This window comes from Ranitomeya variabilis, chromosome 3 (assembly GCF_051348905.1).
Source record: "Ranitomeya variabilis isolate aRanVar5 chromosome 3, aRanVar5.hap1, whole genome shotgun sequence".
Classification (NCBI taxonomy): domain Eukaryota; kingdom Metazoa; phylum Chordata; class Amphibia; order Anura; family Dendrobatidae; genus Ranitomeya; species Ranitomeya variabilis.
The window spans coordinates 641,001,610-641,145,788 of NC_135234.1; the positions used below are offsets into that span (position 1 = coordinate 641,001,610).

At 44.8% G+C, this 144,179-nt stretch overlaps 1 protein-coding gene across 2 annotated transcripts; it reads right to left on the minus strand.

Annotated features, from left to right (window-relative positions):
* Positions 1 to 31,362: 31,362 nt before the first annotated feature.
* Positions 31,363 to 117,932, minus strand: LOC143818451 (retinol dehydrogenase 7-like). 2 transcript variants are annotated; one of them, XM_077299747.1, is made up of 5 exons: positions 117,872 to 117,932; positions 41,282 to 41,615; positions 37,601 to 37,859; positions 36,712 to 36,875; positions 31,363 to 32,153 (listed from the first exon to the last, which is right to left on the minus strand). In XM_077299747.1, the coding sequence occupies exons 2-5, from the start codon at positions 41,592 to 41,594 to the stop codon at positions 31,936 to 31,938; spliced, it is 954 nt and encodes a 317-aa protein (XP_077155862.1). In that variant the 5' UTR covers positions 41,595 to 41,615; positions 117,872 to 117,932; the 3' UTR covers positions 31,363 to 31,935. The 2 variants fall into 2 exon arrangements, with proteins under 2 accessions (XP_077155862.1, XP_077155861.1); XM_077299746.1 differs by lacking the exon at positions 117,872 to 117,932 and adding an exon at positions 48,436 to 48,460 and having other exon boundaries at positions 41,282 to 41,620.
* Between the last annotated feature and the right edge of the window lie 26,247 nt (positions 117,933 to 144,179).

A 144,179-nucleotide genomic window follows, 5' to 3' on the forward strand; every position in this document is an offset into this window, starting at 1 on the left:
TTTCCAATTTTTCCTTTTTTTTTTTTTTTTTTTTTTTTTTATATACTTTCAGAGACTCTTTCTCCTGCCCTAGCAGTAGACAACAATCCATTATCTTCTAGGATACCTTTTCTTTTATCTCAAGACAAGCTTCCAGTCCAGGGGCTGCAACCTTCCCCCTTCTGGCATTCCACACAATTTCCACTAATGTGCATGAGTCTAACTTGCCATCTGAATTTGGCTTAGTGCCTATACGGCAGAACTGCATTAATTTCTCCATCTTTCTATAGATATATATCTATCTATCAAGATAACAAACACCAAACAAACAACAAGACGGGGGAGATGACTCAAACCTGAGATTCTAAAGGGAACTGAGTCTGCAGTACCCAGTTCCTATTGCTTCTTGTCACGTGGTCCCTGTCTGACTTCCGTGCTCCGTACTTTACAAACCAATTATTCCCTACTTTGTCAAATTGCTCCCTAACTTACCGGTCCCCGTGCAGAGTCAATTACTCGATGTCACGGGGCAAAAAAAAAAAAAAACTATAAATTTAATTGGCCCAAACTGAGCCAATTGCTCCAAGTTTCAATGAGCCGCTACACAATTTCTTATGCCCGAACTGAGCCAATTGCTCCAAGATTTACCGGGTCCCCCTAGGCCGAGTCAATTACTCCAGGTCCTAGTCCTCATGTACAGAACTGAAAATCTTATCACAGGCGACAACCGTATACCACAGACAAAAATTATTTTTCTACACTTGCTTGCTTTCCTTCTCTATAAAAAAACCTGCTTTTCTCGTCCTACCACATGCTTTTCTTTCTGTAAACAAACCTGTTTATTCTTTCCTAGTAACCTGCTTTGTTCCAAACACAATGACTACCAGTCATACCCCTCTGTAAAAACCAGTTTTTCTTGTTTTATCACTTGCCTCTAGCCCTCTGTAAACACTAACCTGCTTTGACTGTCCTTACACAATATTTCTCTTCTTTACTACCAATCATCTCCCCTCTTCACAACATGTAACAGGCAGTAGGCAACTAAAACGTGACGGTTCTTGCAATTAAATGACCAGCAGCGGAGATACCCTTTCTGCCGTCTTACAGATACCAAGAAAACCGGACACGGTCAGGCAATCTGCACAGGATACCCCGAAAGACACAGGTAAAGACTACAGATTATAAAAATCAGCAGACTTACCGTGTTCTGTTAAGGAGTTGATCAGTCTCCAGATTCGGGGTACTCAGTGCATCCAGCCGTTCCAGTCGCCGGTTTCCAGGGTTCAGGGCTCTTCCTCTGCTGGCCCCCCGTTGGGCGGCCAAATATTAGGGTTGAACAATTAATATAAATGTTCAATTCTCTAGTTGCCTACTCCTGGCCTAATGTATATATTGATCATGTGCACTAAAGAAATACACCAGACACAGTCAGCTGTAACTCTCCTTGATCAATGTATGGCTCAGCTCCAAGAAGGGCAGTTTATTAGTCAAACACAATGTTATATATCTCCTGTAAGGGGGCTCGGTTAGCTCTAAAATGGGAGTGATCGGATGTATTCCATTGGTTAGTGGGTTGGGCATGAGCAAGTCCATGGGCGGATCCATGAGGTCATCAAGGTGGGTTGGTCCGTGAGGTCATCAGAGTGGGCGTCGCTGTGGGTGGATCCATGAGGTCATCAGAGTGGGCGTCATCTTGGATACCAGACCGCATGGTCTGCTGAGACAGGAAATGGCAGCCATCTTCAGTGTCTTCATTGTTCATATACCAGAGCACACGGCTCTGGTAGAGGAGATGGCAGCCATCTTAAGTGTCTTACTTTGTCTGAGGAAAACTTATGTAAGGTTAAACAATACATGTTATGGGTTATTTCTCTCAATTACCTTATGTGTTGAGGTTAATTAAGTATTTGATCTTATGGCTCTCCTCAACAGTATAGGTAACACACTGACTCACCAGTGACATCTCTAGGTGAAGTCCTTCATCTTTCATCCCGCACAGACCGCCATCACTTCATCCAGCCAGGACTCGTCTCTGCAGGAAATAACACAGTTATCTCGAGTTCCACTTGCAGAACACATTACTTAATTTTCCCAACTTCTACATTACACCACATGAAGAAGGCGACATAGTGTCACTCTACACAGTAATAGGACCGCCCCTCCATTTAAAACAGTATACTCAAAAAATAAAATAAATACATCACTGCAGTAATAATATCCCTTAATTAGCCCCTATGGTAATAATATTCGCCATCCTGGCCCCCGTGTGTCTCATTCCTGGCGTCAGCCATATATTCTCCCATCCTGCCCTAATGAGTATCTATCCTGCCCCATATGATCTTCCCATCCTGCCCCATCTGTCTCCATCGTATCCATCCTGCCCCATCTGCCTCCAATCCTGCCTCCAGTGTCTCCAGTCATGACGCCATGTCTGTCATCCTGCCCCGTGTCTCCATTCTGCCCCTGTGTCAAGCATTCTGCCCGTGTCCAGCATTCTGCACCAGTGTCCAGCATTCTGCACCAGTGTCCAGCATTCTGCACCAGTGTCCAGCTTTCTGCCCCTGTGTCCAGCTTTCTGCCCCCTGTGTCCAGCTTTCTGCCCCAGTGTCCAGCTTTCTGCCCCAGTGTCCAGCTTTCTGCCCCAGTGTCCAGCGTTCTGCCCCAGTGTCCAGCTTTCTGCCCCAGTGTCCAGCGTTCTGCATCAGTGTCCAGCGTTCTGCCCCAATGTCCAGCGTTCTGCCCCTGTGTCCAGCGTTCTGCCCCAGTGTCCAGCTTTCTGCTCCAGTGTCCAGCTTTCTGCCCCAGTGTCCAGCGTTCTGCCCCAGTGTCCAGCTTTCTGCCCCAGTGTCCAGCGTTCTGCATCAGTGTCCAGCGTTCTGCCCCAATGTCCAGCGTTCTGCCCCTGTGTCCAGCGTTCTGCCCCTGTGTCCAGCTTTCTGCCCCAGTGTCCAGCTTTCTGCCCCAGTGTCCAGCTTTCTGCCCCAGTGTCCAGCTTTCTGCCCCCGTGTCCAGCTTTCTGCCCCAGTGTCCAGCTTTCTGCCCCCGTGTCCAGCGTTCTGCCCCCGTGTCCAGCTTTCTGCCCCCGTGTCCAGCTTTCTGCCCCAGTGTCCAGCGTTCTGCATCAGTGTCCAGCGTTCTGCCCCAATGTCCAGCGTTCTGCCCCCGTGTCCAGCTTTCTGCCCCAGTGTCCAGCGTTCTGCCCCCGTGTCCAGCTTTCTGCCCCAGTGTCCAGCGTTCTGCCCCAGTGTCCAGCGTTCTGCCCCAGTGTCCAGCTTTCTGCCCCGTCTCCAGCTTTCTGCCCCAGTGTCCAGCTTTCTGCCCCAGTGTCCAGCTTTCTGCCCCAGTGTCCAGCTTTCTGCCCCAGTGTCCAGCGTTCTGCCTCCCTGTGTCCAGCTTTCTGCCCTGCCCCCCCCTCCCGATCGCCGCTCTCAATAATAATTAAAAAAAAAAAACAAGTTCTTCTTACCTGACCGCGATCCTGCTCTATCTGCTTATCGGTGGGGGCGGCCATCTTCCTGAGGCCGCGCGTGCGCAGGTGGAGTGCTCTGCTGCCCAGGGCTTCAGGAAAATGGCCGCGGGATGCCGCACATGCGCAGATGGAGATCGCGGCGGCCATTTTTCTGAAGCCGAGAAGCGAACAGCCAGGTAAATTCTGCGCCGCCGGCGACCCGCCCCCCCGCATTGTGCCGCCCCCCGCATTGTGCCGCCCCCTTCCTACGCCACTGCCAGGGAGGGCCCGATGACCGGGGGCGTGGTAACCGGAACGCTGGCAGATGGAAATTTTAGAAAACGGCTGCCCCGTACCGGGTCGTACCGGCTGAATCCCACCCCTGATTGTGATGTAATGTGACATTAATCTGCTGAGCTCAATAAATGCGCCCCTTGTATGCTAACGAGCCTTGGCGCCCTGTGCGGCCGCACAGGTCGCACAGGGCAAAGGCCGGCCCTGGCAGCAACCACCTAACACTCGGACTGAATAATCGGACCATTCGGAGCCTGCTATTATCTACGCAGAGTCGACACTAGGATATCATAGCGATCCCCTTACCATTGAATCATGTCTCAAGGACAAGCATCCACTGTCAAGATGAGATCACGAGTTGGTTCCTCCAAGACATCATTATACACAGGAGCTCTGCATATAGTGTCAGTGTACAGGTAATACAGTGATCACCAGTGACTTTATACACAGGAGCTCTGTATATAGTGTCAGTGTACAAGTAATACAGTGATCACCAGTGACATTATACACAGGAGCTCTGTATATAGTGTATAGTGTACAGGTAATAGTGATCACCAGTGACATTATACAATTATACACAGGAGCTTTGTATAAAGTGTACAGGTAATACAGTGATCACCGGTGACATTACACACAGGAGCTTTGTATATAGTGTACATGTAATTCAGTGTTCACCAGTGACATTATACACAGGAGCTCTGTACACAATATATAGTGTATAGTGTATAGTGTACGTGTACATGTAATACACTGACTCACCCGTGACGTATGTAGTTGAAGTCTTTCATCTTCGCTTTTCTTCAACCAGCACAGACTGCCATCACTTCTCCAGCCAGGACTCATCTCTGCAAAAAATAACACAGTCATTAATAGCTGATCGCTTCCAGAGCACATTCCCCACTTTTTTCCTGACTGCTACACTACATCAGATGAAGAAAAAAATTGACGTAGTGCTGCCCTGCACAGTAACAGGACCCCCATTTTCTCCCTCCATGGAAAACAGATTTCTAAAAAGTAAATTATATTACAGTAGTAATAATGTCCCTAATTGGACGCTAAAGAAATTATGTTCCCCACTTGTCACCATAAACTAATATAGCATGTTTCTCATTCTGGCCCTCAAGCAGTAATTAAGTCTCTCATCCTGGCCCCCTTTATATAATAATCTCGCCCAGTGTGCCCCCCTTTATTTTATAATATGATCCAGCCTGGTCCCCTATGTCCCTTGTCCAGCCTGGCCTCCATATATCCATCCTGCCCCCCCCCAGCTATACATACTGGCCCTCATATGTCCCTTTTCCTGCTCCCCATATATCTTTCCTGGACCCCCATATATCTTTCATGGTCCCTTGTCCTGGCTGGCTTGCCCATATATGCAACCTGCCCCCATATATCCATCCTGGCCCCTCCCCATATATATCTATCCTGGCCCCTCCCCATATAAAACCATCCTGCCCCCCCCATATAATCATCCTGGCTCCCCATATTTCCATCCTGGCCCCCATATATATACTAACACAAGTGGACTTACTAAACTAGTAGTCGACAGAAGTTGTTATTGGAAATCATAAAATATACACGACAAAAAATAAAGAAACAGGAATGTCCAATGGGGGGAGCTCTAAAACGGCATCAAAGACTATACATATCCAAGATAGTAGTAATATCTTATATAACAATAACACATGTTATAGCTGTTTACCCTAAACAATTATTATGGGGACCATGTGTAAAGATATTTGGACTATTATGACCTATCATCATATATCATATAAGCATACAAAACAGAACAGATGATTCTGAGGTCCATATTATTAGAAAAATTCAAAGCTTTATTATTAAAATACAATGGACTCGGGTTATGGGGGAACAAAAGTATACAGAATTTGTCACACACAATATAATGCAGAAAATAGGCCGCGCAAGAAACTGGACATGTGATAATGGGATATTATATTATAAACCCTAGCTTGAGCACCCCAAGCTTCAAAGTGTATAAGCCATATCACATAGGGTACATTTCATCGTATCTCTCCTCCACTATGCCCACAAGAGATGCCAGATCACGTTGTATAGTCATTTAAATCTCCCATAGTACAAATTACAATTATTATAAAGCAGCAGTCATTACCAGCAATCTGGGGCACAGACCAGAAACCAGTAAGTGTGCATCCGCCCCGACGCGCGTTTCAGACCTTCCTTCTTCAGGGGGCCTGCAAACCTCTAGGGTGCATCCTATTTATATCATTACTGCCATCCTTGCAATTAGAGAAGCAGCACCACGTGGCCGGAAGCGATGCGTGTGTCTCCATGTCAACCGCGATGTCAGCCGGCGTCTGTGTCATGTGATGGCAGGTCCTGGTTGGACACCACCTAACACGGAAAGACACCGAGAGCCACCAGGCGCAGCAGAGACAGGGTAGTTGCAATGATACACCATAGCTTATACATATCACCAAATGTCCAAACAGATGAGCGATACATTCAAACATAGATGTCGCGTAGCCAAAAGGGGCGGACGCGCACAGCACAGCATGGGGTTCTCAGACTAGGGTTTATAATATAATATCCCATTGCCACATGTCCAGTTTCTTGCGCGGCCTATTTTCTTAATTATATTGTGTGTGACAATTTCTGTATACTTTTGTCCCCATAACCCGAGTCCATTGTATTTTAGTAGTAAAGTTTTGTATTTTTCTAATAATATGGACCTCAGTATCATCTGTTCTGTTTGGTATGCTTATATCCAAGATAGTAAATATACAGCTCCAATGTATCCGATAAATAATTCCCAATTTCCAGTGGATGTTAATACATTATAAGACAGGCAGTATACTGAAAAATATATACCAAATAACCTCTGCAAAATAACCTGGAACTGATAAAACACTAGTACCGACCGCTGTACACAAATGTAATATACTCCCAGTATATACAAGTTTACCTTGTGCATATATATTATGAGGGATGCAAAAAATAGCATTATATATATAATAATAATAATAATAATAATTTTATTTATATAGCTCCAACATATTCCGCAGCGCTTTACAAATTATAGAGGGGACTTGTACAGACAATAGACATTACAGCATAACAAAAATCACAGTTCAAAATAGATACCAGGAGGAATGAGGGCCCTGCTCGCAAGCTTACAAACTATGAGGAAAAGGGGAGACACGAGAGGTGGATGGTAACAATTGCTTTAGTTATTTGGACCAGCCATAGTGTAAGGCTCGGGTGTTCACGTAAAGCTGCATGAACCAGTTCACTGCCTAAGTATGTAGCAGTACCTATCCTGGTCCCCCCTCCTCATGTGTCTCCATCCTGGCCCCTTGGAGACAGAGAGAAATAGAGAACAAGAAAAAAAAGATTCCTCTTACCTTCCTGCGCACCCAGGGCCATACAACATCCTCATCCTCCTCCTCTGCAGGTCCAGTGTGCATATAGAAAAATGGCCACCGACATAGCAGAGGCCGGCAGTGAACGTGTGCGCACGTCGCATGCGGCGCATGACACTGACGTCATACGCCAGTGACGACAGATGCACACTGTTCAGTATTTATCGGGTTCAGGGAATGAACGCTGCGTGTGCGTGCCCCTGCAATACTCTGCTTGTGCTTTTAAAGGGCCCACGCCCCTAAAACCGCAGACACTTTTTTTTCTTTCCTTCTTCTTCTCCTCCTCTCCTGCCCCAGAGTCTATTGGTGACTTGTATTATTTAAGATGATTGTACTTGTTTTTATTATGTATACCCATTTTCACATGTAAAGCGTCATGGACTAAATGGCACTGTAACAATAAATAATAATAATAATATTATCGAACCTTGTGAGACTGATCTTAGTAAGTTCACAGAGAACCATGTAGTTACAAAATCACACATGTCAGTTTTCTCAGATTTTAGAAATAACCTTGCTGGTTGAGTAGTGCTGTTCATATGGTTGGTAGCATCCTGACTCAGGGCTGCCACTAGAAATTTCGGGGCCCCATACTGGCAAATTTTTCGGGGCCCCCTTGAGACTCCACCCAGGCTCCACCCCAGCCCCGCCTCCACGCTCCACCCCTCGAACTGTCCACAGTCCCACTGCTCTCTCTTGGAAAAACTCCACCTCTCACCTATCACACATTAACAGTTCCCATCACCAGATCACACATATAGCCGGCAGCTTTTGTTTTGGCCAAAAGATTTTTAAAGCTGCCACCATAACACAGTAGACACTTTTGGCCGGGCCCTACTCTGCTGTAACCTATTAAATATTTGCTAAAATATGCAATACAATTTAGGTATATTTTTATTTATTTTTCAATTTTTAAAATGACCAATAATATCACATACAAGGAAAAAATACCGCTACACCATGTCAAGACCACATATTACTGCCACAGTGATCGAATAACATCACATACAAGGATCAAATACCACAACACCATGACCAGAGACCATATTATTACCACATAGTGACCAAATAGCACATACAAGGGAAAAATACCACCGCACCATGTCCATATCACATATTACCACCAGTGACTGAATAATATCACATACAAGGAACAAATACCACCGCACCATGACCAGACCACATATTACCACCACAAAGTGACCGAGTACTACAATACTGATCAGTAATAAAAAAACACAATACCATCACCATAAGTGCCATTATACACAGGAGATCTGTACTTAGCATAAAGTGTCTGTGTACAGGTAATACAGTGATCACTGGTGATATTATACACAGGAGCTCTGTATATAATGTATAGGTAATACAGTGATCACTGGTGACATTATACACAGGAGCTCTGTATATAGTATACAATGTATAGTGTCAGTGTATAGGTAACACACTGACTCACCAGTGAGGTCTCTAGGTGAAGTCCTTCATCTTTCAACTTTTATCCAGCACAGACTGCCATCACTTCTTCCAGCCAGGACTTGTCTCTGCAGGAAATAACACAGTTATCTTGAGCTCCGCTTGCAGAACACATTACTTAATTTTTCCCAACTTCTACATTACACCTCATGAAGAAAAAAAAGCGACATAGTATCACTCTACACAGTAACAGGACTGCCCCCCCCATTTAAAACAGTGTACTCAAAAAATAAAATAAATATGTCACTGCAGTAATAATATCCCTTAATTAGCCCCTATGGTAATAATATCCCCCATCCTGGCCCCGTCTGTCTCATTCCTGGCTTCAGCCATGTGTTCTCGCATCCTGCTCTCATGAGTATCCATTCTGCCCCATATGATCTCCCCATCCAGACCCATATGATCTCCCCATCCTGCCCCATCTGTCTCCATCAAATCCATCCTGCACCATGATCCTGCACGATCTGTCTCCAATCCTGCCCCCAGTGTCTCCAATCCTGCCCCCATGTCTTTCATTCTGCCCCGTGTCTCCAATCATGCCCGTATCTCCATTCTGCCCCCAGTGTCTCCAGCATTTCTTCCCCCAGTGTCTCCAGCATTTCTACCCCAGTGTGTCCAGCATCTTTGTCCCAGTGTGTCCAGATTCTCTGCCCAAATGTCCAGCATCTCTGCCCCAGTGTGTCCAGCATCTCTGCCCCAGTGTGTCCAGCATCTCTACCCCAGTGTGTCCAGGCAGCATTTCTGCCCCCCGTGTGCCCAGCATCTCTGCTGTTATGACCCCAGTGGACAGGGTCTCAGAGGAACGTGTAAGTCTGCGAGATTCAAAAATCCAGCTCATAGGGCTGTGGTAACTGGGTTGACCAAATAGCTACTCCTAACGCCAACACTAGAAGTAGCCGGGGATCATGCCTACGGTGATCGCTAGATGACTCGCGCCAGCCGGAGAATCTAACTACCCCTAGGAGAAGAAAACAAAGACCTCTCTTGCCTCCAGAGAAAGGGACCCCAAAGCAAGATACAAGCCCCCCACAAATAATAACGGTGAGGTAAGAGGAAATGACAAACACAGAAATGAACCAGGTTCAGCAAAGAGAGGCCAGCTTACTAATAGCAGAATATAGCAAGATAACTTATCTGGTCAACAAAAACCCTATAAAAATCCACGCTGGAGATTCAAGAACCCCCGAACCGTCTAACGGTCCGGGGGGAGAACACCAGCCCCCTAGAGCTTCCAGCAAAGGTCAGGATACAGATTGGAACAAGCTGGACAAAAATACCAAACAAAACAAAAGCAAAAAGCAAGGAAGCGGACTTAGCTTGAAATACAGGAACCAGGATCATAGGACAAGAGCACAACAGATTAGCTCTGATTTCAACGATGCCAGGCATTGAACTGAAGGTCCAGGGAGCTTATATAGCAACGCCCCTGAACTAACGGCCCAGGTGAGGATATAGGAAAAGACAGAAGCTCCAGAGTCAAATCACTAATGACCACTAGAGGGAGCAAAAAGCAAAATCACAACAGTACCCCCCCCTTAGTGAGGGGTCACCGAACCCTCACCACGACCACCAGGGCGATCAGGACGAGCGGCGTGAAAGGCACAAACTAAATCGGCCGCATGAACATCAGAGGCGACCACCCAGGAATTATCTTCCTGACCATAGCCCTTCCACTTGACCAGGTACTGAAGCCTCCGCCTGGAGAGACGAGAATCCAAGATCTTCTCCACCACGTACTCCAACTCGCCCTCAACCAACACCGGAGCAGGAGGCTCAGCAGAAGGAACCACAGGCACAACGTACCGCCGCAACAAGGACCTATGAAACACGTTGTGGATAGCAAACGACACAGGAAGATCCAGGCGAAAGGATACAGGATTAAGGATTTCCAATATCTTGTAAGGACCAATAAAACGAGGTTTAAATTTGGGAGAGGAAACCTTCATAGGAACAAAGCGGGAAGAAAGCCACACCAAATCCCCAACACGTAGTCGGGGACCCACACCGCGGCGGCGGTTGGCAAAGCGCTGAGCCCTCTCCTGTGACAACTTCAAGTTGTCCACCACAAGATTCCAGATCCGCTGCAACCTATCCACCACAGAATCCACCCCAGGGCAGTCAGAAGGTTCCACATGACCCGAAGAAAAACGAGGGTGGAAACCAGAGTTGCAGAAAAACGGCGAAACCAAGGTGGCGGAACTAGCCCGATTATTAAGGGCAAACTCAGCCAACGGCAAGAAGGTCACCCAATCGTCCTGATCAGCAGAGACAAAACACCTCAAATAAGCCTCCAAAGTCTGATTAGTTCGCTCCGTCTGTCCATTAGTCTGAGGATGGAAAGCAGACGAAAATGACAAGTCAATGCCCATCCTACTACAAAAGGATCGCCAGAATCTGGAAATGAACTGGGATCCTCTGTCTGACACAATATTCTCAGGGATGCCGTGCAAACGAACCACGTTCTGGAAAAACACAGGAACCAGATCGGAAGAGGAAGGCAGCTTAGGCAAAGGAACCAAATGGACCATCTTGGAGAAGCGATAAAACGACGGTAGAAGTTAGCGAAACCCAAGAACTTCTGAAGACTCTTAACTGACGAGGGCTGAGTCCAATCAAGAATAGCTCGGACCTTGACTGGGTCCATCTCCACAGCAGAAGGGGAAAAAATGAACCCCAAAAAGGGAACCTTCTGTACACCAAAAAGACACTTTGAGCCCTTGACAAACAAAGAATTTTCACGCAAAATTTTAAAGACCATCCTGACCTGCTCCACATGCGAGTCCCAATTATCAGAAAAAACCAGAATATCATCCAGATAAACGATCAAAAATTTATCCAGATAGTTCCGGAAAATGTCATGCATAAAGGACTGAAAAACTGAAGGGGCATTAGAGAGCCCAAAAGGCATCACCAAGTACTCAAAATGACCTTCGGGCGTATTGAATGCCGTTTTCCATTCATCCCCTTGCTTAATGCGCACAAGGTTGTACGCACCACGAAGGTCTATCTTGGTAAACCACTTGGCACCTTTAATCCGGGCAAACAAGTCAGACAACAGCGGCAAAGGATACTGAAATTTGACAGTGATCTTATTTAAAAGCCGATAGTCAATACAAGGCCTCAAAGATCCGTCCTTTTTAGCCACAAAAAAGAATCCCGCACCAAGAGGGGAAGAAGACGGACGGATGTGTCCTTTCTCCAGAGACTCCTTGATATATGAACGCATAGCGGTATGTTCAGGTATCGACAGATTAAACAGTCTTCCCTTAGGAAATTTACTGCCTGGAATCAAATCTATTGCACAGTCACATTTCCTATGAGGAGGCAATGCACTGGACCTGGACTCGCTAAAGACATCCTGATAATCAGACAAATACTCCGGAACTTCCGAAGGCGTAGAAGAAGCAATAGACACAGGCAGGGAATCCTCATGAATACCACGACAGCCCCAACTAGACACTGACATAGCCTTCCAGTCAAGGACTGGATTATGGGTCTGTAACCATGGCAGGCCCAAAACAACCAAATCATGCATTTTATGTAGAACGAGAAAACGTATCACCTCGCGGTGTTCAGGAGTCATGCACATGGTAACCTGTGTCCAATACTGCGGTTTATTTTCTGCTAATGGCGTAGCATCAATACCCCTAAGAGGGATAGGATTTTCTAATGGTTCAAGAATAAAACCACAGCGCTTAGCAAATGAGAGATCCATAAGACTCAGGGCAGCACCTGAATCTACAAACGCCATGACAGGATAAGATGACAGTGAGCAAATCAAAGTTACAGACAGAATGAACTTAGGATGCAAATTACCAACGGTGACAGGACTAACAACCTTAGATATACGTTTAGAGCATGCTGAGATAACATGTGTAGAATCACCACAGTAGTAGCACAAGCCATTCCGGCGTCTATGAATTTTCCTCTCATTTCTAGTCAGGATTCTATCACATTGCATCAAATCAGGTGTCCGTTCAGACAACACCATGAGGGAATTTGCGGTTTTTCTATCACATTGCATCACATCAGGTGTCTGTTCAGACAACAACATGAGGGAATTTGCGGTTTTGCGCTCCCGCAACCGCCGGTCAATTTGAATAGCCAGGGACATGGTATCATTCAGACCTGTGGGAATGGGAAAACCCACCATAACATTCTTAATGGCCTCAGAAAGGCCATTTCTAAAATTAGCGGCCAGTGCACACTCGTTCCAATGTGTCAGCACGGACCATTTCCGAAATTTTTGGCAATACACCTCAGCCTCGTCCTGGCCCTGAGACATAGCCAGCAAGGCTTTCTCTGCCTGAATCTCAAGATTGGGTTCCTCATAAAGTAAACCGAGCGCCAGAAAAAACGCATCAATATCAGCCAATGCCGGATCTCCTGGCGCCAACGAAAAAGCCCAATCTTGAGGGTCACCCCGTAAGAATGAAATAACAATTTTTACTTGTTGAGCAGAGTCTCCAGACGAACAAGGTTTCAGGGACAAAAACAATTTACAATTATTCCTGAAATTCCTAAACTTAAATCGGTCTCCTGAAAACAGTTCAGGAATCGGAATTTTGGGTTCAGACCTAGGATTTCTGGTAACATAATCTTGTATACCCTGCACACGAGCGGCAAGCTGGTCCACACTTGTAATCAAGGTCTGGACATTCATGTCTGCAGCAAGCTTAAGCCACTCTGAGGTAAAGGGGAAAAGAAAAAAAAAAAAAAAAAAAATGAGAGAGGGAAAAAAAAACCTCAAAATTTTCTTTCTTATAATCCCACTTCTGCAATGCATTAAACATTTAATACTGGCCTGGCATACTGTTATGACCCCAGTGGACAGGGTCTCAGAGGAACGTGTAAGTCTGCGAGATTCAAAAATCCAGCTCATAGGGCTGTGGTAACTGGGTTGACCAAATAGCTACTCCTAACGCCAACACTAGAAGTAGCCGGGGATCATGCCTACGGTGATCGCTAGATGACTCGCGCCAGCCGGAGAATCTAACTACCCCTAGGAGAAGAAAACAAAGACCTCTCTTGCCTCCAGAGAAAGGGACCCCAAAGCAAGATACAAGCCCCCCACAAATAATAACGGTGAGGTAAGAGGAAATGACAAACACAGAAATGAACCAGGTTCAGCAAAGAGAGGCCAGCTTACTAATAGCAGAATATAGCAAGATAACTTATCTGGTCAACAAAAACCCTATAAAAATCCACGCTGGAGATTCAAGAACCCCCGAACCGTCTAACGGTCCGGGGGGAGAACACCAGCCCCCTAGAGCTTCCAGCAAAGGTCAGGATACAGATTGGAACAAGCTGGACAAAAATACCAAACAAAACAAAAGCAAAAAGCAAGGAAGCGGACTTAGCTTGAAATACAGGAACCAGGATCATAGGACAAGAGCACAACAGATTAGCTCTGATTTCAACGATGCCAGGCATTGAACTGAAGGTCCAGGGAGCTTATATAGCAACGCCCCTGAACTAACGGCCCAGGTGAGGATATAGGAAAAGACAGAAGCTCCAGAGTCAAATCACTAATGACCACTAGAGGGAGCAAAAAGCAAAATCACAACACTCTGCCCCAACATGTCCAGCATCTCTGCCCCCAGCATGTCCATCATTTCTGCCCCCAGCGTGTCCAGCTTTCTGCCCCCAGCGTGTCCAGCATTTCTGCCCCAGCGTGTCCAGCATTTCTGTCCCAGCATGTCATGAATCTCTGCCCCAGCGTGTCCAGCATCTCTGCCCCAGCATGTCCAGCATTTCTGCCCCTGCGTGTCCAGCATTTCTGCCCCAGCGTGTCCAGCATCTCTGCCCCAGCATGTCCAGCATCTCTGCCCCTGCGTGTCCAGCATCTCTGCCCCAGAGTGTCCAGCATTTCTGCCCCAGTGTGTCCAGCATCTCTGCCCCAGCGTGTCCAGCATCTTTGCACCAGCGTGTCCAGCATCTCTGCCCTAGTGTGTCCAGCATCCCTGCCCCAGCGTGTCCAGCATCTCTGCCTCAGCGTGTCCAGCATTTCTGCCCCCAGCATGTCCAGCATTTCTGTCCCAGCGTGTCCAGCATTTCTGCCCCAGAGTGTCCAGCATTTTGCCCCTGGGCCCCCTGGATCACCGCTCTAAAAAAACCTTACCTGTCCAGATTCTCTGCCCCAATGTCCAGCATCTCTGCCCCAGTGTGTCCAGCATCTCTGCCCCAGTGTCCAGCATCTCTGCCCCAGTGTCCAGCATCTCTGCCCCCAATGTCCAGCATCTCTGCCCCCAATGTCCAGCATTTCTGCCCCAGTGTGTCCAGCATTTCTGCCCCAGTGTGTCCAGCATTTCTGCTCCAGTGTGTCCAGCATTTCTGTCCCCGTGTGTCCAGCATCTCTGCCCCAGCGTGTCCAGCATTTCTGCTCCCAGCGAGTCCAGCATTTCTGCCCCAGCGTGTCCAGCATTCTGCCCCCAGTGTGTCCAGCATTTCTGCCCCCAGCGTGTCCAGCTTTCTGCCCCCAGTGTGTCCAGCATATATGCCCCAGTGTGTCCAGCATCTCTGCTCCAGTGTGTCCAGCATCTCTGCCCTAGCGTGTCCAGAATCTCTGCCCCCAGCATGTCCATCATTTCTGCCCCCAGCGCATCCAGCTTTCTGCCCCCAGCATGTCCAGCATTTCTGCCCCAGCGTGTCCAGAATTTCTGTCCCAGCATGTCATGCATCTCTGCCCCAGCGTGTCCAGTATCTCTGCCCCAGCGTGTCCAGCATTTCTGCCCCCGCGTGTCCAGCATCTCTGCCCCAGCGTGTCCAGCATCTCTGCCCCAGCGTGTCCAGCATCTCTGCCCCTGCGTGTCCAGCATCTCTGCCCCAGAGTGTCTAGCATTTCTGCCCCAGTGTGTCCAGCATCTCTGCCCCAGCATGTCCAGCATCTTTGCCCCAGCGTGTCCAGCATCTCTGCCCCAGTGTGTCCAGCATCTCTGCCCCAGTGTGTCCAGCATCTCTGCCTCAGCGTGTCCAGCATTTCTGCCCCCAGCGTGTCCAGCATTTCTGCCCCAGCGTGTCCAGCATTTCTGCCCCAGTGTGTCCAGCATCTCTGCCCAAGCGTTTCCAGCATCTCTGCCCCAGCGTGTCCAGCATTTCTGCCCCAGCGTGTCCAGTATTCTGCCCTGGGGCCCCCTGGATCATCGCTCTAAAAAAAAACCTTACCTGGCCGCGCTCCTGCAGCGGGCGAAGCTCACTCCCTCTACGCAGGTGAAGTGCGCACTCGCCGGCGGCTGACAATGACGTCAGACGCCAGTGAAGTGCGCAATGCGGCTCAAGTCAGCTGCCAGCCTCCGATTGGCTGGCGGCTGTTAACTATTGATGTGCGGGCGCGGGCCTGCATGTCAATAGCGTGCCATAGCGCCTGTAGGGGTGGGGCGGTGAGCAGATGAGACGGGGCCTGAAGCAGGCCCCCTCTGCCCGCCGGGCCCCATACGCCAGTCAGGGCAGTAATGCCCTGATGGTGGCCCTGTCCTGACATAGAGATGCAAGAAAGTATGGAGCAGCATAGGCATTTCGTCCAGTGACTGGCTTGATGTGCATAGTTTCTGCCACATGTGGATCTGAAACTATGTGTTTGTCAGGAGTATTATGACTTGCTCACATATTGGCTTGCATATGGGCATTTGTGCATGTAGTTTGCTGAGGTTCAAGGTCCTTGTATGTTCTAATGCAGAGGTCCCCAACCTTTTTTGCACCAGGGACCGGCTTTAAGCAAGACCAGTTTTCCATGGCCCGTTGGGGGTGGGGCAGGGGCGGGGCTTTGGTCATATGGGGGTGGGGTTATGGAGGGATGGAGCTTAGTGCATACTTATCATAGTGTAGTGGGCCCCTAACACAGAAAGATGGCTACTGCTACTGGAGATGGGCACTGATGAGGATGACACACAGCGACGTGTCACTTGTCCCAATAATGACGGCCTGGCTTCTTCTGAAGTGACTTTTCCAGCCTGCTGTGCACTGTGCCCACTGCTCCAGTGATAGAGGAGGCCACAATGGTCCAGTCCACACACACAGCACAGATGTGGCCCCCGCTCAGGCCACTGTGGGAGAGTCCAGCATCCTATGCTCCCCGCCTGCTGTGTACCCCAGCTCCCCACACATGGACCCTGCACAGCCGCCGGTAATACCGGTCCCGGCTGCCTGCCTGTCAGCAGCAGGCCGTCCCTGTCCTCCCCTCTTCCTGGCTGCGGGGCCTCTTCCCTTCATTCAGAGCCCAGCCCGCTGTTCCCGCACACATGCACAGGCCGGATATGAGACTCACCCATGGTGACTCCGGCGGCGACTTCAGCCCACACGGTGATATCACGGAATGGGAGGAGCTGCAGCTGTGGAATCCGCCCGCCCTGCTCGTACAGCGAGAGATGGGAGGAGGGAGTGGCGGATGAGGGAGAGGCCGCACAACCTGCGTGACGTGGATGTCCTGCGGTTGTGGCTAAATCCAAGTCGGCCGCTAAAGTAGCTGTCAGCGGCGCTGCGGACCGGCTGAAAAACCCCAACGGCCCGGTCCTGGTCCGCGGACCGGCGGTTGGAGACCTCTGTTCTAATGTCTGAAGATGGTTCAAGATAACCAATTGGCAATGCATTATACCGACCTTGGATTCAGTATGCTGGAGAAGGATCTGCATCCTGTTGCTTTGGAAGAATTTCTGCGTTGCTAGGAATGATTGCTAGAATCAAGAGTGCGCTAGTCTCTTGTGTGCTTAAAGGGAACCTGTCACCCCCAAAATCGAAGGTGACCTAAGCCCATCGGCATCAGGGGCTTATCTACAGCATTCCAGATGTATCCTGAAAGATGAGAAAAAAACGTTAGATTATACTCACCCAGGGGTGGTCCCGCTGCGGTCCGGTCCAATGGGCATCGCTGTCCGGGGCCTCCCATCTTCTTACGATGACATCCTCTTCTTGTCTTCACGCTGCGGCTCCGGCGCAGGTGTACTTTGTCTGCCCTGTTGAGGGCAGAGCAAAGTACTGCAGTGCGCAGGTGCCAGGAAAGGTCACAGCTTGTAAATGCTTTTTACAGCCAGTCAAGAGTCTTTCAATTCTTGTTTGAGGGATTGTCATCCAATCTTCATTGGAAAATTCTTCCAGTTCTGTGAGATTCCTGGGTTGTCTTGCATGCACTTCTATTTTGAGGTCTAGTGTTTAGGCACAGATTTTCAATGATGTTCAGACAAGTGGACTGTGAGGGTCATTGTAAAATCTTCAGCTTGCGCCTTTTGAGGTAGTCTGTTGTGGATGTTGACATGTGTTTAGGCTCATTATCCATTTGTAGAAGCCATCTTTTCAACTTCTGTTTTTTTACAGATGGTTTTATGTTTACATCAAGAATTCAAGAATTTATTGAAATGTCATTGAATCCATTATTCCCTATAACTGTGAAATGTTCCCCTTACTATTGGCTGCAACACAATCCCAAAACATGAATGATCCACCCCCATGCTTAATGGGTGGTGAGATGTTATTTTCCTGAATTTCTCCACACATACCTTTGATCATTGTGACCAAAGATTTATACTTTAACCTTATCAGTCCACATGACTTGTTTCTAAAATATATCAGGCATTCTATATGTTCTTTTGCATTCTTCTGACATTGAATTTTATGCCAAGGACGCAGGAGAGGTTTTCTTCTGATGACTCTTCCATGAAGGCCATATTTGTGCAGGTGTCTCTGAACAGTAGAAAAATGTACCACAACTCCAGAGTCTGCTAAATTTTTCTAAAGGTCTTTTGAAGTCAAGTGGGGGGTTCTAATTTGCCTCTCTAGCAATCCTACGAGCAGATTCACAGAAATTTTGCTTGGTTTTCCAGACCTTAACTTGACCTCCACTGTTTGTGTTAGCTTCTATTTCTTAATTACAATTTGAACTGAGAAAAGGCCAACTTGAAAACACTTTGCTGTATTCTTATAGAGTTCTCCTGCTTTGTGGGCCTCCACCATCTTCATTTTCAGAGTGCTAGGCATCTGCTTAAAAAACCCATGGCTGCTGTTTTTTTGGCACATGGTTAGAGGAGGCTGGGTTCTGATAAAGCTGGGCAATTTGCATTACCTAGCCTTTCCTAACAATGATAGTGAACAAGCAAAAAACCGAACAGGCTAATATCTGAAACATTGGTCAAAGTTTTCTGAGCACACAAATTTCCAATCTAAAATGCAAAGGAAATGTGTCATCTTTAACTTTAGGACTTTTAGAGATGATTTCATCTTCAACTTGCTTAACTGTTCATAGTATCAGTAATTCTGACCAGTGGTGCCCAAACTTTTACATGCCACTGTAGCTTGTTTCAAGACCTTTAACCTTGCCATAGATGTGGCATGCTCATATTCCATTCTCTAGAGCTTTTATTTCTGCCCTCCTGCACACTTCCATTTCTGCCTCCTTACACTCAGCTTTCACTTCAATTTCTGCCTTCTTGAACGCTGCATTAACTATAATTTCAGTTCTTACATTTTTCCCCACCAACCCCAGGAACGTAATTCTGTAAAGCCCTGTCTGTATGTAGGTAGTGCATGTCCATATTCTCTTCATTCATTCTCAATGTGACAGGCGGAAATTGGCAATCACCCCAGGGGACAGGAGATAATTTAGCACAACCCCTTTTAAGGAAAGTGCACTTTGATGTAGTGCAGTGGACATAATAGTTCTCTTCTGCACACTGTATTGTGTGAAAAAATTCTTACGTACAATACACAAGATGTAAATATGAACATGTAATATTTCCATGTTCAGCAGCAGTAGAGTGGGCCCCTGGAATTAATTCCACCCGTGGGCTCCAGGCATCCCAGTCTGACACTGATAACTTGAATAAAAGCAGAAGCAGGAAAAGCAGAAGAAGGAAATGCAGCAACCATTTTGTGGTGAATCTCGATACTGATAGAGATAGTGAGAGAAAGTCATAAAACATTGAACTAAAAAATGTATCTAGACTGTGTGGCATAACAAGAATGAAAAAAGTTAGTGAAGAAAAAACAATAATTCTGAGTTTACACATGTCAACCATGGTCTTTATACGGTCATCGATATATGAAGCAAATTGGTGGTCATTTATTGACTTATTTGTACCAACCAACCACACTTCCATGAGCCCAGAACGATCTATAATGCAAGCGTTTTGTGTGCATATATCATTGTAATTAGAAGCACAAGTCCTTTTTACATTGTATTATGTGCTGCCAAGAATGATGATTATTATTATAATTTTAAAAGTATAATTTTCAAGCAGGCTAAAAAAATCATTGCAGTAGATGAGTGAGCATTTTGCTATCTAATCATGAGACTGCTGGTCTGTTTATACAATTTGATATTTAGAAACTAAGATTCCAATTATTGAACCTTTCAAAAGCAGCTAAATAAATATTTAATTGATATGTACAGAAATGGGAAAGTAGATCAAGTCAGTGAGGCCGGACAAGGAAGGGCCAAATGGTGGCAGCTGCTGCTTGCTTGACCAGTCTGGTTATGGTGCTACTGCAATTCAATCACACATACAGTAAACGCTTCAGGGCAATTGGAGATTTAGGCTTAAGGTACCTTCACACGAAACGACTTTGTAACGATATCGCTAGCGATCCGTGACGTTGCAGCGTCCTCGCTAGCGATATCGTTTAGTTTGACACGCAGCAGCGATCAGGATCCTGCTGTGATGTCGCTGGTCGCTGAATAAAGTCCAGAACTTTATTTGGTCGTCCGATCGCCGTGTATCGTTGTGTTTGAAAGCAAAAGCAACGATACCAGCGATGTTTTACACTGGTAACCAGGGTAAACATCGGGTTACCAAGCGCAGGGCCGCGCTTAGTAACCCGATATTTACCCTGGTTACCAGCGTAAAAGTAAAAAAAACAAACAGTACATGCTCACCTGCGCGTCCCCAGCGTCTGCTTCCTGACACTTACTGAGCGCCGGCCCTAAAGTGAAAGTGAAAGCACAGCGGTGACGTCACCGCTCTGCTGTTAGGGCCGGAGCTCAGTCAGTGTCAGGAAGCAGACGCCGGGGGACGCGCAGGTGAGCATGTACTGTTTGTTTTTTTTACTTTTACGCTGGTAACCAGGGTAAACATCGGGTTACTAAGCGCGGCCCTGTGCTTAGTAACCCGATGTTTACCCTGGTTACCCGGGGACCTCGGCATCGTTGGTCGCTGGAGAGCGGTCTGTGTGACAGCTCTCCAGCGACCAAACAGCGACGCTGCAGTGATCAGCATCGTTGTCGCTATCGCTGCAGCGTCGCTTCGTGTGAAGGTACCTTTAGTGTCCATTTGCAGTAAATCGAATTTTCTGGCTAAATTTGGTAAACCTGGAGAATTTTAATTTCAAAAGCTTCACTTATCACTAGTTGTAAGAGTAACAATATGTATTAACATTGGTTTCCCAGTCCTTTCAAACATTACAGCCAAGAGTGAGGATTTATTGTACTCACTGCACTAAATGACATTTATTTGTCCAAAAGAATGTATTTACTACATCTGTGGGAAAGTTTTCATTTATTTTCAAAATAAGCCACATTAAATCATGTAGTGTTTATGTGAATTATGCCCTCAAGGTACTGTACTTTCTTTTAAATAATCAGTGTTAACAATGTTATCTTGGACAGATATACTATTGCGCAAATAGTGCTACAAAGTTCAGTGTGGATAAGCACAGATAAAATTGAAACATTGCCAAATTAATGTTCGAGAAAAAAAAGTTTACTAAGGTCACCAAACATTTCACAGGACATACAGTGTGGAAAATAAGTATTTGATACATTGCTGAGTTTGCAAGCTTTCCCATCTACAAAGAAATGAGAGGTCTGTCATTTTTATCATACGTACACTTCAATCAAGAAAATCGCATTGTATGATTTTTACATAATTAATTTGCATTTTATTTCATGGGATAAGTATTTGATACAATAGAAAAACAACTTAATATTTGGTACAGAAACCTTTGTTTGCAATTACAGAGATCAGCCGTTTCCTGTAGTTCTTAACCAAGTTTGCACACACTGCAGCAGGAATTTTGGCCCACTCCTCCATACAAATCTTCTCCAGATCTTTCAGGTTTCGGGGTTGTTGTGGCAACATTGAGGTTCAGATCTATCCAAGGATTTTCTATTGTGTTAAGGTCTGACTGGCTTAGGCCACACCATAACCTTGAAATGCTTCTTACAGAGCCACTCCTTGGTTGCTGTGTTTCGGGTCATTGTCATGCTGGAAGACCCAGCCAGGGCCTATCTTTAGTGCCCTTACTGAGTGAAGGAGGTTGTTGACCAAAAATTCATGATGCATGACCTCATCTGTCCTACAACTGAGTGTTCATTCTGGTCACCTACATCTCTTCCACAGTCCATAACTTTATTGCTTTTTTCCATACACTTGTTGACAGATTCATGTTTTTTTACAGTGATCTGTACTCAACGTAGGCAAAATTAAATGATTTAATATGTCCATTCGCAGTTTCTCTGTAGCATCTGTATGTAACAGGTAGTGGTGGGACACTTTACACTACTGGAGCTGGAATTACCACTTCTGAACCTCCACCATATTTTACTGTAACAACTGTTTTTTATTTGTAGGCCTCATTTCATTTACAGTAAATAGTAGAATGATGTTCTTTACCAAAAAGCTTCATCTTGGTTTCATCTGTCCACAAGCAAAAAATGCAGCAAAAACACTACATGTGAAGATAGCCCAAGGTGTAGAGGGGCGTTTTTAAAATTTATTTTGCCTTATATACAAATCATTCTCCTGGAAAGAATGTTTCTTAAATTTTTTTCGAGTAAAATTCAAGGTACGCAGGTCGTGTGGATGTATGCGGATGCCTCCGCATGCGTTGTTTTGACGATGCAGAGAAAAAAAGAAATTCCAACCAGCTGCGTTCGACGCGGGTCACCGCATAGTCAAAATGACGCATGTGGAGGCATCCGCATACATCCACATGACCTGCGTACCTAATGTTAAAGATAGGTACGCAGGCCGCATGCGGACATAGGCGGAGCTGAGCGGCGGAGGTGCGGCCCTGGGTGGGGCTTCACGGAGGAAGTCCACAGCTGGTTGTTCAGTGATCAAGGCATCCATACATATTAGATTAATTTTAGCCGAACCCGACAATATTGACAAGTTCAATCAACAATCTAATATTATAACACACAGCATTGAAGCAAATAACCACAGAGATAGATATACAAAAAATATATATATCTTTTATTAACAATACATTACATTATAAAATAGTGCCAACCTAAACAATATATTATATATTGGTAAATGCAACCAGAGAGAGTTTGTATGAGGTGCAAAAGTGCACTCACTAAAATATGTGGCACAGTGGAGACCGCATGGAACTTAAAGTTGGGGGGTACAGGGCAAATAACAACTATTATAGATAATAATAAAGTGCTAATGCATGTTACAAATAGTTGCCTGTTATTCAGTGTCTATTGCATGAATGCAATGATAGTAACAGCCCATCAAGCTCACAAAAACAAGGAGAGCTACTATATCCCGCAAAAACGGTGTTCCCAATTGATTGTCTTACCCATGCTGAAATCCACGTGTGTTCACCCGCGCCCCAACGCGCGTTTCGCCCTCGGCTTCCTCGGGGGGCTACTAGATCTCATTGTCCCAAGGTTAGGTTTTTATATCCGGGAGTACATCACGTGTACGACTACACACTGTGTTTATTATGCCGTGTGTAGTTGTGACCTAATCTATATTGGACTAACATCCCGTGAACTCAGAGTGAGAACTCGTGAGCATGTTAGAGAGATTGAGGCCGCCCGTGATGCGGAGGACGTGGATGCTCTCAAAACATTACCCAAACATTTCCGCTTAAAACATGATTGTAATTCTAGGGAATTACGCGTATGGGGTATTGATTGTGTCCATCTGGGCACTCGTGGTGGAGATTATCTGCGTACTTTAACACAGAAAGAATGCATATGGATAGTGAATGTGGGCACTATGTCCCCACATGGCCTTAACGAACAACTTAGTTTCTCTTCTTTTCTTTAGACTCGCATCGTCTCTGGTTGTAGGATCATTGTTAATTTTAATTGATTTTAATTGTCTCTATTTTTATTTTATTTAGTGCTATGTCTTTCAACTATATACTAATGATATACTCATCTACATGGATTGTACAGCTCTGCGACTCATATTCCGGTGATATTTGCGACAAGAAGTATCTTATATCAAGGACTCTTCACTGTAATTTCCGATTTTAGTATTAATTTGTATATACATATTTCTTTATAATATATACACTGTTTTATATGTGTGTGCACTGAGGCACGAATGTAATATATTTAATGAATAAATGTTGTGATTATATTAATGTACTTATTACATATTTCACATATATGTTATTTATATTTTTATATTTTTATATATAAATATTGTTCACATATGATAACAATTATAAGGTTGTTATATTTTGGATATTATATTGTGTTTATAATATACTCACCTTTCTTCTTTTATACTTTTTTTTTTCTTTTTTCACTTTTATAATATTATTCTTGATATATGGGTCCTATGGATTTTAATATACGGTCATGGTATATCCCCGGTTTAAGATGGGTCATATTTTCTTTTTTTCTTCTTAAATTCATATGTTTGACATGGTGCCTCACCTCGTAGTAACTTCTCCGCCTTATGGCCAGGTTAGATGGCTACCTGGTGAAATCCGGGTGATGAATGGTTTTCTATGGGAACTTGTTTCCCTTTACCAAGATGGCGATTTGAACATCTACCGGCCACAGAGCGCATGCCCGCGATCCATGGATTACCGCGGCATCACGCCGGCATCGTGCAGCAGGGGATTATGGGATAGTGACGTCAACGGGGATTTCCCCGCCCAGGGTTCCCTGCTGACGCCGGATGTGATGACATCGCGGTGCCGTGGTTATCGCGCGCATGCGCCGATTACAAATTAAATGGCGGGGGAGGATATAAAAACCTAACCTTGGGACAATGAGATCTAGTAGCCCCCCGAGGAAGCCGAGGGCGAAACGCGCGTTGGGGCGCGGGTGAGCGCACGTGGATTTCAGCATGGGTAAGACAATCAATTGGGAACACCGTTTTTGCGGGATATAGTAGCTCTCCTTGTTTTTGTGAGCTTGATGGGCTGTTACTATCATTGCATTCATGCAATAGACACTGAATAACAGGCAACTATTTGTGACATGCATTAGCACTTTATTATTATCTATAATAGTTGTTATTTGCCCTGTACCCCCCAACTTTAAGTTCCATGCGGTCTCCACTGTGCCACATATTTTAGTGAGTGCATTTTTGCACCTCATACAAACTTTCTCTGGTTGCATTTACCAATATATAATATATTGTTTAGGTTGGCACTATTTTATAATGTAATGTATTGTTAATAAAAGATATATATATTTTTTGTATATCTATCTCTGTGGTTATTTGCTTCAATGCTGTGTGTTATAATATTGTTCGAAGCATCACTATCATACTGATTGAAGTAGCTTTGTGGGGTCCCATTGACTACTTTATACACTTAGGCTGGGGTCACACATGCGAGTTTTACGGACGTAAGAGCGCAGAAACTACGTCCGTAAAACTCGCATTACATACGGCACAATTATTCTCAATGGGGCTGCTCCTATTAGCCGTATATTACGGTTCAGTATTATACGGCTTTCTACGGCCGTACAAAATCGCAGCATGCTGCGTTTGTCAGCGTACTGCGCAAATAATACGCCAATGAAAGTCTATGGGGGCGAGAAAAATACGGATTCCACACGGACCAGCAGTGTGACTTGCGAGAAATACGCAGCGCTGTTAGTGAAAAGTCGGTAATTCAATTGCCGGCTTTTCATTTCTCCTGCACAAACCCGACAGGATATGAGACATGGTTTTCATACAGTAAACCATCTCATATCCCCTTTTTTGTTGCATATTCCACACTACTAATGTTAGTAGTGTGTATGTGCAAAATTTCAGCGCTGTAGCTGCTGAAATAAAGGGTTAAATGGCGGAAAAAATTGGCGTGGGCTCCCGCGCAATTTTCTCCGCCAGAGTGGTAAAGCCAGTGACTGACGGCAGATATTAATAGCCAGGAGAGGGTCCATGGTTATTGGCCCCCCCGTGGCTAAAAACATCTGCCCCCAGCCACCCCAGAAAAGGCACATCTGGAAGATGCGCCTATTCTGGCACTTGGCCACTCTCTTCCCACTCCCTGTAGCGGTGGGATATGGGGTAATGAAGGGTTAATGCCACCTTGCTATTGTAAGGTGACATTAAGCCAGATTAATAATGGAGAGGCGTCAATTATGTCACCTATCCATTATTAATCCAATTGTAGGAAAGGGTTAAAAAACACACACACACATGATTACAAAGTAGTTTAATGAAATAAACACAGCGGTTGTTGTAATAATTTATTGTTCTTCCATTCCATTTCCAGGACCTCGCTTGGCAACATAATAAACGCACAAGATACATACCTTCTGCTGTCAGATCTCGTCCCACGAAGTAATCCATCTGAAGGGGTTAACTAATATTACAGGCAGGAGCCCTGCAAATGCAGCTGTGCTCCGTGCCTGTAATCCCCAGCGAATGAATGAAATGTAGGTCATTGACCTACATTTCCTTCAGTCGCGGTGATGCGCCCCTGCTGGATGTTCTCATGAACTGCAGCCTGGGAACTTTTTCCCACGCTCCAGGTCATATGAGGACATCCACCAGGGGGCGCATCACCGCGACTGAAGGAAATGTAGGTCAATGACCTACATTTCATTCATTCCCCGGGGATTACAAGCACGGAGCACAGCTGCATTTGCAGGGCTCCTGCCTGTAATATTAGTTAACCCCTTCAGATGGATTACTTCGTGGGACGAGATCTGACAGCAGAAGGTATGTATCTTGTGCGTTTATTATGTTGCCAAGCGAGGTCCTGGAAATGGAATGGGAGAACAATAAATTATTACAACAACCGCTGTGTTTATTTCATTAAACTACTTTGTAATCATGTGTGTGTGTGTTTTTTAACCCTTTCCTACAATTGGATTAATAATGGATAGGTGACATAATTGACGCCTCTCCATTATTAATCTGGCTTAATGTCTCCTTACAATAGCAAGGTGGCATTAACCCTTCATTACCCCATATCCCACCGCTACAGGGAGTGGGAAGAGAGTGGCCAAGTGCCAGAATTGGCGCATCTTCCAGATGTGCCTTTTCTGGGGTGGCTGGGGGCAGATGTTTGTAGCCACGGGGGGGGCCAATAACCATGGACCCTCTCCTGGCTATTAATATCTGCCCTCAGTCACTGGCTTTACCACTCTGGCGGAGAAAATTGCGCGGGAGCCCACGCCAATTTTTTCCACCATTTAACCCTTTATTTCAGCAGCTACAGCGCTGAAATTTTGCACATACACACTACTAACATTAGTAATGTGGAATATGCAAAAAAAAAGGGGATATGAGATGGTTTACTGTATGTAAACCATGTCTCATATCCTGTCGGGTTTGTGCAGGAGAAATGAAAAGCCGGCTATTGAATTACCGGCTGTTCACAGATATCGCGCTGAATGAAATCTAAATACAGAATATACATATATGTGTCTCAATGACATATATATATATATATACTGTATATATGTTTTCCCTAACATTTGAGCACATAAATCCATTAGATGTCGGTTTTGCAAGCCTGCGCGAAAATCTCGCAGTACGGATGCCATACGGATTACATACGGAGGATGCCATGCGCAAAATACGCTGAAACACCCTGACTACGGATCAATATTTTGGGGACATTTCTCCGTATTACGGCCGTAGTACGGACGTATAATACGTGGCGTATTTTCTTACGCCATGTGTGACCCCAGCCTAATGGTGCCTGAGATCTTGTATTTAACAATCTAATATGTGCAGGCAGAATGATGGTTGGAGGAGATGTCGATTGGGAATGTCCAATTCGCAATGCCCATCACATTGTTCTCCCAGAAATAAGCTGGTGTCTTTTGTCATAGAGAACACAAGAGCGCTCAGTCAACCGAGCGCTCCTGTATTTGAGAGAATCGACTGAGATGGCTGTCAGCCAAACGATTTGTTGAAGCTTCCTTTGATCGACAAGCATCTAATGAAAGGGGGCTTGTAATCCACATAAAAAAAGCATGCTTGCTTTGTTTCCTCAGCTATGATTATCTAGAAAATGATCTAGATTATCTTCGGTATATGCTGGTCTGTGTTTGTGTCCTCGCTTTTCCTTGTTTTGGTCTGTCCGCCCTACAGGAGACAGAATATCCTGGTCCCTGTGTTTGTTCTTGTACCTTGTCTTGTTCCATTACCTTGTCTGAACTTTGTCCTACCTCTGTCTCCTTGTCTGTGGCTTCTTTCCCTGCTGTGTCTTTCCTTGTGTCCTCTCTGTTGGCTTATGCTCCGCACGCTTGCGGTTCTGCCTGCTCTGTACCTTTGTGACTTTGCCTGTGCTCCGCTCTCTTGTAGATTTACCTCTGCTCTGCACTCCTGCAGTACTGCTCCGTTCTACTCTGCTCAGCTCCTGTTGCTGCAGGAATCTCTTGCTGCAGCTCCTCTCCACATTCCTTGCGGTTCCATTCTGCTTAGCTTCTGCTGCTGCAGAAATCTCTTGCTGAAGCTCCTCTCCGCATTCCTTGTGGTTCTGCTCTGCTTAGCTTCTGCTGCTGCAGTAATCTCTTGCTGCAGCTCTGCAGCTCCTCTCCGCATTCCTTGCAGTTCTGCTCTGCTTAGCTTTTGTTGCTGTGCTATCTCTTGCTGCTCCACCATTCCTATCCGCAGCCTTGTGGTTCTCTTCCTGTGTGAACAGGTCCCAACCTGTTCCTTCATACTCCTTTCCTTCCAGCTTGTTTCTGTACCTACATCTCCTGTGTGAACAGGTCCCAACCTGTTCCTTCATACCTCATTCCTACCTGCTTGTTTCCTTACCTGCACCTCATGTGTGAACAGGTGCCAACCTGTTCCATCATACTTCCTATCCGTACCTGAACCTCCTGTGTGAACAGGTCCTTACCTGTTCCTTCATACACCACACCAACCTGCCCTGTGTCTCAGCCGTGCCTGCCTGCCCTGTGTCTCAGCTGTGCCTGCCTGCCCTGTGTCTCAACCGTGCCTGCCAGCCCTGTGTCTCAGCCGTGCCTGCCTGCCCTGTGTCTCAGCCATGCCTGAAAGACCTGTGTCTCAGCCGTTTCTGCCAGCCGTGTCTCAGCCGTTCCTGCCAGCACTGTGTCTCAGCCGTTCCTGCCAGCCCTGTGTCTTAGTTGTTCCTGCCAGACCTGTGTCTCAGCCATTCCTGCCAGCCCTGTGTCTCTGCCGTTCCTGCCAGTCCTGTGTCTCTGCCAGCCCTGTGTCTCAGCCGTGCCAGCCTACTCGTCTGAGTTTCATCCGTGCTCATTTGCTAGTCCTGCCTGATGCCCGCACCTGTCCTAGTGTTCCTGTTCGCCAACTGGGATCAGCAGCCACAGCCAGACTCCACCCTGGAGTAGCACCTGGCAGCTGCCTGCCACACAAGTCTGACCTCACCATCAGAGGCTCCAGAGAAGACCAAGGCAACTGTTATAGTAACGACCCTTCCAGGGTAGTCTGATTTGTGGCACAGTGGGGCCACAAACCCCCTTGGCTCACACCCATCAGTCAGGGCATGAGCGTGACATACGTTATTAAGCACGACACAGTTTTCAAGCAATATGGGAAATAAAAAGGATCTTTATACTGTTGAAAAGCGTTAAATAGTGCAATGCCTTGGACAAGGGATGAAAACATTAGATATTTCACGAAAACTTAAGAGTGATCATCATACTGTGAAGAGATTTGTGACTGAAACAGAGCACAGACAGAGTTCATGCAGATAAAGGCATAATGAGGAAGGTTTCTGCCAGACGAATTCATTGGATTAAGAGAGCAGCTGCCAAAATACCATTACAAAGCAGCAAACAGTTATTTGAAGCTGCTGGTGCCTCTGGAGTCCCTAGAACCTCAAGGTGTAGGATCCTTCAAAGGCTTGCTGTGGTGCATAAAGCTACTATATTTGGCCACCCCTAAACAGTGTTCACAAGCAGAAATGGTTGCAGTGGGCCCAGACATAAATGAAGACTAATTTTCAAACAGTCTTGTTTACTGATGAGTGTTGAGCAACCCTGGATGGTCCAGTTGGATGAAGTAGTGAATGGCTGCGACGTCAGCAAGGAGGTGGAGGAGTCATGTTTTGGGCCAGAATCATGGGGAAACAGCTGGTAGGGCCCTTTAAAGGGAACCTGTCACCTCAAATTGGCGGGATATGTAAATGCCTTTTTTCCGGTCTGATGGGTGGCATTTCGTCTTCATTTCTCCACCCCATCCGTCCCTGTTGTCCGCAATATGCTCGAGAATTAGAGTACTTGTGCTCCATAGTTCGCGCGTGCGCAATGCAATCTTCGCATGCTTTGACCAACTGCGGGCAAAGCCGAAAAGCATTACTGCGCATGCGCCCGCGCACTATGTCCTGGAAGTATTTCGCTGTGTTCTGTGTTCTAATTCTCGAACAAAGAGTAAGCTCCACATTGGGGAAAAAAATTCCTTCCCGACTCCACATATGGCAATCAGACTAGTTCCCTGGATCAACACCCTATCAAGGAATCTAGTATATATAACCTGTAACATTATACTTTTCAAGAAAGGTATCCAGTCCCCTCTTAAATTTAAGTAATGAATCACTCATTACAACATCATACGGCAGAGAGTTCCATAGTCTCACTGCTCTTACAGTAAAGAATCCGCGTCTGTTATTATGCTTAAACCTTCTTTCCTCCAGACGTAGAGGATGCCCCCTTGTCCCTGTCTCAGGTCTATGTTTAAAATGATCATCAGAAAGGTCTTTGTACTGTCCCCTCATATATTTATACATTGTAATAAGATCACCCTTTAAGTCTTCGTTTTTCCAAACTAAATAGCCCCAAGTGTAATAACCTATCTTGGTATTGCAGACCCCCCAGTCCTCTAATAACCTTGGTCGCTCTTCTCTGCACCCGCTCTAGTTCAGCTATGTCTTTCTTATACACCGGAGACCAGAACTGTGCACAGTATTCTAAGTGTGGTCGAACTAGTGACTTGTATAGAGGTAAAATTATGTTCTCCTCATGATCATCTATGCCTCTTTTAATACATCCCATTATTTTATTTGCCTTTGTAGCAGCTGCCTGACACTGGCCACTGAATATGAGTTTGTCATCCACCCATACACCCAGGTCTTTTTCATTGACGGTTTTGCCCAGAGTTTTAGAATTAAGCACATAGTTATACATCTTATTACTTCTACCCAAGTGCATGACCTTACATTTATCCCCATTAAAGCTCATTTGCCATTTATCAGCCCAAGCTTCTAGTTTACATAAATCATCCTGTAATATAAAATTGTCCTCCCCTGTATTGCTTACCCTACAGAGTTTAGTGCCATCTGCAAATATTGAAATTCTACTCTGAATGCCCCCTACATACTGCATTCGTATGTAAATCGGATGCTAGGTGTGAAAAATCGGATTGTACTTGCATAAAAAACGCATGACACTCGCATTACACTCGTCTGACTCTGCTGCATCAAAATCAGACCGATTTTAAAATCGCTAGTGTGACTTCAGCCTTATGATGAGAAAGTTGTGAGGTTTCTTCCGCATTGGAAAATCTAAATAAAAAGATATAAAATATACCCTATGCAGAAAGACATTTTTGTTAATGTGTATATCTTTTTAGACACAAAATGAAGATTTATCCTATGAAACCACATTGCTGGAGGAAGGAGAATAACGCGGACAGACATGGATTTTATTTATCCCATATCTATATAGCAGGAAAGAACATGTTGTCTAGAATATATTTTTGAGGGGAGGGCTATTGGTTATGGATAGTCATAAAAGCTTATTGATACAGTGATGGATCCCAATACATCAAAGCTATGACATGGTGACCGCCGCTCGTCAAATTCATGATGAACAGCGGTGTTCGCTATGCCACAAATCTTTCTCCAGCAGGGACTGCCGTAGGATTTCTGGCAAAGTGCACACAGAGGTACACACCACTTGTCTGATGCTCCTGTTTCATGAAGAGGCGTACGCCTCATGAACGCCGCCAGTCTTGATGCATGGCGCCTTCTACACAAATGGAGATATAGTGTCTATTTGTATGGGAATTTACTTCAGTTTTGACCCTTGAAATTGCAAAGGTTGAAATCTGCTATAAAAACGAGTTGTAAAAATCAGCATCCTAAATTGACAGGTTGCAGATATGAAATCCGAAGTATCCCTCAAGTAAAGATTCAAATTTGCTCTTTCATAAAATCTAAAATGGTTAGTAAGTGATTTTTTTTCTTTTACTTTGTCGAAGATCAGAATGCCTGGGCTGGTTTGGGCTGTCCCATAGTTAGAAGGAAATCTGTGAGAACCGTAGGCATATATGAGAGAGGGAGCAGAATTAGTTTAGTATCCCATCCAGCGGCGTAACGTGTCCAGGGGTGAACTGCTGTCAGTGCATGCTCCATACAGTCCGTAGCATGTGACAACTTGGTGGAGCAGAATGACGCCATGGCATCAACAAGGCCACAACCTAAAATAAAAATACAAACAGTTCATTATTGTGTTGAGATGTAGAGAGTAATAGAACTGTTGCTGGGAAGAATGAAATTATAGATTAATGCACTGAGGTCTGATCACACAAGAGACAATTATGGATAATTTATTAGTTTTAGGGTGCAGTCATACTGCAGTATCACTCTCCCGGAGATCGCAACGCAGTCCTCTGACCGGCCTTTTCCTCTCCTGACCTGAGCGTAACAGCATATATTTCTATGCAACTGTCACGCTCAGATCAGGAGATCCGCCGGCCAGTCTGAGGATTGCGATGCGATCTTCATGAGAGTAATACGGCAGTCTGACTGCACCCTTAAATATATTCTATTGCTAAAAGGTGAAGTAATACATAAAACCATGCCAACTGGCTACCAATTCAGCATGAGCTAAGCAGGCAGGTTGAATTTTCAGTCTACTGCCACTTTTCTATGTCTCTCAATATTAAAGGGATTGTTAAATCAAAACAATACAGGGAGATAGCAGAGCTGGGTTTGGCACAGAGTCAGTGGCAGAATTTATTGCAATGTAGAAAGTTAAGCTGACCAGCAGTGTGGTACAGTTACCCAGCAATGTAACAAAGCTAGGTTTGCCACAGAATCCAAGGCAGGCCAGTGATACAGCAGAGTTGCCCAGTGAAATGGCTGTGTTCAGAGCAGCAAAAGCATTCACAGCCTCAGTAGACCAGAAGGAGAAGTTAGTACCCTTTTTGGTCATATCAGTAAGGGTCTTAACAATGACTGAGAATTTCTTAAAGAGCTTTCGGTAATAGCAAAGCCTATAACCTCTGCAAAACTTTGAGGCTTGTGGGTTGCACTCAATCCAGGACAGCCTGTACCTTAATGGGATCCTGATGCCAAAAGCCAAATGACCCAAAAAATGAATCTATTGCACATCAAACTCGCATTTCTCCAGTTTGCCAAATATATAATTGTCACAAAGAATTTGAAAAACAAGTCGAATATGGTCCTGATGAGCCTCACGAGAACGCGAGTAAATCAATATGTCATCAAAGTAACTAACTACTAATTTACCCACTAGAGGGCAAAAAATGTAATTTATGAAGTTCTGAAAAACTGAACACACGACCAAATTCTCAAAATGACCCTCGGGTGTACTGAAGGCAGTTTTCCACTCATCACCCTGCCAAATGCGTATGAGGTTATATGCCCTCATCTAATCAAGCTTGGAAAAATATTTAGCTCCTGCTAGTTAACTAAAAAAGTCAGTTATAAGAGGCAAAGGATAAGAATTATGGATCTTATTAATCTTCCTTAAATCCAGGCAAGGACGCAAACCTCCATCTTTTTTCTTAACAAAGAAAAACTCCACATGAAACGTGGAACCTTTTAATATGAAGGTGAAATGCTCCTAATCAGTGCAGGAATAGGAGAAATCAGACGCTAAGGTCTTCTGGCTCCTCTATGTTGCGGTAAACCCGTGGCACCTTCATACAGTATAATGCAGCCCATGGTCCTCTACAAAGTATGATGAAACCCTCATATAGTCCATACAGTATAATGCACTCCCTATAATCATCAATAGAGTATATTGCAGCCCCTATATAATCCAAATAGTATAATGCACTCCCCATAGTCCTCAATAGCATATAATGCAGCCCGTATATTGTACATATAGTATAATGCACTCCACATAGTCCTTGATAAACTATAGTGCAGCACTAGAATGTAATGCAGCTCCATAGTCCTCCAGTATCATGACCACCACATACTCACTGATGTAACAAAAATACATTACTCTCCTCTCCCCGTTCCCCCACTGCTACAGTTTCTGCAGCATATCTCCTCAGCAGCTCCACTGAACGGCACAGCATGGCGCACGGTGAAGTGACGTTATCACGCTAGCTGCGTCAGAAGCAGAGGGGGAATGATGGGAGATAAAGCATCACCAGACACTCTCTCCTCCATCATTGCTGTCAACTGTATCAGCATCCATGATGCTGATACAGTTGAATAGCGGCCGTGTGCTATGTGGCTATTAGCGACATACCACTGGCTGGGGTCCCTGGTGTAGTGGGGGCCCTAGCCAAATGCCTAGTTTGCCTGCCTCTAATGTCGGCCCTTCGCATGTTGGAGGTTTGACCCAAAAGGGGGGATGTGCTGAAGCCAAGGTTTGGTCCAGAATGGAAGACATGTTCCGGAAGAGGGCGTGGTTCAAAATGAAGTACGGACCACTGGATAAGAGACGACAAGTGAAAGATGAGTGGCTGAAGGCGGAGTCGCCGGGATTGACGAGTGACATGGTGAGTATGTCAGGAGATTGGACCCTGAAAGGGTGGGCTGAAGAGAAAAAGACCACGCAGACGCTCATACTGTGGATAATCTGCACTGAGACGAGCGAAGAGCAGCAGTGTGAACAAGTGACAGCAAAGTTGACAGTTATTATGGATTCTGGAGGTGCAGATAAGCGAGTGCTGATCATCAGTATACTGGAGGAGAAAACGGCCTTGCACAGCAAAAGATATGGAGAAATGAATAAAAGAGTGGAAAAGGGAGAAGACCCGAAGAAGAGACAGGTGCCTTCATGAAATCAACCAATGGGTTTCGGTGCAACCCCTGCGTTACAACCTAATGCCAGCAGCAGGAGTCAGGCGGAGTGACCCAGATAGGGACACCAGAGGATAGACCTCAGCCTGCAAATACCACCAAGAAATTGGCTCAGGGAGCTGCAGCCTTTGTGTGTGTGTAAACCAATCCCAGACAACCCCGCAGCAGGGTGAAAAAGTTGAAAAAGGGAGAAGATCATCCTTTACAGTCTGCATGGAGGATTGGGAGGACTCTGGAGAAGATTGAAAACATCTAGAAGGCTCCAGAATTCTTAAGAGAAGTCATGGTTGTAGATGAGGGGAAGAGTTGAGTTCCATAATACTCCTTTTATATAAAAAATGGCTGGAGACCAGGTGGGTCTCAAGATGACATCCGATAGTTGGGCGTTATTATTTTTTTTCTTTTTCTGAAGGTTGACGTTAACACCCTTGTGACTTGTGTAGGCCTGCATGTGGTTGAGTCCCGGAGGAAATAAAAGCAAAACCTTTGAGGCTAAGGGATCCTGTTACAGCCTAGAACATTTAATTTTAATATTTAGGGGGTTTTTTTGTTGCCCTTTTTTTCTGCTGGACTGCAGGTGAAGTTGTACAAAATGAGAACCGTGAGTTTTATGGACTGCATACATGTTTCCAGGGTGTTTACCAAGAAGGAACATTTCCAGTCCATATTAAAATGACTTTAGGAGTCCCTGTGACACTTTCAGACCATGGGGCAGAGTAACCACACAGAAGCTGATTACAAATTTCACCCCCAGACAATGGGGCACAGTACCCCCACAGAAGGGGTTGTAGAGTACAAACACTGGTTTAAAGGCACTGTACTCTCACAGGCGTGGATGCAGAGATCATACAGCGGCTTTTGGCACAGTTCTCCCACAGGTGGGGGTGCAGAGTACACACAGCGGCTTTTGGCACAGTACTCCCACAAATATGATTAATAAATAAGGAGAAATCTAGAGTTTTTGCGTATAAAAATAAATGTATATTTTATTACATATAAAAATTTAACAAATATTCATCATTACAATAGTACAAAGACAATATGTCAGACGTATGGAAAAGGAAATGATCCAACTCGGTGATAGCGCAACGTGATCACTAACAAAGGGCTGACAATGTGCCAAGATTCAAAATAATTACTAACCGCCAAATAGGCGTATACAGAGTAACACCAAATGTTCTGGTGTTAAATAAGTGTGACTGAAGTTAGGATATAGTAATCCTAACAGCGCTGATCTAGTAACAGCGCCGATCCAATAAAGGTAAGTATCACACTTGTAATCCAATAAGGAACCGCACATAAAAGGTAAGAAAGTGTAAGAGTTATTTACCCATGTTTTAAAGATGTCAGACCAAGGAGCGATCACTCTCCCACAAATATGGGTTGCAGAGTACACACAGCGGCTTTTGGCACAGTACTCCGACAAATATGGGTTGCATAGTACCCACAGCGGCTCTTTTGCAGAATGCGCAGTCAGATTCTGTCCCTCACTCCAGCTGCATCCTGTCTATAAACTAATAAAATTATAATGGTGGCGGTACTCGTGATGTGGCTTCTATATGTGTCGGGTCACGTGGTGCGCAGGCTGTGATGGTTCTGGAAGTGCCCACAGTCTAAAAGGTTGTTGATTAGCTGCGCTGCAGCTTTTCAACAAGCTTTATTAGTCTGACGAACCCAAACAGGAAACCGGATGTACATGTATGTTCGGGATTTGGTACAGGACACTAGGTGTCCGGTATGGACTTCGATCTTTAACGGGCTCGCTCATCCATAACTGCTACATTGATTTGTATTTAGTGCCGAGGACGTGATAGGATTCTGTCCTTTGACAATAGGAACCCTTTACCAAAGTATTCTTTGTGTTACATAGCAACATATTATTAAGTAGACAAAAAACCTCATGTTCTCAAATAGTTTGCAGATCATAAGGATGTAAAGCTATGAAACATGTACTAGGCCAAACATACTCACTTTTATTGAAATTCTCTGCTCCATAACTTTTCTTGACTTCTTTTGATGCTTGTTCCCATAAAAGTTTAATACTTTGCTTATGTAACTCGGGATTTGTCAGTTCAGTTTTAAAAAAGCCAGGTTCAATTATAGAAACTTTCACTCCAAATGGAAGCATTTCACGGCTGAAAAAGAGGAGTAACATAACTATACTTTTTATACCACAATCACCAAAAGTGTGTCAGTCTTAAATGCAGATCTTTATGGTTGTCTTTATCTTACCTGATTGTACAAATACCAAAGTGGGACATCTTAAACACTAGTGCACATCCTCAAGTGGATTCTAATTCTTTATTACACATAATGTAAAAAATTGCGAAAGACGCTTCCCCAAACACAATTAAAAATGCTTAAAAGGGATGTCCAGGCTTGGATTTCAAGTCCACTGTCACTCCATGTGACTGCAGACTTGTAAATCCTCACTTCGCGCTGTGTGCGTGCTGTCAGGATTCTCTGATAAAAAAGCCGGAAGCAGGTGGTCATGTGACAGCAAGTGTGCAATTTGCATTTTTCTGGCCACATGCCAACTTGACATATCCGGCCTCGCCCAATTCACTTGTATTGAGCAAGGCCCCACATGTCTAGTCTGCATGTATGCAAATCACATACTTGTAATCAATCACCCACCCACTCCCTGCGTCTGCACCGGAAAATCGCGACAGCTTGAAGTTTGCGCGATGTGAGGATTCAAAAGTCTGCAGTCACATAGTGTGACATATTAATGAATATATCACCTTCAGCTTGTCCCATTGTAATAAAATACTACCTAGAGGAATCCATTGTATCAGATTTATTTACAGCTATGGTAGTGTCTGAATCAAAAGAGGATGGGACCTAACAGGGTACACACCGTAGACTGTCAGAAAAGGATTCTATTCCATTCTTTGACATGCCATATCCTCCACTACTAATATTGATTCTGCCGGCCGCGCTGCCTACATTCACAAGACGTCCTTGTGCTTTCCGTATCATCGGCAACATATTGAGCGTCACATCAATAACTCCCAATAGATTTACGTTCAGAACCCTCAAAAAGTCATCTGTAGTCAGCCATTCATTGGTGGCTCCTGGAATCCCAATGCCTGCATTGTTCACCAGACCCCAAAGACCTGAAAGATGAAAGGAGCCAGAAATGAGATACTATGGTTGCTATGAAGTCAGATCATTGCACTGATAGTTACTTGTTTCAATCCAATCATGAAAAAAACAATATTGTTAAAACTTTGTAAGCACAAACTGACATTGTAAACTTAGAACAAAGGGAGCGATTCGTCTAAGTATTCACATTTGTCAGAATTGCCAATGTTTAGTCTGGTCCTGGCTGTCAAACACCAATGAGGGAGGTGGGGATATACCAAACAAGTAGGCGTAATGGTGCACTGTGCTGTTTAGACATGCCAAGGATGCGTCACACACCCTAATTAGTACAGCCAAACCAGATCTCCGCTTTGCACTGATGAGGGGCAGTACCCGAAACACAGTGTCTGCAAATTGAGATTCTGGTTTGGCTATTATCCTAAGTCATGTGACAAGGCTCGTTAAAGGGTCAACATTGACTTGTAGGACTGCTACCTTCCAATAGGTGGCACTAGAGTTCTAGCTCTCTTCCTCTCTGAAGAGACAATTTGCATAATTTGCATATTACCCAGAGGAGCATTGCGGCTTTAAGTCTCCTCATCTCGGCATGCTTAGCATGTCCATCTCCGCAAGGAGAAAAGATACTTCTTGGATAACACCCTAATTAGCATGATTCATTAATCTTTAGTTTTTGCAGAATGGAGATAGCGATTAGAACACTAATGGTGTGAGTTTTAGAGATGCTATATCCCCTACAAGGCTATGTGCCCTATCTATATTGTCTGTTTGGGATGACAGACTCTCTTTAATATCATCCAGTTTTTTTCTATATTATAGAGCTGACATCTACGGTAATTTATTATATCTAGTGTTCTATTATAGTTGGTGTTTGATGAAATACCTGAATTGTAGTCAGTTAGTACTGTGCTAGTTATATCTATATATCTATATCCAAAGACATACTGATAGGGAATTTAGATTGTTTGCCCCATTGGGGACAGTGATGATAATGTGTGCAAAACTGTAAAGTGCTGCGGAATATGTTAGCGCTATATAAAAATAAAGATTATTATTATTGACATTTTTCCTCCCTATACTACAATTCTTTAGAAGACGACTTGTATCTGCTGGCGACTGCCACTACAGGGGGTAAGGTTCATATGTATTTAAAGGAGAAGAGTCGTTAGAGGACTATAAGGAAAGATCTGCCTAGTTTGGTGCAGTCTCTGGCCGGCTTCTCCCTGCCTTATGTCTACCTAGGGAAAGAACTGGCAACAGGATGGGGAGAAGCCGGCCATGGAATGCATTGGACTAGTCAGGTCTCCACTTCCAGTCCTGACCAGCCTTTCAAACTATGTTATCTCTGAAACGCCAAAGCGAATCAAGAAAAAACATGTGGCTGCAAACACACAGCCAGGCTCTGACTTAGGGCTCATACTCACTTGTGAGAAAAAAACGGTCCGTAATCTGGACCGAAAAAATTGGATGCAAACTATGCGAATGTCATGCGAGTTCAATGCGATTTTTAATCACACCATCCGTTTTACATCCGTATGACATCCATGTGCAATGCGTTTTTTTTCTCTGCAACTATTTTTGTACAATAATTTACAGGACCATTTACAGTGTTCTACCACAGAATGGTAAGGTATCTGTAAAAAACGGATGGAAAACGGATGGTCCGTATTCCGTGCGTTTTTTTTATCGCACCCATTGACTTGCATTGGTGAGACTCGCAGCAAATCGCAGCATGCTGCAATTTTTTTCTCAGTCCAATTTCGACTGAGAAAAAAATCGCAAATGAGATGTCACCTTTTGAATAACATTGGTTCGAGTGCAATCCGATTTTTTATCGGATTGCACTCGTCCGTTTTGCTCGCAAGTGAGTATGAGCCCTTATACTGCCTGTAGTTTGAGCAACATGAATCTAACGATAAGTTCTTTTTATACAACTTCTATTTACTTCTTTATGAATGTGTGTGAAATAATCTCACCTTAGTGGATCAACTCTATAGAAAAGGAAAAAAATGAATACCATCCAGGCATCGCAAAGTTATGAATTTTTTTTGTTTACTTTTTTAACTTATTTTGCTTCCTTTTCTGCCAAACACAATGCTATCATATTGATAGCGCTTCAGCCAATCACTGAGCTCAGTGATTGGTTATATCACTGTTCACATAACATTAGTGCTGCAGACAAACAAAGATTGAATGAGCTGCGGAGACTCAGCACTTGACCTAGGGTAGTGAGTAAAACACAGTTTGTTTTTTCACAACATACTGCACTTGAGGACAGAACTTTTATGAAACTGGAAACCAAATTAAAGAAGCATTTCAACAAAATGTTTATACTCTAAGCCTGTATTCATGTGTTACGTAGTCTAAATGTGTAAATATGCTGACCGATAGGCATCTCCAGTCTTCAAAGTTTCTCTGGTCCTCTTCGCAGTCACATGACTTCTATGCCAACTTGCTAGATCACACTGGGTTCAGTGTCAGAACGAGGGTCCATAGGCCTCCATTGTAAAAGCCACTGATGGCTCACACATTGTCACGGGAAGCCTAGGTAGGCAAGAGCTAATAATCCAGGCCCCTGCGATTTCCCTCAACTCTGGGAAACCCTGACTGACCCTTCTCCCAGAGTTTACACTGATGGTGTGCATGTCTGGGCCTCCACCCTCACCCTGTCTCCTGTTTCAACCCTAGGCTGAAACCACCACCCACCACCCAGTGAAGAGACCACACACCAATACCCACAGTTAGCACAGACAAGGATAACGGAAAATATGCACCACGCCGCAGTCACACAGGAATACACTATAAGTGCACAGGGCAAAACAACACAAATAAAGGAAGGAGAAAATATGACAAAGGGAAATACACCACCGGATACGAAACTCCTTCTCCTAGACCACCACCCCAGACCGAGAAAACCAAGCACACGATAGAAGCTATAATCGGCGACGCCCAAAGCCCAGCAAAACTATTTAAAGGCAGTGGGTGTGACTCAGCCCTCAACCCGAGTACCAGCCAGATTAACCCCAGATAATCTGGATCAAATCTAACCGGCGCCACTGAGCATATAGTGGACGAATGAGGAATTACCGTTGTCTGTCGGACACCCTAGTGTGAACAGCGTCCGACATGACACACATAGACCCCAATGTGATCCAGCAAGTCAGAATAGAAGCCACATAAGTGAGAAGGAGACCTGAGCGGCTCTGAAAACAAGGAAAAACTGCTAGTGGTGAGTATATTTATACACTTGCACTAAATTAGACATACATTTGGAAAGGTTTAGCAAATACATTTTTTGGGGAAGATGGTGCTGCCTTGACACATTTTCATTCAATGTCAGTGTATTCAGCAGCCGTATATGATTGTATATGTATATGAAGATTAAGAAAGTTTGAAATATTACTTCAAACATGAGATTATTGAATATCATTCTTACCTTTATCTTTGACTATATTAGAGACCCACTTAGTAGCAGATCTCACACTCTCAGTATCAGTGACATCAAGGATGACAGTCTGCACTCTATTAGAGGTCTCATTCTTTAGATTTTCAGCCGCCTTCTCTGTCAAACAAGCCGCCAGAACCTTCATCCCACGTTTATCAAGTTGCTTGGCCAGCAGGTTTCCGAATCCAGTGTCGCATCCGGTGATGAAGACGTATTTGTCTGAGAGGTTCTCCAGTATCTGACTCTGTCTGTACCATCTGTACAGGAGGCCCAAACCCAACAATGCTAAAGCGAGGAACCACATGGCTGTAGCAGCACTCAATCACTGTTCTATGCAAAAAGAGATAAGTCAATAATTGTGCAGAAACTACAGCATTTTTTTAAAGTTTCTAGTGGATTTTGAGATGTTAGTTAATTCATCTTTCTCCCGTGAACAATACGCAGCATTTTGCGGTACCAACAAAGTGAATGAGGTTTCTGAAACCTCATTCAGATGCTGCTTATTTTTTCCTTGCGGATTTGAACCTTCACCATGTCATTTCTTGCAGAGTTTTGCAACGTTTTTCACCCATTCAAATTATTAGGGAAAAAAATGTATAAGAAATGCAAAAAAATGAAAGCAAAAATGTGCATAATTTATGCAAATTGCCTCTGCTGAAAAAAAGAGGACTTAACTCTATAGCGCCACCTATTGGAAGTAGCGATCCTACAAGTCACAATCAACCCTTTAACGAGTCGTGCAATATGACTTAGGATAAAAGCCAAATCAGTATCTCAATTCGCAGACACGGTGTTTCGGGCTGTTGGCCCTCGTCAGTGCGAAGCATGAGAACTGATTTGGCTAGGTGAGAGGCTCTGGAGTGGGGTCTAAGGGGTAACGTAGTGGAGGGGATTTTATGAAATCCCGTCTTCACTATGTGTGTCGCCGCAAGGTAAATCACAGGGCCCTATGTATGGGGTGCGGAGATTCCGGATGTGTGCAATGAACACATCTGGAATCACCACGCATACAGAAGGGGTCGGCGCTTTGGGTGGAGCGGGGTTTCCGCTCCGTCCAAAGCGCCGTCATTACGGACCGTGGACACGTACCCTTAGGCCGGTGTCACACTGGCGTATTGCATCCGATGCGAGATCATCGGATGCGATATGCTAATGACACTCGGCTCCTGCTCGCAGCAGAGCAGGAGCCGAGTGTCATGCGTCTGTGCTCCGATTCTCTCGCACAGGGAGGATCGGAGCACAGCTGCGGAGGAGGCGGAGAAATGAATTTCTCCATCTCCTCCATTGCTGGGGTCCACTTATAACGCATGTCACTCGGATGATATCCGAGTGGTGTGCGCTGTCTCACTCGCACCCATAGGCTTATATGGGTGTGAGTGAGCCCAGAGTTTTCCTTGGTACGAGACAATCGCAGCATGCTGCGATTGTCTCGGACTGAAGAAAACGCCCGACAAAAAGTCGGCTGCTGGGAGCTGCCCCATATGTTAACATTGGTCCGAGTGCAATGCGATTTTTTATCGCATTATACTTGGCCGTTTAAAACGCCAGTGTGACGCCGGCCTTAGTCTTGTAAACTTTTAATAACTGCTGTTGTATAAAAACAGATTGCACTTGGATTCTGTACGGATTACAGATGAGAAATAAAAACTTTTTTATTTTTTTAAACGCTCATTTGAACTTAGCCTCAGTATTTCTGTGTCTCATTTAGAAATGCAGTAATGCAGTAATGTTATAGTTTTACTTTTCATCTTTTTTTCCTACTTTTAATGTACTTGCATAGATATCTGTATTGACACTAGTACATTTTTTCTGTAAAATAACAAAATATTCAGAAAAGTTCCCACAATAGAGTTCATATGAGTTTATGCCACCAGGGGGCGCATCACCACAAGTCTAGGAAGCTACGGTCCCCTGCATTCCATTAATTCCCCAGTTTTTACAGCCAGGGGCAGCTGCATTAGCAGGCACCTGGTTGTAAAATAATTTAACCCCTTCAGATGGATTTACATTGTGGGACATGACTGTACGGTGGACAGGTATGGGATATTGTTGTTTTTTTATTTTCCCTTTTTTCAGATGACAAGGGTCGTCAGTTGGATTGAGCGTACAATAAAGATGTTAACCCCTTCATGACCCAGCATATTTTGACCTTAATGACCTGGCCGTTTTTTGCAATTCTGACCAGTGTCCCTTTATGAGGTAATAACTCAGGAATGCTTCACTGGATCCTAGTGGTTCTGAGACTGTTTTGTCATGACATATTGGGCATCATGTTAGTGGTAAATTTAGGTCGATAATTTTTGCGTTTATTTGTGAAAAAAATGGAAATTTGGGGAAAATTTTAAATATTTCGCAATTTTCAAATTTTTAATTTTTATTCTGTTAAACGAGAGAGTTATGTGACACAAAATAGTTAATAAATAACATTTCCCACATGTCTACTTTACATCAGCACAATTTTGGAAACCAAATTTTTTTTGCTAGGAAGTTATAAGGGTTAAAATTTGACCAGCGATTTCTCATTTTTACAACGAAATTTATAAAACCATTTTTTTTAGGGACCACCTCACATTTGAAGTCAGTTTGAGGGGTCTATATGGCTGAAAATACCCAAACACCATTCTAAAAACTGCACCCCTCAATGTGCTCAAAACCACATTCAAAAAGTTTATTAACCCTTCAGGTGCTTCACAGCAGCAGAAGCAACATGGAAGGAAAAAAATGAACATTTAACTTTTTAGTCACAAAAATGATCTTTAAGCAACAATTTTTTTATTTTCCCAAGGGTAAAAAGAGAAACTGGACCCCAAAAGTTATTGTACAATTTGTCTTGAGTATGCCGATACCGCATATGGGGGGGGGAAACCACTGTTTGGGGGCTCGGAAGGGAAGGAGCGCCATTTGACTTTTTCAATGAAAAATTGGCTCCAATCTTTAGCGGACACCATGTCGTGTTTGGAGAGCCCCTGTGTGCCTAAACATTGGAGCTCCCCCACAAGTGACCTCATTTTGGAATCTAGACCCCCCAAGGAGCTTATCTAGATGCATAGTGAGCACTTTGAACCCCCATGTGCTTCACAAATTGATCCGTAAAAATGAAAAAGTACTTTTTTTTCACAAAAAATTTCTTTTAGCCTCAATTTTTTCATTTTCACATGGGCAACAGGATAAAATGGATCCTAAAATGTGTTGGGCAATTTCTCCTGAGTACACTGATACCAAATAAGTGGTCACAAACCACTGTTTGTGCACACGGCAAGGCTCGGAAGGGAAGGAGCGCCATTTGACTTTTGAATGAAAAATTAGCTCCAATCGTTAGCGGACACCATGTCGCGTTTGGAGAGCCCCTGTGTACCTAAAGATTGGAGCTCCCCCACAAGTGACCCCATTTTGGAAACTAGACCCCTCAAGGAACTTATCTAGATGCATAGTGAGCACTTTGAACCCTCATGTGCTTCACAAATTGAAGGACAGAGAGACGGAAGTACCCTTAGACAATTATATAGTATATATATATATATATATATATATATATATATATATATATATATATACTGTATATATGTTTTCATGAATATTTGAGCCCATGGATCCATTCTATATCCATTTTGCAAGCCGGCGAGATTCGTACAGATGCCATACGGATGCCATACAGAGGTTTCACATGCGCAAAATACGCAGCCACACCTTGCCTACGGATGACATATGGATCACTGTTCAGGTAACATTTCTGCATATTTGGTCTGTAAAAAATGGACCGTATGTGTGTGACTCCAGCCTTAGAGTTTCTGCCTCCCTTACAATAGGTATTAAATTGAGATTGAAAGTTGATTACAGTTAGGTCCATATATATTTGGACAGAGACAACATTTTTCTAATTTTGGTTATAGACATTACCACAATGAATTTTAAACAAAACAATTCAGATGCAGTTGAAGTTCAGACTTTCAGCTTTCATTTGATGGTATCCACATTAAAACTGGATGAAGGGTTTAGGAGTTTCAGCTCCTTGACATGTGCCACCCTGTTTTTAAAGGGACCAAAAGTAATTGGACAATTGACTCCAAGGCTATTTCATGGACAGGTGTGGGCAATCCCTTCGTTATGTCATTCTCAATTAAGCAGATAAAAGGCCTGGAGTTGATTTGAGGTGTGGTGCTTGCAGTTGGAAGGTTTTGCCACAATATTAGGAGTGCAAAATTTACAGTTTGGTACATTCTGAGAAAGAAAGAAAGCACTGGTGAAATCATCAATTCAAAGAGACCTGGGCGCCCACGGAAGACAACAGTGGTGGATGATCCCAGAATAATCTCCATGATGAAGAGAAACCCCTTCACAACAGCCAACCAAGTGAACAACACTTTCCAGGAGGAAGGCTACTACCTAGAGATGGACAATGATCCAAAACATAAAGAAACCCAGGAGTTTATTAAAGCAAAGAAGTGGAATATTCTTGAATGGCCAAGTCAGTCACCTGATCACAACCCAATTGAGCATGCATTTCACTTGTTAAAGACTAAACTTCAGACAGAAAGGCCCACAAACAAGCAGTAACTGAAAACCACAGCAGTGAAGGCCTGGCAGAGCATCAAAAAGGAGGAAACACAGCGTCTGGTGATGTCCATGAGTTCAAGACTTCAGGCAGTCATTGCCAACAAAGGGTTTTCAACCAAGTACTAAAAATGAACATTTTGTTTAAAATTATTGAATCTGTCCAATTACTTTTGGTCCCTTTAAAAACAGGGTGGCACATGTTAAGGAGCTGAAATTCTTAAACCCTTCATCCAATTTTAATGTGGATACCCTCAAATGAAAGCTGAAAGTCTGAACTTCAACTGCATCTGAATTGTTTTGTTTAAAATTCATTGTGGTAATGTCTATAACCAAAATTAGAAAAATGTTGTCTCTGTCCAAATATATATGGACCTAACTGTGAATACAGAGTGACTTCTCCCTGGCATTATCTCAGCAGGACTGCCATCAGAAAATTCTGATCCCAGTACAGATGTATGATCAGGGTTTAAACCATATATATAGTCTGTTCCATAATACACAAACTAATATAATTGACAATATGTAAACTATTTGTACATAGAAAAACTTCCTAAGCTACATACGCATGCAGTGGCCAAGGTGCAGCAAAAAAACCATGTTCTACCTCAAATCTCAAATGTTTCCTAATGGCCGTGTATTTTTTTGCAGGTAAATATTACTTAAGCTGAATGACATCTGCCATAGCGCCCAATGCACAGAAATGCTGTCAGATAAACAATAAATTTGGCCAATGTCTATCTTTTCTGACTTTTCCATACCCAGGAGTGCTCAGCTTTGCTGAGTGCTCCTGTTCTCTCTATGAGAGAGCTGCTGCCAGTGGCAGTAAATTTTTAAGGACAACTTAAATTTGCAAATTGCCTCTTCAGAAAGGAAGAAGAATTGAACTCTAGTGCCACCTATTGGAAATAGCAATCCTAAAAGTCGATATCGACCCTTTACATGACTTAGGAAAAAAGCCAAACCAGAAAACTGATTTTGGTGACACATGTTTTGAGGTGTTGTCCCTCCTCAGAGCAAAGCATGAAATCTGATTTGGCTGTATCAGAGGCCTCTGACTTGTGTCCACCCCTTCTAGTGATAACAAAAGAATTGGATGCTGAAATGTAATAGGCCGGGTCCTTCTCTACCCATCTTTTGTCAGGGAAGAGTCGGAAAGCCCTCATACAGATTAGACCATTGGCCAATCCTAACGATATTTGTAATTTTAGCCAACTTTCATATAAATTGGTAAGCATAATACCCAAGCCCATAATCCCAAACAGGGAATAGGCAACACTTCATATATAACTAGAACATAACTATCCTGTAGCAATTAAAGCTGCGGTCAAGAGAAGTGCTACATACACTCACCGGCCACTTTATTAGGTACACCATGCTAGTAACGGGTTGGACCCCCTTTTGCCTTCAGAACTGCCTCAATTCTTCGTGGCATAGATTCAACAAGGTGCTGGAAGCATTCCTCAGAGATTTTGGTCCATATTGACATGATGGCATCACACACAACATCAAACACAAGGCAGGATGGATCCATGCTTTCATGTTGTTTACGCCAAATTCTGACCCTACCATCCGAATGTCGCAGCAGAAATCGAGACTCATCAGACCAAGCAACGTTTTTCCAATCTTCTACTGTCCAATTTCGATGAGCTTGTACAAATTGTAGCCTCAGTTTCCTGTTCTTAGCTGAAAGGAGTGGTACCCGGTGTGGTCTTCTGCTGCTGTAGCCCATCTGCCTCAAAGTTCGACGCACTGTGCGTTCAGAGATGCTCTTAGGCCTACCTTGGTTGTAACGGGTGGCGATTTGAGTCACTGTTGCCTTTCTATCAGCTCGAACCAGTCTGCCCATTCTCCTCTGACCTCTGGCATCAACAAGGCATTTCCGCCCACAGAACTGCCGCTCACTGGATTTTTTTTCTTTTTCGGACCATTCTCTGTAAACCCTAGAGATGGTTGTGCGTGAAAATCCCAGTAGATCAGCAGTTTCTGAAATACTCAGACCAGCCCTTCTGGCACCAACAACCATGCCACGTTCAAAGGCACTCAAGTCACCTTTCTTCCCCATACTGATGCTCGGTTTGAACTGCAGGAGATTGTCTTGACCATGTCTACATGCCTAAATGCACTGAGTTGCCGCCATGTGATTGGCTGATTAGAAATTAAGTGTTAACAAGAAGTTGGACAGGTGTACCTAATAAAGTGGCCAGTGAGTGTATATAAAATCAATATGAATCTTTATTAAAGGTATAAAATACAGAATACATATAACCATGAACAAACATAGAATAAGGTGCCTCCAACAAACTACATATAAATAGGACTTGAACTAATATGAGAACTCCTTGCCAAGAAAGCCCTTCAATACAATCAAACTTAGAAATTGCTGCTATATGGACAGGCAATGACAGGAGTAAAGATTGAACCAAAACATACTGTGAATAGGTGCTTATAATTACATGCAATCCTTACAAACTCAAGTGAGCCCAACATGCCACCCACATCGCTATACCTACAGGCTCAGACTTACTAAGAGTGCACCAGTAGTAAATATAAAGGAATAAACTAGCAAGTGCCCTGCACCTTGTACATATTACCTGTGTCACTGCCGCTCTTGTAAAAGTGCTCTGCCCAGTGGCACGCTGACCCTGATAGCTATCAGTTCATGTGCCGTAATTATTACCTGTGTATTTAATAGCTTTCCAGCTCCTGCTGACACTATTTATATGTAGTTTGTTCGAGGCACCTTATTCTATGGTTGTTCATGGTTATATGTATTGTGTATTTTATACCTTTAATAAAGATTCATATTGATTTTATATACGTAGCACTTCTCTTGACTGCAGCTTTAATTGCTACGGGATAGTTATGCTCTTTTCATATAAATTGTATGAGGGCCTTTAGTGAGTACTTACCCTTAACCCCTTTCTGCCAGCTGACAGAATAGTAGGTCAGCTGGTAGTATCGCCCACTTTAAGGTGGACTCCGGCGGTGAGCCCACCTCAAAGCTGCGACATGTCAGCTGTTTTCAACAGCTGACATGTGTTGCAATGGGTGCGAGCGGAAACGCGATCTGCCCGCGGCCATTAACTAGTTAAATGCTGCTGTCAAACTCTGACAGCGGCATTTAACAAGCGCTCCTGGCCGCGCAGCCTGAAATACTCGCACCGCTGACCCCCATCACATGATCGAGGGTCATCGGTGCATTGCCATCACAACCACAGGTCCCCTTGAGACCTCTATGGTTGTTGATGGTAAATTGCTATCAGCGCCATCCTGTGGTCGGCGCTCATAGCAAGCCCGCAATTGTGCTGCATAGAGGTGATATGTGCATTACCTCTATGTAGCAGAGGTGATCGAGTAGTGCATGCTTCTAGCTTCCTATGGAGGCTATTGAAGCATGCCAAAAATTTTTAAAAAGTGTTTAAAAAATAAAGAAAATATAAAAGTTCACATCACCCCCCTTTTGCCCCAATCAAAATAAAACAATAAAAAACAAACAAACCTACACATATTTGGTATCGCCGAGTTCAGAATCGTCCGATCTATCAATATAAAAAAGAATTAACCTGATCGCTAAACGGCGTAGCGAGAAAAAAATCAAAACGACAAAATTATGTTTTTTTGGTCGTGCAAGATTGCATTAAAATGCAATAACGGGCGATCAAAAGAACATATCTGCACCAAAGTGGTATCAATAAAAATGTCAGCTTGGCATGCAAAAAATAAGCCCTCACCCAACCCCAGATCACAAAAAATAGAGACTAGAGTTGAGCGACTTTAACTTTTTTCGGATCGAGTCGGGTTTCGCGAAACCCGACTTTGTCAAAAGTCGGGTCGGGTGAAATCGGCAGATTATTGCGAAAAGTCGAGGGCCGACTGAAACACGAAACCCAATGCAAGTCAATGGGGAATCAAAGTCGTCAGTGAGTGGAGGACAGGAAAACACCTACAGTGCCCATTTTAATGCCAAAAATATCAATTCTTATTACTGAAGCTTGTCAAGCTTAATTAAATTTATAATAATAGTTAGGCATTGACAACTGGGGGTCATTTGGCTAAAGTTGTGGGGGGGTAGGGCTGGCTCAAGATTTTTGTGGGCCCAGGAAACGCGGAATACGTCACGGCGGTGGAGCAGGGAGAGGTAATTATTTCAACTTTGCAAGTGCTGCGATCCTGAGCAAGCAGTGGGGGCCCACTCGTTGGCATTGGCACTGGCACAGGGCCCCTCATAGTACGGCGGTGTGTTTGACCGCGGGTGGCGCCTCCCACTGCCAGAGACACTTTTGCGTACTATGAGGGGCCCTGTGCCAGTGACATCACCAATGAGTATGCCCCCCAACTGATGAAGGAACCTGCATTTTCATCTGCACCTTCCTCTTTGTCCCCGTGTAAGGTGGTATAGTATGCGGGAAGGGGAACCTGACTTTCAGCAGGGTCAGAGTCTGGCTGTGTAGAGTGCAAGGGGAATGTAGTTGTCTGGGTCAATGCACCAGCAGACTCATCTAGCAGTGGCTGGGCAATGGGCAGGATGAGGAGGAAACACAGATATAGGCCCAAATATTTAAGTAGGCTAAATGCAGTTCAAAATTGGTAACAGGACTAAACAGGCAGCATTGTTTTGTTCAGTGGAGGACAAATGTAATGAGCGGCTGACACAGTTAGTAGGCCCAAATAATTAAGTAGGCTAAATGCAGTTCAAAATTGGTAACAGGACTAAACAGGTGGCATTGCCTTGTTCAGCGGAGGACACCTGTAATGAGTGGCTGACACAGTTAGTAGGCCCAAATAATTAAGTAGGCTAAATGCAGTTCAAAATTGGTAACAGGACTAAACAGGCGGCATTGCTTTGTTCAGTGGAGGACAACTGTAGTGAGAGTCAGACACAGTTAATAGGCCCAAATAATTAAGTAGGCTAAATGCAGTTAAAAATTGGTAACAGGACTAAACAGGCGGCATTGCTTTGTTCAGTGGAGGACACCTGTAATGAGCGTCAGACACAGTTAGTAGGCCCAAATAATTAAGTAGGCTAAATGCAGTTCAAAATTGGTAACAGGACTAAACAGGCGGCATTGCTTTGTTCAGTGGAGGACAACTGTAATGAGCGTCAGACACAGTTAGTAGGCCCAAATAATTAAGTAGGCTAAACGCAGTTCAAAATTGGTAAAAATACTAAACAGGCGGCATTGCTTTGTTCAGTGGAGGACAACTGTAATGAGTGGATGACAGTTAGTAGGCCCAAATAATTAAGTAGGCTAAATGCAGTTCAAAATTGGTAACATACTAAACAGGTGGCATTGCTTTGTTCAGTGGAGGAAACTGTAATGAGCGTCAGACACAGTTAGTAGGCCCAAATAATTAAGTAGGCTAAATGCAGTTCAAAATTGGTAACAGGACTAAACAGGCGGCATTGCTTTGTTCAGTGGAGGACAACTGTAATGAGTGACTGACACAGTTAGTAGGCCCAAATAATTAAGTAGGCTAAATGCAGTTCAAAATTGGTAACAGGACTAAACAGGTGGCATTGCATTGTTCAGTGGAGGACAACTGTAATGAGCGGCTGACACAGTAGTAGGCCCAAATAATTAAGTAGGCTAAATGCAGTTCAAAATTGGTAACAGGACTAAACAGGTGGCATTGCTTTGTTCAGTGGAGGACAACTGAAATGAGTGTCAGAAACAGTTAGTAGGCCCAAATAATTAAGTAGGCTAAATGCAGTTCAAAATTGGCAACAGGACTAAACAGGCGGCATTGCTTTGTTCAGTGGAGGACAACTGTAATGAGCGTCAGACACAGTTAGTAGGCCCAAATAATTAAGAAGGCTAAATGCAGTTCAAAATTGGTAACAGGACTAAACAGGCGGCATTGCTTTGTTCAGTGGAGGACAACTGTAATGAGTGGCTGACACAGTTAGTAGGCCCAAATAATTAAGTAGGCTAAATGCAGTTCAAAATTGGAAACAGGACTAAACAGGCGGCATTGCTTTGTTCAGTGAAGGACAACTGTAATGAGTGTCAGACACAGTTAGTAGGCCCAAATAATTAAGTAGGCTAAATGCAGTTCAAAATTGGTAACAGGACTAAACAGGCGGCATTGCTTTGTTCAGTGGAGGACAACTATAATGAGTCGCAGACACAGTTAGTAGGCCCAAAAAATTAAGTAGGCTAAATGCAGTTCAAAATTGATAACAGGACTAAACAGGCGGCATTGCTTTGTTCAGTGGAGGACATCTGTAATGAGCGTCAGACACAGTTAGTAGGCCCAAATAATTAAGTAGGCTAAATGCAGTTCAAAATTGGTAACAGGACTAAACAGGCGGCATTGCTTTGTTCAGTGGAGGACAACTATAATGAGTGTCAGATACAGTTAGTAGGCCCAAATAATTAAGTAGGCTAAATGCAGTTCAAAATTGGTAACAGGACTAAACAGGCGGCATTGCTTTTTTCAGTGGAGGACAACTGTAATGAGCGTCAGACTCAGTTAGTAGGCCCAAATAATTAAGTAGGCTAAATGCAGTTCAAAATTGGTAATAAGACTAAACAGGCGGCATTGCTTTGTTCAGTGGAGTACAACTGTAATGAGTGGCTGACACAGTTAGTAGGCCCAAATAATTAGGTAGGCTAAATGCAGTTCAAAATTGGTAACAGGACTAAACAGGCGGCATTGCTTTGTTCAGTGGAGGACAACTGAAATGAGTGTCAGACACAGTTAGTAGGCCCAAATAATTAAGTAGGCTAAATGCAGTTCAAAATTGGTAACATACTAAACAGGCAGCATTGCTTTGTTCAGTGGAAGACAACTGTATTGAGCGTCAGACACAGTTAGTAGGCCCAAATAATTAAGTAGGCTAAATGCAGTTCAAAATTGGTAACAGGACGAAACAGGCGGCATTGCTTTGTTCAGTGGAGGACAACTGTAATTAGTGGCTGACACAGTTAGTAGGCCCAAATAATTAAGTAGGCTAAATGCAGTTCAAAATTGGAAACAGGACTAAACAGGTGGCATTGCTTTGTTCAGTGGAGGATGTCATGGTTCCCAATGGCAAGGGAACGTCAGAGAACTTAAATAACAGACTAGCTCTTGGGTGATGGAATCTCGAGCTGACCGTGAGCTAAACCTATCACACAACTAACAGTGGCCGGGTGACGTACCTACGTTTTATCCCTAGACGCCCAGCGCCAGCCGGAGAACTAACTAACCCTAATAGAGGAAAAAACAGACCTGGCTTACCTCTAGGGAAATTCCCCCAAAAAGGAGACAGAAGCCCCCCACATATATTGACGGTGAGTTCAGAGGAAAAGACATACGCAGTATGAAGGTAGGTTCAGCAAAGCGAGGTCCGCTTACTAGATAGTAAGAAGATACAATAGGGAACTTCACGGTCAGCTGAAAACCCTATTAAAATACCATCCAGAAATTACTTTAAGACTCATGTGTCAACTCATGACACCGGAGTGGTAATTTCGGCCCACAAGAGCTTCCAGCTACAGAAACATAACATAACTGTGAACTGGAACAAAAATGCAAACAAACTTAGGACTAAGAGTCCAACTTAGCTGATAGTAGTCTAGAAGCAGGAACATGCAACAGAAAGGCTCTGGTTACATTGATGGCCGGCACTAGAATAACTGAGCAGCAAGGCTAAATAGGATACTCCCATATTCTGATGGAAACAGGTGAACAGAGAAAGTGAAGCACACAAATCCAGTACCACCAGTGACCACCGGGGGAGCCCAAAAACCAAATTCACAACAGTACCCCCCCCTCAAGGAGGGGGCACCGAACCCTCACAAGAACCACCAGGGCGATCAGGATGAGCCCTATGAAAGGCACGGACCAAATCAGAGGCATGAACATCAGAGGCTGTCACCCAAGAATTATCCTCCTGACCGTAGCCCTTCCACTTGACCAGATACTGAAGTTTCCGTCTGGAAACACGGGAGTCCAAGATCTTCTCCACAACGTACTCCAATTCACCCTCAACCAACACCGGAGCGGGAGGCTCAACGGAAGGCACAACCGGTACCTCATACCTGCGCAATAATGACCGATGGAAGACATTATGGATAGAAAAAGATGCCGGGAGGTCCAATCGAAAGGACACAGGGTTAAGAATCTCCAAAATCTTATACGGGCCGATGAACCGAGGCTTAAACTTAGGAGAAGAAACCCTCATAGGGACAAAACGAGAAGACAACCACACCAAGTCCCCAACACGAAGACGAGGACCAACACGACGACGGCGGTTAGCAAAATGCCGAGTCTTCTCCTGGGACAACTCCAAATTGTCCACCACCTGTCCCCAAATCCGATGCAACCTATCCACCACAGTATCCACTCCAGGACAATCCGAAGACTCCACCTGACCAGAAGAAAAGCGAGGATGAAACCCCGAATTGCAAAAGAAAGGAGAAACCAAAGTGGCAGAACTAGCCCGATTATTGAGGGCAAACTCCGCCAACGGCAAAAAGGCAACCCAGTCATCCTGATCCGCAGACACAAAACACCTCAAATAAGTCTCCAAGGTCTGATTAGTTCGCTCAGTCTGGCCATTAGTCTGAGGATGGAACGCAGACGAAAAAGACAAATCAATGCCCATCCTAGCACAGAACGCCCGCCAAAATCTAGACACGAACTGGGTCCCCCTGTCAGAAACGATATTCTCCGGAATACCATGCAAGCGAACCACATTTTGAAAAAACAGAGTAACCAACTCGGAAGAGGACGGCAACTTAGGCAAGGGCACCAAATGAACCATCTTTGAAAAACGGTCACACACCACCCAGATGACAGACATTTTCTGAGAAACAGGGAGATCAGAAATAAAATCCATAGAGATGTGAGTCCAAGGCCTCTTTGGAATAGGCAAAGATAACAACAATCCGCTAGCCCGAGAACAACAAGGTTTGGCCCGAGCACAAACATCACAAGACTGCACAAAAACTCGTACATCTCGAGACAGAGAAGGCCACCAGAAGGACCTAGCCACCAAATCCCTGGTACCAAAGATCCCGGGATGACCTGCCAACGCAGAAGAATGAACCTCCGAGATGACTCTACTGGTCCAATCATCAGGAACAAACAGTCTACCAGGCGGGCAACGATCAGGTCTATCCGCCTGAAACTCCTGCAAAGCCCGTCGCAGGTCTGGGGAAACAGCAGATAATATCACCCCATCCTTAAGGATACCTGTAGGTTCAGAATCACCAGGGAAATCAGGCTCAAAACTCCTAGAAAGGGCATCCGCCTTCACATTTTTAGAACCTGGTAAGTATGAGACCACAAAATTAAACCGAGAGAAAAACAACGACCAGCGCGTCTGTCTAGGATTCAGGCGCCTGGCAGACTCAAGATAAATCAAATTCTTGTGATCGGTCAATACCACCACCTGATGTCTAGCCCCCTCAAGCCAATGACGCCACTTCTCAAAAGCCCACTTCATAGCCAAAAGCTCCCGATTACCAATATCATAATTTCGCTCGGCGGGCGAAAATTTTCGAGAAAAGAACGCACAAGGTCTCATCACGGAGCAATCGGAACTTTTCTGCGACAAGACCGCCCCAGCTCCGATCTCGGAAGCATCGACCTCAACCTGAAAAGGAAGAGTAACATCAGGCTGACGCAACACAGGGGCGGAAGAAAAGCGGCGCTTAAGCTCCCGAAAGGCCTCCACAGCAGCAGGGGACCAATCAGCAACATCAGCACCCTTTTTGGTCAAATCAGTCAAAGGTTTAGCAACATCAGAAAAACCAGTTATAAATCGACGATAAAAATTAGCAAAGCCCAAAAATTTCTGAAGGCTCTTAAGCGAAGAAGGTTGCGTCCAATCACAAATAGCCCGAACCTTGACAGGATCCATCTCAATGGAAGAGGGGGAAAAAATGTACCCCAAAAAAGAAATCTTTTGAACCCCAAAAATACACTTAGAACCCTTCACACACAAGGAATTAGCCCGCAAAACCTGAAAAACCCTCCTGACCTGTTGGACATGAGAATCCCAGTCATCCGAAAAAATCAAAACATCATCCAGATACACGATCATGAATTTATCCAAATATTCCCGGAAAATGTCATGCATAAAGGACTGAAAGACTGAAGGGGCATTTGAAAGACCAAAAGGCATTACCAAATACTCAAAATGGCCCTCGGGCGTATTAAATGCGGTTTTCCACTCATCCCCCTGCTTAATTCGCACCAAATTATACGCCCCACGGAGATCAATCTTAGAGAACCACTTAGCCCCCTTTATTCGAGCAAACAAATCAGTCAGCAGTGGCAGAGGATACTGATATCTGACTGTAATTTTATTCAAGAGTCGATAATCAATACACGGCCTCAAAGAGCCATCTTTTTTAGATACAAAGAAAAAACCGGCTCCTAAGGGAGATGAAGACGGACGAATATGTCCCTTTTCCAGGGACTCCTTAATATATTCTCGCATAGCAGCATGTTCAGGTACAGATAGATTAAATAAACGACCCTTTGGAAATTTACTGCCCGGAATCAGATCTATGGTACAATCGCAATCTCTGTGAGGAGGTAGTGAACCAAGCTTAGGCTCCTCAAAAACATCACGATAATCAGATAAAAATTCCGGAATCTCAGAGGGAATAGATGACGAAATGGAAACCAAAGGTACGTCCCCATGAGCCCCCTGACATCCCCAGCTTAACACAGACATTGCTTTCCAGTCAAGAACTGGGTTATGAGATTGTAACCATGGCAATCCGAGCACCAAAACATCATGTAGATTGTACAACACAAGGAAGCGAATCGTCTCCTGATGGTCTGGATTCATACGCATAGTCACTTGTGTCCAGTATTGTGGTTTATTACTAGCCAATGGTGTAGAGTCAATACCCTTCAGAGGTATAGGGACTTCCAGAGGCTCTAGATCAAACCCACAGCGCCTGGCAAAGGACCAATCCATGAGACTCAAAGCGGCGCCAGAGTCGACATAGGCATCCGCGGTAATTGACGATAATGAACAAATCAAGGTCACAGACAAAATAAACTTAGACTGTAAAGTGCCAATTGAAATAGACTTATCAACCTTTTTTGTACGTTTAGAGCATGCTGATATAACATGAGTTGAATCACCACAATAGAAGCACAACCCATTTTTTCGCCTAAAATTCTGCCGTTCGCTTCTGGACAGAATTCTATCACATTGCATATTTTCTGGAGCCTTCTCAGAAGACACCGCCAAATGGTGCACAGGTTTGCGCTCACGCAAACGCCGATCAATCTGAATAGCCATTGTCATGGACTCATTCAGACCTGTAGGTGCAGGGAACCCCACCATAACATCTTTAATGGCATCAGAGAGACCCTCTCTGAAATTCGCCGCCAGGGCGCACTCATTCCACTGAGTAAGCACAGACCATTTACGAAATTCCTGGCAGTACATTTCAGCTTCATCTTGCCCTTGAGATAGGGCCATCAAGGTTTTTTCAGCCTGAATCTCTAAATTAGGTTCCTCATAAAGCAACCCCAAAGCCAGAAAAAACGCATCCACATTGAGCAACGCAGGATCCCCGGGTACCAACGCAAATGCCCAATCCTGAGGGTCACCCCGCAGCAAGGAAATTACTATCCTAACCTGCTGTGCGGGATCTCCAGCAGAGCGAGATCTCAGGGAAAGAAATAATTTACAATTATATTTGAAACTCAGGAAACGAGATCTATCCCCGGAGAAAAATTCTGGTATAGGAATTCTAGGTTCAGATATAGGAGCATGAATAACAAAATCCTGTAAATTTTGAACCTTCGTAGCAAGATTATTCAAACCTGTAGCCAAACTCTGAGGATCCATTTTAATCAGGTGAGATCAGAGCCATTCAAGGATTAGAAGGAGAGAGAGAGGCAAAGGCTGCAATTAGAGCAGAAATGCAACTGAGTCAACTATAGAGCAAGCTCAGAAGAAAAAAAAAAAAAAATCTGCAGACTTCTTTTTCTCTCCTTTCTTCTGCCAACGGTTTTAACCCTTGGCCGGCCATACTGTCATGGTTCCCAATGGCAAGGGAACGTCAGAGAACTTAAATAACAGACTAGCTCTTGGGTGATGGAATCTCGAGCTGACCATGAGCTAAACCTATCACACAACTAACAGTGGCCGGGTGACGTACCTACGTTTTATCCCTAGACGCCCAGCGCCAGCCGGAGAACTAACTAACCCTAATAGAGGAAAAAACAGACCTGGCTTACCTCTAGGGAAATTCCCCCAAAAAGGAGACAGAAGCCCCCCACATATATTGACGGTGAGTTCAGAGGAAAAGACATACGCAGTATGAAGGTAGGTTCAGCAAAGCGAGGTCCGCTTACTAGATAGTAAGAAGATACAATAGGGAACTTCACGGTCAGCTGAAAACCCTATTAAAATACCATCCAGAAATTACTTTAAGACTCATGTGTCAACTCATGACACCGGAGTGGTAATTTCGGCCCACAAGAGCTTCCAGCTACAGAAACATAACATAACTGTGAACTGGAACAAAAATGCAAACAAACTTAGGACTAAGAGTCCAACTTAGCTGATAGTAGTCTAGAAGCAGGAACATGCAACAGAAAGGCTCTGGTTACATTGATGGCCGGCACTAGAATAACTGAGCAGCAAGGCTAAATAGGATACTCCCATATTCTGATGGAAACAGGTGAACAGAGAAAGTGAAGCACACAAATCCAGTACCACCAGTGACCACCGGGGGAGCCCAAAAACCAAATTCACAACAGTACCCCCCCCTCAAGGAGGGGGCACCGAACCCTCACAAGAACCACCAGGGCGATCAGGATGAGCCCTATGAAAGGCACGGACCAAATCAGAGGCATGAACATCAGAGGCTGTCACCCAAGAATTATCCTCCTGACCGTAGCCCTTCCACTTGACCAGATACTGAAGTTTCCGTCTGGAAACACGGGAGTCCAAGATCTTCTCCACAACGTACTCGAATTCACCCTCAACCAACACCGGAGCGGGAGGCTCAACGGAAGGCACAACCGGTACCTCATACCTGCGCAATAATGACCGATGGAAGACATTATGGATAGAAAAAGATGCCGGGAGGTCCAATCGAAAGGACACAGGGTTAAGAATCTCCAAAATCTTATACGGGCCGATGAACCGAGGCTTAAACTTAGGAGAAGAAACCCTCATAGGGACAAAACGAGAAGACAACCACACCAAGTCCCCAACACGAAGACGAGGACCAACACGACGACGGCGGTTAGCAAAATGCCGAGTCTTCTCCTGGGACAACTCCAAATTGTCCACCACCTGTCCCCAAATCCGATGCAACCTATCCACCACAGTATCCACTCCAGGACAATCCGAAGACTCCACCTGACCAGAAGAAAAGCGAGGATGAAACCCCGAATTGCAAAAGAAAGGAGAAACCAAAGTGGCAGAACTAGCCCGATTATTGAGGGCAAACTCCGCCAACGGCAAAAAGGCAACCCAGTCATCCTGATCCGCAGACACAAAACACCTCAAATAAGTCTCCAAGGTCTGATTAGTTCGCTCAGTCTGGCCATTAGTCTGAGGATGGAACGCAGACGAAAAAGACAAATCAATGCCCATCCTAGCACAGAACGCCCGCCAAAATCTAGACACGAACTGGGTCCCCCTGTCAGAAACGATATTCTCCGGAATACCATGCAAGCGAACCACATTTTGAAAAAACAGAGTAACCAACTCGGAAGAGGACGGCAACTTAGGCAAGGGCACCAAATGAACCATCTTTGAAAAACGGTCACACACCACCCAGATGACAGACATTTTCTGAGAAACAGGGAGATCAGAAATAAAATCCATAGAGATGTGAGTCCAAGGCCTCTTTGGAATAGGCAAAGATAACAACAATCCGCTAGCCCGAGAACAACAAGGTTTGGCCCGAGCACAAACATCACAAGACTGCACAAAAACTCGTACATCTCGAGACAGAGAAGGCCACCAGAAGGACATAGCCACCAAATCCCTGGTACCAAAGATCCCGGGATGACCTGCCAACGCAGAAGAATGAACCTCCGAGATGACTCTACTGGTCCAATCATCAGGAACAAACAGTCTACCAGGCGGGCAACGATCAGGTCTATCCGCCTGAAACTCCTGCAAAGCCCGTCGCAGGTCTGGGGAAACAGCAGATAATATCACCCCATCCTTAAGGATACCTGTAGGTTCAGAATCACCAGGGAAATCAGGCTCAAAACTCCTAGAAAGGGCATCCGCCTTCACATTTTTAGAACCTGGTAAGTATGAGACCACAAAATTAAACCGAGAGAAAAACAACGACCAGCGCGTCTGTCTAGGATTCAGGCGCCTGGCAGACTCAAGATAAATCAAATTCTTGTGATCGGTCAATACCACCACCTGATGTCTAGCCCCCTCAAGCCAATGACGCCACTCCTCAAAAGCCCACTTCATAGCCAAAAGCTCCCGATTACCAATATCATAATTTCGCTCGGCGGGCGAAAATTTTCGAGAAAAGAACGCACAAGGTCTCATCACGGAGCAATCGGAACTTTTCTGCGACAAGACCGCCCCAGCTCCGATCTCGGAAGCATCGACCTCAACCTGAAAAGGAAGAGTAACATCAGGCTGACGCAACACAAGGGCGGAAGAAAAGCGGCGCTTAAGCTCCCGAAAGGCCTCCACAGCAGCAGGGGACCAATCAGCAACATCAGCACCCTTTTTGGTCAAATCAGTCAAAGGTTTAGCAACATCAGAAAAACCAGTTATAAATCGACGATAAAAATTAGCAAAGCCCAAAAATTTCTGAAGGCTCTTAAGCGAAGAAGGTTGCGTCCAATCACAAATAGCCCGAACCTTGACAGGATCCATCTCAATGGAAGAGGGGGAAAAAATGTACCCCAAAAAAGAAATCTTTTGAACCCCAAAAATACACTTAGAACCCTTCACACACAAGGAATTAGCCCGCAAAACCTGAAAAACCCTCCTGACCTGTTGGACATGAGAATCCCAGTCATCCGAAAAAATCAAAACATCATCCAGATACACGATCATGAATTTATCCAAATATTCCCGGAAAATGTCATGCATAAAGGACTGAAAGACTGAAGGGGCATTTGAAAGACCAAAAGGCATTACCAAATACTCAAAATGGCCCTCGGGCGTATTAAATGCGGTTTTCCACTCATCCCCCTGCTTAATTCGCACCAAATTATACGCCCCACGGAGATCAATCTTAGAGAACCACTTAGCCCCCTTTATTCGAGCAAACAAATCAGTCAGCAGTGGCAGAGGATACTGATATCTGACTGTAATTTTATTCAAGAGTCGATAATCAATACACGGCCTCAAAGAGCCATCTTTTTTAGATACAAAGAAAAAACCGGCTCCTAAGGGAGATGAAGACGGACGAATATGTCCCTTTTCCAGGGACTCCTTAATATATTCTCGCATAGCAGCATGTTCAGGTACAGATAGATTAAATAAACGACCCTTTGGAAATTTACTGCCCGGAATCAGATCTATGGTACAATCGCAATCTCTGTGAGGAGGTAGTGAACCAAGCTTAGGCTCCTCAAAAACATCACGATAATCAGATAAAAATTCCGGAATCTCAGAGGGAATAGATGACGAAATGGAAACCAAAGGTACGTCCCCATGAGCCCCCTGACATCCCCAGCTTAACACAGACATTGCTTTCCAGTCAAGAACTGGGTTATGAGATTGTAACCATGGCAATCCGAGCACCAAAACATCATGCAGATTGTACAACACAAGGAAGCGAATCGTCTCCTGATGGTCTGGATTCATACGCATAGTCACTTGTGTCCAGTATTGTGGTTTATTACTAGCCAATGGTGTAGAGTCAATACCCTTCAGAGGTATAGGGACTTCCAGAGGCTCTAGATCAAACCCACAGCGCCTGGCAAAGGACCAATCCATGAGACTCAAAGCGGCGCCAGAGTCGACATAGGCATCCGCGGTAATTGACGATAATGAACAAATCAAGGTCACAGACAAAATAAACTTAGACTGTAAAGTGCCAATTGAAATAGACTTATCAACCTTTTTTGTACGTTTAGAGCATGCTGATATAACATGAGTTGAATCACCACAATAGAAGCACAACCCATTTTTTCACCTAAAATTCTGCCGTTCGCTTCTGGACAGAATTCTATCACATTGCATATTTTCTGGAGCCTTCTCAGAAGACACCGCCAAATGGTGCACAGGTTTGCGCTCACGCAAACGCCGATCAATCTGAATAGCCATTGTCATGGACTGATTCAGACCTGTAGGTGCAGGGAACCCCACCATAACATCTTTAATGGCATCAGAGAGACCCTCTCTGAAATTCGCCGCCAGGGCGCACTCATTCCACTGAGTAAGCACAGACCATTTACGAAATTCCTGGCAGTACATTTCAGCTTCATCTTGCCCTTGAGATAGGGCCATCAAGGTTTTTTCAGCCTGAATCTCTAAATTAGGTTCCTCATAAAGCAACCCCAAAGCCAGAAAAAACGCATCCACATTGAGCAACGCAGGATCCCCGGGTACCAACGCAAATGCCCAATCCTGAGGGTCACCCCGCAGCAAGGAAATTACTATCCTAACCTGCTGTGCGGGATCTCCAGCAGAGTGAGATCTCAGGGAAAGAAATAATTTACAATTATATTTGAAACTCAGGAAACGAGATCTATCCCCGGAGAAAAATTCTGGTATAGGAATTCTAGGTTCAGATATAGGAGCATGAATAACAAAATCCTGTAAATTTTGAACCTTCGTAGCAAGATTATTCAAACCTGTAGCCAAACTCTGAGGATCCATTTTAATCAGGTGAGATCAGAGCCATTCAAGGATTAGAAGGAGAGAGAGAGGCAAAGGCTGCAATTAGAGCAGAAATGCAACTGAGTCAACTATAGAGCAAGCTCAGAAGAAAAAAAAAAAAAAAAATCTGCAGACTTCTTTTTCTCTCCTTTCTTCTGCCAACGGTTTTAACCCTTGGCCGGCCATACTGTCATGGTTCCCAATGGCAAGGGAACGTCAGAGAACTTAAATAACAGACTAGCTCTTGGGTGATGGAATCTCGAGCTGACCATGAGCTAAACCTATCACACAACTAACAGTGGCCGGGTGACGTACCTACGTTTTATCCCTAGACGCCCAGCGCCAGCCGGAGAACTAACTAACCCTAATAGAGGAAAAAACAGACCTGGCTTACCTCTAGGGAAATTCCCCCAAAAAGGAGACAGAAGCCCCCCACATATATTGACGGTGAGTTCAGAGGAAAAGACATACGCAGTATGAAGGTAGGTTCAGCAAAGCGAGGTCCGCTTACTAGATAGTAAGAAGATACAATAGGGAACTTCACGGTCAGCTGAAAACCCTATTAAAATACCATCCAGAAATTACTTTAAGACTCATGTGTCAACTCATGACACCGGAGTGGTAATTTCGGCCCACAAGAGCTTCCAGCTACAGAAACATAACATAACTGTGAACTGGAACAAAAATGCAAACAAACTTAGGACTAAGAGTCCAACTTAGCTGATAGTAGTCTAGAAGCAGGAACATGCAACAGAAAGGCTCTGGTTACATTGATGGCCGGCACTAGAATAACTGAGCAGCAAGGCTAAATAGGATACTCCCATATTCTGATGGAAACAGGTGAACAGAGAAAGTGAAGCACACAAATCCAGTACCACCAGTGACCACCGGGGGAGCCCAAAAACCAAATTCACAACAGGAGGACAACTGAAATGAGTGTCAGACACAGTTAGTAGGCCCAAATAATTAAGTAGGCTAAATGCAGTTCAAAATTGGTAACAGGACTAAACAGGTGGCATTGCTTTGTTCAGTGGAGGACAACTGTAATGAGCGGCTGACACAGTTAGTAGGCCCAAATAATTAAGTAGGCTAAATTCAGTTCAAAATTGGTAACAGGACTAAACAGGCGGCATTGCTTTGTTCAGTGTAGGACAACTGTAATGAGTGGCTGACATAGTTAGTAGGCCCAAATAATTAAGTAGGCTAAATGCAGTTCAAAATTGGTAACAGGACTAAACAGGCGGCATTGCTTTGTTCAGTGGAGGACAACTGAAATGAGTGTCAGACACAGATAGTAGGCCCAAATAACTAAGTAGGCTAAATGCAGTACAAAATTGGTAACATACTAAACAGGCAGCATTGCTTTGTTCAGTGGAGGACAACTGTTATGAGCGTCAGACACAGAAAGCAGGCCCAAATAATTAAGTAGGCTAAATGCAGTTCAAAATTGGTAACAGGACTAAACAGGCGGCATTGCTTTGTTCAGTGGAGGACAACTGTAATGAGTGGCTGACACAGTTAGTAGGCCCAAATAATTAAGTAGGCTAAATGCAGTTCAAAATTGGTAACAGGACTAAACAGGCGGCATTGCTTTGTTCAGTGGAGGACAACTGAAATGAGTGTCAGACACAGTTAGTAGGCCCAAATAATTAAGTAGGCTAAATGCAGTTCAAAATTGGTAACAGACTAAACAGGCGGTATTGCTTTGTTCAGTGGAGGACAACTGTAATGAGCGTCAGACACAGTTAGTAGGCCCAAATAAGTAGGCTAAATGCAGTTCAAAATTGGTAACAGGACTAAACAGGCGGCATTGCTTTGTTCAGTGGAGGACAACTACTGTATAATGAGCATCAGACACAGTAGTAGGCCCAAATAATTAAGTAGGCTAAATGCAGTTCAAAATTGGTAACAGGACTAAACAGGCGGCATTTCTTTGTTCAGGGGAGAACAACTATAATGAGCATCAGACACAGTTAATAGGCCCAAATAATTAAGTAGGCTAAATGCAGTTCAAAATTGGCAACAGGACTAAACAGGCGGCATTGCTTTGTTCAGTGGAGGAGAACTGTAATGAGCGTCAGACACAGTTAGTAGGCCCAAATAATTAAGTAGGCTAAATGCAGTTCAAAATTGGTAACAGGACTAAACAGGCGGCATTGCTTTGTTCAGTGGAGGACAACTGTAATGAGCGGCTGACACAGTTAGTAGGCCCAAATAATTAAGTAGGCTAAATGCAGTTCAAAATTGGAAACAGGACTAAACAGGCGGCATTGCTTTGTTCAGTGAAGGACAACTGTAATGAGTGTCAGACACAGTTAGTAGGCCCAAATAATTAAGTAGGCTAAATGCAGTTCAAAATTGGTAACAGGACTAAACAGGCGGCATTGCTTTGTTCAGTGGAGGACAACTATAATGAGTCGCAGACACAGTTAGTAGGCCCAAAAAATTAAGTAGGCTAAATGCAGTTCAAAATTGGAAACAGGACTAAACAGGCGGCATTGCTTTGTTCAGTGGAGGACAACTGTAATGAGCGTCAGACACAGTTAGTAGGCCCAAATAATTAAGTAGGCTAAATGCAGTTCAAAATTGGTAATAGGACTAAACAGGCGGCATTGCTTTATTCAGTGGAGGACAACTATAATGAGTGTCAGACACAGTTAGTAGGCCCAAATAATTAAGTAGGCTAAATGCAGTTCAAAATTGGTAACAGGACTAAACAGGCGGCATTGCTTTGTTCAGTGGAGGACAACTGTAATGAGCGTCAGACACAGTTAATAGGCCCAAATAATTATGTAGGCTAAATACAGTTCAAAATTGGTAACAAGACTAAACAGGCGGCATTGCTTTGTTCAGTGGAGGACAACTGTAATGAGCGTCAGACACAGTTAGTAGGCCCAAATAATTAGGTAGGCTAAATGCAGTTCAAAATTGGTAATAATACTAAACAGGCGGCATTGCTTTGTTCAGTGGAGGACAACTGTAATGAGTGGCTGACACAGTTAGTAGGCCCAAATAATTAAGTAGGCTAAATGCAGTTCAAAATTGCTAACAGGACTAAACAGGCGGCATTGCTTTGTTCAGTAGAGGACAACTGAAATGAGTGTCAGACACAGTTAGTAGGCCCAAATAATTAAGTAGGCTAAATGCAGTTCAAAATTGGTAACATACTAAACAGGCAGCATTGCTTTGTTCAGTGGAGGACAACTGTATTGAGCGTCAGACACAGTTAGTAGGCCCAAATAATTAAGTAGGCTAAATGCAGTTCAAAATTGGTAACAGGACTAAACAGGTGGCATTGCTTTGTTCAGTGGAGGACAACTGTAATGAGCGGCTGACACAGTTAGTAGGCCCAAATAATTAAGTAGGCTAAATTCAGTTCAAAATTGGTAACAGGACTAAACAGGCGGCATTGCTTTGTTCAGTGGAGGACAACTGTAATGAGTGGCTGATACAGTTAGTAGGCCCAAATAATTAAGTAGGCTAAATGCAGTTCAAAATTGGTAACAGGACTAAACAGGCGGCATTGCTTTGTTCAGTGGAGGACAACTGAAATGAGTGTCAGACACAGTTAGTAGGCCCAAATAATTAAGTAGGCTAAATGCAGTTCAAAATTGGTAACAGACTAAACAGGCGGCATTGCTTTGTTCAGTGGAGGACAACTGTAATGAGCGTCAGACTCAGTTAGTAGGCCCAAATAATTAAGTAGGCTAAATGCAGTTCAAAATTGGCAACAGGACTAAACAGGCGGCATTGCTTTGTTCAGTGGAGGACAACTGTAATTAGTGGCTGACACAGTTAGTAGGCCCAAATAATTGAGTAGGCTAAATGCAGTTCAAAATTGGTAACAGGACTAAACAGGCGGCATTGCTTTGTTCAGTGAAGGACAACTGTAATGAGTGTCAGACACAGTTAGTAGGCACAAATAATTAAGTAGGCTAAATGCAGTTCAAAATTGGTAACAGGACTAAACAGGCGGCATTGCTTTGTTCAGTGGAGGACAACTATAATGAGTCGCAGACACAGTTAGTAGGCCCAAAAAATTAAGTAGGCTAAATGCAGTTCAAAATTGGAAACAGGACTAAACAGGCGGCATTGCTTTGTTCAGTGGAGGACAACTGTAATGAGCGTCAGACACAGTTAGTAGGCCCAAATAATTAAGTAGGCTAAATGCAGTTCAAAATTGGTAATAGGACTAAACAGGCGGCATTGCTTTATTCAGTGGAGGACAACTATAATGAGTGTCAGACACAGTTAGTAGGCCCAAATAATTAAGTAGGCTAAATGCAGTTCAAAATTGGTAACAGGACTAAACAGGCGGCATTGCTTTGTTCAGTGGAGGACAACTGTAATGAGCGTCAGACACAGTTAATAGGCCCAAATAATTATGTAGGCTAAATACAGTTCAAAATTGGTAACAAGACTAAACAGGCGGCATTGCTTTGTTCAGTGGAGGACAACTGTAATGAGCGTCAGACACAGTTAGTAGGCCCAAATAATTAGGTAGGCTAAATGCAGTTCAAAATTGGTAATAATACTAAACAGGCGGCATTGCTTTGTTCAGTGGAGGACAACTGTAATGAGTGGCTGACACAGTTAGTAGGCCCAAATAATTAAGTAGGCTAAATGCAGTTCAAAATTGCTAACAGGACTAAACAGGCGGCATTGCTTTGTTCAGTAGAGGACAACTGAAATGAGTGTCAGACACAGTTAGTAGGCCCAAATAATTAAGTAGGCTAAATGCAGTTCAAAATTGGTAACATACTAAACAGGCAGCATTGCTTTGTTCAGTGGAGGACAACTGTATTGAGCGTCAGACACAGTTAGTAGGCCCAAATAATTAAGTAGGCTAAATGCAGTTCAAAATTGGTAACAGGACTAAACAGGTGGCATTGCTTTGTTCAGTGGAGGACAACTGTAATGAGCGGCTGACACAGTTAGTAGGCCCAAATAATTAAGTAGGCTAAATTCAGTTCAAAATTGGTAACAGGACTAAACAGGCGGCATTGCTTTGTTCAGTGGAGGACAACTGTAATGAGTGGCTGATACAGTTAGTAGGCCCAAATAATTAAGTAGGCTAAATGCAGTTCAAAATTGGTAACAGGACTAAACAGGCGGCATTGCTTTGTTCAGTGGAGGACAACTGAAATGAGTGTCAGACACAGTTAGTAGGCCCAAATAATTAAGTAGGCTAAATGCAGTTCAAAATTGGTAACAGACTAAACAGGCGGCATTGCTTTGTTCAGTGGAGGACAACTGTAATGAGCGTCAGACTCAGTTAGTAGGCCCAAATAATTAAGTAGGCTAAATGCAGTTCAAAATTGGCAACAGGACTAAACAGGCGGCATTGCTTTGTTCAGTGGAGGACAACTGTAATTAGTGGCTGACACAGTTAGTAGGCCCAAATAATTGAGTAGGCTAAATGCAGTTCAAAATTGGTAACAGGACTAAACAGGCGGCATTGCTTTGTTCAGTGAAGGACAACTGTAATGAGTGTCAGACACAGTTAGTAGGCACAAATAATTAAGTAGGCTAAATGCAGTTCAAAATTGGTAACAGGACTAAACAGGCGGCATTGCTTTGTTCAGTGGAGGACAACTATAATGAGTCGCAGACACAGTTAGTAGGCCCAAATAATTAAGTAGGCTAAATGCAGTTCAAAATTGGTAACAGGACTAAACAGGCGGCATTGCTTTGTTCAGTGGAGGACAACTGTAATGAGCGTCAGACACAGTTAGTAGGCCCAAATAATTAAGTAGGCTAAATGCAGTTCAAAATTTGTAATAAGACTAAACAGGCGGCATTGCTTTGTTCAGTGGAGGACAACTGTAATGAGTGGCTGACACAGTTAGTAGGCCCAAATAATTAAGTAGGCGAAATGCAGTTCAAAATTGGTAACAGGACTAAACAGGCGGCATTGCTTTGTTCAGTGGAGGACAACTGAAATGAGTGTCAGACACAGTTAGTAGGCCCAAATAATTAAGTAGGCTAAATGCAGTTTAAAATTGGTAACATACTAAACAGGCAGCATTGCTTTGTGCAGTGGAGGACAACTGTTATGAGCGTCAGACACAGAAAGTAGGCCCAAATAATTAAGTAGGCTAAATGCAGTTCAAAATTGGTAACAGGACTAAACAGGCGGCATTGCTTTGTTCAGTGGAGGACAACTGTAATGAGTGGCTGACACAGTTAGTAGGCCCAAATAATTAAGTAGGCTAAATGCAGTTCAAAATTGGTAACAGGACTAAACAGGTGGCATTGCTTTGTTCAGTGGAGGACAACTGAAATGAGTGTCAGACACAGTTAGTAGGCCCAAATAATTAAGTAGGCTAAATGCAGTTCAAAATTGGTAACAGGACTAAACAGGCGGCATTGCTTTGTTCAGTGGAGGACAACTGTAATGAGTGGCTGACACAGTTAGTAGGCCCAAATAATTAAGTAGGCTAAATGCAGTTCAAAATTGGTAACAGGACTAAACAGGCAACAATTTTTGGTTCAGTGGAGGACAACTGAAATGAGTGTCAGACACAGTTAGTAGGCCCAAATAATTAAGTAGGCTAAAAGCAGTTCAAAATTGGTAACAGACTAAAGAGGCGGTATTGCTTTGTTCAGTGGAGGACAACTGTAATGAGCGTCAGACACAGTTAGTAGGCCCAAATAATTAAGTAGGCTAAATGCAGTTCAAAATTGGTAACAGGACTAAACAGGCGGCATTGCTTTGTTCAGTGGAGGACAACTACTGTATAATGAGCATCAGATACAGTAGTAGGCCCAAATAATTAAGTAGGCTAAATGCAGTTCAAAATTGGTAACAGGACTAAACAGGCGGCATTGCTTTGTTCAGGGGAGAACAACTATAATGAGCATCAGACACAATTAATAGGCCCAAATAATTAAGTAGGCTAAATGCAGTTCAAAATTGGCAACAGGACTAAACAGGCGGCATTGCTTTGTTCAGTGGAGGAGAACTGTAATGAGCGTCAGACACAGTTAGTAGGCCCAAATAATTAAGTAGGCTAAATGCAGTTCAAAATTGGTAACAGGACTAAACAGGCGGCATTGCTTTGTTCAGTGGAGGACAACTGAAATTAGCGGCTGACACAGTTAGTAGGCCCAAATAATTAAGTAGGCTAAATGCAGTTCAAAATTGGTAACAGGACTAAACAGGCGGCATTGCTTTGTTCAGTGGAGGACAACTGTAATGAGTGGCTGACACAGTTAGTAGGCCCAAATAATTAAGTAGGCTAAATGCAGTTTAAAATTGGTAACAGGACTAAACAGGCGGCATTGCTTTGTGCAGTGGAGGACAACTGTTATGAGCGTCAGACACAGAAAGTAGGCCCAAATAATTAAGTAGGCTAAATGCAGTTCAAAATTGGTAACAGGACTAAACAGGCGGCATTGCTTTGTTCAGTGGAGGACAACTGTAATGAGTGGCTGACACAGTTAGTAGGCCCAAATAATTAAGTAGGCTAAATGCAGTTCAAAATTGGTAACAGGACTAAACAGGTGGCATTGCTTTGTTCAGTGGAGGACAACTGAAATGAGTGTCAGACACAGTTAGTAGGCCCAAATAATTAAGTAGGCTAAATGCAGTTCAAAATTGGTAACAGGACTAAACAGGCGGCATTGCTTTGTTCAGTGGAGGACAACTGTAATGAGTGGCTGACACAGTTAGTAGGCCCAAATAATTAAGTAGGCTAAATGCAGTTCAAAATTGGTAACAGGACTAAACAGGCAACAATTTTTGGTTCAGTGGAGGACAACTGAAATGAGTGTCAGACACAGTTAGTAGGCCCAAATAATTAAGTAGGCTAAAAGCAGTTCAAAATTGGTAACAGACTAAAGAGGCGGTATTGCTTTGTTCAGTGGAGGACAACTGTAATGAGCGTCAGACACAGTTAGTAGGCCCAAATAATTAAGTAGGCTAAATGCAGTTCAAAATTGGTAACAGGACTAAACAGGCGGCATTGCTTTGTTCAGTGGAGGACAACTACTGTATAATGAGCATCAGATACAGTAGTAGGCCCAAATAATTAAGTAGGCTAAATGCAGTTCAAAATTGGTAACAGGACTAAACAGGCGGCATTGCTTTGTTCAGGGGAGAACAACTATAATGAGCATCAGACACAATTAATAGGCCCAAATAATTAAGTAGGCTAAATGCAGTTCAAAATTGGCAACAGGACTAAACAGGCGGCATTGCTTTGTTCAGTGGAGGAGAACTGTAATGAGCGTCAGACACAGTTAGTAGGCCCAAATAATTAAGTAGGCTAAATGCAGTTCAAAATTGGTAACAGGACTAAACAGGCGGCATTGCTTTGTTCAGTGGAGGACAACTGAAATTAGCGGCTGACACAGTTAGTAGGCCCAAATAATTAAGTAGGCTAAATGCAGTTCAAAATTGGTAACAGGACTAAACAGGCGGCATTGCTTTGTTCAGTGGAGGACAACTGTAATGAGTGGCTGACACAGTTAGTGGGCCCAAATAATTAAGTAGGCTAAATGCAGTTTAAAATTGGTAACAGGACTAAACAGGCGGCATTGCTTTGTTCAGTGAAGGACAACTGTAATGAGTACCAGACACAGTTAGTAGGCCCAAATATTTAAGTAGGCTAAATGCAGTTCAAAATTGGTAACAGGACTAAACAGGCGGCATTGCTTTGTTCAGTGCAGGACAACTATAATGAGTCGCAGACACAGTTAGTGGGCCCAAATAATTAAGTAGGCTAAATGCAGTTCAAAATTGGTAACAGGACTAAACAGGTGGCATTGCTTTGTTCAGTGGAGGACAACTATAATGAGTGTCAGGCACAGTTAGTAGGCCCAAATAATTAAGTAAGCTAAATGCAGTTCAAAATTGGCAACAGGACTAAACAGGCGGCATTGCTTTGTTCAGTGGAGGACAACTGTAATGAGCGTCAGACACAGTTAGTAGGCCCAAATAATTAAGTAGGCTAAATGCAGTTCAAAATTGGTAACAGGACTAAACAGGTGGCATTGCTTTGTTCAGTGGATGTTATGACCCCAATGGCGAGGTCTGGAGGAACGTGGAAGTCTGCAGAATACAAAAATCCAGCTCATAGGGCAGTGGAAACTGGGTTGACCATATATCTACTCCTAACGCCAACACTAGAAGTAGCCGGGGATCATTCCTACGTTGATTCTAGATGACACGCGCCAGCCGGAGAATCTAGCTACCCCTAGTAGAGGAAAACAAAGACCTTTCTTGCCTCCAGAGAAGGGAACCCCAAAGCTGGATAGAAGCCCCCCACAAATAATGACGGTGAGGTAAGAGGAAATGACAAACACAGAAATGAACCAGGTTTAGCACAGAGAGGCCCGCGTACTGATAGCAGAATAAAGAAAGGTAACTTATATGGTCAACAAAAACCCTATCAAAATCCACACTGGAAATTCAAGAACCCCCGAACCGTCTAACGGTCCGGGGGGAGAACACCAGCCCCCTAGAGCTTCCAGCGAAGGTCAGGATATAGATTTGGAACAAGCTGGACAAAAATACAAAACCAAAACAAATAGCAAAAAGCAAAAGGCAGACTTAGCTGATATAACTGGAACCAGGATCAGTAGACAAGAGCACAGCAGACTAGCTCTGATAACTACGTTGCCAGGCATTGAACTGAAGGACCAGGGAGCTTATATAGCAACACCCCTAACTAACGACCCAGGTGCGGATAAAAGGAATGACAGAAAAACCAGAGTCAAAAAACTAGTAACCACTAGAGGGAGCAAAAAGCAAATTCACAACAGTACCCCCCCCTTAGTGAGGGGTCACCGAACCCTCACCACGACCACCAGGGCGATCAGGATGAGCGGCATGAAAGGCACGAACTAAATCGGCCGCATGAACATCAGAGGCGACCACCCAGGAATTATCCTCCTGACCATAGCCCTTCCACTTGACCAGGTACTGAAGCCTCCGCCTGGAGAGGCGAGAATCCAAGATCTTCTCCACCACGTACTCCAACTCGCCCTCAACCAACACCGGAGCAGGAGGCTCAGCAGAAGGAACTACAGGCACAATGTACCGCCGCAACAAGGACCTATGAAATACATTGTGAATAGCAAACGACACAGGAAGATCCAGACGAAAAGATACAGGATTAAGGATTTCCAATATCTTGTAAGGCCCAATAAAACGAGGTTTAAATTTGGGAGAGGAGACCTTCATAGGAACAAAGCGGGAAGAAAGCCACACCAAATCCCCAACGCGTAGTCGGGGACCCACACCGCGGCGGCGGTTGGCAAAGCGCTGAGCCTTCTCCTGTGACAACTTCAAGTTGTCCACCACATGATTCCAGATCTGCTGCAACCTATCCACCACAGAATCCACCCCAGGACAGTCAGAAGGCTCCACATGACCCGAAGAAAAGCGAGGATGGAAACCAGAGTTGCAGAAAAAAGGCGAAACCAAGGTGGCGGAACTAGCCCGATTATTAAGGGCAAACTCAGCCAACGGCAAGAATGTCACCCAATCGTCCTGATCAGCAGAGACAAAACACCTCAAATAAGCCTCCAAAGTCTGATTGGTTCGCTCCGTCTGTCCATTAGTCTGAGGATGGAAAGCAGACGAAAACGACAAATCAATGCCCATCCTACTACAAAAGGATCGCCAGAACCTGGAAACGAACTGGGATCCTCTGTCTGACACAATATTCTCAGGGATGCCGTGCAAACGAACCACGTTCTGGAAAAACACAGGAACCAGATCGGAAGAGGAAGGCAGCTTAGGCAAAGGAACCAAATGGACCATCTTGGAGAAGCGATCACATATCACCCAGATAACGGACATGCCCTGAGATAGCGGAAGATCAGAAATGAAATCCATGGAGATATGTGTCCAAGGTCTCTTCGGGATAGGCAAGGGCAAGAGCAAACCGCTGGCACGAGAACAGCAAGGCTTAGCTCGAGCACAAGTCCCACAGGACTGCACAAATGACCGCACATCCCTTGACAAGGAAGGCCACCAAAAGGACCTGGCCACCAGATCTCTGGTGCCAAAAATTTCCGGGTGACCTGCCAACACCGAGGAATGAACCTCGGAAATGACTCTGCTGGTCCACTTATCCGGGACAAACAGTCTGTCAGGTGGACAAGACTCAGGCCTATCAGCCTGAAATCTCTGCAACACACGTCGCAGATCCGGAGAAATAGCTGACAAGATAACTCCATCTTTAAGAATACCAACAGGATCAGCGACTCCAGGAGCATCAGGCACAAAGCTCCTAGAAAGAGCATCGGCCTTCACATTCTTTGAACCTGGTAAATACGAGACAACAAAATCAAAGCGGGAGAAAAACAATGACCAGCGGGCCTGTCTCGGATTAAGGCGCTTAGCAGACTCGAGATACATCAGATTTTTGTGATCAGTCAAGACCACCACACGATGCTTAGCACCCTCGAGCCAATGACGCCACTCCTCAAATGCCCATTTCATGGCCAACAACTCCCGATTGCCCACATCATAATTTCGCTCGGCAGGCGAAAACTTCCTAGAGAAAAAGGCACAAGGTTTCATAACAGAGCAACCAGGGCCTCTCTGCGACAAAACGGCCCCTGCCCCAATCTCCGAAGCATCCACCTCAACCTGAAAGGGAAGTGAGACGTCAGGCTGGCACAAAACAGGCGCCGAAGTAAACCGGCGTTTCAACTCCTGGAAAGCCTCCACGGCAGCAGGAGCCCAGTTAGCTACATTGGAGCCCTTCTTGGTCATATCCGTCAAAGGTTTCACAATGCTAGAAAAATTAGCGATAAAACGACGGTAGAAGTTAGCGAAGCCCAAGAACTTCTGAAGACTCTTAACTGACGAGGGCTGAGTCCAATCAAGAATAGCTCGGACCTTGACTGGGTCCATCTCCACAGCAGAAGGGGAAAAAATGAACCCCAAAAAGGGAACCTTCTGTACACCAAAGAGACACTTTGAGCCCTTGACAAACAAAGAATTTTCACGCAAAATTTTAAAGACCAACCTGACCTGCTCCACATGCGAATCCCAATTATCAGAAAAAAACAAAATATCATCCAGATAAACAATCAAAAATTTATCCAGATACTTCCGGAAAATGTCATGCATAAAGGACTGAAAAACTGAAGGCGCATTGGAGAGCCCAAAAGGCATCACCAAGTACTCAAAATGACCTTCGGGCGTATTGAATGCGGTTTTCCATTCATCACCTTGCTTAATGCGCACAAGGTTGTACGCACCACGAAGGTCTATCTTGGTGAACCACTTGGCACCCTTAATCCGGGCAAACAAGTCAGACAACAGCGGTAAAGGATACTGAAATTTGACAGTGATCTTATTTAAAAGCCGATAATCAATACAAGGTCTCAAAGATCCGTCCTTTTTTGCCACAAAAAAGAATCCCGCACCAAGAGGGGAAGAAGACGGACGAATATGTCCTTTTTCCAGAGACTCCTTGATATATGAACGCATAGCGGTATGTTCAGGTACCGACAGATTAAACAGTCTTCCCTTAGGAAATTTACTGCCTGGGATCAAATCTATAGCACAGTCACAGTCCCTATGAGGAGGCAGTGCACTGGACTCAGACTCACTGAAGACATCCTGATAATCAGACAAATACTCCGGAACTTCCGAAGGCGTAGAAGAAGCAATAGACACAGGCAGGGAATCCTCATGAATACCACGACAGCCCCAACTTGAGACTGACATAGCCTTCCAGTCCAGGACTGGATTATGGGTCTGTAACCATGGCAGCCCTAAAACGACCAAATCATGCATTTTATGTAAAACCAGGAAACGTATCACCTCGCGGTGTTCAGGAGTCATGCACATGGTAACCTGAGTCCAATACTGCGGTTTATTTGCTGCCAATGGTGTAGCATCAATACCCCTAAGAGGAATAGGATTTTCTAATGGTTCAAGAGTAAACCCACAGCGCTTAGCAAATGAGAGATCCATGAGACTCAGGGCAGCACCTGAATCTACAAACGCCATGACAGGATAAGATGACAGTGAGCAAATCAAAGTTACAGACAGAATAAATTTAGGTTGCAAATTACCAACGGTGACAGGACTAACAACCTTAGCTATACGTTTAGAGCATGCTGAGATAACATGTGTAGAATCACCACAGTAGTAGCACAAGCCATTCCGGCGTCTATGAATTTTCCGCTCATTTCTAGTCAGGATTCTATCACATTGCATTAAATCAGGTGTCTGTTCAGACAACACCATGAGGGAATTTGCGGTTTTTCTATCACATTGCACCGAATTAGGTGTCTGTTCAGACAACACCATGAGGGAATTTGCGGTTTTGCGCTCCCGCAACCGCCGGTCAATTTGAATAGCCAGTGCCATAGTATCATTCAGACCTGTGGGAATGGGAAAACCCACCATAACATTCTTAATGGCTTCAGAAAGGCCATTTCTAAAATTAGCGGCCAGTGCACACTCGTTCCAATGTGTCAGCACGGACCATTTCCGAAATTTTTGGCAATACACTTCAGCCTCGTCCTGCCCCTGAGACATAGACAGCAAGGCCTTTTCTGCCTGAATCTCAAGATTGGGTTCCTCATAAAGTAAACCGAGCGCCAGAAAAAACGCATCAAGATCAGCCAATGCCGGATCTCCTGGCGCCAGCGAAAAAGCCCAATCCTGAGGGTCGCCCCGTAAGAACGAAATAACAATTTTTACTTGCTGAGCAGAATCTCCTGATGAACAGGGTCTCAGGGACAAAAACAATTTACAATTATTCACGAAATTCCTAAACTTAAACCTGTCTCCGGAAAACGGTTCAGGAATCGGTATTTTAGGTTCTGACCTAGGATTTCTGATAACATAGTCTTGTATGCCCTGCACACGAGTAGCCAGCTGGTCCACACTTGTAATCAAGGTCTGGACATTCATGTCTGCAGCAAGCATAGCCACTCTGAGGTAAAGGGGAAGGAGAAAAAAAAACCTCAGAATCTTCTTTCTTATAATCCCTCTTCTGCAATGCATTAAACATTTAATACTGGCCTGGCAAACTGTTATGACCCCAATGGCGAGGGTCTCAGAGGAACGTGGAAGTCTGCAGAATACAAAAATCCAGCTCATAGGGCAGTGGAAACTGGGTTGACCATATATCTACTCCTAACGCCAACACTAGAAGTAGCCGGGGATCATTCCTACGTTGATTCTAGATGACACGCGCCAGCCGGAGAATCTAGCTACCCCTAGTAGAGGAAAACAAAGACCTTTCTTGCCTCCAGAGAAGGGAACCCCAAAGCTGGATAGAAGCCCCCCACAAATAATGACGGTGAGGTAAGAGGAAATGACAAACACAGAAATGAACCAGGTTTAGCACAGAGAGGCCCGCGTACTGATAGCAGAATAAAGAAAGGTAACTTATATGGTCAACAAAAACCCTATCAAAATCCACACTGGAAATTCAAGAACCCCCGAACCGTCTAACGGTCCGGGGGGAGAACACCAGCCCCCTAGAGCTTCCAGCGAAGGTCAGGATATAGATTTGGAACAAGCTGGACAAAAATACAAAACCAAAACAAATAGCAAAAAGCAAAAGGCAGACTTAGCTGATATAACTGGAACCAGGATCAGTAGACAAGAGCACAGCAGACTAGCTCTGATAACTACGTTGCCAGGCATTGAACTGAAGGACCAGGGAGCTTATATAGCAACACCCCTAACTAACGACCCAGGTGCGGATAAAAGGAATGACAGAAAAACCAGAGTCAAAAAACTAGTAACCACTAGAGGGAGCAAAAAGCAAATTCACAACAGTGGAGGACAACTGTAATGAGCGGCTGACACAGTTAGTAGGCCCAAATAATTAAGTAGGCTAAATGCAGTTCAAAATTGGTAACAGGACTAAACAGGCGGCATTGCTTTGTTCAGTGGAGGACAACTGTAATGAGTGGCTGACACAGTTAGTAGGCCCAAATAATTAAGTAGGCTAAATGCAGATCAAAATTGGTAACAGGACTAAACAGGCGGCATTGCTTTGTTCAGTGGAGGACAACTGTAATAAGCGTCAGACAAAGTTAGTAGGCCCAAATAATTAAGTAGGCTAAATGCAGTTCAAAATTGGTAATAGGACTAAACAGGCGGCATTGCTTTGTTCAGCGGAGGACAGCTATAATGAGTGTCAGACACAGTTAGTAGGCCCAAATAATTAGGTAGGCTAAATGCAGTTCAAAATTGGTAACAGAACTAAACAGGCGGCATTGGTTTGTTCAGTGAAGGACAACTGTAATGAGCGTCAGACACAGTTAATAGGCCCAAATAATTAAGTAGTCTAAATGCAGTTCAAAATTGATAACAGGACTAAACAGGCGGCATTGCTTTGTTCAGTGGAGGACAACTACTGTATAATGAGCATCAGACACAGTAGTAGGCCCAAATAATTAAGTAGACTAAATGCAGTTCAATATTGGTAACAGGACTAAACAGGCGGCATTGCTTTGTTCAGGGGAGAACAACTATAATGAGCATCATACACAGTTAGTAGGCCCAAATAATTAAGTAGGCTAAATGCAGTTCAAAATTGGCAACAGGACAAAACAGGCGGCATTGCTTTGTTCAGTATAGGAGAACTCTAATGAGCGTCAGACACAGATAGTAGGCCCAAATAATTAAGTAGGCTAAATGCAGTTCAAAATTGGTAACAGGATTAAACAGGCGGCATTGCTTTGTTCAGTGGAGGACAACTGTAATGAGCGACTGACACAGTGAGTAGGCCCAAATAATTAAGTAGGCTAAATGCAGTTCAAAATTGGTAACAGGACTAAACAGGCGGCATTGCTTTGTTCAGTGGAGGACAACTGTAATGAGTGGCTGACACAGTTAGTAGGCCCAAATAATTAAGTAGGCTAAATGCAGTTCAAAATTGGTAACAGGACTAAACAGGCGGCATTGCTTTGTTCAGTGAAGGACAACTGTAATGAGTGTCAGACACAGTTAGTAGGCCCAAATAATTAAGTAGGCTAAATGCAGTTCAAAATTGGTAACAGGACTAAACAGGCGGCATTGCTTTGTTCAGTGGCGGACAACTGTAATGAGCGTCAGACACAGTAGGCCCAAATAATTAAGTAGGCTAAATGCAGTTCAAAATTGGTAATAGGACTAAACAGGCGGCATTGCTTTGTTCAGTGGAGGACAACTATAATGAGTGTCAGACACAGTTAGTAGGCCCAAATAATTAAGTAGGCTAAATGCAGTTCAAAATTGGCAACAGGACTAAACAGGCAGCATTGCTTTGTTCAGTGGAGGACAACTGTAATGAGCGTCAGACACAGTTAGTAGGCCCAAATAATTAAGTAGGCTAAATGCAGTTTAAAATTGGTAAAAGGACTAAACAGGCGGCATTGCTTTGTTCAGTGGAGGACAACTGTAATGAGCGGCTGACACAGTTAGTAGGCCCAAATAATTAAGTAGGCTAAATGCAGTTCAAAATTGGTAATAGGACTAAACAGGCGGCATTGCTTTGTTCAGTGGAGGACAACTATAATGAGTGTAAGACACAGTTAGTAGGCCCAAATAATTAAGTAGGCTAAATTCAGTTCAAAATTGGTAACAGGACTAAACAGGCGGCATTGCTTTGTTCAGTGGAGGACAACTATAATGAGTCGCAGGCACAGTTAGTAGGCCCAAATAATTAAGTAGGCTAAATGCAGTTCAAAATTGGTAACAGGACTAAACTGGCGGCATTGCTATGTTCCGTGGAGGACAACTGTAATGAGCATCAGACACAGTTAGTAGGCCCAAATAATTAAGTAGGCTAAATGCAGTTCAAAATTGGTAATAGGACTAAACAGGCGGCATTGCTTTGTTCAGTGGAGGACAACTATAATGAGTGTCAGACACAGTTAGTAGGCCCAAATAATTAAGTAGGCTAAATGCAGTTCAAAATTGGTAACAGGACTAAACAGGCGGCATTGCTTTGTTCAGTGGAGGACAACTGTATTGAGCGTCAGACACAGTTAATAGGCCCAAATAATTAAGTAGGCTAAATGCAGTTCAAAATTGGTAACAGGACTAAACAGGTGGCATTGCTTTGTTCAGTGGAGGACAACTGTAATGAGCGTCAGACACAGTTAGTTATCCCAAATAATTAAGTAGGCTAAATGCAGTTCAAAATTGGTAATAAGACTAAACAGGCGGCATTGCTTTGTTCAGTGGAGGACAACTGTAATGAGTGGCAGACAGTTAGTAGGCCCAAATAATTAAGTAGGCTAAATGCAGATCAAAATTGGTAATAAGACTAAACAGGCGGCATTGCTTTGTTCAGTGGAAGACAACTGAAATGAGTGTCAGACACAGTTAGTAGGCCCAAATAATTAAGTAGGCTAAATGCAGTTCAAAATTGGTAACAGGACTAAACAGGTGGCATTGCTTTGTTCAGTGGAGGACAACTGAAATGAGTGTCAGACACAGTAGGCCCAAATAATTAAGTAGGCTAAATGCAGTTCAAAATTGGTAACAGACTAAACAGGCGGCATTGCTTTGTTCAGTGGAGGACAACTGTAATGAGTGGCTGACACAGTTAGTAGGCCCAAATAATTAAGTAGGCTAAATGCAGTTCAAAATTGGTAACAGGACTAAACAGGCCTGCATTGCTTTGTTCAGTGGAGGACAACTGTAATGATTGGCTGACACAGTTAGTAGGCCCAAATAATTAAGTAGGCTAAATGCAAATCAAAATTGGTAACAGGACTAAACAGGTGGCATTGCTTTGTTCAGTGGAGGACAACTGAAATGAGTGTCAGACACAGTTAGTAGGCCCAAATAATTAAGTAGGCTAAATGCAGTTCAAAATTGGTAACAGACTAAACAGGCGGCATTGCTTTGTTCAGTGGAGGACAACTGTAATGAGCGTCAGACACAGTTAGTAGGCCCAAATAATTAAGTAGGCTAAATGCAGTTCAAAATTGGTAACAGGACTAAACAGGCGGCATTGCTTTGTTCAGTGGAGGACAACTACTGTATAATGAGCATCAGACACAGTAGTAGGCCCAAAAAATTAAGTAGGCTAAATGCAGTTCAATATTGGTAACAGGGCTAAACAGGCGGCAATGCTTTGTTCAGGGGAGAACAACTATAATGAGCATCAGACACAGTTAGTAGGCCAAAATAATTAAGTAGGCTAAATGCAGTTCAAAATTGGCAACAGGACAAAACAGGCGGCATTGCTTTGTTCAGTGGAGGAGAACTGTAATGAGCGTCAGACTCAGTTAGTAGGCCCAAATAATTAAGAAGGCTAAATGCAGTTCAAAATTGGTAACAGGACTAAACAGGCAGCATTGCTTTGTTCAGTGGAGGACAACTGTAATGATCGGCTGGCACAGTTAGTAGGCCCAAATAATTAAGTAGGCTAATTGCAGTTCAAAATTGGTAGCAGGACTAAACAGGCGGCATTGCTTTGTTCAGTGGAGGACAACTGTAATGAGTGGCTGACACAGTTAGTAGGCCCAAATAATTAAATAGGCTAAATACAGTTCAAAATTGGTAACAGGACTAAACAGGCGGCATTGCTTTGTTCAGTGAAGGACAACTGTAATGAGTGTCAGACACAGTTAGTAGGCCCAAATAATTAAGTAGGCTAAATTCAGTTCAAAATTGGTAACAGGACTAAACAGACGGCATTGCTTTGTTCAGTGGAGGACAACTATAATGAGTCACAGACACAGTTAGTAGGCCCAAATAATTAAGTAGGCTAAATGCAGTTCAAAATTGGTAACAGGACTAAACAGGTGGCATTGCTTTGTTCAGTGGAGGACAACTGTAATGAGCGTCAGACACAGTTAGTAGGCCCAAATAATGAAGTAGGCTAAATGCAGTTCAAAATTGGTAATAGGACTAAACAGGCGGCATTGCTTTGTTCAGTGGAGGACAACTATAATGAGTGTCAGACACAGTTAGTAGGCCCAAATAATTAAGTAGGCTGAATGCAGTTCAAAATTGGCAACAGGACTAAACAGGCGGCATTGCTTTGTTCAGTGGAGGACAACTGTAATGAGCGTCAGACACAGTTAGTAGGCCCAAATAATTAAGTAGGCTAAATGCAGTTCAAAATTGGTAACAGGACTAAACAGGCGGCATTGCTTTGTTCAGTGGAGGACAACTATAATGAGTCGCAGACACAGTTAGTAGGCCCAAATAATTAAGTAGGCTAAATGCAGTTCAAAATTGGTAACAGGACTAAACAGGCGGCATTGCTTTGTTCAGTGGAGGACAACTGTAATGAGCGTCAGACACAGTAGGCCCAAATAATTAAGTAGGCTAAATGCAGTTCAAAATTGGTAATAGGACTAAACAGGCGGCATTGCTTTGTTCAGTGGAGGACAGCTATAATGAGTGTCAGACACAGTTAGTAGGCCCAAATAATTAAGTAGGCTAAATGCAGTTCAAAATTGGCAACAGGACTAAACAGGCGGCATTGCTTTGTTCAGTGGAGGACAACTGTAATGAGCGTCAGACTCAGTTAGTAGGCCCAAATAATTAAGTAGGCTAAATGCAGTTCAAAATTGGTAACAGGACTAAACAGGCGGCATTGCTTTGTTCAGTGGAGGACAACTGTAATGAGCGACTGACACAGTAGTAGGCCCAAATAATTAAGTAGGCTAAATGCAGTTCAAAATTGGTAACAGGACTAAACAGGCGGCATTGCTTTGTTCAGTGGAGGACAACTGTAATGAGTGGCTGACTGTTGTGTATCCACTTTTTGGGCTCCCCTGGTGGTTGCTGGTGGTATTGGTGACTTGTTTGCACTTTGCTGCTTCTTTTCACCTGCTTCCATCAGCGTTTGGATGTTTCCTATTTAGCCTTGCTCTCCAGTCATTTCCTTGCCGGTCATCATTGTAACCAGAGCCTTCGGTTGCATGTTCCTGCTACTAGTCTGCTGATCAGCTAAGTGGACTTTGTCCTTTTGTTTTGTATCTTTTGTCCAGTTTGCAGTTTTTGTAATTCTCTGTAGCTGGAAGCTCTTGCGGGCTGAAATTGCCACTCCTGTGTCATGAGTTGACACAGGAGTCTTAAAGTAATTTCAGGATGGTTTTTGAAAGGGTTTTCAGTTGACCGTGAAGTCCTCTTTGTATCCTTCTGCTATCTAGTAAGTGGACCTCTCTTTGCTAAATCTACTTTCATACTGTGTATGTCTTTTCCTCTTAATTCACCGTTATTACATGTGGGGGGCTGCTATCATCTTTTGGGGTATTTCCCTAGAGGTAAGCCAGGTCTGTTTCTTCCTCTACCAGGAGTAGTTAGTCCTCCGGCTGGCGCGTGGCATATAGGAAGCCGTAGGTATGCTCCCTGGCTACTATTAGTTGTGTGGTAGATTTAGCTCACGGTCAACTCGAGTTTCCATCACCCGAGAGCTCGTTCGTTATTTATATGTTTCTTACGTTCCCTTGCCATTGGGAACCATGACAGCTGACACAGTTAGTAGGCCCAAATAATTAAGTAGGCTAAATGCAGTTCAAAATTGGTAACAGGATTAAACAGGTGGCATTGCTTTGTTCAGTGAAGGACAACTGTAATGAGTGTCAGACACAGTTAGTAGGCCCAAATAATTAAGTAGGCTAAATTCAGTTCAAAATTGGTAACAGGACTAAACAGGCGGCATTGCTTTGTTCAGTGGAGGACAAGTATAATGAGTCGCATACACAGTTAGTAGGCCCAAATAATTAAGTAGGCTAAATGCAGTTCAAAATTGGTAACAGGACTAAACAGGCGGCATTGCTTTGTTCAGTGGAGGACAGCTGTAATGAGCATCAGACACAGTTAGTAGGCCCAAATAATTAAGTAGGCTAAATGCAGTTCAAAATTGGTAATAGGACTAAACAGGCGGCATTGCTTTGTTCAGTGGAGGACAACTATAATGAGTGTCAGACACAGTTAGTAGGCCCAAATAATTAAGTAGGCTAAATGCAGTTCAAAATTGGTAACAGGACTAAACAGGCGGCATTGCTTTGTTCAGTGGAGGACAACTGTAATGAGTGGCTGACACAGTTAGTAGGCCCAAATAATTAAGTAGGCTAAATGCAGTTCAAAATTGGTAATAGGACTAAACAGGCGGCATTGCCTTGTTCAGTGGAGGACAACTGAAATGAGTGTCAGACACAGTTAGTAGGCCCAAATAATTAAGTAGGCTAAATGCAGTTCAAAATTGGTAACATACTAAACAGGCGGCGTTGCTTTGTTCAGTGGAGGACAACTGTAATGAGCGTCAGACACAGTTAGTAGGCCCAAATAATTAAGTAGGCTAAATGCAGTTCAAAATTGGTAACAGGACTAAACAGGCGGCATTGCTTTGTTCAGTGGAGGACAACTGTAATGAGCGGCAGACACAGTTAATAGGCCCAAATAATTAAGTAGGCTAAATGCAGTTCAAAATTGGTAACAGGACTAAACAGGCGGCATTGCTTTGTTCAGTGGAGGACAACTGTAATGAGCGTCAGACACAGTTAGTAGGCCCAAATAATTAAGTAGGCTAAATGCAGTTCAAATTTGGTAATAAGACTAAACAGGCGGCATTGCTTTGTTCAGTGTAGGACAACTGTAATGAGTGGCTGACACAGTTAGTAGGCCCAAATAATTAAGTAGGCTAAATGCAGTTCAAAATTGGTAACAGGACTAAACAGGCGGCATTGCTTTGTTCAGTGGAGGACAACTGAAATGAGTGTCAGACACAGTTAGTAGGCCCAAATAATTAAGTAGGCTAAATGCAGTTCAAAATTGGTAACAGACTAAACAGGCGGCATTGCTTTGTTCAGTGGAGGACAACTGTAATGAGCGTCAGACACAGTTAGTAGGCCCAAATAATTAAGTAGGCTAAATGCAGTTCAAAATTGGTAACAGGACTAAACAGGCTGCATTGCTTTGTTCAGTGGAGGACAACTACTGTGTAATGAGCATCAGACACAGTAGTAGGCCCAAATAATTAAGTAGGCTAAATGCAGTTCAATATTGGTAACAGGACTAAACAGGCGGCATTGCTTTGTTCAGGGGAGAACAACTATAATGAGCATCAGACACAGTTAGTAGGCCCAAATAATTAAGTAGGCTAAATGCAGTTCAAAATTGGCAACAGGACTAAACAGGCGGCATTGCTTTGTTCAGTGGAGGACAACTGTAATGAGCGTCAGACACAGTTAGTAGGCCCAAATAATTAAGTAGGCTAAATGCAGTTCAAAATTGGTAACAGGACTAAACAGGCGGCATTGCTTTGTTCAGTGGAGGACAACTGTAATGAGCGTCAGACACAGTTAGTAGGCCCAAATAATTAAGTAGGCTAAATGCAGTTCAAAATTGGTAATAGGACTAAACAGGCGGCATTGCTTTGTTCAGTGGAGGACAACTATAATGAGTGTCAGACACAGTTAGTAGGCCCAAATAATTAAGTAGGCTAAATGCAGTTCAAAATTGGCAACAGGACTAAACAGGCGGCATTGCTTTGTTCAGTGGAGGACAACTGTAATGAGCGTCAGACACAGTTAGTAGGCCCAAATAATTAAGTAGGCTAAATGCAGTTCAAAATTGGTAACAGGACTAAAAAGGCGGCATTGCTTTGTTCAGTGGAGGACAACTATAATGAGTCGCAGACACAGTTAGTAGGCCCAAATAATTAAGTAGGCTAAATGCAGTTCAAAATTGGTAACAGGACTAAACAGGCGGCATTGCTTTGTTCAGTGGAGGACAACTGTAATGAGCGTCAGACACAGTTAGTAGGCCCAAATAATTAAGTAGGCTAAATGCAGTTCAAAATTGGTAACAGGACTAAACAGGCGGCATTGCTTTGTTCAGTGGAGGACAACTGTAATGAGCGGCTGACACAGTAGTAGGCCCAAATAATTAAGTAGGCTAAATGCAGTTCAAAATTGGTAACAGGACTAAACAGGCGGCATTGCTTTGTTCAGTGGAGGACAACTGTAATGAGTGGCTGACTGTTGTGTATCCGCTTTTTGGGCTCCCCTGGTGGTTGCTGGTGGTATTGGTGACTTGTTTGCACTTTGCTGCTTCTTTTCACCTGCTTCCATCAGCGTTTGGGAGTTTCCTATTTAGCCTTGCTCTCCAGTCATTTCCTTGCCGGTCATCATTGTAACCAGAGCCTTCGGTTGCATGTTCCTGCTACTAGTCTGCTGATCAGCTAAGTGGACTTTGTCCTTTTGTTTTGTATCTTTTGTCCAGTTTGCAGTTTTTGTAATTCTCTGTAGCTGGAAGCTCTTGCGGGCTGAAATTGCCACTCCTGTGTCATGAGTTGACACAGGAGTCTTAAAGTAATTTCAGGATGGTTTTTGAAAGGGTTTTCAGTTGACCGTGAAGTCCTCTTTGTATCCTTCTGCTATCTAGTAAGTGGACCTCTCTTTGCTAAATCTACTTTCATACTGTGTATGTCTTTTCCTCTTAATTCACCGTTATTACATGTGGGGGGCTGCTATCATCTTTTGGGGTATTTCCCTAGAGGTAAGCCAGGTCTGTTTCTTCCTCTACCAGGAGTAGTTAGTCCTCCGGCTGGCGCGTGGCATATAGGAAGCCGTAGGTATGCTCCCTGGCTACTATTAGTTGTGTGGTAGATTTAGCTCACGGTCAACTCGAGTTTCCATCACCCGAGAGCTCGTTCGTTATTTATATGTTTCTTACGTTCCCTTGCCATTGGGAACCATGACAGTATGACCGGCCCGTGTTTAACTTATTGGCAGAAGAAAGGAGAGAAGGGAGAAGTCTGTAAATTTTTTTTTTTTTCCTTTTTCCCCAGCTTGCTCCATAGTTGGATCAGTTGTATTTCAGCTCTAATTACTGCCTTTGCCTTTCTCTCCTTATAATCCTTGAATGGCTCTGAGCTTACCTGTTTAAAGATGGATCCTCAGAGTTTGGCTGCAGGTTTAAATAATCTTGCTACGAAGGTTCAAAATTTACAAGATTTTGTTATGCATACTCCTATTTCTGAACCTAAAATCCCTACACCAGAGGTGTTTTCCGGAGATAGATCTCGGTTTCTGAATTTCAAATGTAATTGTAAATTATTCCTTTCTCTCAGACCTCACTCCTCAGGAGATCCTGTCCAGCAGGTTAAGATTGTAATTTCTTTGCTGCGAGGTGACCCTCAAAATTGGGCATTTTCATTGGCACCAGGGGATCCTGCGTTGCTCAATGTGGATGCGTTTTTCCTGGCTTTAGGGTTGCTTTATGAGGAACCTAATTTGGAGATTCAAGCTGAAAAAGCTTTGATAGCCCTATCTCAAGGGCAAGATGAAGCTGAGATATACTGCCAAAAATTTCGTAAATGGTCTGTGCTTACTCAGTGGAATGAGTGCGCCTTAGCGGCAAAATTCAGAGAGGGCCTTTCTGATGCCGTTAAAGATGTTATGGTCGGGTTCCCTGCGCCTACAGGTCTGAATGAGTCCATGACAATGGCAATTCAGATTGATCGGCGTTTGCGGGAGCGCAAACCCGTGCACCATTTGGCGGTGTCTTCTGAAGAGACGCCAGAGAAAATGCAATGTGACAGAATTATGTCCAGAAGCGAGCGGCAGAATTATAGGCGTAAAAATGGGTTATGCTTCTATTGTGGTGATTCTGCTCATGTTATATCGGCATGCTCTAAACGTACTAGGAAGGTTGACAAGTCTATTTCAATTTGCACTTTACAGTCCAAATTTATTTTGTTTGTAACCTTGATTTGTTCATTATCAGTTATTACCGTGGATGCCTATGTGGACTCTGGCGCCGCTCTGAGTCTTATGGACTGGTCCTTTGCCAGGCGCTGTGGGTTTGATTTAGAGCCTCTGGAAGTCCCTATACCTCTGAAGGGTATTGATTCTACACCTTTGGCTTGTAATAAACCACAGTTCTGGACGCAAGTGACTATGCGTATGACTCCAGACCATCAGGAGGTGATTCGCTTCCTTGTGTTGTACAATTTACATGATGTTTTGGTGCTTGGATTACCATGGTTACAGTCTCATAACCCAGTCCTTGATTGGAAAGCTATGTCTGTGTTAAGCTGGGGATGTCGGGGGGCTCATGGGGACACTCCTTTGGTGTCCATTTCGTCATCTATTCCATCTGAGATTCCGGCATTTTTGTCTGATTATCGTGATATTTTTGAAGAGCCTAAAATTGGTTCACTCCCTCCTCACAGGGATTGTGATTGCGCCATAGATCTGATTCCTGGCAGCAAATTTCCAAAGGGTCGTTTGTTTAACCTATCTGTACCTGAATATGCTGCTATGCGCGAGTATATTAGGGAGTCCCTGGAAAAGGGACATATTCGTCCTTCTTCATCACCTTTAGGAGCCGGTTTTTTCTTTGTCTCTAAAAAGGATGGCTCTCTGAGGCCTTGTATTGATTATCGACTCCTGAATAAAATTACAGTCAAATATCAGTATCCGTTGCCTTTGCTGACTGATTTGTTTGCTCGCATAAGGGGGGCTAAGTGGTTCTCTAAGATTGATCTTCGTGGGGCGTATAATTTGGTGCGAATTAAGCAGGGGGATGAGTGGAAAACCGCATTTAATACGCCTGAGGGCCATTTTGAGTATTTGGTAATGCCTTTCGGCCTTTCTAATGCACCTTCTGTCTTTCAGTCCTTAATGCATGATATTTTCCGTGAATATTTGGATAAATTTATGATAGTGTACTTGGATGATATTTTGATTTTTTCTGATGACTGGGAGTCTCATGTTCAGCAGGTCAGGAGGGTTTTTCAGGTTTTGCGGGAGAATTCTTTGTGTGTAAAGGGTTCAAAGTGTGTTTTTGGGGTTCAAAAGATTTCCTTTTTGGGGTACATTTTTTCCCCTTCTTCTATTGAGATGGACCCTGTCAAGGTTCGGGCTATTTACGACTGGACGCAGCCTACTTCTCTGAAGAGTCTCCAGAAATTCTTGGGCTTTGCTAATTTTTATCGTCGATTTATAGCTGGTTTTTCTGGCGTTGCTAAACCTCTGACGGATTTGACTAAAAAGGGTGCTGATGTTGCCAATTGGTCCCCTGCTGCCGTGGAGGCCTTTCAGGAGCTTAAGCGCCGCTTTTTGTCTGCCCCTGTGTTGCGCCAGCCTGATGTTTCTCTTCCCTTTCAGGTTGAGGTCGATGCTTCCGAGATCGGAGCGGGGGCGGTTGTTGTGAAATTGGATTCTGGGCTCCCCCGGTGGCCACTTGTGGAATTTAACTTGTGTGCATCATCCCCTCTGTTCACCTGCTCCTATCAGGATATGGGAGTCGCTATATAACCTTGCTCCTCTGTCAGTTTCTTGCCGGTCAACAATGTAATCAGAAGCCTTCTGTGCTTATTCCTGCTACTAGACAACTCCCAGCTAAGTTGGACTTTTGTCCTTGTGTGTTTTTGCATTTTGTTCCTGTTCACAGCTGCTGTTTCGTTACTGTGTCTGGAAAGCTCTTGTGATCGGAAATTGCCACTCTGGTGTTATGAGTTAATGCTAGAGTCTTAAAGGAATTTCTGGATGGTGTTTTGATAGGGTTTTCTGCTGACCATGAAAGTGTCCTTTCTGTCTTCCTGCTATCTAGAAAGCGGACCTCGATTTTGCTAAACCTATTTTCATACTACGTTTGTCATTTCATCTAAAATCACCGCCAATATATGTGGGGGCCTCTGTCTGCCTTTTGGGAAAATTTCTCTAGAGGTGAGCCAGGACTGTCTTTTCCTCTGCTAGGATTAGGTAGTTCTCCGGCTGGCGCTGGGCATCTAGGGTTAAAAAACGTAGGCATGCTACCCGGCCACTTCTAGTTGTGCGGCAGGTTTAGTTCATGGTCAGTATAGTTTCCATCTTCCAAGAGCTAGTTCTCATATATGCTGGGCTATGTTCTCTCGCCATTGAGAATCATGACAGTTTGACCGGCCCAAAAAAGGGTTAAATTACTGGCTGAGAAAGGAGAGAAAAAAGAAGTCTGCTACAATTTTTTTTTTTTTTTCCCTCTAGTTCTGAGTGTGCTCTTAATTGAATCACTTGCTAGTCTGCCTATACTGCAGCCTTCCTCTCTTTCTCTCCTTCTAATCCTTGAATGGCTCTGTGTTCACCTGTTTCAAATGGATCTTCAGAGTGTAGCTACAGGTTTGAATAATCTTGCCACAAAGGTACAAAATTTGCAAGATTTTGTTGTTCATGCACCTATGTCTGAGCCTAGAATTCCTTTGCCTGAATTCTTCTCGGGGAATAGATCTCACTTTCAAAATTTTAAAAATAATTGCAAATTGTTTTTGTCCCTGAAGTCTCGCTCTGCCGGAGACCCTGCACAGCAGGTCAGGATTGTAATTTCCTTGCTCCGGGGCGACCCTCAAGACTGGGCTTTTGCATTGGCACCAGGGGATCCTGCGTTGCTCAATGTGGATGCGTTTTTTCTGGCCTTGGGGTTGCTTTATGAGGAACCTCATTTAGAGCTTCAGGCGGAAAAGGCCTTGATGTCCTTGTCTCAGGGGCAAGATGAAGCTGAAATATACTGCCAAAAATTCCGCAAATGGTCTGTGCTTACTCAGTGGAATGAGTGCGCCCTGGCGGCGATTTTCAGAGAAGGTCTCTCTGATGCCATTAAGGATGTTATGGTGGGGTTCCCTGTGCCTGCGAGTCTGAATGAGTCCATGACGATGGCTATTCAGATCGATAGGCGTCTGCGGGAGCGCAAACCTGTGCACCATTTGGCGGTGTCTACTGAGAAAACGCCAGAAAATATGCAATGTGATAGAATTCTGTCCAGAAGCGAGCGGCAGAATTTTAGACGAAAAAATGGGTTGTGCTTCTATTGTGGTGATTCAACTCATGTTATATCAGCATGCTTTAAGCGTACTAAGAAGCCTGACAAGTCTGTTTCAATTAGCACTTTACAGTCTAAGTTTATTCTATCTGTGACCCTGATTTGTTCTTTGTCATCTATTACCGCGGACGCCTATGTCGACTCTGGCGCTGCTTTGAGTCTTATGGATTGGTCCTTTGCCAAACGCTGTGGGTATGATTTGGAGCCACTGGAGGCTCCGATACCTCTGAAAGGGATTGACTCCACCCCATTGGCTAGTAATAAACCACAATACTGGACACAAGTGACTATGCGTGTTAATCCGGATCACCAGGAGGTTATTCGCTTTCTGGTGCTGTATAATCTACGTGATGTTTTGGTGCTGGGATTGCCATGGCTGCAATCTCATAACCCAGTCCTCGACTGGAGAGCTATGTCTGTGTTAAGCTGGGGATGTAAAGGAACTCATGGGGACGTACCTTTGGTTTCCATTTCATCATCTATTCCCTCTGAGATTCCTGAATTCTTGTCTGACTTTCGTGACGTTTTTGAAGAACCCAAGGTTGGTTCACTACCTCCGCACCGGGAGTGCGATTGTGCCATAGACTTGATTCCGGGTAGTAAATACCCTAAGGGTCGTTTATTTAATCTGTCTGTGCCTGAACACGCTGCTATGCGAGAATATATAAAGGAGTCCTTGGAAAAGGGACATATTCGTCCTTCGTCATCTCCCTTAGGAGCCGGTTTTTTCTTTGTGTCTAAGAAAGACGGCTCTTTGAGGCCGTGTATTGATTATCGACTTTTGAATAAAATCACGGTTAAATATCAATATCCGTTGCCACTGCTTACTGATTTGTTTGCTCGTATAAAGGGGGCCAAGTGGTTCTCTAAGATTGATCTCCGTGGGGCGTATAATTTGGTGCGAATCAAGCAGGGGGATGAGTGGAAAACCGCATTTAATACGCCCGAGGGCCATTTTGAGTATTTGGTGATGCCTTTTGGTCTTTCAAATGCCCCTTCAGTCTTCCAGTCCTTTATGCATGACATTTTCCGCGATTATTTGGATAAATTTATGATTGTTTATCTGGATGATATTCTGATTTTTTCGGATGACTGGGACTCTCATGTCCAGCAGGTCAGGAGGGTTTTTCAGGTTTTGCGGTCTAATTCCTTGTGTGTGAAGGGTTCTAAGTGTGTTTTTGGGGTTCAAAAGATTTCTTTCTTGGGATACATTTTTTCCCCCTCTTCCATCGAGATGGATCCTGTCAAGGTTCAGGCTATTGGTGATTGGACGCAACCCTCTTCTCTTAAGAGTCTTCAGAAATTTTTGGGCTTTGCTAACTTTTATCGTCGATTTATTGCTGGTTTTTCTGATGTTGTAAAACCATTGACTGATTTGACTAAGAAGGGTGCTGATGTTGCTGATTGGTCCCCTGATGCTGTGGAGGCCTTTCGGGAGCTCAAGCGCCGCTTTTCTTCCGCCCCAGTGTTGCGTCAGCCTGATGTTGCTCTTCCTTTTCAGGTTGAGGTCGACGCTTCTGAAATCGGAGCTGGGGCGGTGTTGTCGCAGAGAAGTTCCGACTGCTCCGTGATGAGACCTTGTGCTTTTTTTTCCCGTAAATTTTCGCCCGCCGAGCGGAATTATGATATTGGGAATCGGGAGCTTTTGGCCATGAAGTGGGCTTTTGAGGAGTGGCGTCACTGGCTTGAGGGGGCCAGACATCAGGTGGTGGTATTGACTGACCACAAAAATGTAATTTACCTTGAGTCTGCCAGGTGCCTGAATCCTAGACAGGCGCGCTGGTCGTTGTTTTTCTCTCGGTTTAATTTTGTGGTGTCGTACCTACCGGGTTCTAAGAATGTTAAGGCGGATGCCCTTTCTAGGAGTTTTGAGCCTGACTCCCCTGGTAATTCTGAGCCCACAGGTATCCTTAAAGATGGAGTGATATTGTCTGCCGTTTCTCCAGACCTGCGGCGGGCCTTGCAGGAGTTTCAGGCGGATAGACCTGATCGTTGCCCACCTGGTAGACTGTTTGTTCCTGGTGATTGGACCAGTAGAGTCATCTCTGAGGTTCATTCTTCTGCGTTGGCAGGTCATCCTGGAATCTTTGGTACCAGGGATTTGGTGGCAAGGTCCTTCTGGTGGCCTTCCCTGTCACGAGATGTGCGAGGCTTTGTGCAGTCTTGTGACGTTTGTGCTCGGGCCAAGCCTTGTTGTTCTCGGGCTAGTGGATTGTTGTTGCCCTTGCCTATCCCGAAGAGGCCTTGGACGCACATCTCGATGGATTTTATTTCGGATCTGCCTGTTTCTCGGAAGATGTCTGTCATCTGGGTGGTGTGTGACCGTTTCTCTAAGATGGTCCATCTGGTTCCCTTGCCTAAGTTGCCTTCTTCTTCCGAGTTGGTTCCTCTGTTTTTTCAAAATGTTGTTCGTTTGCATGGTATTCCTGAGGATATCGTTTCTGACAGAGGGACCCAATTCGTGTCTAGATTTTGGCGGGCATTCTGTGCTAGGATGGGCATAGATTTGTCTTTTTCGTCTGCTTTCCATCCTCAGACTAATGGCCAGACCGAGCGGACTAATCAGACCTTGGAGACATATTTGAGGTGTTTTGTGTCTGCGGATCAGGATGATTGGGTTGCTTTTTTGCCTTTGGCGGAGTTCGCCCTCAATAATCGGGCCAGCTCTGCCACCTTGGTGTCCCCGTTTTTCTGTAATTTGGGGTTTCATCCTCGATTTTCCTCCGGTCAAGTGGAATCTTCGGATTGTCCTGGAGTGGATGCTGTGGTGGAGAGGTTGCATCAGATTTGGGGGCAGGTGGTGGACAATTTGAAGTTGTCCCAGGAGAAGACTCAGCTTTTTGCCAACCGCCGTCGTCGTGTTGGTCCTCGGCTTTGTGTTGGGGACTTGGTGTGGTTGTCTTCTCGTTTTGTCCCTATGAGGGTTTCTTCTCCTAAGTTTAAGCCTCGGTTCATCGGTCCGTACAAGATATTGGAGATTCTTAACCCTGTGTCCTTCCGTTTGGACCTCCCTGCATCCTTTTCGATTCATAATGTTTTTCATCGGTCATTGTTGCGCAGGTATGAGGTACCGGTTGTGCCTTCCGTTGAGCCTCCTGCTCCGGTGTTGGTTGAGGGTGAGTTGGAGTACGTTGTGGAAAAGATCTTAGACTCTCGTGTTTCCAGACGGAGACTCCAGTATCTGGTCAAATGGAAGGGATACGGTCAGGAGGATAATTCTTGGGTCACTGCCTCTGATGTTCATGCCTCCGATCTTGTCCGTGCCTTTCATAGGGCTCATCCTGATCGCCCTGGTGGTTCTGGTGAGGGTTCGGTGCCCCCTCCTTGAGGGGGGGGGTACTGTTGTGAAATTGGATTCTGGGCTCCCCCGGTGGCCACTTGTGGAATTTAACTTGTGTGCATCATCCCCTCTGTTCACCTGCTCCTATCAGGATATGGGAGTCGCTATATAACCTTGCTCCTCTGTCAGTTTCTTGCCGGTCAACAATGTAATCAGAAGCCTTCTGTGCTTGTTCCTGCTACTAGACAACTCCCAGCTAAGTTGGACTTTTGTCCTTGTGTGTTTTTGCATTTTGTTCCTGTTCACAGCTACTGTTTCGTTACTGTGTCTGGAAAGCTCTTGTGATCGGAAATTGCCACTCTGGTGTTATGAGTTAATGCTAGAGTCTTAAAGGAATTTCTGCATGGTGTTTTGATAGGGTTTTCTGCTGACCATGAAAGTGTCCTTTCTGTCTTCCTGCTATCTAGAAAGCGGACCTCGATTTTGCTAAACCTATTTTCATACTACGTTTGTCATTTCATCTAAAATCACCGCCAATATATGTGGGGGCCTCTGTCTGCCTTTTGGGAAAATTTCTCTAGAGGTGAGCCAGGACTGTCTTTTCCTCTGCTAGGATTAGGTAGTTCTCCGGCTGGCGCTGGGCATCTAGGGTTAAAAAACGTAGGCATGCTACCCGGCCACTTCTAGTTGTGCGGCAGGTTTAGTTCATGGTCAGTATAGTTTCCATCTTCCAAGAGCTAGTTCTCATATATGCTGGGCTATGTTCTCTCGCCATTGAGAATCATGACAGGCGGTTTTGTCGCAGAAAAGTTCCGACTGCTCAGTGATGAGACCTTGTGCGTTCTTTTCGCGAAAATTTTCGGCTGCCGAGCGAAACTATGATGTTGGTAATCGGGAGCTTTTGGCCATGAAGTGGGCATTTGAGGAGTGGCGTCATTGGCTTGAGGGTGCCAAACATCAGGTGGTAGTTTTGACTGATCACAAGAATTTAATTTATTTGGAGTCTGCCAGGCGCCTGAATCCTAGACAGGCACGTTGGTCGTTGTTCTTTTCCCGGTTTAATTTTGTGGTCTCGTACTTACCGGGTTCTAGGAATGTGAAGGCAGATGCTCTTTCTAGGAGTTTTGAGCCTGACTCTCCTGGGAATTCTGAACCTGCTGGTGTCCTTAAGGATGGAGTGGTTTTGTCTGCTGTCTCTCCAGATTTGCGACGTGCTTTGCAAGAATTTCAGGCTGATAGACCTGATCGTTGTCCGTCTGGTAGACTGTTTGTTCCTGACGAGTGGACCACTAGAGTCATCTCGGAAGTTCATTCTTCTACTCTGGCAGGTCATCCGGGAATTTTTGGCACCAGAGATTTGGTGGCTAGATCATTCTGGTGGCCTTCCCTGTCTCGAGATGTGCGTGTTTTTGTGCAGTCTTGCGATGTGTGTGCTCGGGCCAAGTCTTGTTGTTCTAGGGCTAGTGGCTTGTTGTTGCCCTTGCCTATTCCGAAGAGGCCTTGGACGCACATCTCTATGGACTTTATCTCGGACCTCCCTGTTTCTCAGAAGATGTCTGTCATCTGGGTGGTGTGTGACCGTTTTTCTAAAATGGTTCATTTGGTGCCATTGCCTAAGTTGCCTTCCTCATCTGAATTGGTCCCTCTGTTTTTTCAAAATGTGGTTCGCTTGCATGGTATTCCGGAAAACATCATTTCTGACAGGGGTACCCAGTTCGTGTCTAGATTTTGGCGGGCAGTCTGTGCCAGGTTGGGCATTGATTTGTCTTTTTCATCTGCATTCCATCCTCAGACCAATGGCCAGACAGAACGAACTAATCAGACTTTGGAGACTTATTTGAGGTGTTTTGTGTCTGCGGATCAGGATGATTGGGTTGCCTTTCTGCCGTTGGCGGAGTTTGCTCTTAATAATCGGGCTAGTTCTGCCACTTTGGTTTCTCCTTTCTTTTGCAATTCAGGGTTTCATCCGCGTTTTTCATCTGGTCAGGTTGAATCTTCGGATTGTCCTGGAGTGGATGCGGTAGTGGATCGGTTGCATCAGATTTGGGGACAAGTGGTGGATAATTTGGAATTGTCCCAGGAGAGGACTCAGCAGTTTGCTAACCGCCGTCGTCGTGTTGGCCCCCACCTTCGTGTTGGGGACTTGGTGTGGTTGTCTTCCCGTTTTGTCCCTATGAGGGTTTCTTCTCCTAAATTTAAGCCTCGGTTCATCGGTCCTTATAGGATTTTGGAGATTCTTAACCCTGTCTCCTTTCGTTTGGACCTCCCGGCATCTTTCGCTATCCATAATGTGTTCCATCGGTCGCTGTTGCGGAGATATGAGGTACTGGTGGTTCCTTCTACTGAACCTCCTGCTCCTGTGCTGGTGGAGGGTGAATTGGAGTACGTGATAGAAAAGATCTTGGACTCCCATATTTCCAGACGGAGACTTCAATATCTGGTTAAATGGAAGGGCTATGGTCAGGAAGATAATTCTTGGGTAACTGCCTCTGATGTTCATGCCTCGGATTTGGTTCGTGCCTTTCATAGGGCTCATCCAGATCGCCCTGGCGGTTCTTGTGAGGGTTCGGTGCCCCCTCCTTAAGGGTAGGGTACTGTTGTGTATCCGCTTTTTGGGCTCCCCTGGTGGTTGCTGGTGGTATTGGTGACTTGTTTGCACTTTGCTGCTTCTTTTCACCTGCTTCCATCAGCGTTTGGGAGTTTCCTATTTAGCCTTGCTTTCCAGTCATTTCCTTGCCGGTCATCATTGTAACCAGAGCCTTCGGTTGCATGTTCCTGCTACTAGTCTGCTGATCAGCTAAGTGGACTTTGTCCTTTTGTTTTGTATCTTTTGTCCAGTTTGCAGTTTTTGTAATTCTCTGTAGCTGGAAGCTCTTGCGGGCTGAAATTGCCACTCCTGTGTCATGAGTTGACACAGGAGTCTTAAAGTAATTTCAGGATGGTTTTTGAAAGGGTTTTCAGTTGACCGTGAAGTCCTCTTTGTATCCTTCTGCTATCTAGTAAGTGGACCTCTCTTTGCTAAATCTACTTTCATACTGTGTATGTCTTTTCCTCTTAATTCACCGTTATTACATGTGGGGGGCTGCTATCATCTTTTGGGGTATTTCCCTAGAGGTAAGCCAGGTCTGTTTCTTCCTCTACCAGGAGTAGTTAGTCCTCCGGCTGGCGCGTGGCATATAGGAAGCCGTAGGTATGCTCCCTGGCTACTATTAGTTGTGTGGTAGATTTAGCTCACGGTCAACTCGAGTTTCCATCACCCGAGAGCTCGTTCGTTATTTATATGTTTCTTACGTTCCCTTGCCATTGGGAACCATGACAGCTGACACAGTTAGTAGGCCCAAATAATTAAGTAGGCTAAATGCAGTTCAAAATTGGTAACAGGATTAAACAGGTGGCATTGCTTTGTTCAGTGAAGGACAACTGTAATGAGTGTCAGACACAGTTAGTAGGCCCAAATAATTAAGTAGGCTAAATTCAGTTCAAAATTGGTAACAGGACTAAACAGGCGGCATTGCTTTGTTCAGTGGAGGACAAGTATAATGAGTCGCATACACAGTTAGTAGGCCCAAATAATTAAGTAGGCTAAATGCAGTTCAAAATTGGTAACAGGACTAAACAGGCGGCATTGCTTTGTTCAGTGGAGGACAGCTGTAATGAGCATCAGACACAGTTAGTAGGCCCAAATAATTAAGTAGGCTAAATGCAGTTCAAAATTGGTAATAGGACTAAACAGGCGGCATTGCTTTGTTCAGTGGAGGACAACTATAATGAGTGTCAGACACAGTTAGTAGGCCCAAATAATTAAGTAGGCTAAATGCAGTTCAATATTGGTAACAGGACTAAACAGGCGGCATTGCTTTGTTCAGGGGAGAACAACTATAATGAGCATCAGACACAGTTAGTAGGCCCAAATAATTAAGTAGGCTAAATGCAGTTCAAAATTGGCAACAGGACTAAACAGGCGGCATTGCTTTGTTCAGTGGAGGACAACTGTAATGAGCGTCAGACACAGTTAGTAGGCCCAAATAATTAAGTAGGCTAAATGCAGTTCAAAATTGGTAACAGGACTAAACAGGCGGCATTGCTTTGTTCAGTGGAGGACAACTGTAATGAGCGTCAGACACAGTTAGTAGGCCCAAATAATTAAGTAGGCTAAATGCAGTTCAAAATTGGTAATAGGACTAAACAGGCGGCATTGCTTTGTTCAGTGGAGGACAACTATAATGAGTGTCAGACACAGTTAGTAGGCCCAAATAATTAAGTAGGCTAACTGCAGTTCAAAATTGGCAACAGGACTAAACAGGCGGCATTGCTTTGTTCAGTGGAGGACAACTGTAATGAGCATCAGACACAGTTAGTAGGCCCAAATAATTAAGTAGGCTAAATGCAGTTCAAAATTGGTAACAGGACTAAAAAGGCGGCATTGCTTTGTTCAGTGGAGGACAACTATAATGAGTCGCAGACACAGTTAGTAGGCCCAAATAATTAAGTAGGCTAAATGCAGTTCAAAATTGGTAACAGGACTAAACAGGCGGCATTGCTTTGTTCAGTGGAGGACAACTGTAATGAGCGTCAGACACAGTTAGTAGGCCCAAATAATTAAGTAGGCTAAATGCAGTTCAAAATTGGTAATAGGACTAAACAGGCGGCATTGCTTTGTTCAGTGGAGGACAACTATAATGAGTGTCAGACACAGTTAGTAGGCCCAAATAATTAAGTAGGCTAAATGCAGTTCAAAATTTGCAACAGGACTAAACAGGCGGCATTGCTTTATTCAGTGGAGGACAACTGTAATGAGCGTCAGACTCAGTTAGTAGGCCCAAATAATTAAGTAGGCTAAATGCAGTTCAAAATTGGTAACAGGACTAAACAGGCGGCATTGCTTTGTTCAGTGGAGGACAACTGTAATGAGCGGCTGACACAGTAGTAGGCCCAAATAATTAAGTAGGCTCAATGCAGTTCAAAATTGGTAACAGGACTAAACAGGCGGCATTGCTTTGTTCAGTGGAGGACAACTGTAATGAGTGGCTGACACAGTTAGTAGGCCCAAATAATTAAGTAGGCTAAATGCAGTTCAAAATTGGTAACAGGATTAAACAGGCGGCATTGCTTTGTTCAGTGAAGGACAACTGTAATGAGTGTCAGACACAGTTAGTAGGCCCAAATAAGTAGGCTAAATTCAGTTCAAAAGTGGTAACAGGACTAAACAGGCGGCATTGCATTGTTCAGTGGAGGACAACTATAATGAGTCGCATACACAGTTAGTAGGCCCAAATAATTAAGTAGGCTAAATGCAGTTCAAAATTGGTAACAGGACTAAACAGGCGGCATTGCTTTGTTCAGTGGAGGACAACTGTAATGAGCATCAGACACAGTTAGTAGGCCCAAATAATTAAGTAGGCTAAATGCAGTTCAAAATTGGTAACAGGACTAAACAGGCGGCATTGCTTTGTTCAGTGGAGGACAACTGTAATGAGCGTCAGACACAGTTAGTAGGCCCAAATAATTAAGTAGGCTAAATGCAGTTCAAAATTGGTAATAAGACTAAACAGGCGGCATTGCTTTGTTCAGTGTAGGACAACTGTAATGAGTGGCTGACACAGTTAGTAGGCCCAAATAATTAAGTAGGCTAAATGCAGTTCAAAATTGGTAACAGGACTAAACAGGCGGCATTGCTTTGTTCAGTGGAGGACAACTGAAATGAGTGTCAGACACAGTTAGTAGACCCAAATAATTAAGTAGGCTAAATGCAGTTCAAAATTGGTAACAGACTAAACAGGCGGCATTGCTTTGTTCAGTGGAGGACAACTGTAATGAGCGTCAGACACAGTTAGTAGGCCCAAATAATTAAGTAGGCTAAATGCAGTTCAAAATTGGTAACAGGACTAAACAGGCTGCATTGCTTTGTTCAGTGGAGGACAACTACTGTGTAATGAGCATCAGACACAGTAGTAGGCCCAAATAATTAAGTAGGCTAAATGCAGTTCAATATTGGTAACAGGACTAAACAGGCGGCATTGCTTTGTTCAGGGGAGAACAACTATAATGAGCATCAGACACAGTTAGTAGGCCCAAATAATTAAGTAGGCTAAATGCAGTTCAAAATTGGCAACAGGACTAAACAGGCGGCATTGCTTTGTTCAGTGGAGGACAACTGTAATGAGCGTCAGACACAGTTAGTAGGCCCAAATAATTAAGTAGGCTAAATGCAGTTCAAAATTGGTAACAGGACTAAACAGGCGGCATTGCTTTGTTCAGTGGAGGACAACTGTAATGAGCGTCAGACACAGTTAGTAGGCCCAAATAATTAAGTAGGCTAAATGCAGTTCAAAATTGGTAATAGGACTAAACAGGCGGCATTGCTTTGTTCAGTGGAGGACAACTATAATGAGTGTCAGACACAGTTAGTAGGCCCAAATAATTAAGTAGGCTAAATGCAGTTCAAAATTGGCAACAGGACTAAACAGGCGGCATTGCTTCGTTCAGTGGAGGACAACTGTAATGAGCGTCAGACACAGTTAGTAGGCCCAAATAATTAAGTAGGCTAAATGCAGTTCAAAATTGGTAACAGGACTAAAAAGGCGGCATTGCTTTGTTCAGTGGAGGACAACTATAGTGAGTCGCAGACACAGTTAGTAGGCCCAAATAATTAAGTAGGCTAAATGCAGTTCAAAATTGGTAACAGGACTAAACAGGCGGCATTGCTTTGTTCAGTGGAGGACAACTGTAATGAGCGTCAGACACAGTTAGTAGGCCCAAATAATTAAGTAGGCTAAATGCAGTTCAAAATTGGTAATAGGACTAAACAGGCGGCATTGCTTTGTTCAGTGGAGGACAACTATAATGAGTGTCAGACACAGTTAGTAGGCCCAAATAATTAAGTAGGCTAAATGCAGTTCAAAATTTGCAACAGGACTAAACAGGCGGCATTGCTTTGTTCAGTGGAGGACAACTGTAATGAGCGTCAGACTCAGTTAGTAGGCCCAAATAATTAAGTAGGCTAAATGCAGTTCAAAATTGGTAACAGGACTAAACAGGCGGCATTGCTTTGTTCAGTGGAGGACAACTGTAATGAGCGGCTGACACAGTAGTAGGCCCAAATAATTAAGTAGGCTAAATGCAGTTCAAAATTGGTAACAGGACTAAACAGGCGGCATTGCTTTGTTCAGTGGAGGACAACTGTAATGAGTGGCTGACACAGTTAGTAGGCCCAAATAATTAAGTAGGCTAAATGCAGTTCAAAATTGGTAACAGGATTAAACAGGCGGCATTGCTTTGTTCAGTGAAGGACAACTGTAATGAGTGTCAGACACAGTTAGTAGGCCCAAATAATTAAGTAGGCTAAATTCAGTTCAAAAGTGGTAACAGGACTAAACAGGCGGCATTGCATTGTTCAGTGGAGGACAACTATAATGAGTCGCAGACACAGTTAGTAGGCCCAAATAATTAAGTAGGCTAAATGCAGTTCAAAATTGGTAACAGGACTAAACTGGCGGCATTGCTTTGTTCCGTGGAGGACAACTGTAATGAGCATCAGACACAGTTAGTAGGCCCAAATAATTAAGTAGGCTAAATGCAGTTCAAAATTGGTAATAGGACTAAACAGGCGGCATTGCTTTGTTCAGTTGAGGACAACTATAATGAGTGTCAGACACAGTTAGTAGGCCCAAATAATTAAGTAGGCTAAATGCAGTTCAAAATTGGTAACAGGACTAAACAGGCGGCATTGCTTTGTTCAGTGGAGGACAACTGAAATGAGTGTCAGACACAGTTAGTAGGCCCAAATAATTAAGTAGGCTAAATGCAGTTCAAAATTGGTAACATACTAAACAGGCGGCATTGCTTTGTTCAGTGGAGGACAACTGTAATGAGCGTCAGACACAGTTAGTAGGCCCAAATAATTAAGTAGGCTAAATGCAGTTCAAAATTGGTAACAGGACTAAACAGGCGGCATTGCTTTGTTCAGTGGAGGACAACTGTAATGAGCATCAGACACAGTTAATAGGCCCAAATAATTAAGTAGGCTAAATGCAGTTCAAAATTGGTAACAGGACTAAACAGGCGGCATTGCTTTGTTCAGTGGAGGACAACTGTAATGAGTGTCAGACACAGTTAGTAGGCCCAAATAATTAAGTAGGCTAAATGCAGTTCAAAATTGGTAATAAGACTAAACAGGCGGCATTGCTTTGTTCAGTGTAGGACAACTGTAATGAGTGGCTGACACAGTTAGTAGGCCCAAATAATTAAGTAGGCTAAATGCAGTTCAAAATTGGTAACAGGACTAAACAGGCGGCATTGCTTTGTTCAGTGGAGGACAACTGAAATGAGTGTCAGACACAGTTAGTAGGCCCAAATAATTAAGTAGGCTAAATGCAGTTCAAAATTGGTAACAGGACTAAACAGGCTGCATTGCTTTGTTCAGTGGAGGACAACTACTGTGTAATGAGCATCAGACACAGTAGTAGGCCCAAACAATTAAGTAGGCTAAATGCAGTTCAAAATTGGTAACAGACTAAACAGGCGGCATTGCTTTGTTCTGTGGAGGACAACTGTAATGAGCGTCAGACACAGTTAGTAGGCCCAAATAATTAAGTAGGCTAAATGCAGTTCAAAATTGGTAACAGGACTAAACAGGCGGCATTGCTTTGTTCAGTGGAGGACAACTGTAATGAGCGGCTGACACAGTTAGTAGGCCCAAATAATTAAGTAGGCTAAATGCAGTTCAAAATTGGTAACAGGACTAAACAGGCGGCATTGCTTTGTTCAGTGGAGGACAACTGTAATGAGCGTCAGACACAGTTAGTAGGCCCAAATAATTAAGTAGGCTAAATGCAGTTCAAAATTGGTAATAGGAGTAAACAGGCGGCATTGCTTTGTTCAGTGGAGGACAACTATAATGAGTGTCAGACACAGTTAGTAGGCCCAAATAATTAAGTAGGCTAAATGCAGTTCAAAATTGGTAACAGGACTGAACAGGCGACATTGCTTTGTTCAGTGGAGGACAACTGTAATGAGTGGCTGACACAGTTAGTAGGCCCAAATAATAAAGTGGGCTAAATGTCTGCCAAAAAATTGTTCATAAAAAAACAGGTACAGGGGTGGGCTCCTCTGTTGAGTAGCAGACAGTGGTAGTAGGCGCAAAGTATTAACTAGTCTAAATGGAGGCCAGGGCCCCTGTATATTTTAACTATCATCTATCATTTCAACAAATTTGTATTGTCAGTGCCATTGAAGGATTTAACAGCACAGACTACACAGTGGTGGAGCAGGGAGAGGTAAGTATTGCAAGTGGTAGAGCACTGTTCGAGCTGGGGGGGAACATTCTCTCATGGGTGGCGGTACTGGCACAGGGCCCCTCATATTACGACGGTGTGTCTGATGTTGGTTGTGCACCACCACCGTCAGAGGCACTTCATTGTACTATGAGGGAACCTGGGCCAGTGCCGTCGTCCAAGAGTGGGCACACCCACCTGTCCAGGCAAACGGCACTCGCACGGGTGCTTGCGCCAGGTGGTGACCACGGCCCTGTGGGGGGAGTCAGCTCATTTAGGGAGGTATAAAAATGGCCTATGGTGGACATTCAGCAGCTGCAAATGGAGGAATTGGAGCAGTCAGTAAGAGGAGGCCAAAAGCAAGACATTTTTCAGGCAAGCTACGTGTCAGCAGGGGAAGGTGGGGCCAAATAATTGGAAATCCATGATTGGTTCATTTTATTGAAGGTTAGATCATCGACATTTCGGGTAGCCAGACGTGTCCTTTTTTCAGTCAGTATTGAACCAGCAGCACTGAAGACTTTCAGATAGCACACTAGCAGCAGGGCAAGCGAGCTCCTGTAATGCATATTCTGCCAATTCAGGCCAGGTGTCTATTTTAGATGCCCAGTAATCAAAGGTGAATGACCTGTGAGGGAGAACATCGATAAGGGAGGAAAAGTAGTTCGTAACCATACTGGAAAAATGCTGTCTCCTGTCACTTTGAATCGATGCAGCAGTACCTTTCGTGTCAGCGGTCATTGCGAAATCACTCCACAACCTGGTCATAAAACCCCTCTGTCCAACGCCACTTCTGATTTGTGCACTTCTAACAACTCTGCCATGTTGCCCCCTGCAGGTCGTGTGAGAACCATCACCGCCGCTGTGTGCTGGGAATGTCTGAACCAAACGGTCTACAGAACTGACGAAGGAATCTATACCGAAACGCGCGTCGGGGTGCATGTGCACGCAGACACTTACTCTCAAAGGTACCCTGTATGTTCGGACTATTTATTTTTGGCATTACTGGTTTTGTGCTACCGCTTTGGATATCTGTGCTTCACCTGCATAGGTACTCCGTTCCCCTTTTCTTGCTGCTGTGGCACTTATGCACTTTATTTACCTTGATACAGCCTTTTGAGTTTTGTTTACCCTGTGATAATTATATCACACAGATTATTCACATTGGCAATATTAATTTTGTGTTGATTGAGCACGTGTTTGGGTATCTGTGATTTATTAACACAAATATCCCCCCCCCCTTTTTTTTCTTTTTTCTTCCCTTTTTTTGCTGTGGCGCCTATGCACGTTATTGACATTTAGGCATGCTTTTATACAGCGTTTTTATAATTGATATATTTAAAAAAAATTTTTAATATAAATCCTTGGTCACCTTTCACCATTGCATGCCCAGGCATTATTATTTTATTCCGAGCATATGGTCTATATAAAATATCAGGTTTTTCTATATAATTGATTATATACTGTACCTTGATTGTGTTCTCATGTTGCACTCTTCTTTTATTTATTATTATTTTTTATTTTTTTTAAATTTTTTGGACATTTTTTGTAATTTGACTCACTGCTACTTAAATAAAGACTTATTTATATGAATTCCTTGTCTGTAGCTTTCTCTCTCCTTTAGTCCTCTTTCTGGGTTTTGGTTTTCCTTTTGGTAACGTATACCCTTTGGCGGCACCTGAGCTTCAAGCCTTAAAGATAAAAATCTGGCCAAAGGCTTCATACGTCATTCTTCTTCACCAGCAGGGTCACCTATATTTTTTGTAAAAAAGAAGGATGGGACCCTGAGACCCTGTGTTGACTATCGGGAACTCAATAAGGTAACCGTACGAAACCATTACCCTTTGCCTCTGATTCCCGAATTACTGGAAAGAGTCCGCCATGCTAAGGTGTTCTCTAAACTGGATCTTCGTGGGGCTTATAATTTGGTGCATATTCGTCCAGGGGATGAGTGGAAGACAGCATTCTGATGCCGGTATGGACACTTTGAATATCTCGTGATGCCCTTCGGGGCTAATGACATTTTCAGAGATTTGTTGGACCAGTTTGTGGTGATCTATTTGGACGATATTCTAATCTTTTCTGACTCTCTACAGGAACATGAAGAACATGTCAAAGCTGTTTTAAGATGTCTGAAAGAGAACCATCTGTATATCAAGCCGGAGAAATGCGAGTTCCATCGTTCTGAGATACAGTTCTTAGGTTATATCATCTCTCCCCAGGGGCTGAACATGGAATCTGGTAAGATTCAGGCTATCCTTGACTGGCCGGTACCCAAGAACGTTAAGGAGGTCCAACGTTTTATTGGTTTTGCAAATTTCTACAGACGCTTCATTCGAAATATTTCTGATATTGTCCGTCCCATTACTTCCTAAGAAGTTAATTACAAAGAAGGAAAAGCCCTTTAAGTGGTCATCACAGGCTCAAGAAGCTTTTGATCGGCTTAAGATCTGTTTCACATCAGCACCACTGTTGATACACCCAGATCCAACACTTTCATTCATTGTGGAGGTGGACGCTTCTCATAATGCTTTGGGGGCTATTCTCTCCCAAAGAACTGGAGAGAAGGGTCTGCTACATCCTTGTGCTTTCTTTTCCCATAGACTAACCTCAGCAGAGAAGAATTACGACGTGGGAGACTAGGAATTGCTGGCTATTATTGCAGTTTCAAAGAATGGAGGCATCATCTGCAAGGAGCTGCACAACAGATCATAGTGCTAACTGACTATCGCAATTTAGAGTTCCTTAGATCCGCTAGATGTCTTTCTCCTCGTCAGGCTCGTTGGAACTTATTTTTAAATCAATTTAACTTTGTTATCTCGTATCGTCCAGGTTCTTGTAATGGGAATGCTGATGCTTTATCCCGAATCCATGCTGCGGATTCCGTACCTGGAGCCCCGTCCAAGACCATTCTATCTGATGCCAATTTCATCGGAGTTATCCACGATCAGGACTTGTGGAAGGAGTGCAGGGAGGCCTATGACAGTGATGTATTTCTGGCCAACCCACCTGTGGATATTAATCTTGTCTTTAAGGGTGGCATGTGGTTCAGAGATCGACGTATCTACGTCCCTGAGGTCGTCCGTCTGCAGATCCTCAAGTTGGTACATGACTCCAAGTTGGCTGGTCACATGGGGGGTACAGAAGACACAAGAGTTCCTGAGCCGATTCTTCTGGTGGCCAACTTGCCTGAAGGATACCAAGGACTGTGTTCTCTCTTGCGAGGTATGTGCCCGTTACAAGACTCCTCATGTGGCACCTACGGGTCTTCTACAACCATTACCTGTTCCGTCCCGCCCTTGGGGGTCTATATCAATGGACTTTATTGTGGAGCTGCCTACATCGGGGGCATGAATACAATCATGGTGGTAGTTGATCGCCTGACTAAAGCTGCTCATTTTGTTCCATGCACCGGACTCCCCTCAGCTAAAGATACAGTGAACTTGGTTATACAGAATGTCTTTCGGTTGCATGGGGTTCCGGATGAGATCATCTCTGACCGTGGAGTACAGTTCACTTCAAGATTCTGGAAGGGGTTTTGCTCTGCACTCAATATTAATGTCTGTCTCTCTTCCGCTTACCATTAGTGTTGAGCGATACCGTCCGATACTTGAAAGTATCGGTATCGGAAAGTATCGGCCGATACCGGCAAAGTATCGGATCCAATCCAATACCGATACCCGATACCAATACAAGTCAATGGGACTCATGTATCGGACGGTATTCCTGATGGTTCCCAGGGTCTGAAGGAGAGGAAACTCTCCTTCAGGCCCTGGGAACCATATTAATGTGTAAAAGAAAGAATTAAAATAAAAAATATTGCTATACTCACCTCTCCGACGCAGCCTGCACCTTACCGAGGGAAGCGGCAGCGTTCTTTGTTTAAAATTCGCGCTTTTCTTTCCTTTACTGAAGTCCCGGCTTGTGATTGGTCGCGTGCCGACCATGTGGCCGGGACGCAACCAATCACAGCAAGCCGTGACGTAATTTCAGGTCCTTCAGGATTTTAAAATTGCGTTCCGGCGTTGTGATTGGTTGCGTCGCAGTCACATGGGCAACGCAACCAATCACAGCAAGCCGTGACGTAATTTCAGGTCCTTCAGGATTTTAAAATTACGTCCCGGCTTTGTGATTGGTTGCGTCGCAGTCACATGGGAGACGCAACCAATCACAAGCCGTGACGTCACGGGAGGCTGGACACGCGCGCATTTTAAAATGCGCGCGTGTCCAGCCTCCCGTGACGTCACGGCTTGTGATTGGTTGCGTCTCCCATGTGACTGCGACGCAACCAATCACAAAGCCGGGACGTAATTTTAAAATCCTGAAGGACCTGAAATTACGTCACGGCTTGCTGTGATTGGTTGCGTCCCGGCCACATGGTCGGCACGCGACCAATCACAAGCCGGGACTTCAGTAAAGGAAAGAAAAGCGCGAATTTTAAACAAAGAACGCTGCCGCTTCCCTCGGTAAGGTGCAGGCTGCGTCGGAGAGGTGAGTATAGCAATATTTTTTATTTTAATTCTTTCTTTTACACATTTTTACATTAATGTTGTTTCGATACCGATACCCGATACCACAAAAATATCGGATCTCGGTATCGGAATCCCGATACAGCAAGTATCGGCCGATACCCGATACTTGCAGTATCGGAATGCTCAACACTACTTACCATCCCCAGACAAATGGTCAGACTGAACGTACCAACCAGACGCTGGAACAATATCTAAGATGCTATGTCAGCCATCTCCAGGATGATTGGTTGGAGTTGCTGCCGTTAGCCGAATTTTCATATAATAATTCTCAGAGTGCCTCCACTAAATTTACACCTTTCTTTGCCAATCTGGGTTATCATTCCTGTATTTTACCTAGGTCTCCAATTAATTCTCCGGTTCCAGCAGTGGAGGAAAGGCTGACTGCGATGAGATAAAATCTGGAGGTTCTGAAGGAATCCCTGACCACAGCTCAAGAACGTTATAAGAGATCGGCTGATAGATTCCGTAAACCTGCACCCATGTTCAAGGTAGGAGATTCCGTGTGGTTAGCAACTAAGAATCTGAAGTTAAACGTTCCTTCACAAAAACTTGGACAGAAATTCATTGGCCCTTTCAAGATCAATGGTATTGTGAGCTCTGTGGCCTGCCGGCTGAAGCTGCCTAGGACTATGAAGGTACACCCAGTTTTTCCTGTATCTTTACTAAAGCCTGTATCTCCTCATACCTTCCAGGGATGTGTTGTGCCACCTCCGCAGCCTGTGGTGATTGATGGGCAAGAACAATTTGTGGTGGAGGAAATTATTGATTCCAGGATTCGCAGGAATTGGCTCCAATATCTGATAAGATGGCAGGGATATCCCCCTGAGGAAGACTCTTGGGAACCTGTGGAAAACATCAATGCCCAACAGAAGATTTCTCGTTTTCATCAGAGATTCCCTGAGAAACCAGGTCCAGGATCGTCCTGAGGCCGCTTCTAATGAGGGAGTAATGTCAGGACTCTGAACATTTTTTACCTTTTGTGCATTACTGCCCTTTTCCAAGATGGCGTCTTTGGTCTCATGTGCACTGTGTCTTCCTGCTATAAAACTCCACTCCAGCCTTCAGTCTGTGCTAGAGTATTCTGCCCTGCATCCAGCTCCTGACCTCTGATTACTCCCTTGCTATATACCTGCTCCTGTGAACCTGTGTGGTGATCCTGCTATTCTGCTCTGAGTTCCTGCTGCATACACCAGTTTCCAGTAATCCTCCTTCATCTGCTGCTCATGTTTACTTCCATCTGCATTTGCTGGACATGTAAGTTGTTTCTGCTCTGCAAAAACCTGAGACTATTAACCAGGCCTCCCTGGTTGAGCTAAGATATGATTTGAACTGCCTTATAAGCTTATCTATCTGTGTTTGGACTAAGACAAGGATTTATTCGTGTCAAGTATCCTCAAGAATAACTGTGCTTCATAGACTTTCCTCTTGATTGCATTTTCCTCTGAAGTTTCCTATAGACTGCTAAGCTGCGTTTAATATTTACACCAAGTGTTGTGGACTTGAGTTTCTCTCTGTACCTGTTTGAATCACCGTGTGATATTATAGACTTTACCACTTATAAAACTGTGTCCTGTAGTTGTCTTGTTCCACGCAAAGAGTCTCCTCAGTTATCCCCTATAATTATTACAGTCAGCTGCGGATGGAGTAGTCGTGTGACTGCGCTCTGTGGACGAGCTTTCGTTTCTGGAGGAGGAGGAGGAGGAGGGGTGGCGAACGCCTATAGCCAACTGTTTCCCAGACCGTGGGCTAGGCAGAACTGCCCCACTATGGCTGTCCCCTGTGGACCCTGCATCCACATTAACCCAGTGCGCCATGATGGGCACGTAACATCCCTGGCCATGCCTACTGGTCCATGCATGTGTTGTGAGGTGCACCTTTCCACTGACTGATCGCCTCAGTGCATGGACAATGCGGTCTTTGACATGCTGGTGGAGGGCTGGGATGGCTTTTTTCGCAAAGAAGTGCCAACTGGGTAGGTCATAGCGTGGTACTGCGTAGGCCATCAGGTCTTTGAAAGCTTCGCTTTCAACCAACCGGTATGGCATCATCTCTAATGAGATTAGTATAGCAATGTGGGCATTCAAACCCTGTGTACACGGATGAGTACATTCTTTTCCTATCGAGAGTCTCTTGTAGGGTGAGCTGGACTGGAGAGCTGCATATGGTGGAACTAGCTGTGGTGGTGGTGGACATGGCGGATTGAGAGAGGGTTGGTGATGGCATTCTTGATGTTGGCCTACATACAGTGTTTCCTACCAATAACCTTGTGATTCCCTGACTGCTTTGGCCTTGCGACGATACCTCCACATTTGCTGCTGGTGGTGTCCTAACCGGTGGGCTTACAGTGAGGGAAGCAATGTAGCTTTGCTGGCTACCTTCATTCTGAGCAGGTGCACCAATGATACGGGACGTTTGGTAGTTAGTCCAGGCTTGCAAGTGCATGCTGGTTAAATGTCTACGCATGCACATTGTATTTAAATTTTGAAGATTCTTCCCTCTGCTAAAGGTCTTTGAGCATTTCTTACAGATAACTTTGCACTGATCAGTCGGATCTTGGTTAAAAAATTGCCACACTACACTCTTCCTACTATGGAATACCTTTTCAGGCATTGCGCGCTGTGCTACTTTCACTGGATGGCCACGCTGTCCTAAAACTGTTTTTGTTTTTGACAAATGTTTTTGGCCAGATACGGGCCTGCCAGATGAAAGCTGTTGTGATGTAGATGGCTGCTGCGGATCATCCTCCTCAGTTTCTGAGCTACTGGCAGCGGCACCCTCTTCCCCCAATGGCTGTCAATCTGGGTCAACAACTGGGTCATCTATCACCTCCTCTTCACTGGGTCATCTATCACCTCCTCTTCAATGTCATATACACCTTCCTCTGTGTCACCGTGTAAGGTGCTACAGCGTTCGGGACGGGCACCATAGTATCATCGGGGTCAGATTCTGGCTCAGTACACTGCGAGGGCAATGTAGTGATCTGAGTCAATGGAACAGCATAATAATCTAGCTGTGGCTGTGCATCAGTGCACTCCATGTCCAAGTCATCTTGTAATGGGCAGTTAACAATTTCCCTTTCTAACCCAGGCACGGTATGTGTAAAGAGCTCCATGGAGTAACCTGTAGTGTCGCCTGACGCATCCTCCACTTTTGGTTTGGGTGAAGGACACAAGGAAGCGACTTGTTCCTGACTGGGAGCATCCACTGACGACTCGCTGCTTTTATATTTGGAACTTTCTGAAGAGGAGGCAAAAGTGCTAGAGGCTGAGTCAGCAAGGAAAGCCAAAACTTTTTCCTGCTTCCCCAGCTTTAAAAGCTGTTTTCCTATTCCCAGATAAGGGAGCCTTCGAGGCCTTGTGTAGCCAGACGATGACGCTGGCTCAACACCTCCAGCCTTAGGTGCTATTTTGCTTTTCCCACTAACACAAGATGCTCCACCACCACCATCAGTACCAGCTGGCAACGACCGCCCACGGCCTCTTCCACCAGACTTCCTCATTTTTGGGAAAATCTAACCAAAATAACAACCGTTATATGGTACTGTAAAACAAGGTAGAAGGTGTATATAAACTTGTTGAGAATTTAAATCTCCCATTTTTTTTGGGAGACTGAACCAAAACTCAGGCCCAGTGTAACACAGCACTGTTGTGGCAGAACGTGGCTGGCTGATATACGACAAACTAACAGGGCTGAAGTACATCCACTTTGTGACAATTTGAATCTCCCTTTTTTTTGGGGAAGACTGCACCAAAACTCAGGCCCAGTGTATAACACAACACAATGTAAGTCGCAGAAAGTGGCTGGCTGATATACGACAAACTAACAGGGCTGAAGTACATCCACTTTGTGACAATTTGAATCTCCCTTTTTTTGGGGGAGACTGAACCAAAACTCAGGCCCAGTGTATAACACAACACAATGTAAGTGGCAGAACGTAGCTGGCTGATATACGACAAACTAACAGAACTGACGTAGATCCACTTTGTGACAATTTGAATCTCCCTTTTTTTGGGGGGAGACTGCACCAAAACTCAGGCCCAGTGTATAACACAGCACAATGTAAGTGGCAGAACGTGGCTGGCTGATATACGACAAACTAACAGAACTGACGTATATCCACTTTGTGACAATTTGAATCTCCCTTTTTTTGGGGTGGGGGGAGACTGAACCAAAACTCAGGCCCAGTGTATAACACAACACAATGTAAGTGGCAGAAAGTGGCTGGAAGATATATGAAAAAAATTGGTGTCTATGAATTCGCAATGACCTGGAGAATCATAATGGCAGGTCAGTTTTAGCATATAGTGAACCTAGCAAAAAGCCAAACAAAAAACAATTGTGGGATTGCACTTTTTTTGCTATTTCATCGCACTTGGAATTTTTTTCCCATTTTCTGTTACATAACATGGTAAAACCAATAGTATTGTTCAAAAGTACAACTCGTCCCACAAAAAATAAGTCCCAAAATGGCCATATTGACAGAAAAATAAAAAAGTTATGGCTCTGGAAAGAAGGGGAGCGAAAGTTGTTGATCAGTGTTGCACTGACTGAGCAGCCAACAGCTTTCAACCACAACCTTCTTTTTTACACTGGGTTCCCACATTGCAGATGCTACAGCAATTTCCACAATGGCATTCCATGCTGCAGAAGTAGTAGTGCAGTACTGTAAGGGGGGTACCTTTATGTACAAAATAAAGCGTGATATAGTTGGGGACGACCATAGTTAAAGGGGGAATGTAAGGGGTGTTACAGAACTGTTGTGTCCTCTAATACATCCCGTTTTAATGACGTACATCTAACTTATTGTTATGTCATGATGCTTTATGTACATGTGCATATACTGTGTGATAGGCATTCTCTTCCCTCTCCTCTCCTAGTGTGCATCCCCCACTCCACAAACTCACTCACCCTCGCAGAAATCTCAAACATCTCAACTTACAATCACTCTCTGAGTCCCTTCTCCCTCTTACAGACATAGCCTCCCTTCATGACACAGATGCTGCTGCCACTTTTTCTATCACCACAATAACAGCAACACTCAATTCGGCCGCCCCGCTCTTGCATGGCAAAACTCGTACACTCAACAGGCAGCCCTGGCTGACCAGCCTAATCAAAGAATTGAGATGGGCTTCCAGGATCGCTGAGCGGAGATGGAAGCGATCCCGCTCTGCCGACCACTTCACTGCATACAAGCAGTCCTTCGCCAGCTTCAAATCCATGCCCACTGCTGCAAAATAAACTTACTTCTCATCTCTCATATCCTCCGTCTCACAACCCTAAACAGCTTTTCAACACTTTCAATTCTCTACTCTGTCCCCCTGCACCCCCTCCCTCCCCTCTCATTTCTGCTGAAGACTTTGCCTCTTTCTTTAAACAGAAGATCGATATGATGAGAGAAAGCTTTGGCCCACAGTGCCCACAGACGCTCTTAGCTGCTCAACCCTGCTCCTCCAAAACCAGCTTCTCCACCATGACAGAAGATCAGCTCTCCACTCTCCTGTCAAGATCACACCTCACCACCTGCACGCTTGACCAACTCCCATCCCACCTCATCCCTAACCTTTCCACGGTCTTCATCCCAACCCTAACGCACCTCTTCAACCTCTCACTCACAACAGGTGTCTTCCCCTCATCCTTCAAGCATGCCAAGATCACACTCATCCTCAAAAAGCCCTCCCTCGACCCATCCTCTTTGTCTAGCTATCGCCTGATATCTCTTCTCCCTTATGCCTCCAAATTACTGGAACAACATGGCCATCTTGAACTGTTCTCCCACCTCTCCTCCTGCTCCCTCTTTGATCGGTTACAATATGGCTTCCGACCCTATCACTCATCTGAAACTGCCCTAACTAAAGTCACCAATGACCTACTAACTGCCAGGAGCAAGCAACACTACTCTGTCCTTCTCCTGGACCTGTCTTCTGCCTTCGACACTGTGGACCACTCCCTTCTGCTACAGATCCTCTCATCTCTTGGCATCACAGACTTGGCCCTATCCTGGATCTCGTCATATTTGACAGACCGAACATTCAGTGTCTCCCTCCCCCACTCCACCTCCTCACTTCGCCCCTTGTCAGTCAGTGTTCCTCAAGGCTCTGTTCTAGGACCCCTACTCTTCTCCATCTACACCTTCGGCCTTGGACAGCTCATAGAATCCCATGGCATGCAGTACCATCTCTACGCCGATGACACGCAGATCTACCTATCCGGACCTGACCTCACCTTCTTTCTTACAAAAATCCCGCACTGTCTGTCTGCTATTTCAGTCTTCTTTTCTGCTTGCTTTCTAAAACTGAACATGGACAAAACAGAATTCATCATCTTTCCCCCATCTCACTCTACCCCTCCACCAGACCTATCCATCATCTGTTTGTGTGCTGACTGACAAGTGTGAACTGAATCATAACTAGCAAGATTTTTTCATGGTATTTAACCCATCATCCGTTTGTGTGCTGACTGACAAGTGTGAACTGAATCATAACTAGCAAGATTTTTTCATGGTATTTAACCCATCACTCCTGTGGTGGTTTGTTTTTGTTTTTTTTTCCACTGTTATATGCCTTGTTCAGCATTGGTTGTTTACCCTGCATAGTAATGCCTGCTCTGGTTTTGTACTAATTGGTTAATTACTGATTGTGGCCATTTGGTGTCTGATGCTAGCAGACATTTAATTTGATATATATTTAGCTCTGGCTGGGATAGCACGCGCGCGGGGTCACGCATGCAACAGATATTAAGCGCAACAGGATAAAGTGCTTGGCAGTTAGACAATGGCAGTTACACAGGGCAGGAGACAGGTAAGGTGCATAAGTTTTTCATACAAACATGCTGCTTGGTCAGTCCTACTACATTATACATTGATCATATCAATCTGCTGCTTATTTGTTTTTACTTTTGCTTTCTCACAACTCGCCCACCCTTTAACACATTCTGTGCACTCTCTCCATATCCACCCCTCCCTTCTCCCCTCTCCCATGTATAAGAGGAGGCTGTGAGTGTCCATCCCACCCTGCTCAGCCCCACTCATTCCACGCACGATTACTAGCCAGGCATTAGCTCCAGTCCACTGGTCTGCTGCTTACATTGCGGCACCCAGGCTGTGTTCGGCAGGTAAGCCATGGTAAGATGGTGACTGTGTTATGTACTTCAAAGAAGTGTTCCCTCTCTCTCCCTCTCTGAACTGTACCGCACATGCACACTGGAAGACTCAGGAACATACGGAAGGGGAAGGGGCGTGGCCTAACACAAGGGGGCATGTGACGGCTGCTTCTCCTGTTGTCTGCAGGAAGCAGAGTGTCCTGTGCGGGACAGCGGGGAAAAGCATCAAAACTGTGACAGTCCCGCACAATGAGGGATGTTTGGGAGCTATGCCCTCTCCTAGTGTATCCTCACCCATCCCCTGCAGACTGTAAGCCCTCGTGGGCCAGGTCCTCCCTCTTTATGTACCTGTATGCCTTGTTTTTTGCTCATGTTTAATGTAATTGTCTATATTTGCCCCCTTTTCACATGTAAAGCGCCATGGAATAAAAGGCGCTATAAAAATGCATAATAATAATAAGGAAAGTGCAGCATATAGTTAGTCCACTAGACGGGGACATGGCAGTATTTAGGACTGCAAATAGTTACAAATAGGAGGAGCCAACCGGGGAATGCTTGTGCAGACACCTATGCAGGCCATGACTACGGCCCCGGCTGACGCTTACAGTACTTCACTGTAAAGTAGCAGTGAAGGGGCCACACATCTCACCTTTGGCAGCAAAGGATGAAGTTCACACCTTTTTCTTCAGTGTAAATTAAACATGCTTTGACTCTCTAACCTGAAGTTCATGTACACCGCAGATATATTTTGCAGCATATTTATTTATTTTATTCACGCCTGAAAGACGTGAGTACAATTGTTCACTGGGAGCCGGCGAGCTGCACCTTCTCAAGCTTCACAACCACAGAATGGCCGAATCCCAATGTGGGGGGTTGGAAAAATGCAGCTGCCGGGGGAGACATTTTGGACCTCCGCATTAGGTGGCCTGATGGCACCCTCCCTGTGGCATACCCCAGGGCAGACTCCCCACGTGCTCCCCCCTGAGATACACCTCTGTTTCATACCACGTCTCAGTATCTACTCATAACTTCGGTAGGGGTTTCCATCTGAAATAGTAACAAAAGTGAATGTGTTCTTGAAAAAACTCTAGAATTCAGTTACCAAAAGAAGTCCAAAACATGCAGCTTTGGAGTTTGATTTTCTTCTGGCATTAGCTGAACAGTCAGAAGGTCCCCATACACATTAGACAACCAATATCAGTGGGTTCATCCGACATTAGTCGAATGTGTTCAGGGACCTTAAGTTGTTTCGCTAGGAGAGAATTAGAGTAATAACACTGCATAGAGAACTATAGCAGTTTTTCCACATGAACCGCAGAACCACAGTACTGCCTGTATTGCCCTTACCTTGAGGAACGCCCCCGTGGGCAGTCGGGTACTCGGTACCGGGCCCTCCGGTTCTCAAGGGGGATGTCACGGTGGCTGACCCGGTCCGTGGCCCTTGGGAGGTCTGGTGTAAAAGGGGGGAAAGGTCTTTAAAGGGATAATGTTCGTGACGCCACCTGTGGTATTTGATCAGGGTGACCGACACTGCTTTAAGGGGTCCGCTGGGGTGATGTTATGGCAGCTAGATGGTATACCTTCCCACAGGTGAAGTATGTCCGCAGGGCTTCCCAGTGTGTGGATGGTGGATGGTGTGAGGCGCAGTGAAGAACGAGGACACAAGGCTGCAGTCTCTTTACCTTTACTGAAGGCTTCGGCATCCACAGTCCAGAGCACAGATCACAGGGCAGGCAGAGTCCGGACGGTTTGGAGGCAAATCCCGAGTCCCCTTATCCAGGTGGAAATCAGTAGCCTTCCTTTAGCGCCTGGGTGTTGTAGTACCTTATTGCTGAGCCTCTCATAAGGTCCTCACAACTGTTGTAGATGTTCTAGATGTTTTGTCTCTCTCTGTCCCCCAGATGGATAGGACAAACCCATATGACTGGTGGCTTGAGGCTTTTTACAGGGACTCTAGCACGCCCCGGCCTCCGAGAGTTGCCACCGTGCCTCCTGGGTATAGGGCGGATCAGTAACTTGCAATTAGCTGTCCTGCCGGTCTCTGGAGCAAGGCATAAAGGACTGTTGCTCCCTCGGTGTTCCAGCTCCCAGATCCTGCGCCTCAGAAGGAAGCAGCCTGTGCAGGGCTGAACTCCTTCTGGTTTCCACTCCTTTTGCTATGACTTCGTTTCTCACCCTCTACAATACAGTTCTCTGTTTGTGTCCTTTCTTAGGGGCTGCCGCACGTGGGGCAGGCGGAGCTCCGTGTTCTTTCATTTAGGCCAATGACTGGATCCCACCCCTGTCAGGGACCATCTACCTGAGCGGAACTCAGCCAGCAGCTGCCTGAGTGAAGCTCAGCCAGCATCTGCCTGAGCGAAGCCCAGTCAGCTTCTGCCTAACTTCCTATCCAGGCCACCAGTTTTACCTAATTGTGAAGAGTGCCCTAATAAATAGGAGCATAGCTCCCCCTGGTGGACTGGAGTATGAAATGTGTTGCATGTTTGTGATACCTGGTAAAGAGATCTCCTTTATTGCCTCCAAACGTTACATCACTCCCCCCTAGAGGAGAATGATATTACTGCAACGACCAGGACCCTGGGGTGCTGTACTTGTATAGCCATTACTATGAACATGCTGGGAAAGATACACTTCCCATCATTCTGTCCTAGGCAGATAGTGTCAGGGGTGCTCCTGCTCCAGTAAACCCCTGCAAATGGCTCTGCCGTGTCAGTTTCTGACCTCAGAATTGAGGAGTGCACATACTATACTCTTCAAAATTCTTAATACAAAACCAACCATAAACTAAAATATAAGGTTGATAGAAAAAGTTTAGCAAGAGACAACAATTGTACATTACAGAAAACATTGCTTGGGGAATCCAGCGAAATAGCAGTGCTAGTATCAATGGCTGAATACTCCTCTTACACCACATGAGGACAAGGTGTATCATTGATAAATGGCCATCTACAGTAATAACAAGCCAGGGGTGGACCTTGCATATACCATGCAACTGTTGGGTGGATTGTGATTCTGCAAACCATTTCATTAGAATAGTAAATCCCCCAAAAAATCTCACAAACACAACACTACCTCCTAATTTGTTCTAGGGAAGAATGATATGTGAATCCAAATTAATTCTCTCTGTATTCCCACCTGTGTTCTTCTTGATAGCCTAACCTTGCCCCCTATTTTTGTTCAGCACCATTATGTTTCTATCCCTCAACACTTTCTGCTTAGCTCATCAAACAACCTATTGCTTTTTGATGAGTTGCAGTGACCTCCTTTTTGCTGTTTGCCCTGAGGACCCAGCAATCATTGCTCTTTCCTACCCTTTATGAGTATAACCAGGACTAAAGTTGTGCAGAAGTTCAGGAATGATCTTCACAAGCGCTCTTCTTGGTCATCTGCTATGTGCAAAACAAGAAGAATACATGAAATCTTATAGTTTACAGTAACACAGTAAAGAGCTGCAATAATTGTACTTTGAGACAGATTGGTGTGGAGACTACAAAGAATGCACTTGTCTTTATTGCTGACATAAATATTGCCAGTGTGTCCTTTGGAACAGAACAGATTGTAATCCAGCCTTCATTGAGAATAATTTACAACTGGTGCGGAAAGTATTCATACCACTATAAATTTTTCACTCTTTCTACTTCCCTTCTGAGGCCCGATGTGTGCCTAAACAGTGGTTCCCCCCACATATGGGGTACCAGCGTACTCAGGATAAACTGGACAACAAGTTTGGGGGTCCAACTTTTCCTGTTACCCTTGTGAAAATAAAAAAATTGTGGGCTAAAAAATAATTTTTGAGGAAAAAAAAAGGATTTTTTATTTTCACGGCTCTGCGTTATAAACGTCTGTGAAGCATTTGGGGGTAAAAAGTGCTCACCACACAACTACATTAGTACCTTGGGGGCTCTAGTTTCCAAAATGGGGTCACGTGTGGGGAAGTTCCAATGTTTAGGCACACAGGGGCTTTCCAAACGCGACATGGTGTCCGCTAACGATTGGAGCTAATTTTCCATTCAAAAAGTCAAATGGCGCTCCTTCCCTTCCGAGACCTGCCATGCGCCCAAACAGTAGTTTACCCCCACATATAAGGTTTCAGCGTACTCAGGACAAATTGGACAACAACTTTTGGGGTCCACTTTCTCCTTATACCCTTAGGAAAATAAAAAAATTGTTGCTAAAAGATCATTTTTGTGACTAAAAAGTTAAATGTTCATTTTTTCCTTCCATGTTGCTTCTGCTGCTGTGAAACACCTGAAGAGTTAATAAACTTTAATGTGGTTTTGATCAGCTTGAGGGGTGCAGTTTTTAGAATGGTGTCACTTTTGGGTATTTTCAGCCATAGAGACCCCTCAAACAAAAAAAATGGTTTTGTAAATTTTGTTGTAAAAATGAGAAATTGCTGGTCAACTTTTAACTCTTATAACTTCCTAACCAAAAAAAATGTTGTTTCCAAATTTGTACTGATGTAAAGTAGACATGTGTGAAATGTTATTTATTAACTATTTTGTGTCACATAACTCTCTGGTTTAACAGAATAAAAATTCAATATTTTAAAATTGTGAAATTTTCAAAATTTCCTTCAAATTTCTGATTTTTTCACAAATAACTGCAAAAATTATTGACCTAAATTTATTAATAGCATGAAGCCCAATATGTCTTGAATAAACATACTCAGAATCGCTAGGATCCGTTGAAGCGTTCCTGAGTTATTACCTCATAAAGGGACACTGGTCAGAATTAAAAAAATGGCCAGGTCATTAAGGTCAAAATAGGCTGGGTCATGAAGGGGTTAATATCCCTATATATTGTCCCCTTATCCCCATTCTGGTATGCATGGCCCCCTCATCCCTGTCTTGGTATGCATGGCCCCTTCATCCCTACCCTGGTATGCATGGCACCTTCATCCCTGTCCTGGTATGCATGGCCCCTTAATCCCTATCCTGGTATTCATTGCCCCCTTATCCCCATCCTGGTATGCATGGCCCCCTATTCCCTATCCTGGTATACATGGTACCCTCATCCCTATCCTGGTATGCAGGGCCCGGTCATTCCCATCCCGGTATGCATGGCCTCCTCAATGCCTATCCTGGTTTGCAAGGCCCCCATATTCCTAGCCTTGTAGAAATGGCCCCATCATCCCTATACTGGTATGCAGGGCCCCCATTTCCATCCTGGTATGCATGGCCCCATCCTTATCTTGGTATGATTGTTAAGGAAAGAATGTATGGCATATGAATATATACTAAAATCAAACTTATATGGACGCTTTGCTGAATATTGGAATCATGTAGCTTTAAGGTTTTCTGATTCACTAGACTTAATTCTGTTCATTATTCTGGTATGCATAGCAACCTCATCCCTATCCTGGTATGTAGGGATACCATCTCTGTTCTGGTATGCATGGCCCATCCTTATCCTGGTATGATTGGCCCCATCCCCATTCTGGTATACAAAGCCCCATCATCCTTAACCTGGTATGCAGGCACTCCATCTCCATCTAGGTATGCATGCCTCTTCCTTATTCTGGTATGATTGCCCCCCATCCCCATCCTGGTATGCATGGCCCCATCACAAAAACATAAAACAAACATAAACCATTATACTTATCTTCCTGCACTCCCTTGCAGCCATTTGTTCAGAAGCCAGCAGCTGCTTTATGCAGGGATGTCATGCGCTGCTTACAAGCTGAGGACAGCTGCAGGAATACTCACTGATCTCCACGCCAGGACTAGGTGCGTGGAGAGCACTGAGTATTCATTGCTCTTTAATAGTGAGCACAGTGTTAGCCGCAGCATCCGGCTTCTTGCAGCTGCCGGGCGTTCACGTGTGCCCCTACTAAAGGAAATGAGCATTCACCGCATTTCATGCCTATAGGAGTGGAGAGCAGAATATTTATTGCCTTAAGTAGCGGTGACATGCCAAAGCCCAGCAACTGCTCGAAGCCGGCGGCTGCAGCTAACAGCGTGTCTGCTATTAAAGAGAAATGAATATTCACTTCTTTCCACTCCCATTGGCCCAATGAATGCAGTGAATATTCATTTCTCTTTAGCAGCGGGCACACGAGTTAGCCGCAGCTGTCGGCTCCTGCCTCCTGTGACACGCTGTTCTGCCGATGCGCTCCCGCACCTCCAAATCCACAGCCAAAGCAGTGAGCCAGAGTACATCCGGACTATAAGAAGCACCCCCCATTTTCGTCTACATATTTGAAAGAAAAAAGTACGTCTTACAGTCCGGTAAATACGGTAGATAAGAAATGTGAAGAAACAAGCGAAATTTACAAACTCTGTTTTCTACTGTTATATACTACTAAAATGTGACAGAAAATACGTAATACTCTATGGATGAGTAATCTAATCCTGAAATATTTTGCTAAGCATTTCGTAAGTTTCATATTACACCGTAATGCAACAATAACTGTATTAAACTGTATGGATGAGTCATTGTTTGAATACATACAGTACTGTATATGTAAAAAAAATTCAACGAAAATATTTTGAAAGTGTAGTTGATGTACTTATGAGTCATAATAGCCTTGCAGAAAGTGCAGAGCTAGACATAAATTATGAGGAGTGTCATCCACAGACCACAGAAAGGCAACAACTGGCGGGCCTCATTAAAATATTGAATATTATAAACACTTTATGTGCTGTAGTCATCTGGTGGTGTGAAAAAGTGTGGGCTAATCCAAGCTGTGTTCATTTTTGTTAGAGTGGGCCTGTCTGCATTCTCTGTTGACAGGCGAAAGCGCCTGTCTGTTATGAACCCCCCTCAGCGGCACTAAAATCCCGCATAGACAAATCACAAGCGCCTGTTCCTCCACTTCCTTCTTTTCAGCATACACCTCCTCATTGCTACTCATTCTGTGCTGTGCAGATAAGATGAGGCTGGGCTGGCTACAATCTCTCAGTGTTATGTCTTCCTTCATCCCCACCTGGTCTGCATGCTAAGCCTCATGTTTAATTGTAAGCAGCGACTGTTTAAGTAGGCACAGAACTGGGATAGTTGCGCTGACTATGGTGTCATCGTCGCTCACCACCTTTGTGGAGTCTTTAAAGTCTTGGAGAACCAAACAAATGTCAGACATCCATGCCTTATCTTCAGTTGTTATGTGCGGAGGCTGACCAGAATAACAATGGGCATGTTGGAGCTGGTACTCAACCACTGGCCTCTTCTGCTCACAAAGCCTTGTCAGAATGTGCAGTGTGGAGTTCCAGGACATAGTGACATTGCACACCTGTCAGTGAGCTGGCACTTGCATGTGCTGCTCCAGCAAGAGTGGCGGCAGCTGTAGTCGATTTGCGGAAATGGCAAATACGGGTATGTTTTCCGAAATTGCTGAACTACCAAGTTTCGCACATGTGCCAAGCATGGTACATGTGTGAACTTGCCAAGCCTCACAGCTACTACCGGGTTACGCCCATTATTAGACACAACTATGCCTTGTTGGAGGTTCAGTGGCAACACCCATAGATCTGTCTGGCCTGTTATGCCTTTAAGTAACTCTGCCACAGTGAGTGGTTTGTCTCTTAGACAAATTACCTTTAGCAGAGTCTGTTTCCGCATCGCTGATGCAGTGCTGCAGGGCTTCCAGCTTCTGGCTAATGTGGATGACGTGCTCTGAGATACCACATCAGAGATGAAGGATGAGGAGGAGAAGGAAGGGGTGCAGGAACTGCTGTAGAAGGTGGAGGAAACCCTGATAAAGTAAGGCCAGCAGTCCTCGGCGTCGGAAGAACATGCGCCAAGCCAGGGTGTGACTTGGCCTCAGCCTCCACAATGTTCATGCCTTAGTAGGAGAAAAAGTGGCGGCTGGGGAACGAGTCGATGGAAATCCTCAGTGTCAACCAGTCTAATTAGCAACATTTCCAAGAAATGTGCCCATTTAGCATTTGGGCCTGTTGGTTGGTGGTAGGAACCTTCTTTTTCATTCCAAGGCCTCGGGTAGGAACAGCTGAACGCTGGCCTGGGACAAGGATTTGGAAGTACCTGATGATGGTAAGTCAGAATGTGTAAGGATAGGTGCAGGGCAGGAGGCATCGTGCCAGTGTTTTGGACAGGGGATTTGGAAGCACCTACCACAGGGGAAGAGGCAGTGGTGTCATCATATGGTTTCAATCGTGGACCCAGGTGTTCAGCCCACCGAGTTGGGTGATTTCATGACACGCTTGATCATGCTAGTGGTCAGTCCCCTGCTGAAATTTGCATGGCACAAGTTGCAATTGACCATTTTTTTGTCTCATAACTCTGTGGAACAGTTGCCCGTCTTCTCCCTCTGGTCTCTTCCTGTCTGTTTCGGGGGTGCCCATCTCTCCCCCTCAGCACTGCATGTCTGTTTCCCAGGTTGGGTCAGCGACTTTGTCATCCACTACCTCGTGCTCCACCACTGTACCCTGGTCCTCCTGACTTTGTGACGTAACAACAAGACTTAGCGGCAACTGTGTATCATCATCAACTTCTCCTTATCCCAAATTTGCCATTCCCCACCGTCATGTTCTTGAGGCCGTGGCTGCTGTAAGGTTTGTGCATCACTAAACAGCATGCCCTACCATCTGTCTTGGAGCATGCAAGCTGAGAGGTGACAATAAATGATGCTGCAAAAAGCTCCCCGGCGTGCCCATGTATGGGATCATTGGACTCCTGAGACTTAACATGGTGGGAGAAAGGAGGATTAGGGTGAGCATTAAGTAATCCTGACTTTAGGCTGCTGAGATGGGACCGTGTGCAAGACTGTGTGGTTCTACCAAGCATACTGGAAGCATTATCTGCTATCCAACTGATCAATTGTTTGCACTGCTTTGGCTTCATAAGTGGTTTACAGTGCCTCCCTGCAAAGTGGGACAGGAACTTATGTGTTGCGGATGGGCATGTTTCTTGTGCAACAGCAACAGGCATAGTCACACTTGTCCCCAGGGCCGGCGTTAGGGCCAGGCAGACTAGGCAGCTGCCTGGGGCCCCCAGCATCTACAGCAGACGCTTCACTGATAACAGCATTATCAGTGAAGCTTCAGATGTAGAGACTGGTTAAGGATCTGTAGTGACACGATCAGGTGACCTGCCATGTGACAGTGATGTCACCACAGGCCATGTACTCAGGGACTGTCTGGATGTTTCTGGCAGTGAAAAAAGGAGCGAGCAATGAATCACAGGAGCACCGCCCAATGAACCATCCCAATCAGAGTGATAGAAGTGCTCATTGGTCAGTGCTCCTCTCCTCCTGCACAGAGCCTCTGAGGGGGAGCTAGAGATGGCAGCTACCAACCTGAGCTGGCAGATAGAAGAGCACTGTCCCACTGTGTGTGCTGCTCCTGGTGGAAATGGCTCCTGTCCTGCTGTCAGCTCCTCCTGCTCTTGTTGGCAGTCCCAGCAGAGGAGAGGGCAGGAAGGTGCCTGCTGGGACAGTGCTGCTGGGAGCAGGAGGAGCTGCAGCTGATAGTGTGGAACATCTCATTCCCTCCAGCATAAAGCAGTGTGTGTGTATCTGAGGTGTGTGCAGTGTATGTATGTGTGGTGTGTATAGTGTGTGGCATGTGTAGTGTGTGCTGTCTGTGAGCTATGTGTATGTGTTTATGTGAATCACATGTATCAAATGAGCATTTGTTGTGCAGCATATGTGTGTATGTGTGTGTAAGTGTGTGTGTGTATATAAGTGTGTGCCATGTGTGTGTGTATATAAGTGTGTGCCGTGTGTGTGTATATGTGCGTGCCATGTGTGTGTATATAAGTGCATGCCGTGTGTGTACATACTGTAATTGTGTGCCGTGTGTGTGTAATTGTGTGCCGTGTGTGTGTATATGTGTGTGCCGTGTATGTATGTGTATATAAGTGCATGCCGTGTGTGTATGTGTATATAAGTGCATGCCGTGTGTGTGTGTATATACTGTAAGTGTGTGCCGTGTGTGTGTATAATTGCATGCCGTGTGTATATGTGCTTACCGTGTGTGTGTATATAAGTGCGTGCCATGTGTGTGTATATACGTGCATGTCATGTATATATGTATAAATGTGTGCCATGTTTGTATGTATGTGTGTGAATAAATGCATGCCATGTATGTGTATAAGTGCATGCCATGTACATGTATGTGTGTGCCATGCGTGTGTGTGTATAAGTACATGCCATGTATGTGTGTATAAGTGCGTGCCATGTATGTGTATGTGTGTATAAGTGCGTGCCATGTGTGTGTGTATAAGTGTGTGCAGTGTACATGTATGTATGTGTGTATAAGCATGTGCCATGTACATGTGTGTATGTGTGTATAAGCATGTGCTGTGTATGTGTGTGTATGTATATATATATATATATATATATATATATATATACTGTATATATATATATATATATATATATATATATATATATATATACATTTTTTGCATTATTCTAACTTGAATATATGTTATTAGTATATGTAGATGGCTGGGTATAGACACACAGTGATAGTGTGTGAGTGTGTGTGTGTTTGTGTGTATAAGCATGTGCCGTGTAGGTGTGTGTATGTGTATATATATATATATATATATATATATATATATACATTTTTTGCATTACTCTAACTTGAATATATGTTAGTATATGTAGATGGCTGGGTATAGACACACAGTGATAGCGTGTGAGTGTGGTGTGTGTGTGTTTGTGTGTCATGTACATTTTTAAATACTGGCTGAAGAACAGACGAGAGTTCATATATATAAACATGATGGTAATCGTTCAACAAATGAGCAAAATGCTCATTTATAGGACATTTCATAACTTTCCCACACTATTATGAAAAAATTACAGCACATCCTGCACCCAATGTATTATATACTGTATTTTATGGGTCAGAGTCTGTGCATTTGATACCAACTCCACCAAAATGGACACTGACTCCGACTCACCAGCCCTGCTGCTGATAACTTGAAACTATATGGGGACAAAGTGATCTACTAGTGTTCTGTCCCCATCGATCTTCATTAGCCGTGTAAAGAGGCCGAGAAACAAGAGCCAAACGACTTCAATATTGTAGATCACACGCATTGAATGGCCTGAACTCAGCTCATGTCAATACAACCAAATGTTTGAGAGTCACGGTGCAATATGTGAGCATTGGGGGCCTCATTTTAAACTTTTGCCCAGGGCCCCACATTGTCTAAAACTGGCCCTGCCTGTCCCATGTCCTTGGCATCAACATGCATCATTAACGCTTCCACTTCTCCATCCGGTAACACATATCTTACGAATTTTGTAATTGCTAGGTCTCTTGAAACCAAGTTTATTTATAATAAAAGAAAAAATTGGTCACCTGCAGCAATCAAAGCCGTTTTTGTGAGTTTACTACACTGTAATGTAAGAAAAAGAAAGCAAAAGTGTATGGATGACAATCCTATACAACCTAGAAAAATGTTTCTATGCTTTTTATCAGTTTTAGAGATCACAGAATTGTACACAGGTCACGTAACACTGTATGGCTGAGAAATGGAAGCCTACAACATTTTTAAAAGCTTTTTAGCAGTTTAAGGCTGTGTGCAAGCGTTCCGTATTTTTTGCATTTTTTTTGCTATAAAAACGCTAAAGAAACGCTAACATTAAGCATCCTATTTATTAGAATGCAATCCGCAATTGTTGTGCCCATACTGCGTTTTTTTCCGCAGCGGAAATACATTGCTGAAAAATACACAGCATGTTCATTAATTTGCGGAATCACGGCGATTCTGCTCTCATAGACTTGCATTGGAACGCTTGAAATCTGCAAATATTAAAACTGTTTGCGGATTTCAAGCGCATTTGCTGCAGTAAAAAATGCAGCAAACAGGAAGAGACATGATGGCCATCCCATCATGTCCATCCCATCATGCCATGCCACGAGCATCCCATAATCCAGGAAGACGAGATCATTTCTGTCTTCCTGGATGATGGCTGCCAACATGGCCGGCTCCAGGTTTTTGAGGGCCCTAGGCGAAAGAGTCTCAGTGCCCCCCCCCATAACACATACTACGATTAGTGTTGAGCGATACCGTCCGATACTTGAAAGTATCGGTATCGGAAAGTATCGGCCGATACCGGCAAAGTATCGGATCCAATCCGATACCGATACCCGATACCAATACAAGTCAATGGGACTCAAGTATCGGACGGTATTCCTGATGGTTCCCAGGGTCTGAAGGAGAGGAAACTCTCCTTCAGGCCCTGGGAACCATATTAATGTGTAAAAGAAAGAATTAAAATAAAAAATATCGCTATACTCACCTGTCCGACGCAGCCGGGACCTCAGCGAGGGAACCGGCAGCGTTGTTTGTTTATAATTCGCGCTTTTACTTGGTTACGTGAGGTCCCGGCTTGTGATTGGTCAGGGCGGCCATGTTGCCGGGACGCGGACCAATCACAGCAAGCCGTGACGAAATTACGTCACGGCTTGCTGTGATTGGTCCGCGTCCCAGCAACATGGCCGCCATTAACCAATCACAAGCCGTGACGTCACGGGAGGCTGGACATGCGCGTATTTTGAAAAGCGCGCGTGTCCAGCCTCCAGTGACGTCCCGGCTTATGATTGGTCACGGCGCCATGTTGCCGGGACGCGGACCAATCACAGCAAGCCGTGACGAAATTACGTCACGGCTTGCTGTGATTGGTCCGCGTCCCGGCAACATGGCCGCCATTAACCAATCACAAGCCGTGACGTCACGGGAGGCTGGACACGCGCGCTTTTCAAAATACGCGCGTGTCCAGCCTCCCGTGACGTCCCGGCTTGTGATTGGTTAATGGCGGCCATGTTGCCGGGACGTCACTGGAGGCTGGACACGCGCGCTTTTCAAAATACGCGCATGTCCAGCCTCCCGTGACGTCACGGCTTGTGATTGGTTAATGGCGGCCATGTTGCCGGGACGTCACTGGAGGCTGGACACGCGCGCTTTTCAAAATACGCGCATGTCCAGCCTCCCGTGACGTCACGGCTTGTGATTGGTTAATGGCGGCCATGTTGCCGGGACGTCACTGGAGGCTGGACACGTGCGCTTTTCAAAATACGCGCATGTCCAGCCTCCCGTGACGTCACGGCTTGTGATTGGTTAATGGCGGCCATGTTGCCGGGACGTCACTGGAGGCTGGACACGCGCGCTTTTCAAAACACGCGCATGTCCAGCCTCCCGTGACGTCACGGCTTGTGATTGGTTAATGGCGGCCATGTTGCCGGGACGCGGACCAATCACAGCAAGCCGTGACGTAATTTCGTCACGGCTTGCTGTGATTGGTCCGCGTCCCGGCAACATGGCCGCCCTGACCAATCACAAGCCGGGACTTCACGTAACCAAGTAAAAGCGCGAAATTTAAACAAACAACGCTGCCGGTTCCCTCGCTGAGGTCCCGGCTGCGTCGGACAGGTGAGTATAGCGATATTTTTTATTTTAATTCTCTTTTTTACACATTAATACATTAATGTTGTTGCGATACCCGATACCCGATACCACAAAAGTATCGGATCTCGGTATCGGAAATTCCGATACAGCAAGTATCGGCCGATACCCGATACTTGCAGTATCGGAATGCTCAACACTAACTACGATTAATGATGCCCAGATACAGCAGAGAAATATAGGTATAGTACAATGCCAGATTTCACTTCTCACATTACATGAGTGATAGCTATTGTAAATTCTGCAGTGTATATATACAGGACAGGAGGAGTGGTACTGTGCAGTGTATATATCCAGGACAGGAGGAGTGGTGCTGTGCAGTGTATATATACAGGACAGGAGGAGTGGTACTGTGCAGTGTATATATCCAGGACAGGAGGAGTGGTGCTGTGCAGTGTATATATACAGGACAGGAGGAGTGGTACTGTGCAGTGTATATATCCAGGACAGGAGGAGTGGTACTGTGCAGTGTATATATCATACCTCCCAACTTTTGAAGATGGGAAAGAGGGACAAAGTTTGCAATGCGCGCCGCGGCAAAATTTAGGCCATGCCTCTGACCACACCCATTCATAATTAGTCACACCCATATCTACGTCCCAACCACACCCATTAAGCACTGCTGATCACACTGTTTCATACACAATAATTAAACAAAAAAATATGGCCACACAGAGCTCCATACCGTATAATGGCCACACATGATGCTCAATACTGTATAATGGCCGCACATGATGCTCCATATTGTATAATGACCGCACCTGATGCTCCATACTGTATAATGGCCGCACATGATGCTCCATACTGTATAATGACCGCACATGATGCTCCATACTGTATAATGACCGCACATGATGCTCCATACTGTATAATGGCCGCACATGATGCTCCATACTGTATAATGACCGCACATGATGCTCCATACTGTATAATGACCGCACATGATGCTCCATACTGTATAATGACTGCACATGATGCTCCATATTGTATAATGACCACACATGGTGCTCCATACTGTATAATGGCCACACATGATGCTCCATACTGTATAATGACTGCACATGATGCTCCATATTGTACAATGACCGCACATGATGCTCCATACTGTATAATGGCCACACATGATGCTCCATACTGTATAACGACCACACATGATGCTCAATACTGTATAATGGCCACACACAGTTCTCCATACAGTATAATGATCCCACATGATGCTCAATACTGTATAATGACCCCCCCTCCTGTATGCATGGCTCATCTCCCTCCCATCCCATATACATGGCTCATATCCCCCCTCCTGTATGCATGGCTCATATTCCCCCCCTGTATGCATGGCTCATATTCTCCCCCGTATGCATGGCTCATATCCCCCCCTGTATGCATGGCTCATATTCCCCCCCTGTATGCATGGCTCATATTCCCCCCCTGTATGCATGGCTCATATTCCCCCCCAGTATGCATGGCTCATATTCTCCCCCCTGTATGCATGGCTCATATTCCCCCCCTCCTGTATGCATGGCTCATATTCCCCCTGTATGCATTGCTCATATTCCCCCCTGTATGCATGGCTCATATTCCCCCTGTATGCATGGCTCATATCCCTGTTATGACCCCAATGGCAGAGGGTCTCAGGAATAATTGCTAAGTCTGCAAACACAGAAAACCAGCTCATAGGGCAGTGGTAACTGGGCTGACCATATATCTAATCCTAGCACCACAAATACCAGCAGCCGGGGAACGTGCCTACGTTGATTCTAGACGTCTCGCGCCAGCTGGAGAACTAACTAACCCTAGAAGGGAAAAGAAAGACCTTTCTTGCCTCCAGAGAATAGACCCCAAAAGTTGGATACAAGCCCCCAACAAATAATAACGGTGAGGTAAGAGGAAAAGACAAACATAAGAATGAGCTAGGTATTTAGCAAAGAGAGGCCCACTAGCTAATAGCAGAATATAGAAAGATAACTTATATGGTCAGCAAAAACCCTATCAAAAATATCCACACTGGAAATTCAAGAACCCCCGAACCGTCTAACGGCCCGGGGGGAGAACACCAGCCCCCTAGAGCTTCCAGCAAGGTCAGGAATCACATTTAGTACAAGCTGGACAAAAATGAGAGCAAGCAAATAACCCAAAAAACAAAGAAGCAGGACTTAGCTTAATTTTGCACGAACCAGGACCAGCAGATAGGAGCAAACAGAATGTGTCTGATTACAACAATGCCAGGCACTGGACTAAGGATCCAGGAGGTTTATATAGCAACACCCCTGAACTAACGACCCAGCTGGGTGCAAACTGAGGGAAGAAAATCCCAGAGTCATATCACTAGTAACCACAAGAGGGAGCCAAAAAGTCTAATTCACAACATATCCCCCCCTGTATGCATGGCTCATATTCCCCCCCCCCCGAATGCATGGCTCATATCCCCCCCTGAATGCATGGCTCATATCCCCCCTGAATGCATGGCTCATATTCCCCCCCTGAATGCATGGCTCATATTCCCCCCCCTGAATGCATGGCTCATGTTCCCCCCCCTGAATGCATGGCTCATATTCCCCCCCCCTGAATGCATGGCTCATATCCCCCCCCTGAATGCATGGCTCATATTCCTCCCCCTGAATGCATGGCTCATATTCCCCCCCGAATGCATGGCTCATATTCCCCCCCCTGAATGCATGGCTCATATTCCCCCCCCTGAATGCATGGCTCATATTCCCGCCCCCCGGATGCATGGCTCATATTCCCCCCCCTGCATGCATGGCTCATATTCCCCCTCCTGAATGCATGGCTCATATTCCCCCCCTTCAAGGAGGGCGGGTGGGAGGGAGGGAGGCAGGCGGGAAGGTGGCCGGGGGGGGGGGCGTGGGGGGGTCGGTCAGTCGGGAGGTGACCCAGGACTTGGCTTAACACAGGGGTGTGGCTTAACACAAGGGGGCATGTCGGTTCGCTTCTCCTGCTGTCTGCGGGATCAGAGCATCCCGTGCAGGACTGTGGGGCAAAGCATCAAATCCGGGACAGTCCCGAACAATGAGGGACGGTTGGGAGCTATGTATATATACAGGACAGGAGGAGTGGTACTGTGCAGTGTATATATACAGGACAGGATGAGTAGTACTGTGCAGTGTATATATACAGGACAGGAGGAGTGGTACTGTGCAGTGTATATATACAGGACAGGAGGAATGGTACTGTGCAGTGTATATATACAGGACAGGAGAAGTGGTACTGTGCAGTGTATATATACAGGACAGGAGGAGTGGTACTGTGCAGTATATATATATACAGGACAGGAGGAGCGGTACTGTGCAGTGTATATATACAGGACAGGAGAAGTGGTACTGTGCAGTGGATATATACAGGAGGAGTGATACTGTGCAGTGTATATATACAGGAGGAGTGGTACTGTGAAGTGTATATATACAGGACAGGAGAAGTGGTACTGTGCAATGTATATATACAGGACAGGAGGAGTGGTGCTGTGCAGTGTATATATACAGGACAGGAGGAGTGGTACTGTTCAGTGTATACATACAGGACAGGAGGAGTGGTGCTGTGCAGTGTATATATACAGGACAGGACAAGTGGTACTGTGCAGTGCATATATACAGGAGGAGTGGTGCTGTGCAGTGTATATATACAGGACAGGAGGAGTGGTGCTGTGCAGTGTATATATACAGGACAGGACAAGTGGTACTGTGCAGTGTATATATACAGGACAGGAGGAGTGGTACTGTCCAGTGTATACATACAGGACAGGAGGAGTGGTGCTGTGCAGTGTATATATACAGGACAGGAGGAGTGGTACTGTGCAGTGTATATTTACAGGACAGGAAGAGTGGTACTGTGCAGTGTATATATACAGGACAAGTGGTACTGTGCAGTGTATATATACAGGACAGGAAGAGCGGTACTGTGCAGTGTATATATACAGGACAGGAGGAGTGGTGCTCTGCTGTGTATATATACAGGACAGGAGGAGTGGTACTGTGCAGTGTATATATCCAGGACAGGAGGAGTGGTACTGTGCAGTGTATATATACAGGACAGGAGAAGTGGTACTGTGCAGTGTATATATACAGGACATTTGGGAAAATTTTTCCCCAGACAACACTCCCCAAAAACCGGCCCTTGTAACCAAACAAAATTCCACCACCCCCACTTAAAGCTAATTATGCAATAAAAACATAACACATTACATTCTTTGGAAAATTTTGGCCACAGCGGCCAGTTTATTAACAAACAACAATTAATTATTATAATTATAACAAAAAATATCTGAAAACTTGAGAGGGAGGGTTCTTGGAGCTCAAAGATGCTGTTCTGTTGTGAATTAGACTTTTTGGCTCCCTCTTGTGTTTACTAGTGATATTACTCTGGGAGTTTCTTCCCTCCGTTTGCACCCACCTGGGCCGTTAGTCCAGGGGTGTTGCTATATAAACTTCCTGGATCCTTAGTCCAGTGCCTGGCATCGTTTTAATCAGATCCTTTCTGTTTGCTCCTATCTGCTGGTCCCGGTTCGTGCTAAATTAAGCTAAGTCCTGCTTCTTTGTTTTTTGGGTTATTTGCTTGCTCTCATTTTTGTCCAGCTTGTACTAAATGTGATTCCTGACCTTGCTGGAAGCTCTAGGGGGCTGGTGTTCTCCCCCCGGGCCGTTAGACGGTTCGGGGGTTCTTGAATTTCCAGCGTGGATATTTTTGATAGGGTTTTTGCTAACCATATAAGTTATCTTACTATATTCTGCTATTAGCTAGTGGGCCTCTCTTTGCTAAATACCTAGCTCATTCTTACGTTTGTCTTTTCCTCTTACCTCACCGTTATTATTTGTTGGGGGCTTGTATCCAACTTTTGGGGTCTTTTCTCTGGAGGCAAGAAAGGTCTTTCTTTTCCCTTCTAGGGTTAGTTAGTTCTCCGGCTGGCGCGAGACGTCTAGAATCAACGTAGGCACGTTCCAAGGCTGCTGATATTTGTGGTGCTAGGATTAGATATATGGTCAGCCCAGTTACCACTGCCCTATGAGCTGGTTTTTGTGTTTGCAGACTTAGTAAATATTTCTGAGACCCTCTGCCATTGGGGTCATAACAGTATGCCAGGCCAACATTGAATGTTTATGCATTGCAGAAGTGGGATAATAAGAAAGGAAATTCTGAGTTTTTTTTTTTTCCTCTCTTTCTCCCCTTTACCTTTGAGTGGCTTGTGCTTGCTGCAGACATGAATGTCCAGACCTTGATTACAAGTGTAGACCAGCTTGCTGCTCGTGTGCAGGGCATACAAGATTTTGTTACCAGTAGTCCTATGTCTGAACCTAAAATACCTATTCCTGAACTGTTTTCTGGAGACCGATTTAGGTTTAGGAATTTCAAGAATAATTGTAAATTGTTTCTTTCTCTGAGACCCCGTTCATCTGGAGATTCAGCTCAGCAAGTTAAAATTGTTATTTCTTTTTTACGGGGCGACCCTCAGGATTGGGCTTTCTCGCTAGCGCCAGGAGATCCGGCATTGGCAAATATTGATGCGTTTTTTCTGGCGCTCGGATTGCTTTACGAGGAACCCAATCTTGAAGTTCAGGCAGAAAAAGCCTTGCTGGCTATTTCTCAGGGCCAGGATGAAGCTGAAGTGTATTGCCAAAAATTTCGGAAATGGTCCGTGCTTACTCAGTGGAATGAGTGTGCTCTGGCCGCAAATTTCAGAAATGGCCTTTCTGAAGCCATTAAGAATGTGATGGTGGGTTTCCCCATTCCTACAAGTCTGAATGATTCCATGGCGCTGGCTATTCAAATTGACCGGCGTTTGCGGGAGCGCAAAACCGCTAATCCTCTGGTGGTGTTGTCTGAACAAACACCTGATTTAATGCAATGTGATAGAATTCAGACTAGAAATGAGCGGAAAAATCATAGACGTCAGAATGGGTTGTGTTTTTACTGTGGTGATTCTACACATGTTATATCAGCATGCTCTAAACGCCTAACAAGGGTTGTTAGTCCTGTCGCCATTGGTAATTTGCAACCTAAATTTATTTTGTCTGTGACTTTAATTTGCTCATTGTCTTCTTACCCTGTTATGGCGTTTGTGGATTCAGGTGCTGCCCTGAGTCTTATGGATCTGTCATTTGCCAAGCGCTGTGGTTTTGTTCTTGAACCGTTGGTAAATCCTATTCCTCTTAGAGGTATTGATGCTACGCCATTGGCGGAAAATAAACCGCAGTTTTGGACGCAGGTAACCATGTGCATGACTCCTGAACATCGGGAGGTGATTCGTTTTCTTGTTCTGCATAAAATGCATGATTTGGTCATTTTGGGGCTGCCATGGTTACAGACCCACAATCCAGTCTTGGATTGGAAGGCAATGTCTGTGTCAAGTTGGGGCTGTCAGGGAATTCATGCTGATTCCCCGCCGGTGTCTATTGCTTCCTCTACTCCTTCGGAAGTTCCTGAGTATTTGTCTGATTATCAGGATGTGTTCAGCGAGTCCAGATCCGGTGCTCTGCCTCCTCATAGGGACTGTGACTGCGCCATAGATTTGATTCCAGGTAGTAAATTTCCTAAGGGAAGATTATTTAATCTGTCTGTACCTGAGCATGCCGCAATGCGTTCGTATATCAAGGAGTCTCTGGAGAAGGGGCATATCCGTCCATCCTCTTCCCCTCTTGGTGCGGGATTCTTTTTTGTGGCCAAGAAGGACGGATCTTTGAGACCTTGTATTGACTATCGGCTTCTGAATAAAATCACTGTTACATTTCAGTATCCTTTGCCTCTGTTGTCGGACTTGTTTGCCCGGATTAAAGGTGCCAAGTGGTTCACCAAGATAGATCTTCGTGGTGCGTACAACCTTGTGCGCATTAAGCAAGGAGATGAATGGAAAACTGCATTTAATACGCCCGAAGGTCATTTTGAGTACTTGGTGATGCCTTTTGGGCTCTCTAATGCTCCCTCAGTGTTTCAGTCCTTTATGCATGATATTTTCCGGAAGTATCTGGATAAATTTATGATTGTTTATCTGGATGATATTCTGGTTTTCTCTGAAGATTGGGACTCACATGTGGAGCAGGTCAGGATGGTGTTTCAGGTTTTGCGTGAGAATGCTTTGTTTGTTAAGGGCTCAAAGTGTCTCTTTGGAGTACAGAAGGTTCCCTTTTTGGGGTTTATTTTTTCCCCTTCTGCTGTGGAGATGGACCCAGTCAAGGTCCGAGCTATTCATGAGTGGACTCAACCCACGTCAGTTAAGAGTCTTCAGAAGTTCTTGGGTTTTGCTAACTTCTACCGTCGTTTTATCGCTAATTTTTCTAGCGTTGTTAAACCTTTGACGGATATGACCAAGAAAGGTTCTGATGTTGCTAATTGGGCTCCTGCAGCCGTGGAGGCGTTCCAGGAGTTGAAACGCCAGTTTACTTCGGCGCCTGTTTTGTGCCAGCCTGATGTCTCACTTCCCTTTCAGGTCGAAGTGGATGCTTCTGAGATTGGGGCAGGGGCCGTTTTGTCACAGAGAGGCCCTGGTTGCTCGGTAATGAGACGATGTGCTTTCTTCTCTAGGAAGTTTTCGCCTGCTGAGCGGAATTATGATGTTGGCAATCGGGAGTTGCTGGCCATGAAGTGGGCATTTGAGGAGTGGCGTCATTGGCTCGAGGGTGCTAAGCATCGTGTGGTGGTCTTGACTGATCACAAAAATTTGATGTATCTCGAGTCTGCTAAACGCCTGAATCCTAGACAGGCCCGCTGGTCATTGTTTTTCTCCCGTTTTGACTTTGTGGTCTCGTATTTACCAGGTTCAAAGAATGTGAAGGCTGATGCTCTTTCAAGGAGCTTTGTGCCTGACTCTCCTGGAGTCGCAGAACCAGTTGGTATTCTTAAAGAGGGAGTTATTTTGTCAGCCATTTCTCCTGATTTGCGACGCGTGTTGCAGAGATTTCAGGCTGGTAGACCTGACTCTTGTCCACCTGACAGACTGTTTGTTCCTGATAAGTGGACCAGCAGAGTCATTTCCGAGGTTCATTCCTCGGTGTTGGCAGGTCATCCGGGAATTTTTGGCACCAGAGATCTGGTGGCTAGGTCCTTTTGGTGGCCTTCCTTGTCACGGGATGTGCGGTCATTTGTGCAGTCCTGTGGGACTTGTGCTCGAGCTAAGCCTTGCTGTTCTCGTGCCAGCGGGTTGCTCTTGCCCTTGCCTGTCCCGAAGAGGCCTTGGACACACATTTCCATGGATTTCATTTCTGATCTCCCGGTGTCTCAGGGTATGTCTGTCATCTGGGTGGTATGTGATCGCTTTTCGAAAATGGTCCATTTGGTGCCTTTGCCTAAGCTGCCTTCCTCTTCCGATCTGGTTCCTGTGTTCTTTCAGAATGTGGTTCGCTTACACGGCATTCCTGAGAATATTGTGTCTGACAGAGGATCCCAGTTTGTTTCCAGGTTCTGGCGATCCTTTTGTGCTAGGATGGGCATTGATTTGTCGTTCTCGTCTGCCTTTCATCCTCAGACTAATGGACAAACGGAGCGAACTAATCAGACTCTGGAGGCTTATTTGAGGTGTTTTGTTTCGGCAGATCAGGATGATTGCGTGACCTTCTTGCCGTTGGCTGAGTTTGCCCTTAATAATCGGGCTAGTTCCGCTACTTTGGTTTCGCCATTTTTCTGCAACTCTGGTTTCCATCCTCGTTTTTCCTCGGGACATGTGGAGCCTTCTGACTGTCCTGGGGTAGATTCTGTGGTGGATAGGTTGCAGCAGATCTGGAATCATGTGGTGGACAACTTAAAATTGTCACAGGAGAAGGCTCAGCGTTTTGCCAACCGCCGCCGCGGTGTGGGTCCCCGACTTCGTGTTGGGGATTTGGTGTGGCTGTCTTCTCGATTTGTTCCTATGAAGGTCTCCTCTCCTAAATTTAAGCCTTGCTTCATCGGTCCTTACAAGATATTGGAAATCCTTAATCCAGTGTCCTTTCGCTTGGATCTTCCGGTGTCGTTTGCCATTCACAACGTGTTCCATAGGTCCTTGTTGCAACGCTACGTTGTGCCTGTGGTTCCTTCTGCTGAGCCTCCTGCTCCGGTGTTGGTTGAGGGCGAGTTGGAGTACGTGGTGGAGAAGATCTTGGATTCTCGTCTCTCCAGACGGAGACTTCAGTATCTGGTCAAGTGGAAGGGCTATGGTCAGGAGGATAATTCCTGGGTGGTTGCCTCTGACGTGCATGCGGCCGATTTAGTTTGTGCCTTTCACGCTGCTCATCCTGATCGCCCTGGTGGTCTTGGTGAGGGTTCGGTGACCCCTCCTTAAGGGGGGGTACTGTTGTGAATTAGACTTTTTGGCTCCCTCTTGTGTTTACTAGTGATATTACTCTGGGAGTTTCTTCCCTCAGTTTGCACCCACCTGGGCCGTTAGTCCAGGGGTGTTGCTATATAAACTTCCTGGATCCTTAGTCCAGTGCCTGGCATCGTTTTAATCAGATCCTTTCTGTTTGCTCCTATCTGCTGGTCCCGGTTCGTGCTAAATTAAGCTAAGTCCTGCTTCTTTGTTTTTTGGGTTATTTGCTTGCTCTCATTTTTGTCCAGCTTGTACTAAATGTGATTCCTGACCTTGCTGGAAGCTCTAGGGGGCTGGTGTTCTCCCCCCGGGCCGTTAGACGGTTCGGGGGTTCTTGAATTTCCAGCGTGGATATTTTTGATAGGGTTTTTGCTAACCATATAAGTTATCTTACTATATTCTGCTATTAGCTAGTGGGCCTCTCTTTGCTAAATACCTAGCTCATTCTTACGTTTGTCTTTTCCTCTTACCTCACCGTTATTATTTGTTGGGGGCTTGTATCCAACTTTTGGGGTCTTTTCTCTGGAGGCAAGAAAGGTCTTTCTTTTCCCTTCTAGGGTTAGTTAGTTCTCCGGCTGGCGCGAGACGTCTAGAATCAACGTAGGCACGTTCCCCGGCTGCTGATATTTGTGGTGCTAGGATTAGATATATGGTCAGCCCAGTTACCACTGCCCTATGAGCTGGTTTTTGTGTTTGCAGACTTAGTAAATATTTCTGAGACCCTCTGCCATTGGGGTCATAACACTGTTCCTTGTGTGTTGCATGTATATATACACTCACTGGCCACTTTATTAGGTACACCTGTCCAACTTCTTGTTAACACTTAATTTCTAATCAGCCAATCACATGGCGGCAACTCAGTGTATTTAGGCATGTAGACATGGTCAAGACAATCTCCTGCAGTTCAAACCGAGCATCAGTATGGGGAAGAAAGGTGATTTGAGTGCCTTTGAACGTGGCATTGTTGTTGGTGCCAGAAGGGCTGGTCTGAGTATTTCAGAAACTGCTGATCTACTGGGATTTTCACGCACAACCATCTCTAGGGTTTACAGAGAATGGTCCGAAAAAGAAAAAAAATCCAGTGAGCGGCAGTTCTGTGGGCGGAAATGCCTTGTTGATGCCAGAGGTCAGAGGAGAATGGGCAGACTGGTTCGAGCTGATGGAAAGGCAACAGTGACTCAAATCGCCACCCGTTACAACCAAGGTAGGCCTAAGAGCATCTCTGAACGCACAGTGCGTCGAACTTTGAGGCAGATGGGCTACAGCAGCAGAAGACCACACCGGGTACCACTCCTTTCAGCTAAGAACAGGAAACTGAGGCTACAATTTGTACAAGCTCATCGAAATTGGACAGTAGAAGATTGGAAAAACGTTGCTTGGTCTGATGAGTCTCGATTTCTGCTGCGACATTCAGATGGTAGGGTCAGAATTTGGCGTAAACAACATGAAAGCATGGATCCATCCTGCCTTGTATGGAGCATCTTTGGGATGTGCAGCCGACAAATCTGCGGCAACTGTGTGATGCCATCATGTCAATATGGACCAAAATCTCTGAGGAATGCTTCCAGCACCTTGTTGAATCTATGCCACGAAGAATTGAGGCAGTTCTGAAGGCAAAAGGGGGTCCAACCCGTTACTAGCATGGTGTACCTAATAAAGTGGCCGGTGAGTGTATATATAGTGCTGGACGACCCGCCTGCTAATACTATGGGCGTGATCAATAGGTTGTCCAGACACTGTGCATCACATTTATCTGTGTGAATAGTGTCTTATGCAAGCCTTACCTGTGTGCATTTTTGCTACTAGGCAGCCAACCCCTCTAATGTTTGGGCGAGTGGGTGGTTGCTCTCATCAGTAGCTTGCACCTGTGCTGCTTTAGCATTTATTATCGGGGGCCTGCTGCACCCTGCAAGTGCATTTGTCATATGACAAGGTTTTGGTGAGTCTGCTCTTCATGTTGTGTTTTTTTGAGTTTTTCTGTTAGCTGTTTTTGATATTAGAGTAGGACTTGCAGGTTGGTGAGGACCCTTGACGTTGGGCTGCAAGCTTATCCATTTTGGCCAAAATTGTAACTAATACCTCATCTTTTTGCAGGGTGCGGCAGGGCCCCTTTATGCTGTTCCTTGTGTGTTGCATGTATATATATATAGTGCTGGACGACCCGCCTGCTAATACTATGGGCGTGATCAATAGGTTGTCCAGACACTGTGCATCACATTTATCTGTGTGAATAGTGTCTTATGCAAGCCTTACCTGTGTGCATTTTTGCTACTAGGCAGCCAACCCCTCTAATGTTTGGGCGAGTGGGTGGTTGCTCTCATCAGTAGCTTGCACCTGTGCTGCTTTAGCATTTATTATCGGGGGCCTGCTGCACCCTGCGAGTGCATTTGTCATATGACAAGGTTTTGGTGAGTCTGCTCTTCATGTTGTGTTTTTTTGAGTTTTTCTACGATAGCAGCTCAAAGATCTGGCATCATATATATAGGCAAAAAATGCCCCAAACTTTTAAAACCAACACTTTTTTACCCTCAGCCGTGACCACCAGCTCGAGGGTACCATGTAACCCTTTTCAGGGCAGACCAAAAAACCCCAAAGCTCCCGAGGACAATCCCCGTCCAGAACCCGTAACCACAAGCCAGATCCACCCCCATCCAATTGACCTTCCTCCAATAAACATCACCAACTCCAAGAACCCCGCCCCCCGCCTCACTTGCCACTGTGACAATGAAAAGCTCATGAAAATATAAAACAACAACCTCACCCATCGTCCAAGAATGGTTAAATAGCCACAAAAACACTACTCAACATTCCTGAAAAAAAAAAAGAGGGAGGGTGGGTGGTCTTTTCCCGCTGTCTTCCTCCTCGTGACTGACAATTCTCCCACACTTTTCTCCCCTTGTCGCTGGTCCCCAGCCCCCAACTCCTCCCCCCTTTCCCCTACAGCCAATCCCCTCACAGTAGTTTAAAAAACAATATGGAAAAACCCTCCCATGGCAACGCAGTCATGGGGGGCCTCCACCTAGCTCTGCCCATTCCAGCCCCCCTCTTGACCGCGTATAGCCCATTTGGGAAAATTTTTCCCCAGACATCACTCCCCAAAAACCGGCCCTTGTAACCAAACAAAATTCCACCACCCCCACTTAACGCTAATTATGCAATAAAAGCATAACACATTAAATTCTTTGGAAAATTTTGGCCACAGCGGCCAGTTTATTAACAAACAACAATTAATTATTATAATTATAACAAAAAATATCTGAAAACTTGAGAGGGAGGGTTCTTGGAGCTCAAAGATCTGGCATCATATATAGGCAAAAAATGCCCCAAACTTTTAAAACCAACACTTTTTTACCCTCAGCCGTGACCACCAGCTCGAGGGCACCATGTAACCCTTTTCAGGGCAGACCAAAAAACCCCAAAGCTCCCAAGGACAATCCCTGTCCAGAGCCCGTAACCACAAGCCAGATCCACCCCCATCCAATTGACCTTCCTCCAATAAACATCATCAACTCCAAGAACCCCACCCCCCGCCTCACTTGCCACTGTGACAATGAAAAGCTCATGAAAATATAAAACAACAACCTCACCCATCATCCAAGAATGGTTAAATAGCCACAAAAACACTACTCAACATTCCTGAAAAAAAAAAAGAGGGAGGGTGGGTGGTCTTTTCCCGCTGTCTTCCTGCTCATGACTGACAACTCTCCCGCACTTTTCCGCCTTGACGCTGGTCGCCAGCCCCCAACTCCTCCCCCTTTTCTCCTACAGCCAATCCCCTCACAGTAGTTTAAAAAACAATATGGAAAAACCCTCCCATGGCAACGCAGTCATGGGGGGCCTCCATCTAGCTCTGCCCATTCCAGCCCCCCTCTTGACCGCGTATAGCCCATTTGGGAAAATTTTTCCCCAGACATCACTCCCCAAAAACCGGCCCTTGTAACCAAACAAAATTCCACCACCCCTGTTATGATTTTCCCAATGGCAGGGAAATCAAAATAACAACGGACTAGCTCTCGGGTGATGGGAACTAAAGTGACCGTGACCTGAACCTGACACGACACTGGAAGTAGCCGGGGAGTGTTTCCTACGATGCCCTAGACACCACGCGCCAGCCGGAGATCTAACTACCCCTATCAGAGGAATATACAGGCCTGCCTTACCTCCAGAGATGAACCCCAAAAGGAGATAGCAGCCCCCCACAGATATTGACGGTGAGTCAAGAGGAAAAGACATACGTAGGATGAACAGCAGATTTAGCACAGTGAGGTCCGCTTACTAGATAGCAGAAGTACAGGAAAGAGTCACTTCACGGTCAACTTCAAAACACTACTCAAAAACACCATCCTGAAATTACTTTAAAACTCCAGTGACAACTCATGCCACTGGAGTGGCAATTCCAGTCCACGAGAGCTTCCAGCTACAGAGAGTCACATTGCAAATAGCTGGACAAAAATAGCATAAACTAGAAACAAAATTCAACTTAGCTGAACAGGATCTTGAGGCAGGAGAATGCAACAGAATGCTACTGAAACACTGTTGGCCGGCATCAGACCAGCAGCCAAGCAGCCTTAAATAGGAAACTCCCCTAATGGGTGTCAACAGGTGATCAAGGATAGAAGAAGGCAAATAAGTGGCACTACCATAAAACACCACCGGGGGAGCCCACAAACAGAATTCACAACAGTACCCCCCCCTTAAGGAGGGGGCACCGAACCCTCACCAGAACCACCAGGGCGATCCGGATGAGCACTATGAAATGCACGAACCAAATCAGGAGCATGAACATCAGATGCTGTCACCCAAGAATTATCCTCCTGACCATAGCCTTTCCACTTAACCAGATACTGAAGTTTCCGTCTGGAAACACGGGAGTCCAAGATCTTTTCCACCACATACTCCAACTCACCCTCAACCAGCACAGGAGCAGGAGGATCAGCAGACGGAACAACCGGCACCTCATACCTCCGCAACAATGACCGATGAAAAACATTATGAATAGTAAAAGATGCTGGGAGGTCCAAACGAAAGGACACAGGATTGAGAACCTCCAGAATCCTATAAGGGCCGATAAACCGAGGCTTAAACTTAGGGGACGAGACCTTCATAGGAACAAATCGAGAAGACAACCAAACCAGGTCCCCAACACAAAGACGAGGACCGACACGCCGATGACGATTAGTGAACTGTTGAGTCTTCTCCTGGGACAACTTCAGATTGTGCACAACCTGTCCCCAAATCTGATGCATTCTATCAACCACAGCATCTACTCCAGGACAATCCGAAGACTCCAATTGACCGGACGAAAAGCGAGGGTGAAACCCTGAATTACAAAAAAATGGAGAAACCAAAGTGGCAGAACTGGCCCGATTGTTAAGGGCAAACTCTGCCAATGGCAAAAAATCAAGCCAATCGTCCTGATCAGCGGACACAAAACACCTCAAGTAAGTCTCCAAGGTCTGATTAGTACGCTCAGTCTGGCCATTAGTCTGAGGATGGAATGCAGACGAAAAAGACAAGTCGATGCCCATCCTGGCACAGAACGCCCGCCAAAATCTAGACACAAACTGAGTACCCCTGTCAGACACTATATTCTCAGGAATACCATGCAAACGCACAACATTCTGAAAAAATAGAGGGACCAGCTCAGAGGAGGAGGGCAATTTGGGCAAAGGTACCAAGTGAACCATCTTGGAAAAACGGTCACACACCACCCAGATGACGGACATCCTACGAGAAACAGGAAGGTCAGAAATAAAGTCCATAGAGATGTGCGTCCAAGGCCTCTTAGGAATAGGCAAGGGCAACAACAACCCGCTGGCCCGGGAACAGCAGGGCTTAGCCCGAGCACAAACATCACAAGACTGCACAAAAATACGTACATCTCGAGACAAGGAAGGCCACCAGAAGGACCTAGACACCAGATCCCTGGTGCCAAAAATTCCAGGATGACCTGCCAACGCGGAAGAGTGAACCTCCGAAATAACTCTACTGGTCCAGTCATCAGGGACAAACAATCTACCAGGCGGACAGCGATCAGGCCTATCCACCTGAAACTCCTGCAAAGAGCGCTGCAGGTCTGGGGAGACAGCTGACAATATCACCCCATCCTTCAGGATGCCAGTAGGTTCGGAATCACCAGGCGAGTCAGGCTCAAAACTCCTAGAGAGGGCATCCGCCCTCACATTCTTAGACCCAGGCAGATATGAAACCACAAAGTTAAATCGAGAGAAAAACAACGACCAGCGCGCCTGTCTAGGATTCAGACGCCTGGCTGACTCAAGATAAATTAGATTTTTGTGGTCAGTCAAGACCACCACCTGGTGTCTAGCACCCTCAAGCCAATGACGCCACTCCTCCAATGCCCACTTCATGGCCAAGAGCTCCCGATTTCCAACATCATAATTTCGCTCAGCGGGCGAAAACTTTCGAGAGAAAAACGCACATGGTCTCATCACTGAGCAATCAGGACCTTTCTGCGACAAAACTGCACCTGCTCCGATCTCGGAAGCATCTACTTCAACCTGGAACGGGAGCGAAACATCAGGCTGGCGCAACACAGGAGCAGAAGAAAAGCGGCGCTTAAGCTCCCGAAAGGCCTCCACAGCCGCAGAGGACCAATTAGCAACATCAGCACCCTTCTTGGTCAAATCAGTCAAAGGTTTAGCAATGGCAGAAAAACCCGCTATGAATCGGCGATAGAAATTAGCAAATCCCAAGAATTTCTGAAGACTCTTTAGAGAAGTAGGTTGTACCCAATCACAAATAGCCTGAACCTTAACAGGGTCCATCTCCATAGATGAAGGGGAAAAAATATATCCCAAAAAGGAAATTCTCTGAACCCCAAAAATACACTTTGAGCCCTTCACAAATAGAGAATTAGCTCGTAAAACCTGAAAAACTCTCCTGACCTGTTGAACATGAGATTCCCAGTCCTCCGAAAAAATCAAAAT

What these genes read in the sequence shown, in the direction of transcription:
- LOC143818451 (XM_077299747.1), bottom strand. Translation starts at nt 41,594, where the DNA reads ATGTGGTTCCTCGCTTTAGCATTGTTGGGTTTGGGCCTCCTGTACAGA. An exon ending in TCCTTTTCTGACAGTCTACG is followed by an intron (nt 36,876 to 37,600) that starts GTGTGTACCCTG and finishes CCTCTTTTTCAG; the next exon opens with CCGTGAAATGCTTCCATTTG. An exon ending in AGCAGAGAATTTCAATAAAA is followed by an intron (nt 32,154 to 36,711) that starts GTGAGTATGTTT and finishes TTTTTATTTTAG; the next exon opens with GTTGTGGCCTTGTTGATGCC.